The sequence below is a fragment of the Meles meles genome, chromosome 6 (genome assembly GCF_922984935.1).
Source record: "Meles meles chromosome 6, mMelMel3.1 paternal haplotype, whole genome shotgun sequence".
Classification (NCBI taxonomy): domain Eukaryota; kingdom Metazoa; phylum Chordata; class Mammalia; order Carnivora; family Mustelidae; genus Meles; species Meles meles.
Window position 1 is genome coordinate 47,747,032 of NC_060071.1, and position 121,896 is coordinate 47,868,927.

Consider the following 121,896-nt stretch of genomic DNA (forward strand, 5'->3'; position numbering starts at 1 on the left):
ACTATATATATAAAATATAAGCACATACAATTAAGCATTATATAAATATATATGCAGATAGGGTTGCTTGGTTGGCTCAGTAGGTTAAGCGTCTGACTCTTGATCTCAGCTCAGGTTTTTGGGTTTTTTTTTAATATTTGAGAGAAAGAAAGAGAGTGCAGGAGGTGGGGGGAGAGATAGAGGGAGAGGGAGAAGCAGGCTCCCTGCTGAGCAGGGAGCAGGATGTGGACTTGATCCCAGGACCCTGGGATCATGACCTGAGCCAAAAGCAGACACTTAACCCGCTGAGCCACCCAGGCATCCCTCAGCTCCAGTCTTGATCTTAAGGGCTGTGAGTTCAAGTCTCACATTGTACTCCATGCTGGATATGGAGCCCACTTAAAAAAAGAAAAGTGCCTGGGTGGCTTAGTCGGTTAAGTATCTGTCTCTTGGTTTTGGCTCAGGTCATGATCTCAGGGTTGTAGAATGGAGCCCCACCTTGGGCTCCATGCTCAGCATGGAGTCTGATTGAGATTCTCTCCCTCTCCGTCTGTCCCTCCCCCCTGCTCACCCCCTCTCTCTAAAAATAAATATTTAAATACACACATATATGTACAATAATAATCTCTGGAAAGATAGAGAAGAGTGCTAATAGTTGTTTTTCTCTTCGGGAAGGGAACCTAAATAAAGCTTATGTATTTGTATTGTGGCAAAATACGCATAAAACTTAGTTTTTACCTACTTTAAAGTACAATTCTGTGGCACACAATTCTGTTGCACAACACTGTGAATGTATTAATTTTAATACATTCACAGTGTTGTGCAACTATCAACATTATCTAGTTCCAAGTCAATCAGAGAAAGACAATTATCATATGATCTTCCTGATATGAGGAAGTTGAGAGGCAACATTGGGGAGTTGTGGGGTAGGAAAGGAATAAATGAAACAAAATGGGATCTGGAGGGAGACAAACATAAGAGACTCTTAATCTCACAAACAAACTGAGGGTTGCTGGGGGGTGGGGGTGTAGGGATAGGGTGGTTGGGTTATGGACATTGGGGAGGGTATGTGCTATGCTGAGTTCTGTGAAGTGTGTAAACCTGGTGATTCACAGACCTGTACCCCTGGGGCTAATACTACATTATATGTTAATAAATTTAAAAAAACATTATCTAGTTCCAGAACATTTTCATTGCCCCAAAAGAGATCCCATACTCATTAGCAGTCACTTGCATTCCACCTTCCCCAGACCCTGGCAACCACTAACTTGCAGATAAGAAATTTCTATGGATTTGTCTATTCCAGATAGTTCATATAAATGGAATGGTATAATATGTGGCCCACGTATCTGGCTTCTTTCAATTACCATAATGTTTTTAAGGTCATCCAAGTAGTAGCATGGATCAGTACTTCATTTCCTTTTATGGCTGAGTAATATTCCATTGTATGGATAAACCACATTTTGTTTATCTTTCGTCAGTTGATGACATTTGGATTGTTTATAGGTCCTGGCTATTGTAAATAGTGCTGCTTTAAACATTTGCATAAAAGTTTTTGTTTGAACACCTGTTTTCACTTTAGGGGAATACATAGTGAGGAGTGGAATTGCTGGGTCATATGGTAATCATTGAGAACTCTATAGTGACTTTCCAGTGTTATCCCAGATGCATATATTACCCAACCAAATACGGACCACTGTAATAAAAATAAGTAGAGACAAATATTTGGTTCGCTAGTCAGAGCTCAGCAACCCTGCAAAATCAGCACTGGATCAATAAATGGCCTCACATAGCCTAAAAGAAACTGAGGGGAAGGAAGTAAAATAGAATCCAATTTTAAAACATGACTCATAGAACCAGTAGATCTTCAGGCTACAAATGCTCCCCATCATTAACTATTCCAGTAGCACTGCCCTGGTGAGCGTGGGAAGGGATGTGAGCATGTTTTCTAAATCCTTAAAAAAAAAAAAAAGTTGAAGCGGTAATTAAAATTGACTCGGACCGTGTGATTACGTTGGTTGGTCTGTTAGCTGTGTAAGCTGTGTGTCCCCCCGGAGTCCTGGCTCTCTCCGCACCACCGACGTCCTCTAGGGGGCGATCATGGGAGAAGCCCGAGTCCCCCGCGTGGCTCTGAACGCGACGCGGCCAGAATTCCTCCACAGAGCTTTTACGAAGGCACAAAGAGGAAACACTGTAACAAAGAATCCAGTGCGGGGAGGACACTTGGAAAACACAATTCTCAAGCCTTGTATTTTTATAAACAAGGAGACTGAGACCCAGAGCGGTTGCTGATGGTCACAGAGACTTTATAAACACCAAGTCTGGCTGCTGTGCTCAGTACCAAGCGTGGGGAGAGTGGCTTTTTAGGTCCCATAGAACTGAGTTCCTCCTCTAGTCCTCTAAAAAGCAGTGGCTGCCCTGCTGGAATAAATTTTTACTGCTGGTATTTTAGGCAGGATCTTACGGGCTTTCTCTCCCCCCCTTTTTTTTCCTTTAAGATTTTATTCATTTATTTGAGAGAGAGAGAGAGAGAGAGAGCATGGGGTGGGGAGGGTCAAAGGGAGAAGCAGGCTCTCTGCTGAGCAGGGAGCCCAATGTGGGATTCATCCTGGGACTCCAGGATCATGACCTGATCCCAAGGTAGTCGCTCAACCAACTGAGCCATCTAGGTGCTCTCAAATGGGTTTCTTATACATAGAAAGCAGACCCTGGGGGCGCCTGGGTGGCTCAGTGGGTTAAAGCCTCTGCCTTCAGCTCAGGTCATGATCTCAGGGTCCTGGGATCGAGCCCCGCATCGGGCTCTCTGCTCCGCAGGGAGCCTGCTTCCTCCTCTCTCTCTGCCTGCCTCTCTGCCTGCTTGTGATTTCTGTCTGTCAAATCAATAAAATATTAAAAAAAAAAAAAAAAAAAAAGAAAGCAGACCCTGGGCAGGGAATGAAAGGAGATCTTGGGTGGGTAGCACTACTCCAGTTGCGGGGAGAGGCTACTTTATGGAGCCTCTTCAGCCAACACCTCGGGGGCCTGCATTTCTGTCAGTCAGAGGTCCTTAGAGCTCCCAGGTCCTGACATTCTCTGCCAGAAAAGTGGGGACCCTAGTGAGGCAGACAGAGTCACATCCCCCTTGGCCCAGTGTCTGCCTCCCCTCCCCCAGCGCTCTGACAAAAGAACTGGTCTGGCTGTTTCAAGTACTACTAATCAAAGCATTTTATGAGAAGTGCTATTTATGCCCGGCTACCCAGTGATCATCAAACACACCAGAGTAATGTGATAAGTTTTATTTTGATTGCAGTTTGGAATTGAGGTCATGTTTTCTCAGTCTTCATAATTTATATAGCAGAAATTTTTTTACATGTTAGGTAGGAAGTTATAATTCTCACAATTGTTGTTTGGAGGAGAGAGGAAGCAGGACAGGGAAGGGATTAAAATATACTTCTTTCCCCATTAAAAATATTCCTTCAGTATACAAAATACAGAAAATAGTGGAAAGAAAGAAAATCTCCCATACTTACAACATTCCATTGCTGTTAATACTTTTCAGTGGGTTTTTAAAACATTTTAAAATGTCCTTTTTACAAAGTTATGGTAACATTTCTGAATTTTAAAACTTGGCCTCCTCGGTGCTTAGCAATGACATTCATTCATTCATCAAGCATTCCCCAAATGCCTATTGGGGTATGAAAATGAATTAAGGTCCTTGTTAAGGTATTGTTCCTTCTCCTGTCAGAGTATTTTCAGCTTGTTTATGTATCTGCTAAAGGGTTCTATTCATGTGGGTGGGGAAAGGACAGTGATGGATTAAAGGCAGAATAGGAGAATGTATCTGGTGACAACAAGGAACAGCAAAGAGCCTGGTATGGCCAGAGACAGAGGCGCTCCAGTCTGTACTTGCTAAGTGAATGTCACCCCGGCATGCAGTCCGTCACCCCAGCATGCAATCCACACACTTTCCTTTAGTCCTTGTAGTTCAGAGGGGCTCTTAAATTGCATCTCCTTCTGCCTCCTTTATTCCAGGTTAAAAAAAAAAATGTTATCTGTGCAGATGTTATCCTCTTCAAATCGAAACCAATTTTTAAAGATCTCATTCCTCCCACTGTCCTCTATCCTCACCTTTCGCTTAACTGAGAACTTGTCCATGACTTGGGAGTTTTCCTCTTCTAGGCCACTTACATGGATCCTTCTTGGTCTTATTTCCCCAGTGTCTAGAACTGTCCCTCGTTTAATTAAGTGTTCAGTTAAAGATCTCTTGAATGAGTGAATGAATTTTCGCTGTTGTCATACCCATGCCAGTTTCATTTATTTGTGGTGTGGTTTTTTGTTTTTTTTCTGAACCCACATGAGTTGCTGTCAGTTTTTCATTCACTCCGTTCCTTTCCCTGGGAGAGGTGCCAGGTACTACCTCCCAGCGGTGTCTCATTACTCACCAGACTTCTTTGGACTTTAAGAGGTTGGAGATCTTTTTTTTTTTTTTTAACATAAGTTTTTTTTTTTTTTATTAAAGATTTTATGTATTTATTTGACAGAGAGAGACACACCAAGAGGGGGAATATAGAGGGAGTGGGAGAGGGAGAAGCAGATTTCCCACTGAGCGGGGAGATGAGGGCTTGATTCCAGGACCCTGGGATCATGACCTGAGCCAAAGGCAGACACTTAATGACTGAGCCACCCATAGGCTGGAGATCTTTTAAGCAAGGAGGGAGAGCATGCCTGCCTGCCTGTCTGCCTGCCTACCCAGCACTCAAAAGAGCAGGCTGAGCAAACCGACACTCTCATGCCTTGGACCTTCTCCAACTTCACCCCAAGATTCCATCTGACTATGACTCTAGATACCATCAGCCCATCACCCTATAGGAGTGAGAAGCTACAAGTCAAGCAAGAAGTAAATCAGGGTTCCAATTTGTGATTAGAACAAGATTCACACTTTGTAGTCAAATCCAGATTTTCATACCACACCAAAAAGCCTTTATGGGGCTATTATAGAGAAACAGGATAAGGACCCCGGACTAGGTCTCCCTCTGGTGCTTTGCTGTCGTACACATGGTCAGCAAGCTTAGACTCTGAAGGTATAAGTTTCTTCACTTATCTGTAAAAGGGTGGTTTGGACTAGATGGTCTCCAAAAGTCATTTGAGTGCCAAAAATCCCAGTCCAAGATCCTAACTCCAAAGGAAAGGCTACCACGTGGTATTCAAATCCTCCTACACTAAGTATCTGTAAACTAGTGTCACTACAGGGACCTAGATTTCAGACAGGCTGGGAGAGATAGTGCATGGAAGGAAACAGATCAGCTTATTTGAGGGAGCTGGGCACTGAGAAGAGCTGATGGCCCTGCCCAAATTCTCGGGAGACTGACATGCTTCCGAACGCCCACTTCACGTGTACTGAGAACGCTGCCAAACAGAGGCTACTGCTCTCTTCCCACCCCACCCTTTCCACCCCACACTATACCCTGTCCCCCATCACCCCTTCCAGGATGCTGCTCCTGGAAACCAAGGTCAGATCAGAAGGTTGTTGGGTGAGTGTGAGTGTTTCCATGACAGGAGGGTCTCCCTGGTTCCTCAGTCTTGTCCTCCAAGGCCTCTGTTCCCCACACCCCAGTGCCAGAGACACACTGGCCAAATTCCTTTGAAAATGTTCTTTTTCCATGCTCCAAGCTGTCACTCCTATTCTCCAGTTACCCAGGCTCACCTGAGGGTGTGGAGATGGCTTTGGGAAGGGTCTCTTATAGGGGCTCATGTACCATAAATTACACTGGGGGGGTTGATTTCCTGGGCACTGTCTGACCTCTTTAGTCAGCAAGGGTGTAGCCCATCTCCAATGGGGCCTGGGCTGCTAGTTTGGGGCTACCCCCCTTTCCTCTGAATCCTTCAGTCCTTGCCATCCCCTCTGTAAAAACCCAGGTTGCAAGGAAGTGATCTTCATCTCCCAGTGCAAATATTCTAGTAGCCTTCTCTCCAGATATCCACTCCATGGCAAAAGTAGGGCTTCACATGTATGCAGAGGATGAAGTTGGTGATTTGTGTTTATGAGGAACCTACTTTATGAATGGCAAGAATTACATGTTCTTCATACATTAATCATTCCTCACCAATGGGGTCATCACTATTATAACCCCTGTTTTATAACTTTGGTCCTACAAGGTGCAAAGAGAGTAGGTCCAAAGTCACATGGTTGTGAAGAGGTAGAGGGACATTCAAACTCAGTTCTGTCTGTTCCCAAAGCTAAAAGTCTATTGTCAGGTTGCTGGACTCGAAGGTCAAACGTTTCTTGAGATCCTACTATATGCAAAACCCTGGGGGTATGCTGAATATGCAGATGAATGAGGAATGGGTAGCTCTTGCCTTCCAGGGATGCGATTTCTTTTTCTTTTCTTTTGTTTTCTTTATTTATTTGACAGAGATCACAAGTAGGCAGAGAAGCAGGCAAGGGTGGTAGGAAGCAGGATCCCCAGTGAGCAGAGAGCCGGGCTTGATCCCAGGACCCTGGGATCATGACCCAAGCTGAAGCCAGAGGCTTTAACCCACTGAGCCACCCAGGAGCCCCTAGGGATGCAATTTCTAACTGTGAAGTGGTGTGAACCTGAAAAATTATATTCCAAAGCAGACTAGCATAAGTGCTATCTCTAAGGTACAAGCAGTGTCCATGGGAACTGGATGAAACAGAGAGATCCATTCACACTGTGTATGTGAGAGAAGTGGGGGGAGGGGAGGGGGGAGGGGGACAGGGAAGAGGGAAGGAGAAGAGAAGGGAAGGAAAGAGGGAAGGAGAGAGAAAAAATATAAGGTGGGTACTGGGAAGAATGTTTCTAGAAGACAGGCCTTCTGTTGTGCCCTAGTGGACCTTGCACAGGCTGGGGAGAAACGGGCACTTTCCACTTACACTCGGGATCGCATCGGCAATCAGGGCCGCCCATGCAGAAGTGTGGAGAGAAGCAAGGCTGACAGGTGGGTCAGCACCAAGCATAGGGGAGCCTTGATGCCAGGGAAGGGTCTGGCTTGCTTCTGGGATCAACGGGGAGCTGCTGAAAGCTTCTGATAGAGCATAGGCAAGAAGAGATGACCGAAGTTTGCAGTGAGAACTGGCCGTGGGGAGGCAGAGATGAGGTCTTTGTGGTTCCTCCCTTTGGCTACCGCCTGCTGCTAGGCTGGGCACTCAGCGGGAGACATAAAGAGGTCGATTGCTTCCAGCAGTGGGAGCTCCCTATCTTAGCGGAATCTGAGCATAAGACCCTAAGGTCCTGTGGGAGAGACTCAGAGGAGGGAGTGGCCTGATCTGGGGTTGGGGGATGACCACAGGAAACTCAGAGAGTTCTGAGGTAGGAGGAGATGGTGGACATGGAGGGAGGGAATGGGAAAAGAAACACATTCTGGAACATGGTGAAGAAGTCTTTTCAACTCAGCCAAAGCAAAATAACGGCCTACATCCCTTACACATTCAAGTTCATTTATGACTTCGAAAATCTTTTTTAAGGAAGTGCAGATGAATTTTTCTCCTAAGTGCAATAAAAACTCCATGAAATTAAGAACCTGATTCCCCGGGTGTTCAATCCACTGGATTCTTTGATTGAATTATAAGAAAAAGAGATAAATTACCACAGACAAGTTGATATCAGGATGTCAATCACAAAAACACCTACTATGGATACCACAAGCAAAATCAGCAATGCGAGAAGATGACTCAGCCTGGGACCCATTTGAAGGGTGTGGGAGAAGCAACCCCACCTAAAAGTTTGCTCCACCCTATTCATGTTTTCAGAGGTCTTAATTCTGAAGAACTTCTAGAACTTCTGGTGTCCTCCTCCATAAAGTATAAAAGGGAAAATCACACATATGTTACAATTTAACTACATCCTCTGATTGCGAAATTCGTAACTTCATTAGAACTGATTGCGTGTGTGCATGTGCCTTTCTTTTTACCTACTTTAAGGAGTCCTTAACCAGCAGCCTACCATTATAAAGACATTTGGGGGGGGCGGGGGTCTTGAAATGTTTATATTTTATATATTTTATATTTTTATATCTTTTATTTTTATATTTTATATTTTTTATATTTATATTTTTAAGAGTTCCCTATTGACAAGGAGAGGATGTAACATTTGAAGGCAGCAGAGTGAAAGTGGGAAGAGTCAGGCCAAGGAGGCCACCTGCGTGGCTGTGAGACTCTAAGCAATTTTCTTAGTCTCTCTGGGCCTGTTTCCTCACCTGTAAGATGGGGAGGAAGAGAAGAAGAACCCCTTAGGGTTGCCTTGAGGGTGAAATGAATCAATACACAGACGGATAGCATTCAAAAGGGGACTGGTGAGACTCTGAAAGTGTCGATATATTATCACATTCAACTTCACAACAGTCTGGTGGACCCGGGGTCCTGGGATTGAGCCCCACAACAGGCTCCCTGCTCAGTGGGAAGCTTGCTTCTCCCTCCCCCACTCCCTCTACTTGTGCTCGCGCTCTCTCTCTCTCTGTCTCTCTCGCTGTGTCTCTCTCTGTCAAACAAATAAAATACAAAAGGAATAAATACAACTCACCTTTTTGATAACCAGTAGTACAAAACTCCAAAGAAATAAAACTGTGTACAGTGAAAAATGAATTGCCCCCCTTCCCTCCACTGCTCCCACCCAGCCTCCCTCCCCAGAGCCAACAGCTGTTCCCAATTTCTTGTATGTCCTCCCAGAGTAAGCATTAGACTGAGCTCATTGCTTAACACACACTGATTTACCAGAGTCACATAATTCCCCCAGCGCCTCGCAGACGCCAGGGACTTGATGCTGGGCTACTGCTGCCTTCAGAGGGCTCCCTGGCTTGAGTCTAGAAGTTATTTGTGGAGGAGCCTGCTATACTGACTGCTTACTGACTGTGGTCTCCAGCGTTTTTCCCTCTGTAGCCATCTCTTTTCCTAGTAGAACCAACATCCTGAGCACAGGAAAGGCCACACGAAGGGAACACTCTTCTCCAGCTTGGCTTTACACAGACTTCTGCGAGCAAGGAGGCCTGCGGTGTTAGGAGCCAACATAAGGACGCTCCAGGGTGCTGGGCAAACGTGACACCTCTCTGGGAGCAGTTTCCTCCTCTGCAAACTCCTGACCTTTCCAGCTCTCTAATCATTTTTCCCCAAAGGGCTCTTAAGAAGGGTCATTTTCTGGGAAGCCTCACTGCTGCTGGTCTCCATTTCCAGCCTCAAAGTAGGAGCCACTCCACAGGTGTTCACGGCCAAGAGGGCTCTGAGGCCTTTTCCCTACTTTCCCATCATTGTTCTTCATTTAATAATTTTAAATACCCTTCCCCCCCACCCCTGCTTCTGCCAATTTATAACCAAGTCAGCCACAGCAGAGCTTTCTAGACAATATAATTATAAAATATGCTCATGACCTTTGATGTGTAATTACATAAATGCAGAAGTTATGGGTGTTGGCAACTTCAGAAAAATGGTTCTGATCATAACACATGAATCCCTGTTCTCTCTTTCCAAACATGAAGTATCTGGCCAAGGGAGATGAAGAATTAAGTAGGGAAGTCACCATTTTAGAAGCAACTCTTATTATTCCCATTTTATAGAGGATCCAGAGAGGTGGAGCCGCTGGCCTAAAGTGACACCGCAGGCCAGTGGCAGAAGCAGGACCCTAGTCTGGCCCCAAAGCCTGGCTTCTTTCCAGTGTGTCAGGTACTCCACAGAAATGCGGGGGACTATGTTCTGGATTTCGAGAATCTCACTTTCTGGTTAGCTGAATATTCTAGATAGCTGAATTGTCAGATCCAGTTAAGGTTAGGAAAGAAGAGGGGAAAGCAGAGAGGGAGGTTCTCCAAGCCTAGGATTCTGTTCCCCATCAAAGTTCTGCTTCTTAAAGTACAGGAACCTCTCCTTTTCAGTGGGTTGTAAGCTCTTCTGGGGCACAGTCTCCCTTCAAGATTAGGGTCTGATTAGGGTCAGGGGAGTCACACGTGCATTCTAATCCTTGCTTCTTTTTTCTAGGTAGGTATGTGCTGTGGTTTTAAATTTGCATTTTCCATGTGACAAATGGAGTTCAACACCTTATAGGTGTTTAATAACTGCTAGTGCCTTTCTTTACTCTCTTATCTCTTATTTTTCTGCATCTTTGCACCCTTATCCCCTTTCCTAGGACCTAGCAAAGTACAATCCCGAAATCTGCCAGAGTCCTGGGGTCCCAGACTCTATGTTGGCAGTTCTCTGTTTGGGGGAGTCAGCAGCCCTATACTGTCTGTCTTCTGCCTATTTCCCAGCCTCATCTTTCATCTTTCTATCTCCTTCCACATGACTCTCCAACCAGACTGGCAGGGTCAGATCCTCTCCAAGAATCTGAGCACTTGCTCCCCCTACCACACTTTACCTTCTATCAATCAAGTCTCAGGTCATATGTCACTTCCTCCAGGATGCCCTGCCTGATGCTTCCTCCCTCCCTCCACCAACAAGTTTGGGTTGTAGCCCCTTGTTTGTGGCTAAGCAACATCCTGTACTTCCCCCTCCTAGCACTTATCACACTGTGTTGCAATTGCCTACTTGCTGGTCTGTTTCTCTTGTCCTTCCTCATCTCTTGCCTCTCCTCATACACTTTGTGTATCCCATGTGCCCTGAGCATCAGTATTTACAGAATGATATCTATTGAATGGTCTGGCACAGATTCCTTTAAAAGAACAAAAATCTAACCTTCTGTGCCAACTATACTAGAATCAATGATTTCGAGCCATCGCCCTCCATCTTCCATTTCCACCTATTTAACAAGCCATCAAGAAAATGAACACTTATTGAAGATATACTGTATGCCAAGCACCGAGACAGGCCCTTTACATGTAAAACCATTTTCACAATTAGAAGGCTTAAAGCTCCTTGTCTAGACAGCACTTCGAACCTCAAAGCCTCTGACGTCCAGTCAGGCAGTGAACAAGCAACGGGAAAGGAGTGATACCACAACTCTTTCCATCTTGGTAGTGGCAAGAAGATGTTAGTAGAGGAGGACCCCATGTAGCACCAGGCTCTGAGTCCCTGTATCTTCAGAGCCTGGCATGGAGCAGGAGCACAGACAAGATTGAGCAAATAAAGACAAGGTTGAGCAAATAAATGAATAGTTGAAGAGAGAACACAGAAAGAATGGACTGGAAGCTGAGGAGACCCACATTTTTTCCCTGATCTGACCTAATACATTTCTCCCACTTCCTTTAGTGTTGATAAGCAAAACTGGACGCTGAAGTATTTTTGTCTTGGGCAGCTGTCCACACTGCTGGCCAAGACTGATCCCCACGATTTCTGCTCAGACTCCATTGACTAAAAATGGCTACACCTAGTCACAAGGGAAGCTGAGAAATTTCTAGTTGTGAACCCAGGAGGGAAAAAAAAAAAGTCTGGGGTGAACAGCCAGAAGTCTCTGCCGCAAGATACAAGGATCATCCTGCCTCTGTCAGTATCCCTGTGTGGCCATGAGCTACCACAGGATCACAGGAGGCTCACTCTGGAAAAGCCCTTGGGGAGCATCTAATTCAGCTCCCTGATTTTACAGATGGGAGACTAAGGCCTAGAGACAGAAGGAATCCCTTCACTGTCACGGTTGTTTGGTGCTAGGACCACACTGTTTTTGCTTAATCATTCAGTGCTTTAGCCACAAAGTGGGTCTTTAAATGTTTAAAGAGAACCTTCTCATCACCTTCCTGAAAGCGCTGTGAAGTTCATATTTCCGTGATAAAGAAGAAAGCGTTAAAAGCAATGCCAATAAGGATGTTGGTGATGTAATGATTGTTACAATGGTACGAAATGATTTTTTCTTCAGTTACTCAGAAGGTTATTCTGTGTCCTGTGGTGCCTAAGAGACTTCGTTATTAGGAACTTGAGCTACTCCCCACATAATACTGCAAAATCCTTTAACTGAACAAGTGTATGAGGGGTGAAATTCTATCACTTTTGACAAAAGACTGAGTACTAATTGTGTAAAATTGTGCACTTAATTCACCTTCTTTGAACTGTAGTTCTTTCATCATCAAACTGAAAATGATAATATCTACCTCTCAGGTTTGTTATGGGGATTAAAGAAGAAATGTAAACCATTTGCTATGGTATTTGACACCTAGTTGGGACACAATAGAAGTTAAGTTTCTGTTGTCACATAATTGCAATTCTTTCCTGTAATGATATAATCACTCTCAAAAGGAGCATTTTCAACATTAAATCAACAAATACGATCTTTTCTTAATAGCTGCAATTGCTGAACGAGGTGCCTAGTATCCACAGAGAAAAGAAAAGCATCTGTTCCCAAGGGAGACTCAGCGGAAAGCATAAAGTAACAGCACTATGTGACAAGCTAACGGGGCAGAATGGGTGGTGGGGTTGGAGGTGGGGGCTTAAAAGTCTGCTTAGGTGAGTGATGGAGGACTTCCTTGAGGTTATGTGCTTCATGGGGAAGGAGTAGGAGTTGGTCAGGTAGAAGGCAAACAGGCGGGGAAGGACACAGAAATGTAAGGAAGCGTGTTTTCTATAATGAAGGAGCCATTTCGGTACTGCTGGAACAGTATTTATGTATGTATGTATAAATAAGTAAGCTTTAGCAAAGGAGGAGGGACAGGTGACTGTGACGGCAGGTGGGTTTTCGATATTGATGTATCTTGCCAGAGATGGGGAGCCACTGAAGAATTTTGGACAGGGCGATAGAACATAAGGGGTAAATGGGAAGAAATGGGAGAATAAGGCTGCTGGGATTCCTAAGAGCCGAAGAGAGCCCTGGTTGGCTAAAGGCCACCCCCCCTCGCCCTCCCCTCATTCAGTCATTCAGTAGTTACGAGGACCTGCACGGTACCAGGCAGAATTCCAGGAGCTGGAAGTCACTCAGTGAGCAGGACTGGAAAGGTCTCTGTTCTAACTGCAGAAACTGATAGTAGATACATAAGTGAGCAAGCAAGGAAGTATCAGATTAGTGTTTCTTGGAAAATTAAACCAGGTGATAAAAGAGTCCCTGAGGCACTGTTCCTCCTCTCCGTCCCCGCCCACCCGAATATTAATCGAGCCTTCTCTAGATCTAACTTTGGTTTCCCAAAGAGGCTTTGCTCCTAGGGGAAAAAAAAATCTCTAGGGTAAATAATTAACTCAGCTCTCTGGGTGCTTCCAGTAAGCCTTGCCTGAGTGGGGATAGTCAGACCTAAGTCTTCTCCAGGGCCTGGTCACTTTCTAATCCTTGCTTCGGGACCCCGGATTCTGCTACAAGTGTCATGCACAAGGCTAGGGGAAGGTCACACCAACCTTGAGACCTTTCCTGATCGTTGTTCCCATAGTAACGTATGACGTCCCCTCTCAGCAACACCCCCCTCATATATTAGATAGATAGATAGATAGATAGATAGATAGAGGTATATCTTTTAGACGGGAAACATTTGATAGCGTGGTCGAAATCATCTACTCCTCTCCTCTGAAAGGTGCAAACTTTGAAAACACACCCCGGCTTCTGCCAGGAGTGCCCCCATTCCCCGCCCGAGCCTCGGGGCGGGGGTGGGAGGGAGCTGGTTGGGGACTCCTCGGGGCCGAGGTCCCTAGGGCAGGAGCTGGACAACTACGGCTCTAAGTGTATCAGAGCTCCTCAGCGCCAAAGGGATGCGAGCCAAGAACAAAAAACCAAACGTTGTAATATGTAGCGAAGAGATTAGGGACAGAGAAAGAGGATTTCCCAGTGTGCACCCATGGTCTTGCCTGAGTTTGACACATTTACTCACCAGGAAGGTTTTTTTTTCCCCCCAAAAGTTTTTTCTGTTTTGTTTGTTTGTTTGTTTTTTGTTTGAATTACGAAAAGTTTCAGAGACACAGGAAAGTTCTCTCTCTAGTTTTAGGGAAATCTAGTGAAAACCCCAGGAGGGCCTTTCTGATTTTTGCCCAGCTTCTTTGGACTGTTGGATAGTCATAGTTCACCCTCTGGGGACTTTAGCAGTCAGTGATGACTAAATTGGGGCCCCTGCTCTGAGGAGTTTTAAATTCTGGTTGGGAGGAGAAGACGCTAAGGAAAATCATCTTCTCCTTCTCCTTCTTCTTCTTCATTCTGTAGCAGTTTACACCTCAGGTGCTTTTATATTCCTATTGCCGTTAAAATGATAAACTCAAAGCCCAAAGGAAATTTAGAGATTACCTGGGGATTGAAGGGGAGTGGCAAATACCCGCCACTTTCTATGTTCCTGCCCATGGTAGACATTGCTAATCGATCACTCATTCATTATTATCACTTATTTATTGGCCATCCTCCAAGTTCCACACGTTATGTCAGGAATACAGCCAGAAACCATACAGACTTGTTTGCTACCCTTATGGACCTCCAAGGGGGAGAGAGACATTAAAGAAATAATTACATGCATGGAAAGTGTTTTAAAAAGGCAGAGTGTGAGGGCAGACAAGGGCATCACATATCTGGAGGTAACCTGGAGGTGGAGTGGGGTCAGGAAAGGCCTCCCTGAGAAAGTGATGTAGAAGCTGAGGTCTAGAGGGTAAGGAAACTGAGTCTCTCCCAGGGTGGAAAAAGAAGCATTACATGCTGTTTATGGAAGGCGACATGGGTCACCGCATGCTCCATGGCTAAATGAGAGGGTATGGATACTAAATGGGGGGATAGTTGCCTGGAGAGAACGAGGTTGGTTTAGCCAGGCCTTGGAAGAAGAACTGGAGAGGGCTGGAAGGTCAGATTGAGCAAAGGTCTGGTTTATTGTTTATCCACTCCCTTCCTAGTGTAGTATGCCCTCAGGGGCTAGTAAAAAAAAAAAAAAAGGCTTTATAAATTATTGGCTGTCTACTAACAAGTGGCAATTCTCATGACTTCTCCCATGTTCCTTGTAAGATAAGTATAATTTTTCCAGTTCTACAGATTTTTTTTTTTTTTTTAAAAAGGAAAAAAAGCCTGGGAGGACTACAGACACTTGATGAAGTTGGCCATCCAGTAGGCAACAGAGCTAGGATTTGAGCAGCTGCACTTTCCACAACTCCTCACTGTCCTAAAATTTCCAGACTGGGGGTTGCTCTAAAAGCAATCAAATAAAACTTGGAAAGCGACAGAGAGCTTTAATTTCAAAATATTACCAGGGGAAAGGGTGGGCAGAGATGCCCCAGGTGACTGAACATCAAGCCGCAGAGGAGCGTGTGGAAGAAAGCCAGGGGTGGCAGAGAGAGTGTGGGGAGGAGAGGGGGAGTCAGAGGCTTGAGAAGTGCGTCCCTGGGCTCCTCCGTGACTGCGCTGCGGGAAGTTGCCCTGCTCTAACCACTACCCGGTCCGGTTAATCATTTCCTGACCTTCCTTCCCCCTTTCGCCCTGCCCGCAGGATTGCCACATCAGCCTCCCCCTTCCCCTTGCTCGCCTCCTGGTCCTCCAGCTCCTTCGCCGGGTTTTACAAGAAGCCCCAACTTTGAGGCAATATTGGTAATAGCCCCTGAAGTCCTCAAGGCGGTTCCCCAGCGAGATGGAAGGCTAGCTGGGGCGGGGTGGGGGGCGGTTATGCCTCCCCAAGCGGCCCCTTAAGGGTTGCACTGTCCCCTTTTCCAAAAAAGAGGTCAAAGAGCCGGGGATCCAGTCCCCGCACGGATTAACCAATTACAAACTCAGTTTCCCTCAGGCCAAAAAGAGTAGGGCAACAGCAGCTGGCAGTGTGGTGCAAGGTTTAAATGAGATATTGTGTGCAAAGTGGTTGGCTAGAAGACAATAGTGGGTGTTTTAACACATGTTGAATCCCTTCCCTTTTTATTACCTGGTAATTCCGACGGCGCGCTCAGCAAACCTCCGCTCAGAAATATCTCACTTGAACCTCTACTGGTGAGTGAGGTCTGAAAAGTCCAACCATGTGCTCCACGTAACGCAGATGGTGAGTCATAGTGAAAAGATTTGATCCCAGATTCGTGGGCACCCCCGAGGGCCCACCCACGTAGTACCCAGGTGGCTGGCTGAAGGCCACGTGTTCTGGACCTGTAAGTGGGTCAGTATCGCACCTGTCGCAAGGAGCCTAACACTAAATCGGGACTGCTCTCGGACCGAGACAGCCCGCTGGGCCACCGGGAGCCGGTAACTTAACCTCTCTGAGCTTATGTTTTCATGTGTAAAATGGGACCTTTAGTAGCCTGTTTGCCCGAGTGGTTTTATTTCCTTTTTCACACTTTTATGAGTGGCTAGATTTTCTACCAGTGTCGTCAGACCACCACACCATACGCAGGATCAGTTTTCTCTGAGAGCACTCCTTCCACCCCGGTAAATGCAGCGGACCTGGCCCGCGTGCCGGGGCTGGGCGCCCCACCCTTACCGGGGGGGGTGGTGGAGGGAGAAGCCGCTGTCGCCCGGTGCGGCGGAGTTGGGGTGTCATTCCGGAACGCAGCCTGAATCTCTGGGCCACCAGCCCGCAGGCTCCCGGACCCCACCCGGCGGGAGTGGGCGGGGGCGGGGCCTGCCTGGGGGCGGGGCCTGCCTGGGGGCGGGGCCGGCCCGGCCTGGGAAGACGGAAGCCCTCCGCCTGGGGGTGGCGGTAGAACCCGGATCCCAGAATTTCACGTTCTTCGGAGCGGGGCTTCTGGAGACGGCGGGTGGGAAAACCCGGCGCCCGGAAGCCTTTGCTTTCTTTGACGCAAGGGCTCGGGACGCAGCCGCCGTCGGCCGAGCGCCCAGCGAGGAGCGACCCCAGACGGAGTCTTCGGAGCCCCTCCGCCCACACGTCTCCAGGTCTCGGAGCCACGGTCTTCCTCACCGCCCTACTCGTGGCCATGGAGTGTCCGCACCTCAGCTCCAGCGTCTGCATCGCTCCGGACTCAGCCAAGTTCCCCAACGGCTCCCCGTCGTCCTGGTGTTGCAGCGGTGAGTGCGGCCCCGGGGCGGCCCTGCCGCGCACCCGAGGCCCCGGCCTCGCCGGGCCTGCCGTCTAGGGGCAGCGGGCGGGCGGCGCGCGGACCCGGGAAGGGGTGAGGGCGAGCCGGGCCGGGCGGCTGGGGAGGGGTACGCGGTGAGGCGGGCTCGGGCGGGCGCGGCGGGTGGAGCGGCGGCGACTCCTTTGTTTCCCGCGGCCCGACGGCCCGGCCGGCTGAACAGAGGCCCGAGAGGGGCGGGAGCCAGCGGGGGCCACGAGCGCGTGGGGGCAGCGGCGGGCGGGGATCCTGGCAGGCAGCTGGCCCCCCCGCCCCGCCCTGCTGGGGGGCTGTGCTCGGCCCTAGTGCGGGGCTATGGGGGCGGGTGTCCGGCCCCTACGATGCGGCCGCACGTGTGGCGGGGCCCGGCTTGCGTCCCTCCTCGGACTGAGGAGAAAAGCGCCGCTCTCCTGGCGCAGCTTTGTCTGGGCTGCGGGACGCGCTGGGCCCCTTCGCCGCTTCCTTGGCCCCGCTTCCTTTCGTTTCCCTTCGCTTCCCGGCAGGCTCGGGCAACTCGATCCACGCCAGGTGGGAGCCCTCAGCCCCGAGAGGCGCTCGGAATTCGGAACTCAGGAGGCGGAGGTCGGAGTCTTTCATCAGCCTGGGAGGGTGAAGTTTGAAAACAGGCTGCAGGCTAAAAAGCTCAGGAGGCTGAGCCAGCAGCTGGTTTGGAGGGACGGCTCGAGTTGCCGTTCAGATGTTTTGGGTTGTCTGAAATTGGGTTAGGATTCCCAGGTTCATGTGCTGTAGAACAGTTATTAGGTTTATGTAATGCTTTTGCGTTACTTCAGCATCTTAACTCCTTTGGCTGGGCTCTTTGGAAGCCCCAGTGCCCTCTTATTGTCTGCTCTAGCGACTTAGGATCGCACCAGCCACACTGCTTTGATTACTTCCTGGTAGGGCCCTGGTGCCGCCGCTAGAGTCTTTGTTTATTAGCTTTGAGATGATCAATGGTAGCTTGAGGTGTAGTGTAAAATTTGAATTGTGCATTTCAAAAACCTTAAGTTTATTTGAAGAAATAAAGGAAAAGAGCAATGGTACGATTTAGGTGTGTGACATTTTTCGTTGCGGTTTGGAGCTGAGAAGGTAGTTTGGAGAATGCCTCTTAACACTTTTGACAGGTTACTTCTTAAATGGTGATTATGTCCTTGGAGAGAAACATCGGCAGCGCCACAAAGAAACAAGTATTCTACGGTTAGGAATAGAAATAACTGCAGTTTTTTTGGAGCTCTCAAAGGTTTGATGCTTTGCTTGGCTTTGTAAAGTCAGATTATCTTTTTCTGCGTGAAGCCTTTAAAGATTAACTGGTTAATTGGTTTTACAGTGCAGTATTGCAGTTTTTTTTTTTTTATGAGGGTGCAGAAACCTGTGTAAGTTTCCTCTCACCTAAGAATTTATCTTCCACAGTGAACGTTGAGTATGGAAAAACAAATACGGTGTATCAAATTGCTTTTCAAATTGATTGGGGGTGCCTTAGCTATAATTGTAGCTATAGCTATGGTGCTAAAACTGTAACTTTTAATTTTTTTCCCCAAGAGATTTAAAAAAAACAAATGACCGAAGTAAACACTAGGAAGAGCATATCTCACGAGGAATGATGCTCTTGCTCATCTATATACTTCAGGGATACTAAGGAGACAGCGCACTACTGGCTTTAGGTAAACTCACATCAGATTTAAAGATGGCCTCACTGGGCACAAGCATCTAAAAAAGGAAGAGAGTTTATGCAAGTGGCAGATATCCTGTTGTGAGTCAGTCTTGCCTTTGTCAGTCAGGGAGTCCACTTGACTGTGGAAAAGAGTGCAGAAAACTGAGTATCTTTTGAGGAACTTAAAGTAAAATGGAACATAACTAAGAGACTTTTGCTGATATCAACAGCAAACTGGTATTTCTAGCGGTAAGGATGGGGTCATTTCTCTCCCAGGAGAAGGATGGCGTCTTTGCATCTTACAACAAAGTTTTTTTTCTGACATTAGTATACAAGGGTGGTTAGTCATGTGGTTGGATTTGTAGAACCAATAAAGCTCGTTTAACAACTTTATGTGGCTTTTTTTCTTCTGTCCAAATTTTGTGAATTGAATCCATTTCATGTGGGCTCCCATTTTAACCTGTTGGCGTCCATTCTTGATATAATCTTGTATTGTATTGAGCTTGATCTTTTTCTTGCCTGCCTGTTTCAGTGATTAAATGATTAGTAAATTTTTGAGCTCTTAACTAATTCATCATCTTGGAGTAATATGTATTCTAGCATTTATTCCCTAACACTCTTGAATTTCTTTACTTTTTCCCTTTCCTTTTCTTTTTTCTTTCTTTCCTTTTCTTTTTTTTTTTTTTTTTTTTTTTTTTAGTGGACCAAAAGGGTAGCCAGTGTGTTAAATAATGCTGTGACCGGGTATTGAGTCTGATTACGTTCTTATTAAGGAGGGAAGAAAAAAAATCCCTGTTTTGGCAGTAGGACAATAAAAGTAATGCCCTTGCCTTGTTTTCTTTGGGAGCCTGCAATTACACCACGGTGAAACAGCCTTAAGGCAAACAAGCAAATTGCAAAAGGCCAACATCCTAGGCTCTCCTAGCTAGCAATACATCCTTGGACAAGTAGTTCTTTTTCTTTTGAGCATCAGTTTCTTATGTCATCTGTAAAAAAAAGAGTAATACTTCACATTTACTTCACAGGTTGCTGCTAAAATGAACAAAGTAGTTTTTTTGTGAAGATGTTGGGCAACTCTTGTAACACTATGGAAGTAATAGGTGGCATTATAGGCCAGAACATTTTTATAAATAGGACTCCTCATACTTAAATATCTAAAGGCCCTTAAATAGGGCCTAGGACAGACTGGCTTTATGCCAAATTATGCTTGCAAGGAGATATATTACTCAACAAGATTAGGGGGTATAAGAAGTAATTATACTTCAGCATTGACTTGAGCTTCTTATCTATGGAAGGCACTTTGTGTTAGGTTATGTAATTGTGTATTGCAGTGCTTCTCAAGCTTTTTGTTCTCAGGACCCCTTTATACCTAAAACTTACTGAGAACTCAACCTTTGTATGGCTTGTTTCTATTGATATTTGCTGTACTAGAATTAAAACAAAAATTTTAAAGGTATTTTATTAAATCATTTACAAATAACAGTAATTAATCTGTTACCTGTTAATAGAGATAGTGGTTTATAGAAAATAACTATACTTTTCAAAACAAAAATTTTATGAGGAGAGTGGCATTATTTTACATTTCTGCAACTCTGTTGTTTACCTTAATAGGAAACAACTGCATTTTCATATCTTCTGCATTCAGTCTCTTGAGGTATCATACATCATGTAGACTCTGGAAAACTCCACTGCACCCTTGTGAGAGAATGAGGGTAAACAATATAAGTAACATCTTAATATTATTCATGAAAATGTTTGACTACACATACCGCCCCCCAAAGGGTTTTGGAAACTCTTAGGGGTCCAGGCCCACACTTTGAGAATCTACTAACTTATATCTGTAGTAGCAGTGAAGAATAACTGCTCTAATTAAAATAGCTTTAAAAAATAGAGAAATCCTAAAGGCTAGCAACATGTGTCTTTGCAGAGACTTACAGAGTTTTTAAAATACATTAGCTGGGAACAGATCTAGTTCTGTTGGGGTCATCATCCCATCCTCTCAAAAAAGTTACAGTCTAGGGGCGCCTGGGGGGCTCAGTGGGTTAAAACCTCTGCCTTCAGCTCAGGTCATGATCCTAGGGTCCTGGGCTCTCTGCTGGGCTCGCTGCTCAGCAGAGAGCCTGCTTCTACCCTCTCTCTCTGCCTGCCTCTCTGCCTACTTGTGATCCCTGTCTGTCAAATAAATAAATAAAATCTTAAAAAACGATTTTTAAAAAAGTTACAGTCTAATCTAGTTGGTGAGAGACAGGAAGCTAACAGGTTAGTAGATAAATCCATGTTGTGGTTTAAGGTAAATGTTGAAAATAGCAGTTTCCTAATAAGGTAAAAACTGATTTATGTCTAATCTTTGCTAAAGGCATTCTCATTTTAAGTGAAAATTTTTAACTAAAAACTGGGACATTCTCTTAAGATTTTTCTATGTGCACATACCAGATGTTATTTTCAGAAGCTGGAGACTTGGGCATTTCTTATTTTTGTGGGTAGAAGGACTGAACCAGTGGTAAAATACAGGGAAAAGAACACAAATTGTTTAAAATGATGCCCTAAACACAACTGTTTTAATAACAGAAAGCCAAAGAAAGCATTTGGACCTCAGGGGTTTGTGTGAAATAAAATAGCCGATTAAACTGGAGATATTTTAATAGCATGGGCATGAGAATTTTCCCTGATTAATTCTTCGAAGAGCTGAGAATGCCTCTTTAATTTTCCAGTAAGCGGTTGCCCTCACATTATTCTACCCAGGGAAAGTAAATATAAAAGAAGTAAATGTTCTGCAGTTTGGGGTGGATATTAGAGATAATTCTGCCTTTTTTTTTTTTTTTTTTTGGCGCTCCATTTAGTAAGCTGAGGGGCTATTGATCCTTGCCAATGGTAATAAATGTATAATTTGTAGTAAAGCTTGTAATAAAGGTGAGAAATTACCTTGATCCAGTGGTAGGTTATTTTGTGTCATATTTCTCTCACAACCCTCCATCTAAAAAAGACTCTTGATCAGTAGATTACGTTTTCTAAATAGGATCAGTCATTTGTTCATCCTTAGGTCACATGCATTTACTGCTTTTTGGTAGCACTATTTGAGGTATTTATTAGGTGCTTAGCATGTAACAAGACACTCAGAAAATATTTGCTTAATGAATGAAGGAACTTTTCTTCCATTTAGATCATGGCTGGAATGGCCTTAAACTTCCATGATGAAAATAAACACAAAGTGAACTTTCCCGTAGAATGCTTTCACCAGTCCTTTCTCCCAGTATTTTCCTCGGTAACATAAACTTTGACTGGATTATGAGCAAGTGGCTTTCTGCAATGTTACCACAATGAAATTGAATTCTTTTGACATTCTTTGTTTTTAGATGGGCAGGTGAACATTTTAGTGTATATGTGGGTGGGACAGTTAAAAATCAATGGACAGGTGATACTTTATCACATTAATTCTGGAGGTTAACATTTGAATTTTATATATACTTTTCTGAAGAACTTAAACTTCATTGGCAATAATTGTAAGCTTAGGTCAAATGTAATTGTTTTTCTAGTTTTTCTGGCAGTGCTGCCCCTTCCCCCAAGAACCTTAAACCAGCCTCAGCAAAGTCTCTAAATAATTGGTGGTAGATACGAAAGATCTAGAGTCTAGAATGTGCTCCATGTGTTTGTTTGAAGAGGCTGTAGTCTAGGCATTGAGCCTAACATTTTGCTGTTGTGAAGTTTTGACACATCGATCAGAAGTTATTTTCTAAATGGCATTCTTAGTAGTATACAAAGAATATCCTTCATGTCCAAAGCAGAAGTAAGGATGGAGTTGAGGGGAGTATGTGAACTCTTTGTTTAAGTTTCCCATTAGTCATTTATTTTCTTTTTTTTTTTTAAAGATTTTATTTATTTATTTGACAGAGAGAGAGATCACAAGTAGGCAGAGAGGCAGGCAGAGAGAGAGGAGGAAGCAGGCTCCCCGCGGAGCAGAGAGCCCGATGAGGGGCTCGATCCCGATCCCAGGACCCTGAGATCATGACCTGAGCCGAAGGCAGCGGCTTAATCCACTGAGCCACCCAGGCGCCCCTAGTCATTTATTTTCAAAATAATTCCTTCTCATCATTATTTGCTTTTATAGGATTAACCTTAGGCTTTTATAACATCCCACTTTTCCCCCAATTTATGCAGTTTCCTTCTTTACTGGAATTTAATAGATTCATTTTTGGATTGTTGAAACTAGATTTAGAAATATGTTTTATAGTATTTGTAGCTCAATAAGCAGAATAGTGAGTAATTTAGCTTGTAGCTCAGTGAGTAATTTAAATTCCTGTTTTAAAATTTCATTGAGTACCTCTTCCATCAGGGAGTAATTTACATGTACATTTTCCCCTAACTTTCTTTTATCTTTCTTTTGGAGCTTTTCTCTGTTTCTTGAGCTATTTTATATATTTTTCCTTCTTTGAAAAAAAGTTTTATTTCCCTTTGATTAGGCTGCAGTTTCCCACCAACCTACCAATGGGTTTTGTGTTCAACCTAGGCCTTGGAATAGAGTTGGGTAGGTAGTTTATCAGTGCTTGAAGTGGAGAATGTATACAGCTTAATGTATTTTAGTGTTTCATGTTTATTCATAGCTCCTTTAGACATTAGAGCAACTGCATTCTGGGTGTTTTAATAGAGCTTTCCTGGACAGATGGCTTAGAAGGCCAAACTTAGATTCTCAGCAGGGGCTAGTACTTTTTGGAGGGTATATTTGTCATGAAGCTTACCTTGATTGACAGTTTAGTTTATTATTGACATTAATATCAGTAACAGCTTCTTCATCTTACCTACAATTTTTTTTGTGCCAGGACCTCTCAAGATGCTCTGTGATTCATAAGTCTGATTTGAGAATGTAGATAAGGGTAGGTATCTTTTAGATCGAAAGGAAATTTACCTAAAACTTGTTCATTGCCATTGTATCCTGAAATCTTTTGGGGTTTCAAATGATCTTTGGCTTGAAAACTTGTATATAGAGATCATCTTTTAACCGCTCTGAGTCTGCAGATTTTAGTATCTATAGTAATTCCAGATGTTTCCTCATCTATTAGTTTTACTGAGTAGGAGGAGAATGGAGAACAACATAAAGTAACTTCAAAGAAGTTTGCTAGCGTTTAATCCTGACTAATTTAATTAACTGCCCATCCTTGTAGTTTTTCTTGTTTTATGGATTGTGAAACTGAGACAAAGATTAAGAGAGTTGCTTAAGATGCTTGGGGGTATTAGAGATAGCCCAAAGCTTAGACTCAAATACCATTCAAACCATACTTTTAGCTTGCCTTTTAAAAAGCAGGGTCTTTATTTTGTCATCCAGTAACTTAGTGCTTAATAATTTAAAGGATTTAAAGTGTTTGGAAACATGTTTAAAATAATTCCTTTGAAGATTTTGACATGAAATACGTTTTAAATTCCACAATTTGAAAATAATTTTAAAATCCTGTATTTGATTAGTAGTTCCTCTCCCTGTTTATTGATTAAAGTACAGGCAAGTTGGAACAAGATTGGTAATATGGTTGGAAGAAAACTGCTGTTTTTGAATTTCTTAACTTCATTACAGTTTACAGATCTAATTTTTCTTGTTGGCTGAAATTCATATTACTTTAGTTCAGATATAATAAACGAGCTTTCTCAATGTAGCTATGGATAAAATGTGGTTAGCTTTTGGTTGTTTTTTAAATGTGCTTCTGTTCTTGACGTTGCCCCTTCTCATTTTTTTTATTTTGTTTCTAGGAGAGGGGATTCTTCTTGGAGGTAGTTTTCTTGTGGGATGGGGAAGGGAGGGAATTCTCGAGATAGGGAATTTTTCTTTGGCTTCTGGTAGCTCAGAGGTTATTTGAATCTTTGCTTTTAGGCCAATGTACTTTGTTGATTCCATTTAGTTATATTCTAAGATTTTCCAGTTGTATTTCTTGTAAAAGTTAATTATAGTCTTTAGAGTACAAAGTTTAAAACAGATTTCCCTCTCTTAAGTACTGACAAGTATGTATGTGTGCTGGTTATAGATGCATAAAATGCAGATGAGCTTAGGCAATTTCACATTTTGAAAACTATTCTTTTTTTTTTTTTTTAAGATTTTATTTATTTTTTCGACAGACAGAGATCACAAGTAGGCAGAGAAGCAGGCCGAGAGAGAGGAGGAAGCAGGCTCCCTGCGGAGCAGAGAGCCGGATGTGGGGCTGGATCCCAGGACCCTGGGATCATGACCTGAGCTGAAGGCAGAGGCTTAACCCACTGAGCCACCAGGTGCCCCTGAAAACTATTCTTGAAATTAAACTTGAACATTAAAAAATAAAGTTTATAGTTATCTTAATGTTTGTGTGAACTGAGTGCTAGGTGAGAATTGAGAGTTTATTTTTAAAGATTTATTTATTTATTTATTTTGGAAGACTGCACGCAATCAAGCTTGGAGGGGGAGGGACAGAGGAGGAGGGTCTTAATCAGACTTTGTGTTGCACTGAGCGGGGAGCCCCACTTAGGGCTCCATCATAAGACCCTGAGATCAGGACCTGAGTGGAAACCAAGAGTGGGCACTCAACTGATAGCCACCCAGGTGCTCTTGAGAGTTTATTTTTATGATGAATAGCTCATGTGTTTGAAAAGATATAATCTCCTGGATTTTACCTGAAGACTTTGTGTTCTGCTTTAGGATTAAATAGCTCTGTCAGTGGGCTGTTTTCCATTTTGAGTAGGCATTCAGTCCTGATATTTTTTCTTTGTTGTAGTTAGGTTTAAGGTAGCTCTATAGAAATCTGCTTGCCTGTTTATCCTTGACCCACCTTGAAGACTCTTAATGTTATAATAGACGGTATTATACTATCTCATCACCAGGAAGAGCCAGCTGGTGATTAACTATCATATTTAATTTAACTGACTGTAAGATGCTGCACTTACTGTTTTAGCTTCTTTAAATTTTTTTCCTTACTGACCATGCTCAGATTTTCTTTTTTAAATAGTACATTATTATCCGTTCCTTTGTTTTGAACATTTGTTGCACAATATTAAGATGGTAATATTTTAAGCAAAATTTTTGAAGCTCACACTGCTATTTCAAGGAAACAGTTTTTGCCGTAGAGTGTTTCCCTGGGAATATTGATAGATAACATGTTAGAGAAATGCCTTCATATAATACTTTCTTCTTGAAAAGAACTATTTAAAACTTGGAGTCTCTGGGACTAGTACTTAGGTTATTGATTGAAGATTTTTAATTTTAGTTGCACACAATAGAATGTCTTTTGATTTAATCAAGATTAACTCTAGATTCCACCTGAATTATTTTGAATGTTAATTGTGAGATGCATTAACATTGGACAAATTGCTCTGTACCAGCTAAGGACTCAAGCTTCACCTTGTATGTGTGTGGTAGCTCCCAGATCTCAACATTCATGACATGAGAATTTAATTCTGAGAGCTTTATGTACTATATCAGTTTCATTTCAGTTATTTTAAATGCTTTGTGTGTAGCCTTTTGAAACCTCATTTAAAAACATTTTTAGGGGGCACCTGGGAGGCTCAGTGGGGTAAAGCCTCTGCCTTTGGCTCAGGTCATAATCTCAGGGTCCTGGGATCAAGCCCCTCATCAGGATCTCTGCTCAGCAGGGAGCCTGCTACACCCCCACTTCCCCACCCCCGCCTGCCTCTCTGCCTACTTGTGATCTCTGTCAAATAAATAAATAAAATCTTTGAAAAAAAATAACACTTTTAGGCTTTTATGTTTTTATTTTCTTTGAACAATTAATAGATATTTTGGGGGGAATGTGGGTCAGATTTTAAACTTGTGTCTACTGATTGTAAAAAAAAATTCAGGCTCTTGGTTTTTGTTAAAAATTACAACAGCCGTAGGAGTTTTCAGGTTCCTCTTTTCTGTAATATTCGTTATCTAGCCTGTTAAGCAGAGATAAGTATGTGCCCAATTTATATTTTTTCTTTCCATTTCTTCATAAATAGTCACGTTGACTTCAGGTCAATAAAGAGTTTCCTAGCACACCAGTAAATACAAGTGTGGTATTCTCCACCCGAATGGCTTTGTGCTTTCCTTTATTATATTATCACACAAAAAAAGGACAGTCATACAATGCAGTCATTAAACCTACTGTTCTCTGAGTAAAGTCTTTGCTAATGAGGGGTTCCTAAATCTTTTATTTATTTATTTATGGGTGGGAATGCATCATTTATATATATATGAATCTTATATTGCATATACTTGCTATTGTTTTGAAATAATAGTTGTGTGGTATTTACATTTATGACCTGATTATTTCTTTTCAAGATGCTGCTACTGTTTAACAACCATGGATTTGTTTACTCAGGCTGTTGGCAAAAGTACGGAATAGTGTCAGATCTTGCTATATTAAATAAATGGAAATATTGGATGTTAGAATTATTCTTAAGTAATCCATGGCTTTTGTTTTCATTTTGCATAATCTGCTTTGTAGGGGAAGTTATTTTCGAAGCAATATAAACTCTTGGTGATTTTTCTATAGTTACTTGTGTTTGGTCTTCCAGAGGCAGAGTGGCCCATTTGACTCTGATTTGGTAATCTGCCTTGGCTTTAGTAGTTTTAAGCCTCCTCCTCACTACCCTTTCCCCTCATTTGGAGTTAGAGGCACAGTTCCAGTATTTAGTTGAAGGCTGGTAGAGTAGATATAGCATAATAACTTCATTAGGTTTTTCACCAAAGTAGGTCTGAAGAAGTCAGATTTGTGATTACTGTTTTGGGGATTATGTAGTTTCACATACATTGTTTCCATATGTTGTTTTCATTTCATGTTGAAAAGTGATTTCAGAAATTTCAGAATAGAATAAAATGCTTGAGCCAATGAGGAGACCAGCCTTATGGATCAGAATTTGCCTCTATGTGGGAAGTCAGCAGGACCAGATGCTCTCTCTTTTCTAGCTCTGTAGGTAACTGGATCTGTTAATATATAGATGACACATTTTGGCCAGTTTCGAAATTACATTCTGTAGTAAAGGACACATACCATTAGCCCTGCAAATTCTGCTTATAATACACAGGGAATTCAGTTGGTGCCTAACATACCTCAAATGATAAACTGCTATTGTAATTTTTATGCCAAGTGAGAGATTTAAAAAAAAACTTTTTAAAAGATTTTATTTATTTGTCAGAGAGAAAGATAGTGTGTGTGTGGGGAGGGGGGTGGCAGGCAGAGGGAGAAGCAGGCTCCCTGCTGAGTGAGGACCCTGATGCAGGAATCAGTCTCAGGGCCCTGGAATCATGACCTGAGCCAAGGCGGATGCTTAACCAACTGAGCCACCCAGGCGTCCCTGAAAAATTTTAATTCCAATATGGTTAACATATAGTTTTATACTAGTTTCAGATACACAGTACAGTGATTCAGCACTTCCATGTATCACCCAGTGCCATGTAATAGATTTTAGACATATTTTTTTTAAGATGAAGAAAATGGTGTGGGCAATTGCATGAATTGATAGGATTTTATCATTTTAAAGATTAATTCATGGGGTGCCTGGGTAGCTCAGTGGGGTTAAGTGTCTGACTTGGGTTCAAGTCATAATCCCAGGGTCCTCGGAGTGGGCCCTGCATCAGGCTCCCTGCTCAGCTGGAAGCCTGCTTCTCCCTCTGCCTACCTCCTCAACCCCCACTTGTGCACTCTCTCTCTCTCTGAAATAAATAAATAAAAATCTTTAAAAAAAAGATTAATTGACGTTTTCAAAAAGTAATACATAGACACAGTTAAGTGGTTATATCAGAAGGTTTATTTTTTGATTTTTTTTAAAGATCATGACGTAAGCTGAAGGCAGGTACTTAACTGACTGAGCCACCCAGGTGTACCAGTATCAAAAGGTTTAAAACACAGCAGCGATTTCACACCCCTTCACCTTCAGTCGTACTGTCCACAGACAACCACGCTAAGGTGTATTTAGTTTTCTCTCTCATGCAGGTAAATACCTGTATACTTTTTTTAAAGGTTTAATTTAATGTATTTGAGAGTGAGCGAGAGAAAGCAAGAGAGAGAGGTTTTTTTTTTTTTTTAAAGATGTTATTTATTTGTCAGAGAGAGGGAGAGAGAGCGAGCAAGCTCAGGCAGATAGAGTGGCAGGCAGAGGGAGAAGTAGGCTCCCTTCTGAGCAAGGAGCCTGATGTGGGACTCCATCCCGGGCGACTGGGATCATGACCTGAGCGGAAGGCAGCCGCTTAACCAACCGAGCCACCCAGGCGTCCCAAGAAAGAGAGCATTAGTGGGAGGGTGGGGCAGAGGGAGAGGGAGAAGCAGACTGCTTGTAGAGCAGGGAGCCCAGTTCAGGGTTCCCTCCCAGGACCCTGAGATCATGACCTGAGCCAAAGGTAGATGCTTGACTGACTGAGCCACCCAAGCACCCCAATACCTGTAAACTTCTAAGTAATACACTCTTATTTCTTTAAAAGTTATCACTTTTAGGCTTTATTCCTTCACATCTTCCTGTGGTAAATGAGGACATTAATGTGTTTTACCATCCTCCCTTCTGCTCCCTTTTCCTTTTCTCAGTATAACTTGATTACAGGTTTTGGTTAACATGGAGATTACTTTTTCTTGAATTTTATTTTTTCTTGAGTTAATAATTGCCTTTTTATTTTTAATTTTTTTAAGATCTTATTTTTGAGTAATCTCTGCATTCAGTGTGGAGCTCAAACTCACAACCCTAGATATTCAGAGTCGCATGCTTTACTAACTGAGCCAGTCAGGTGCCCATATAATTGCCTTTTTAAAAAAGTTTACCTTCTACATATTTGCTCCTAAATATACTTATAAATCTGTTGTATGTCTATGAATATTATTTTTCAAGCACTTAAGTGTATAGATAATCTCTTAGTGCTATTTTCCCCCCCCAACACCTCCTTTCCAGACTCCTTTTCCTCCAATTTGAACTAATTGTTCTCTAGGCCTATGGGATAGTTTTTATCCTCTGATTCCCTTGCTGTTCTCTTGTAATAGCTCTCTCATTTCCTGGATCTCATGTCTTTCTCTTTGTTGATTTATTAGCCTGTTTTGCTGTAGTATATCATCCCACTCCCTTCTAATAGGAAGCAGATTTTTGACCCCATGCAAGTCTGACACTTTTATTTTAATTTTGTATTTGATTGCTTGACAACTATAGAATATTAGACAAGATTTTTCTCTTAGAGATATGAAAGTGTTGTTCCTTTGTTTTTAGGCTTCCAGTATTGCTGTTGAGAAACCTGATGCCATTCTGATTACTGTGCCTTCATATATTATATATCCTTTTATTCTTTCTCTTGGAAGCTTTTAGGATATTCTTATCCTTAGTTTTCTAAATCTCAAAGTGATGTGTGTTGGCATGTGTAGTTTTTCTTCTATTGTGATGGGTACTCAAGGGGCCTTTCAGTCTCTATGTTTGATAGCACACTTATCTTTCCATACTACATCTCTTAATTTGTTCTTTTTTCTATTTGGAACTCCTATTAATTGAATGTTAGGTGTTCCAGGTAGAACTTGCAATTTTCTTATCTTTTTATTTCTTTGCCTTTTGGTTCTAGTTCTGAGATATTTCCTTGATTTTTTTTTTTCCTCCTCACACCTTCCATTGAATTTGGATATTTAATCATATTTTTAATTTTCAAGAACTTTTGTTTATTTTTCTGATCATTGTGTCTTCCTATATCCCATTGCTATTGTTTTGCAGTATTTTTTCCTATTACTCCAGGGTTTTACAGTTTGTTTTAAAGTTTTTCTGTGCTCCCTGCATTGTTTCTGCTTCCTCTGGATTCCTCTTTTTCTTTTGTTTCATTTTGTTTTCAGTGTCTACATCCAATGTGGGGTTCAAACTCAATGACCCAGAGATCAAGAGTCCCATATTCTACCAACTGAGCCAGCCAGGTGCCCCTTCCTCTTTTTCTTTTTAAAATGATTCTCTCCAGGCTCCTGGGTGGCTTACTTGATTAAGTGTCTGCCTTTGGCTCAGGTCATAATCCTGTAGTTCTGGGATTGAGTAGTCCTGTGTCATCAATTCTCTGCTCAATGGGGAGCCGTCTTCTCCCTCTGCCCTCATCCTGCTTGTGTGCGCGCTCTCTCTCTTCCAAATAAATAAATGAAATCTTAAAATAAAATTATTCTCTCTACTAGAGATTTTTTTCAAGGATTTGTTTTATCTTCGTCTGTCTTCATATGAGTGAGACACTAAAAAGCTCTGTCCGTGGGCTTCACTGTGAGGTGGGAGAACAGGCCGTCTTCTCCACTGGAGGTAACACTGAAGATGTCTGGATGAGAACTTCTTTAGCTCTGTTGAGTTTTTCAGTCTTCCCTCTAGGGGCTGTACACCTGGCCACTGATATTCTGACATCAGGGTATAGGAAGTTCCATGATTCAGTTGTTCCTTATAGCCCTTAGATCCATTGTTTTCAATCCTGTCCTTCCCCTTGCTGTCTGCTCTGCCCAGTGTCCCTAAGCCCAGAGTCACCTCCCACCTGCATTCTTCTCTGCTGGCAGTTAGGTTGTAACATCCTTTGCACTACCAAGATTATTACTGCTCCTTTAACTTCTTCCTGGCTTCCAAAAACATGTTGAAATCTCATGTGCTTTGATTGCCTCACATGTTCTCTTTATCCTTGTATCTGTTTAATTCCTTTATTGTCATTTTTGTGGATGTTAGAAAGGAGAGGAGATAAGAGAGAAGTTGGTTTGCCCTGTTTTATTTGATGTCTCTTTTTTTTGAGAGAGAGAATATGGGAGGGGGGATTGAGTCGGGGGAGGGGCAGAAGGAAATGGGAAGACAGACTCAATCCCAAGCAGGCTCCACACCCAGCCCCAAGCCTGACCTGGGGCTCGATCCCACTGCTTTGAGATCACTACCTGAGCCTTTAATCAAGAGTCAGTGCTGAACTGACTGAGCCACCCAGGCGCCCCTTGGTGTCTTTTTTAAAATGAAATATTTTAAATTAGTTTTAGGGCAAGATGCTTTGTCCTATCAAAAATGGTTCTAATTAGTTACATTCAGATAGTTAAATCATTAAAACTGAAATTTTGCATTACTCTATTTGAGTAAAAGATCAAACTCAGATTTACCTTCTCTTACGGACAGAGCAAAATAGTGTTGCTTTTATCAGAGTCAGCAGAAAGAGTAGGTAAACCAGAGGGTTTGACTCTGTTTAGGAAGCCAAATCACAAGCCAGACTTTGGATATGTAAAAGAAATGCAGTTGTAAAGTCATTTGGACTGCTGTACTTAATATGTTGTAATATTTTTGTTGTATTAGTTCATTATCTATCAATTTAGTGGAGTTAATGCTGGGTTCATAAAACTGTTTGCCTCTACACATTGATAATTTAAACGTTTCCCTTGTGTTTTGGTTTTTTAAAAAAGTTCTTAGAAATAAAGAATAAAATTTTTTTAATCTCAGATTTTTATTTTGATATAATTCTGTACTTAACCATTGCTAAGAACAGTACAAAGAACTCCCATCTACTCTTCTTTCCCCCAAGTTTTTATTTAAATTCCAGTTAGTTAACATTCAGTGTAATACTCGTTTCAGATGTAGAATTTAGTGATTCATCACTTTTGTACAACAACCGGTGTTCATCACAAGTGCATTCCTAAATCCCCATCACTTATTTAACCCATCCCCCCACCAACCTCCCCTCTTATTACCATCAGTTTGTTCTCTATAGTTAAGAGTCTTTACCTAGATTGACCAATTGTTAATATTTTGCCCCATTTTTTTTATCGTTTATGTACACATTCTCACTTTATGTATTTTCTTCCTGAGTAATTTGCAGGTAAAATATTCCTTTCCATAAATACTTGTTTTTTTCCCCCAAGAACAAGGAGTTTCTTTTCAGTAAACATAGGGTATTGATCAAAGTCAGACATTTAATACTGATAGAGTAGTATTATCTAATGCATGTTCCATATTCAGATTTCTCCAGTTGTCCCAATAGTGTCCTCTATATATTTCCTTTATAGCAGTTTCCCCTTTGTGTTACAGCTGCCTACCTCCTCCACCAGATCTAATTCAGGATCATGCATTTCATTTTGTTGTCATAATGGTTTAGACTTCTTTAATCTGGATCAGTTCCTTGCTTTTTATCTTTCACATCATGGTATTCTTAAATTCATTAAAAAAATTTTTTTTAGAATTTATTTGAGAGAGAGAGCAGGCACACACATGAACTGGAGGAGGGGCAGAGGGAGAGGGAGGGAAGCCGACTCCATGCTGAGCCCTTCCTCAGGCTCCATGCTAGGACCCTGAGATCATGACCTCAGCTGAAATCAAGAGTCCCACTTTAAACTGACTGAGCCACCCAAATGCCCCCGAGATTGTGGTATTTTTTTAAAGAATATAGGCCAATTATTTTTATAAAATATGCTTCATTTTGAGTTCTTCTGATGTTTCCTCATGATTTGATTCAGGTCATGCATTTTTTTTTTTTGGTAGGAATACTACAAAAGTAATGTTGTGTCTTCTCAGGACATCATATCAAGAGTTTTATGAGGTTGGTTTGTCTCGTTTTTGGTGATGTTAACTTCAAATATTAAGGTAGTATTTGCAAAGTTATTCCACTGCAAAGTTACTATTTTTCCCTTTGCTATTAGTAAGTATCTTGTGAGAAGTACTTTGAGATTTTGTGTATATATCCTGTTCCTACCAGGCTTTCACCCAGTAATTTAACATCCATTGATGATTCTTGACTGAATCACTTATTACTAGGATAGTTGCAAGAAGTTGAATTTTTTTTTAAGATGTTGAATTTTTAGGGACACCTGGGTGGCTCAGTGGGTTAAGCCGCTGCCTTCGGCTCAGGTCATGATCCCGGGGTCCTGGGATCGAGTGCTGCATCGGGCTCTCTGCTCAGCGGGGAGCCTGCTTCCTCCTCTCTCTGCCTGCCTCTCTGCCTACTTATGATCTCTATCTGTCAAATAAATAAAATCTTTAAAAAAATTTAAAAAAAAGATGTTGAATTTTTAACTTGTATTTTTTCTAAATATATTAGTGTTCTGTAAGGAAGAGCTTTCCTTTCCCTCCCACTTATTTGTTTATTCATTTATGGTGTTAGTACGGACTCACAGATTTTTATTTTATTTGATATCATTATTATTTTGAGGCCTGAATTATCATAGCTTTGCCTGGTTGGAGCGACCTAAGCTGGAATTTGGACATGTCCCTATTGCTCTTTTGGACACAAGATACTCCAGGCTCATCTTGTATTCAGCCTACCCCAGCCTTAGAATCAGCCATTTTTCCAAGTATCCCTTATTCTGTTTAGTGGGGAATAATGTTTGTAAATTAAGATCTCTTAGCAGATAAGAGCTAAGAAATATAAATAAATACACATGTCTGTGTGTGTGTGAGAGAGAGAGAGAGAGAGAGAAGGAGAGAGAGAGAGTTCATATTAATACTTATAATTCCAATTCAGCACTACAGGTCTGGTCTTGCCCCTTTTATTATTTGTAATGTTCTTCTCCAACACTGAAAATCTGGGTCCCGTTATCCTCAGCATATGTAGTCATTCGCTCTGTGCCATAATCAGAGAAAGTAATTCCAGAACTGCTAACCCATACCATTGTAAAAGAAACCCCCTTGAACTAGCGTTCAGTATTTGTTTATGGTTCTTTTTGTCTATGTACTGACAATATGTAAAGTATTATGTTCAAAAGTCATTTGAGTTAGTTTCCCTCCTCCTTCTTTTAACACACTTATTTATTTCGCATATAGTTGGGTTCATTTGTGTTTGATTTCCATTTTGGATTTTTTTCCACCTCTTCCTTAATGATTCTTGTTTTCCTTTTTGAGTGCTTAAAACATTAGCATAGTTCCAGAAGCTAAAACTGTACTGAGAAGTTTACTACCCAGTCCTTTCACTCACTGCCACCCACTCTTGTAGACAATTATTCTGATTTATTCTTCCTGTGTTCTTATCTTTCTCTCTAAAAAGGTAGCAGACTAAGTATATATTTTTGGACTTTGCCTCTTTCATTTATCAGTGTATCCTGTATATCACTGTATGTTTGTATAAATTCTCCTTATTATTTTTTAATAGCTTCATAGCACTCCATTTGTGAATGTGTCACAGTGAATTCAACCATTCTCCTATGTTTTGGATCCTTTATTTTAGGTTGTTTCCAGTATTTTACATTTACAAATAATGCTGCAACTAATAGCCTTGTACAAATGTATTTTTGTATTAGGAATATCTACAGGGAAGATTGAAAGTTTTAACTTCTTAGTTGTGTGAGCAATAATGTTTAAGTGTTTTTAAAATAATACTTCAACCTATTTGCCTGCCTGCTCCTGTCTTCCCATTTGCTGTGGTCTTACAAATGTACTTACGGCTGTTGAAGGGAAATACTTTAATGTAATTATTTTTCTGTCTGGGAAACCTTGAAATCAGAGAGCTAGAAGTGGCCTTGAAAGCATTTTTAGTCAGTACACAGTAGCTAATAAGATAAGTTCTGGGTCTATTTTCATTTTAAGCAACTGATTGCTCCTTATACATACTAATCAGTGCTGTTTTACCATCTGAGTACTCAGACTGAACTGTTTTCTGGGACATCTCTCTTAATTTAATTCATGTTAGGTTCCTTCATGTTGTGCTGCTGACTGGCTGCTCCCTGCAGTCACAGAACTGCAGTAGGACGAGACAGTTATACACAGGGTAGAAATGGGGATACGGGCAGCTGTTTTCTCTGATAGATCTTAGAGCATTAGTCAATATTATAAGCTTGAGATCTTCAGAGGAATGGTAAATTGGATTCCCAGGAAATGCTGCTGGCTCTTTCAGATGTTTGAGAATTTCCAGTTTGTTGTTCTAATAAGTGGGCATCACGGCAGAAGGGATACCTCCTCCTACATTGGTAGATAACCATGTAAAAGATTGGCTAGCACAACTTCTCATTAGAGGGACCATGAATGAATTATACATGTATTAAGATAAGGATTCCCCCAGCCTAAGAGGTGGTAGCCTCCAAGGGGATCCTACTTATGGTCCTGGGAAGCCTTTTGAATTTGTGTGCAAGTGCCATACAGATGTTATCATTTTCTGTGCATGTCCTGACATAGAAGAGGTTGGAAAAGTAGGCTAAGAGCCAAGGGCATTGCTTCTTGAAGAGAATCTGGTAGTAAGGTGGATAAAGAGGAATTGAATTTCGAGCTACTGGTTAATAAAAATAAGCTGATTACCATATATTTAATCTGGTATGATATGAAATCGTTCCTGTTTTCTTCTTTGCTAAAACAAGAATTAGAAATTTTTAAATATTTTGTTTACCTGAAGAAAATGAAAACTCCAATTCAGAAAAGATATATGCATCCTTATGTTTATTGTAGTGTTATTTATAATAGTCAAGATAGGAAGGAACTCAAGTGTTGATTGACAGATGAATGGATAAAGAAGATGTGGGAGGGGATGCCAAGTTGGCTCAGTCAGTTTAGCACCTGCCTTGGCTCAGGTCATAATCTCAGGGTCCTGAGATAGAGCCCCACACCAGGCTTCCTGCTCAGCAGGGAGTCTGCTTCTCTCTCTCATTCTCTCTCTCTCGAAAAAAAAAAAAAAAAGACGTGGGAGACACACACACACACACACACACACACACACACACACACACACACACACACACTGGAATATCACTCAACCATAAAAAAGAATGAGATCTTGGCATTTGCAACAACATGATGGACCTAGAGGGTACAATGCTAAGTGAAATAAATCAGAGAAAGACAAATACCATATGATTTCACTCATATGGAATCTAAAAAACAAAGCAGAAACAGACCTAAAAACAGAGAACAGACAGGTGGTTGCCAGAGGGGAGGGGTGGAGAGACAGGCAAAATGGGTGAGCAGGAGTGGGAGGTACAGGTTCTAGTTATGGAATGTTTAAGTCATGGGAATGAAAGGTACAGCATAGGGCATACACAGTGGTGTTGTAACGGTGTTGTACGATGACAGATGGTAGCTACCCTTGTGGGCATAGCATAAGGTATAGAGTTGTCCAGTCACTGTTGTATACCTTAAAACTAATGTTAACTAGACACAAAACTAATTATGTGTCAACTATACTTCAAAGTTAAAAAAAAATTTTTTAAAGATTTTATTTATTTATTTGACAGAGAGAGAGATCACGAGTAGGCAGAGGTAGGCAGAGTGAGGGGGAAGCAGGCTCCCTGCCAAGCAGAGAGCCCAATATGGGGCTCGATCCCAGGACCCCGAGATCATGACCCGAGCTGAAGGTAGAGACTTTAACCCACTGAGCCACCCAGGTGCCCCTTAAAAAATATTTTTAAATGACTGGTCTAGCACATTGTATTGGGTTTTGGTTTACTCAAGGCATGTTTTGCTTGATTAGATTGGTGAGTCAGGATTTAATCTCTGTTCTGAATACCTCTGAGTTCAGTGTTTTTCAGTATGATTTTGACACTTAAGTTGCCTCTGTACTTAAATATTTTATCTGAGTAGCATCTTATTAAGTTGTCTAAACCTCTTTGCACATCTCTCAGAATGTACACCTGAACTGTATTTGCTTTCTAAATATATTTATTTTACATTAGGTGTATAAAGTTTAATGATTCTGACATTAGGGTGGTTTAGTAGTTCAGTCAATTTTGAAATAAGCTTATCAGGATTGAGTATTTTATCTGATTTATTTGATGTTTTGAATATAATTTAATTTTCGGTCAGATATAGGAGGAGTTTCTGAGAGAGTTTTAACTTTAATGTGATTTATGTATACGAAATTCTTCTAGGCAAAGGAATTGTTAGCTGAAGCTCCTTTTAGTGAATGTAAACTAAGAGAAAAAAATTTGAGAATTAGTAGTCATGGTATATGTGGCCATATGTTAACTGTTAGATATAATCGCAGCCACCAGAATTGACCCCTGCCAACCATTTTATTCTTTCTAATGTGTTTTTAATGGAAAGGAACTGACCATCACTGGTGCTTTCTGTTTGTTAGGCCCTTTGCTGTGCACTTTATATCTTTTGTCTCATGAAATCATTAACACAGCCATGTGAGGTAGAGGTGGTATTTGCCCTGTATTACAGATGAGGAAGCTGGCTCTGGAACCAGCTCCTTTAGGTCATAGAATAAAAGAACTGGTAGAGCTAGAAGGTAAATTTAAAATCGTTGGTCCTGAAGCCCATGCTTGCTTCATTATATCACATGACCTCTAACATGTTTATTTTGAGTCTGTAGGGTAACAGTTACATTCTTATAAGGGTAACTAGTCATTTGGTACATTTTTATGTTAAAGAAGGAAGATTTCTTGGTGCGCCTGGGTCGCTCAGTCATTAAGCATCTGCCTTTGGCTCAGGTCATGATCCTGGGGTCCTGGGATAGAGCCCTGCATTGGGCTCTCTGCTCAGCAGGAGGCCTGGTTCTCCCTCTCCCACTCCCCCTGCTTGTGTCCCTCTTTCTCACAGTCTCTCTGTCAAATAAGTAAGTAAAATCTTAAAAAAAAGAGAAGGAAGATTTCTTTAGGCAAGTGTCAAGGGCAGGTGATTAAGGCCTCTGCCTAGTTCAACCCAGATGATTTGGAGTAGAATTCTGGTCTTTGTGTCTTTCCCTTTCCTTCTCTTTCTGGGCTGGCTGTGCAACAGTTTTATGAGAACTTTAAGAGAAAAATGTGAGCACTTCCTTGGAAATCTTGGGATTCTGGTTATTAGCATGTGGGCTCTTGATTCCAACTACAGAGGCCTGGGATCAGACATTGCTGTGTGAGACAGGGATCAAGTCAGGCTGGCGAATATGTCAGAAACTCAGAGCAAAGACAGAATTGGACACAAATGAAGTAGGATGTTCTCAATTCATAACTGTTCAGTTTTTCAAATCGAACCTTTAGTAAAATCTGAGGTTTCCCAGAATGCTTAATAAAGAACATAATCCAGAGAGGGAAGAGGAATGAAGGCTAAGCTTGGTAGCTTTAAAGGAGCGAAAAGGAATTCTTGCAGGTGCCAATGACACTTTCGTAAGGATCTTTATTCAGAATTTGGGGTTGCTATGGGAATAGTGGTTTTTTTTGAGATTTTTGAAGGTTGTTTTTATAATACAGGGCAACATTAGGAGTGCTAAAGAAAGAATTAGGTTGCCTTATAGTAGTGACAATACATCTGGATTTGAGTTATTCAAATATTAGAAGGAAAAAAATATTGGAAGGATACAGAAAGAGCCAGTCCCAAAGATGATGGCAGCTTAGTTATGATAGGCCACCATGTCTTTTACTTTCTTACTACTTCTGTTGCAGAGGGGATAGTCTAGCCCGTGCATAGTTTTGATTCTTGTGGGTGGAACCTCTTGGAGGCTCCTTTCATCACTTCTGTTAAACAAGAGTGTCAGTCATTTCAGTGAGTATGGCAGGTGTGAATGATGGATGCTATATCACTGATACCCTTCTTTCTATAAGTGGTCTTCTGATTATCTACTGCTGTATAACAAGCTATCCCACATCTTAGTAGCTTAAAACAACCATTTTACTTTGCTTCTGATTTTGTGGATCATACTTCAGGAAGAACTTGGCTGGTGTTGCATCTGCTGGAGTACCTGGGGCTGGAGCATCTTCTACCAAGATGGCTTATTAACCCGCATGTCTACTGCTTCTGTGCTCTCCCTTTCCCAGCTTTCCCATGCCATGGTGTCATATTCTCCAAGGTCTCCCCATGTGGTTTGGGTTTCTCACTGTATGTTGGGTGATCAGACTCCTTAGATGGTGGCTAACTTTTCCAAGAGTAAGCATTCCAAGTAATAGCGAAAGGAAGCTGCCAATTTCTTAAGGCCTAGACCTGCAAATGAATACGGAGTCACTTGTGTCTTACTAGGTTGGTCAGGGCAGTTACAGAGCCTGCCAAATTCAAAGAATGAGGACACAGATCTACTTCTTGATGGGAGTAGTGTCAAAAACTTTGTGGCTATCTTTAATCTGTTACAGGACTGTTAAACAGAAAGGAGAGAATGATTTGAGAAATATTGAATTGTGACTTTACCAGAGAACAATTTACTTATTTAATGATTCAGAAAGACATTTATGAATTGCTAAGTCTTTTTTTTTTTTTTAAGATTTTATTTATTTGAAAGAGAGAGATCACAAGTAGGTAGAGAGGCAGGCAAAGGGAGAGAGGAAAGCAGGCTTCCTGCTGAGCAGAGAGCCCAATGTGGGGGGCTCGATCTCAGAACCCTGAGACCATGACCTGAGCCGAAGGCAGAGGCTTAACCCACTGAGCCACGCAGGCACCCCTGGATTGCTGAGTCTTGAGTAAGAATGGAAGTCAGGCAGGAAAGAGCTGCCAGTAGGAGGAAGGTGGAAAAGGTTTTAATGGGCAAAGTGGAAAGATGACCAAGATAAGCTTTGCTTCATCATTGCCTTTCCTGCCTTGTCCCTGAGCTCTTGGTTCTGTGATCTTGGCCTTGAGTCCCAGCCTGCCACTTCTGTCCTCTTTGCATTTGGTGCTCATGCTTGGTCTCCTCCTCCTCCAGTATTTGGACCTCTGCTTAGTCTCCCAAAGTCTGCATTGGCTCACTCCTTTGGCCCTGAGCACCTCCTGTTGCTTTTTAAGAGAACTGTCCTATTTCCCTGTTCCCCTGGGAACCCAATGCCCATTCCCAGAATGATCAGCACTGGAGGATGGGGGGCAACAGACAATGAGTTTGGCTGCCTTCAGACTGCTCTGGCACCTGTGGCAGTTGCTTAAGATAGCTGGATTTCTTCTTTTCTAGACTATATTATGGCCCAGCTCCTGCTCTCTCTTTATCTAACTTTACCTACTCCTTTCCCCAGTAATTTCAGAAGATTCAAGTTGAAGATAGGAGAGACTTCAGGACTTTTAGCATGGAATAGGCTTGTGAGCATATGGTTCAAATAATATTTATGATATAAAGAAGATTATATGCCTTGCTCTTAAATTTCTAAAAATATCTCAGTTGGAGGGTTAGCTGGGTTAGTTCTAAAATATAATTCTCCTTATGTTTACTGGAATATTCATAGAAATTTTATGATAATACTGCCCTATTCTCTAGTTTTAAGAGGAATAACACTTTTGCTATTGATGCTTTTGTATAGTGTCGTGTGTGTGTGTGTGTATTTTGAAAAAGAGCTGCAAAAATTTTGTTTTCACTGATTATATTTTTACAAACCCATAGAGTTATAATAATCTTGGATTTTGGTCTAACTTACCACTCGTGGTTAATAGTTTAAAATAAGTCTGTTTCATTAAGACAACTTTATAATACCAGTATCTTTAAAAATAAGCCATTTAAATTTTTATTATAAAAGAAGTAATGTTTTCTGAAAAAAATCACTGTAGTGGAAAGTAGGTCCATGTGGCTCCAATCCCTCATCCCATTCCTTTTACATAACCATTAACAGTTACCATATATCCTTCCAGACTTTTAAAAAATTTTATATAGAGGCATATAACATACACACAGAAACACGTAGTATAAAAATCTTTTTAAAACAAAAATGACAACCTTCTGGACTTACTGCTTTACAGCAGTCCATGCCTTCAACCAGTTTGGTTTCTAGTTCTGTCACTTACTAACTTAGCAAGTTACATAACTTGTCTCTGCTTCAGTTTTTTTATCTGTAAAACAGACCAAAGAATAGTGTATTCCTTACTGGATTTTAGAGGATTAAATGAAGTAATATTCTTGAAGTGGTTGCCATAGTGCCTGGCACATAATATGTCTTGGATGAATATTAACTAGGTAAAAGTGAACTTGCTTTATTTTTTTTTAAGATTTTATTTGTTTATTTGACAGAGAGAAACACAGCAAGATGGGGAACACAAGCAGAGGGAGTGGGATAGGGAGAAGCAGGCTTCCCACTGAGCAGGCAGCCCGATGCAGGGCTCCATCACAGGACCCTTGGATCATGACCTGAGCTGAAGGCAGACAATTAACCAACTGAGCCACCCAGATGCCCCATGAACTTGCTTTAAAAAACAACAACAACAACTATATTATTGATGTTTTCTTATGGCTTGGTAATAGTTTTAGAGTGTTGAGCTTTAAAAATTTTGTGTGTGTTGAGGGAGTGGTGTTCTGAGTTTAACTGTCATAGCAGCATGTTTGTTTCAGTGATTCCATACACTTCCCATCCCCAGAGCTGTGATGAGTTGCTGCTACTGATGGGCAATGTGGTGGGAATGTGTTTGTCTCTCAAGTGGTCCGAGGCAGGAAAAAAAAAAGGTGAAAACCACTGGTTTAGAAAATTCACTACATTAGCAATTAATCCTTCTGTTAAGCCTTTAAGTTAAGTGGAGAGTGGAGTTGGAAGACGTTTGTCTGTAGGGGAGGATGATATTATTGTTTCATTTATTTTATCCCTTATGTTCTTTGACTAATTGTATGATTAGAGGGGATATGCTTATTGCCTAGTCTTCATATTACAATGAAGAAATAGACCCAGAAGAGAAGTGATGTTCTCAGTTCTATAGTTAGTAATGGTAGAGCCAGGACTAGAATCTTGGTCATCAGATCCTCACCTTTCTGAATTCCTAAGAAGATAAAGAGCCTCTCACTACCAGTTGAAGCAACAATTAAATAATGGATGCACTCCAAGTGGCTTGTGTGTCAGTGCTGTATGCTTGAACTATTTTGTGTGTAGAGGCACTGACTAAGTTGTGTCATAAGCATTGGTGCTTGATGTTTTGTAAGAGACAAAACTTTATAATTCCAAGAGAGAGGTGCCTGGGTGGCTCAGTCAGTTGAGAGTCCAACTCTTGGTTTTTGAGATCATGATCTCAGGGTCATGAGATCTAGCCTCTCATGGGACTCTGGAGTCTGCTTGAGATTCTCTCTCTCTCTCTCCCTCTGCTCCTCTCCTGCTTGCACATGTTTTCTCCCTCTCTTCCTCTCAAAAATAAATTAATTTATTAAAGAATTCCAGGAGAGATGTTGATAGGCTTTAAATATCAAATGTACTCTATATTGTTGGGTTCTATATAATGAATAGTAAGGGGATTGAAGACTAGTGGTTATGTGGAAAGTGTGGATGCTGTTTTGTCCTATGAACTCTTTGTCTTCTGAACGCAACGTGAAAACATCTGTGTGTAAATAGGCCCCAGTACGCACAAATTCCCTAGTTTGCAGTTCTTATCTCTTGATAAAGGAGCATACTGCCATTCCTTTTACAAAAATAGTAAGGAATAATACCACTTTGGTCTGTAGATCATTTGGATGCCTTCCCTCTACCTTTGTGCCCTGTCAATTCTCACTTCCTGGTTTCCAGGCAAGTTAAAGCTTTGGGGACTTCAGGAGGAATTCATGGCATTAGCATGATTTAGAGGCTGGTGCTCTTCTATCTCTCTCCCCTGACCAACATATGTGTTACAGTCTCTACCTTCTCAAAGGTGGCTCTAGTTCAGGAGAGGATCAAGACTCTCCTCTTCCTCCAAAAAGGCCCTGTTGCCAAATTGCAGACCTTGTGGCTGAGGTGAGAACAGGGTGAGAGGAGTTAGTTAGTACCAACTTCTGTTAATACCAAGTTAGTACTAGTTAGTACCAACTTCTGGGCTGAGATGCCTGAGCTTAGAAAAGGGACACTGAGTTTGTGGTTGGACATCCAAGCAAATGGGAGAGATTGCTGGAAAAAAGAGTAACTTTGACAACATATTCTAAGTAAAAGGCAAGACTCCGTTTATGAGATCCAGTGATCCTGTTGTGGCCAAGTGTAACAATATGAGAAATACACTGCCCAGCTTTCTTGCTGTGACATCACCTTGAAGTGTAATTAGGTCTAATAAAAAGAGCCCTAATAAGTTCTTAGACTTACCTTTTTTTTCTTTAAAGATTTTATTTATTTATTTGACAGAAAGAGAGAGAGACAAGGAGAGAAGGAACACAAGCAGGGGGAGTGGGAGAAGGAGAAGCAGGCTTCCCACTGAGCAGGAAGCCCAATGCAGGGCTCTCTATCCTAGGACCCTGGGATCACGACCTGAGCTGAAGGCAGACGGTTAATGACTGAGCCACCCGGGTGCCCCTAGACTTATCTTTTTGAACCTCTGTAAGTTCCCATCCTTATAATTCTTTCTGTCAAGTTCTAACATTTAACATTAAAAAACCAAAAACCCTTCAGCTTAATATTTTTATGTTTTACTGGAAAGCTTAAAAACATTTTTATTGACCATGTGTGGTTTTAAAAATACATATAAATACACAGTTGACCCTTAATCAATACAGGTTTGAACTTATATAGGTCTACTTATATGTGGATTTTTTTCAGTTAATGTAGTGCAATACTGTAAATGTATTTTCCTTTCCTTAGGATTTTCCTAATATATTCTTTTCCCTAGCTTACTGTATTCTAAGAATATGGTATCTAATACAAACAACATACAAAATATGTGTTAATGGACTGTTTATGTTATCAGTAAGTCTTCTGGTCAACAACAGGCTATTAGTAATTGAGTTTTTGGGGAGTCAGAAGTTATATGTGGATTTTTAACTCTGCGGGGGTTGGGACTCCTAACCTCCCCATTGTTCCAAGGTCAGCTATACATTTTAGTTAGTTATGTTACGGTTCACATAGAGTTTTATAGAGGAGCCTGGAAACCTCTAATGCTGTTTCCATGGGAAATATGTTCATCCTACAGATAAACCTTTGAAACTCATCTTCCTATAAATTGAGACTACCTTTTATAAGAGAGTGCCCCTTAGGTGATAAAATGAATAATTTAAAGATTATTTATGATATTATTTTATTCATGTTATGTCCTGTTCTGTTTTTTTTTTTCTTTAAGATTTTATTTATTTTTTTGACAGAGATCACAAGTAGGGAGAGAGGCAGACAGAGAGAGAGAGGGGGAAACAGGCTCCCCGCTGAGCAGAGAGCCCAGGACCCTGAGATCATGACCGGAGCTGAAGGCAGAGGCTTAACCCACCGAGTCACCCAGGCACCCTGCCCTGTTCTTTTCTTAACAGTAATTGAATATTAACAACAGTTGAATATTAACAATAAAATCCTATTTTATATTGTTTTGAGTACATGAAGGGTTCTTAATTTGGATAAGGTGAATATTCCCCAATGCAGTGCAATTAAGTGGCTTCAGAATGCCTCATAATACCCTATTCTGTGTAGCTTTTTAGCTTTTACATGTCTTTCTGGTGTTAAAAGTATTAAGCTCTCAGAAAGTACTATCATTTAAATAGCCAAGACCAACTGTCCTATCACATATTTTTAACTCTGTTATTATAAATATTCATGATAGAATAAGTCCGGTTTCTTAACTCAGAAAGGGAACTTTTGAGATTTACTAAAAGGCGCAGTCACTTGTTTGCATGTTTTTAAAAGTCAGTACTTTTTCCCTTTTACTCTCTTTGCTCATGCCTGTCTAAAGTACCTGTTCATTTAACTACTTATTTTATTGAAGTACAATTCTCAAAACATAAAATTAACCATTTTCAAGTGGACAGTGCAGTGGCATTTAGTACATCTACAACCACCTCTGTCTAGTTGTATGACACTTTCATCATCCCAAAATAAACCCTATACCTATCAAGCCATTATTTCCCAATTTTTTCTCCCCTCAGCCTCATGGTGCCATTTTAAAACTTGAAATTGAGAAATTAAAAATTAATCAAACTTTTTGAGGTAATTGAGATATTATAAGACTAAATATAGAGTACACTGTTCTAAATTCAGTAACTCCAGACATGCATTTGATATACTGACAGTGGAGGGACTCTTAGGTGGCTCAGTTGGTTAAACATCTGCCTTCAGCTCAGGTCATGATCTTGGGGTTGTGGGATTGAGCTTAGCATCTAGCTGCATTGGGCTCTCTGCTCAGTGGAGAGTCTCCTCCCTCTTTCTCTGCTTGCTCTCTTTCCTCTATTTCAAATAAATAAGTAAATAAAATCTTTTAAAAAATAATATATTGACAGTGGAGAAATTAGATCATGAAATTGTATGTGGTATGTGTTGTATTTTTCCAACTACAAGGGGGAACAAGGGAACACTTGGTAGAAAACACACCAAAGTAGTAGTGATTTTGCTCTAGATTTTCTTTTTCTCATTTAAAGGAGGAAAAAAAATCTTCCATAATTAAAATGAAATCAAACTCTAGATAGTTAAGAACTTGAACCTAAACTTACTATTGTAACATAATTTTTTATTTCAGGTTAATATTAAACTTCAACAGCTTTTTTTTTCCAGATTGAGTTATGGTGTTTCATAGTATTTACTAAGAGAAAAAAAGATTTGTTGGAGGAACAAAACAATATTCTTAGTTTTTCAGTCCTCCAAATTATCTCAAACCATGAATACCTACTTCAAGTAAACTGTGTTCTATTTTATTTTTTTAAATATACTTTATAGAACTTTCTTTTTAAACTATAAAACATTCTATTTCTTTAAAAAATTTTAATTCAATTCATTAATTCAGTTAATTAACATACACTGTATTACTGGTTTCAGAGGTAGAGGTCAGTGATTCATAATCTTTTATAATACCCAGTTCTCATTACATCACATGCCCTCCTTAATGTCTACCACCTGCAAACTTTAGTTTGTTTCTTATGATTAACAGTCTCCTACGTTTTGTCTCTCTCTGTGATTTTGTCTCGTTTTATTTTTCCCTCCCTTCCCCTGTGCTCCTCTGTAAAAAAAAATCACGTTAATATAAGTCAAATACCACAGAGGTGTACAAATATAAAGCCAACAGTCTCCTCTCACATATGGTCTTTTCTTGTACCTGCCTATAATAATTGTTGTTAGCAGTTTGGAAGGTGTTCTTGGCCTTTCATTCATGTAGCTTACGTGCAAATATAATAAAATTGGACCCAATTGAGTAAAAAACTCAAATGCCTTCAGGATGACTCTGGCAGTTAATGTAAATGTGTGAATGCAGTAAGGACAGGTAGGACCCTTGCTTGCCAGAAGGGAATTTTACCATGCAATTTTCGTGTTCAAAAATAGTTAGGGCCCTTTGCTGGCCAGATAGGCAGCATCTCTTGGCCTGTGTATCATTGTGCTTTCCTAGTCTTCCTGGCCCACCTCTTCCCTCCCAGACAAATACAGAATGAACGTATGTCAGAGATTTATTTAACTCATTAATGAGGAAACCAGCAGGATGGTAAAGCTGATTCTAAAAGCATTTGAGGAATTGAGTGAATGCAGGTATTGAAGAAAGAACATTGAAATAAATAAACTCAATATGAAATTGGTTAATGGCCTACTGGGTGGTAAAACCATTGCCTTTGGAGGGTGCTGGAGAGATACTATGTCTACCAAATAAAAATCTGTGAAAAAAACCCCATTAACTTCATAGAATTTGGGTCCTGATCAAAAGTAAGCAGCAGATTAAACTATAATTAAATATATTTGGGAGGACCTATTAAATAATGTTTCATTATACATTATACATTAAAAGGGCTTACAGTTCTTGATGAACCTTATTTCCAGTTTTGGTTAATTTTTCTTACAGGGGGAAAGGTCTGTAAGGCAAGAGCAGTATAGTAGGGACCAGAACTTGGAAGAGCTTGGTGTCTTAAACTAGGAAACTAGGAAATTTGAAATTTCAACAAGTGTTTATTGAGCACATACTACACGCCAGGTAGTGAATTTATTATACTCCTGAATTTATGGTTGTGTTGTGGTGCCTCTCCCATACCCCTCATATGTGGACTTGTGGTTCTTAGGGGGTTGTATTAGGTAGTCACTGGGGAAGCTGTTTTTCCCAAAATACACATGTTCTTTGTCCTCTGTCCTGATCCCAATGTAGATATCTTGCCTGAGTGGAACATACACATTTTGAAATAGCTTTTCAGGTGATTTTTATGTCCCTTCCCTTTTGAAAATCATTCCTATATTTATTTGGGCTTTTTTTTTTTTTTTTTTTTTTAGGTTGAATGAGTAAACTACAAGCAGAATTATAATCAATATTTTTAAAGTTTTCATTCCTTTCTTACCTGCCTCATCCCTGTAATACTAAAACTAAAATAATTATGTCTTGGTTATAGCCTCAGCAAGAATTAAATGCAGTTGTCAAATTTAGAATTGTATTTTGGATTTAGTCTTCCTAATTGTATCTTTAGGTTATGCCTCTCATTAAGTAAACTGAAAGAGTTGTCATTTATAGTAGTATATAATGTGCCTGCAAAGACGTGTGATTAAAAAATTAGACTTAAAAAATGTTTTTAAGAGAAAATAGACTGTCATTAGCTTGTTGGAGACCGTGGCAAAAAGAAGTAATAAAAGAAAAAAGTGTATATGTGTTTAACTTGTGGTTGAAGTATTTGAGTTGAGTCAACAATTAAAATGAGCAGCCATTGTGGACATGCATTTCAGTTCTTTTCATATAACTTTAATTAGGCAGCCTTTCTGTGTAAATGCACTCACAAAGCAGGGATTTGTGATTTCAGTACACCTAAGCAGCCCTGGAATTTATAACTTAATCACAGGATATGATATTACAGATTAGGGGAGAAACTGGGAAGTAACATGATACAATTGGTATACTGTGTTTTTCTTTTTATTAGTGTGCCGCTCCAACAAAAGCCCCTGGGTCTGTTTGACTTGTTCAAGTGTCCACTGTGGAAGGTAGGTGACATTACTTCACTACCCTACTTGCTTTTTTCAATTTGCCTTTAGGCTTTATGTCAAAGTTTTAGTGACTTGGATTTTATTAGCACCATTGCTTAATTATTGTATGTAATTCTCTGGAAGTCTTCCCTTTCCCAATAGTCTGTTTGCTCAGTGTTACAACAGAGAAAAATCTAGGGGGAAAACCTTTATGTTGGTACTCAGAAGAATTAATTTTGATGATCAGATAATCTAGTAATATTTGATTGAAAAGGTGAAATGAGGAAACTTTGAATTTTTTAAATAAAAGTTTACATTATGGTTGTTTGTTAAACTTTTTAATAGGGTAAATTTAAGCATATACAAAAGTATAGAGATAATATAATTGAACCCCATGATTTTCATCACCCACCTTCAACAATGATCAATACATTGCCAAACTTGTTTTACCTATTACCGACACTGTACTGATTTCTGAATCAAATTCCAGATATCACATCATTCTTCTGAAAACAAAACAACAGAATGTTTATAGATACAGGAATTCCCTTGAAAATGATCTCGTTATAGAGTTCATTATTAATTGCTGTCTAAAATGTATCAAATGTTTCATTGTTCATTAAGACATTTTTGTTTTGAGGGACTTAACATCTCCTACCCCCCAAATCTTGTTCAAGCCTGAGCATTTCCTACCCTTTCTTGGCTTCAAAATGATGTTACATAAATACTTTAGTAACTTTTTTCTTGGAACTCAAACTCAAAAATCAACCTTTGCATTCTTTTTTCTTTTTTTTAAAGATTTTGTTTATTTATTTGACAGAGAGAGAGACAGGGAGAGAGGGAACACAAGGAGGGGGAGTGGGAGAGGGAGAAGCCGGCTTCCCGCTGAGCAGGGAGCCCAATGCAGGGCTCCATCCCAGGACCCTGGGATCATGACCTGAGCTGAAGGCAGCCGCTTAAAGACTGTAGCACACAGGAGCCCCTCAACCTTTGCATTCTTTTAGCTTGACAGCACATTTATTTCTATTGCTCTTTTAACTTAGAAAATCCACTTTGAATTTACTTAGAAGTTAATAGGTTAGCAGCAAGAGAATAGGAAATCAAACTGTCACACACGCTAAAATCTACATTGTATTTGTTAGGACCATTTCCCCATTATTTTTAAATAATGTTCATTGCATGAACAGAGCATCTGTGTTCAGTTAACTTTTGATTTTTCACATTTTGAGTCATGGAATTGAGTATTTTTTTTCCATGTACACTTAAAAGTACCTTTGTAAAATGTTAACTGTATATCTTAATTGTGGCTGTTGTGGTTTTGAAATCTCTAGGATTTGGGGAACCTGAAAATACTTTGTACAGATAACATTTTTTTTTAAAAAAAGAAGACAAGTAGAAGCACTTAAATTCTGCATTTGAAGAGACAGATTCCTCTCCTAGATTTTGAGAGGTGAGAATTATAATGCAATAAAATTTATATAGTTCTGTTCTCCAGTTGTCTCATAGTGCTCTACGACCTAAATCTTGAAGGTCATATGTCAACAAAAAGACCTTACAGACTCTCAAAAATGGAGAGGTTAATGTTCTTAATAGCAAGGGACAAATAGTTCTCTAAGTAGGTTTTGGAAAAATAAATTGAAAAATTTCTAGACTCTGCAGGTAGTCTGTTTCCAATTGTAAGCAGTCTTAAGTTTAGAAATTCAGCATAGTTTCAGAGAAATATGATTAAGTAGATTAAACAGTGAGAGTAGCTTGCATTTGGATCTTCTTTTTACATAGCTGATTGGTTAATTTTCTTTTTTCATGTGATCCTGGGTGTTGATTGCCAAGGATTCTGAGTTTTCAGTAATTGTAGACCAGTTTTCTGCAAAAAGTCTTAAACTGAATATTCCTTCAATTTATCAGTAGCATATTTGGGTTGTATATTCTGTTGGCCTTCACAACATCATCCCATTTATTTTTCAAATTCTTATGATTGTGGTTAGAAATCTGTGGCATATATATTGATGCTTTTCCTTTTTAGACCAAATTGTTCAGTTAAAATCTAAAATTAGATGAGGGAAATATTTATCCAGTTTATACATAATTGGTAACTTCTGAGTGGTGTATTTGAATATTAGCCAAAACATTGCAGGAATGTAATATTAATTATCAGCAGTAATATACTTCTTGCTTTTCCACAATGCTTACAATAAACATCTAGTACATTTAGAGACTGCAGTATGGTGATTAAATGAACTCTATGTACTATGTACAGATAATCAGTTTTTGAAGACCTAAAAGTAGTGATGCCTTATGATTATCATCATTTAGTATTGCTTTTTCTTTGATTTTGAAGGTGCTCATTATAATTACTACTTTTGTTTCTCATGGCACAGTATAAATTATATAAGCATAGGAAATTGAGCTGATTAGATATGGAACCTACACAATGCCTTGGAGTTTACCTTTTTAATTATGTTTTGGGTGTTTCTTGACCTACATGTGTTTAATATGACCACTTTCTAAACAATTATATTGTTCAAATTCTGAATAAATAGTAATTAAGCATATAAAGGAATACATGAATAAAATAATTACCAACATCCATTCATTCGTTTATGCATTCAGATCCATAAATTTCATAATTTAATCAGCTAAGAACTCATGAAGTCTAAGTACTATTATCTCCATCTTACAGATGAGAAAACGTAAGTGCAAAGCTACGTTTGAACCCAGGCAGTGTAATTTTTGAGCTTATACTCTTAACCATTATTTTATTTTAAAATTGATTTTAGTTTACTTTTGTGGACAGAGTATCCATATACACATGGTTTTTGGTTATTTTTACTATAATGAATAAAATGGGGAAAAAATATGATCAAAATCTAAGTTGAGGTTAGTAGTGCCTCTGATGCTTCCAGCTTTCCTAGGGCAGAGGCTGGGCCTGAAGTTTGTCCTCCCTATATTTACCCAGATGTTCTGCTTTCCCCATCGTGAGTGTTGCTCCTAGTATAATTAAGGTTCCTCATGACAAAACTTTACTTTAACTCTGTATGTTTATTTTGGTACAATTTGACCAACATTTGTTTTGACTGACTTTTCAATAAGGTTTTGCCTTCTGTAAATTTACTATTTTCTAGGAACTGGGAAGTTCTGTTTTATAAGGGCCTTCACAGTACTGGCCAGTTACAACATCGTATAGTAATTAAGTAGAGGTTTAGAGGAACTTGGGTGTGTGCCCTGTGCATTATTTCAGTTTTCTTCTGCTTCCTGTAATGTACTGATTTATTAAGTCTAGTTGGAAAGTGTTAGAAAATTGTTATGAATAGAGTCAACCTTTGATTATCTTTGTCCATGTAAAGAAATGGTTTATATAAGCTTAAGATGATTTGTACTTTGTATGTTTCTAAACAAATGTGTTTCCGTATGAGTGGAGATAATTATTTAGGCAGTTGAATAAAATATCTGAAGCTATATTGATGAGAAAGAGAAGATTATGCCTGTTTCCCTATCTGACTTTCTCCTTTTATATTAAGCAGCAGCCGAAGTGCAGTCTGTGAGTGATTTAGTTTTCAAATCTTGCCTTTGCCTTTGCTAACCTGAGTTCGTTAGCAGTCTGAGAAAATCTTAAAAAAAAAAAAAAAGGAAAAAAGCTATCAGCAAAGGGGTCGATAAATGATAATATCTGTGATATTGAAACTGATTTGCATAGATGAGCCTTTCCTTGCCTGGCCCTAATCTTCTGTATAATTTAAAGTCGACTGTCATGTTTGATTGCAAAAAAGCATATTTTAAGCACTCCACTTAATCACTAACTAATTGAATGCTCTTTATAGGACTGAATGCTCTTATAAGGAGGAATTCTTTCTCATTCTAATTTTATTATCGTCTGCTATTTTAACTTCCGAAGTAATATGTAGATTAAAATAAAATTCTTCTTGGTTTTTGTAAGGTATGTGAATGGCCATGCAAAAAAACATTATGAAGATGCACAAGTACCCTTAACTAATCATAAGAAATCAGAAAAGCAAGATAAACCTCAGCATACAGTATGTATGGATTGCAGTAGCTACAGTACATACTGGTAAGTATTAATATTTTCTGGAGATGATATTCCTTACTCAGTGTGTGCAAGTGTTTTTGCATTTTCCTCACTCTTTCCCCTCCCCCATCAATCTCTAAACCTTTTGCTACTGCCATTACCTCCTTTTAGTTTTGTTAGGATGCATAGGGGATTGGAGCCATCAGGAAAGCCTGTCCTTATTCATTCAGATTTTACTGGGCATTGTTCCCTTCAACTTCTGGGCCTCCTCTTTCCCACCCCTCTGTTCCCTGTTCATCCTGATTAGCTTCAGGGCAATGAAAAGTATTTCTTTGTGGTTCTTTATAATTATTTTTCTTTTTCTTATTTTGTTTTTAATTGAAGAATAATAAGATAAACACTCGTGTTCAAAACAAAAACCTAAGCCCATGTTTTTACTGTCCAGTTAACAATTTGTTATATAATCTTGAAAATGTAACTTCTTGGTTTAAAAAACTGTTTTGACAATCTCCCTTCTCCCAGCACAGATCCATTCTCTTCTTCTCTGTAGATAAATGTTAAGAATTTTGCGTGTAGCCTTTCAGGCCTTTTTTTTTTTTTTTTTAAATTTAAAGTAGCACATCCTTTAAAAGGAGATTGGAGGCCCTGTTATCTCTTTGTAATATAATACACATGTCTGTTTGTGACTACTTAGAACTAGATTATTTAGGTTACAGTAATGTTAAATAGTTCATATTCATTTGCTATGCTTAGATGGTCAGTGTTTCTTGCAGTTTTAACTTCAGTGTGAAGCAAATTTTTTTCCTTGACTAGTAAATTATGACAGATAATTCTTTACTTGCTTTAAAGAGTTTACTCTCAATTAAAAAAGGTTTTTGACATTGAAGGGAAAAAAAGTCATTTGAAAGATCCCTTTGGAGATCCTTTTTGGCAATCCAGCCCTTAAATGTCACATGAAAGCAGTACGGGACAGGAATGGGGATTTAAAGTCTAAATATCACTTTTGATTTATACTCTACTGGAGTTTTGTGCTAATCTTTTCTACATCATTCTTAGTTGATTGTTGTATTGTAGAAAAATGTTCATCAAAAGGAAGAAAGAGTGCCTTCCTATCTTTAAAATTTTTGCAAGTTTAACATTATTACTTTGTGGCTATTGAATGAAATACCTTAAGGTTTAGTCATTCAAACCACTACTCTGTCAGTGAGAGATGTCTAGACCTGGAAGAAAGAGAAGCTAGAGGTAGATAACAATTTCAATAAAAATGAAAATCTTCCCAAGATTTTCACACACGGGCTAGTGCTGTTTGCTGTCATTTCCTCTTGTAAAATGCTACTTCCTATGAAAGGTTAAGCATTAACCAGGCTGGTAAAGTGTTCTCATTAGTTTGTCCCTCTTTCCCTTAGGAAACTTACATACTAGAATGACAGAACTACCTAACTGACAAACCATATGTTTCTTTAAGACTTAATTTTAGAGAGCAAAATTTAAGATCATCTTTGGGGGCACCTGGGTGGCTCAGTGGGTTAAGCCTCTGCCTTCGGCTCAGGTCATGATCCCAGGGTTCTGGGATGGAGTCCCGCATTGGGCTCTCTGCTCAGCAGGGAGCCTGCTCCCCCGACCCTCTCTCTGCCTGCCTCTCTGGCTACTTGTGATCTCTGTCTGTCAAATAAATAAGTAAAATCTTAAAAAAAAAAAAAAGATCATTCTTTAGGTATAATTCACAATCACTGTTGTAAGTCATGTCAACCTATATGTACCGGACATTAAAAACATTCATTCTTCTTGATTTTCAGTTAGCAGTTTGCATGAAATGTTAAATGGGAAAGTTTGGAAATACAGTTAAATCTCTGTGTGCTATAACAAGTTTGCATTTGGGTTTTCTTCCAGTTGGTAAGATTATAAGGAAATAGTAACTCTTTTAGGAAATTTTAAAAATTATCTTAACGGAGTAGAATAGGTCTCTTTAAAAATATAGGTTACATACTTCAGTGTCTTCATTTATAAGAATATACTTTTTGCATTTTGTAGGAGTACCTTTATTAACTAGGATTGGAATTTGATTTGTTTTATGTTGGTGTAATATGCTAAAGTACAGGAGGTTTCATGGCTAAATTGTAATTAAATGGCAGATCTTGAACTTTGGGGAATACATACTATGGTGGAGGCTTCTTGGGCAATTGCATCTTTTGTGTGAATTTATATAGAGCTGCAAATGTTTGGACACTCAGAGCTTCTGAAATGCAGGAAGGGAACTGCAGCTGATCACATTACTGTGTCATATGAAGGTTTAAGAACAAAATGCCCAGGGAATCACCATGTAGCATTACACTGATGCCTTAAAAGAAATCTATGATAATTGCAAACTGATAAAGGTGTAGTCTAAATTAACATTTTCCTCACACCTCAGCATGATTAAAAAAAAAAAACAAAAACGGAAAAGGATTTCTTCTTTCTGTATGAATGTGTGTTGTTTTCTAGTATGCTTCAGTAATTTCACTTCATTCAACTTATCAAGTTTCCTTGCACATAAGTTTCTTATGGTTAGACTCAGTGATTTGCTTCAGAGGTAAAATATTGGTGCATTAGTTTTGACCTATTTGATTATTGTTATGCTTGTAGTCAAAATCTTTTGACTTCAGGTATTGTTAAAGCTCCTTTTCCACATGCTCTCTGCCCTAAAGAGATTGAAACATGCTCTGAGGCTTATAGTTTATCCTTTTTTCCCCTTTCCAAGAGTCCCTGCCCTATCCTATCTTAGCATATCCTTTGTGAAGTTATCACTGAACTCGGCCCCACTCCACCAAGCTTCACTAGTAGCTGGATGTAATCTCTCCTAAACTCATAGTTCTTAGGATACTTGTAATTTCCTGCTGAACATTAGGTTATTCGTAAATGTCCTTGTGGACTGCAGGAACCATATGTCAGATGATATCTTCCATAGTACTCAATGTCTGGTGCAGTAGGCAATATATTGTATTGTTGGAAAGATTGTATTTTATATATCTTCCAAAAATGGGGAAGGTTACACCAAATCTATAATACTTTTCCTCTGATCATCTTGGAGGACTGAGGAACCACAGACCATCTTTCTTGAAGAAGACGTAAATTATAGCTTGTGTGAGCTATTTCATTTACCTCCCAAGAGGGACACTCTGCTGTAAAGCAGTTCCCTTCACTTCTCACATGAACAGGACATCCGGAAGAAGCCCATGTTAACCAAACAGAACAACATAAAATGGGTCACTGTTTCAAAAGAGAGAAAGCAACACCAAAAGGAGTAATTTTGATTTGACACAAACCTAATCCTTTAGGAGCTAAGTCAGCTTGAGCTTAGATGTAAGTGAAGATTTCTATAAAAATGAAAATCTCTCCAAGATGTTCACACAAGGGCTAGTGTTCACTTTTATTATGTGTTAAGTGATATTTCCTTTCCTCCCACCCCAGTCTCTCTCTCCAGTCAGTAAAAATGGAATTTTTGATACATTACTATATCAAAAAGAAACTGTGATTAAATTTAGGAACTTTGATTTCTTACATAAATAGGCATTTGGAATTAACAGTTTTAAAATGCTGAACAGATGACTTTTGATATCTGACATAGTCTTGTCAACTCTGATCCTTACTCTGATCAGTAGTAACCGAATTTCTGAGAATACAAAAATATGAAAGGAATATTAAAAGTAAATAAAATGAAAAAAATATTTTTATATATTTTTAAAGATTATATTTATTTATTTGACACAGAGATCACAGGTAGGCAGAGAGGCAGGCAGAGAGGGGGATGTAGGCCCCCTGCCCAGCAGAGAGCCCGATATGGGGCCTGATCCCAGGACCCTGAGATCGTGAACTGAGCCAAAGGCAGAGCCACCAAGGTGCCCCTAAAATGAAAAATATAAAACTAAACTACTAGGCAGGGTAATGTTTTAATCAAATAAGGAAACATGAGATGTGAATCAATTTGTTTAGAAAAAAGGCTTATATTTCACATTTAAAAAAAAAAATTTATTTGAGGCGCCTGGGTGGCTCAGTGGGTTAAGCCGCTGCCTTCGGCTCAGGTCATGGTCTCGGGGTCCTGGGATCGAGTCCCGCGTCGGGCTCTCTGCTCGGCAGGGAGCCTGCTTCTCTCTCTCTCTCTGCCTGCCTCTCTACTACTTGTGATCTCTCTGTCAAAAAAAAAAAAAAACCTTAAAAAAATTTATTTATTTTAGAGAGAGTGTGGCAGGCTGGGGGTTTGGGAGATGGAAGAGCAGAAGGAGAGGGAGAAACTCAAGCAGATGAGCCCCATATGGTGTTCAATCCTGAGACCCTGAGATCACAACCTGAGTTGAAACTAAGAGTCACCTGCTTACCTGATTGTGCCATACAGGTGCCCCAGCATTTCAGATTTTAAACATCTGTAACAAATAACCAGTTTTAACTAAAACTAATAAAAATTAAGTGCTTATTTGTGAACTTAAATTGATTCCACCAAATCAAAGGAAGTTATGATTAAATATTGAAAAGGAGGAGGAAAAGGTAAAAAACAAATGGGGTGCTTGGGTGGTTCACTGGATTAAACATGGAACTTTGGATTTCGGCTCAGGTCATGATGTTAGGGTTGTGAGTTTGAGCCCTATGTTGGGCTCTGCAATGGGTGTGAAGCCTGCCTAAAATTCTTTCTCTGCCCCCCCCACCCTTGCTCACATGCGTGCACACACGCTTGTCCACTATCTCAAAAAAAGAAAAAAAAAGTAAAAAGGGGAAAATCTTTAGACTCTCTTTATAAACAATTTGGTATGAGTTTTTAGTGTTTTAAAGATTAGAGAACAGGAAGGGTTTTGTTTATTTAAAAACAGTATTTTTGAAGTTTAAAAAGAACTTTTTCAATAGAGGTGGTCTGAAAACATGAAAGGCTCTTCCTTAATAAGCTAGTACTTGTCTGTTTTTAACAAAGGATATAGGTTTTCTCTGCAGGTGTTCTTCAAGTTTCCCAAAATTGGCTTATTTGATGGCAATACATCAGAATTTAATAAAAGAGAATTTAAAAAATAAGCTTGCTATGTACGTTCTTTTGGGTTTTAACTTTCCTTGGTTTGAAAAGATGAAGTTACTAGAATACCAGCTTTTTTTTTTCCCCCTGTGATCATATGTTTTATAATAAAACTAGAGGTCAAATTTGCCTCCAAATGTCACCATATTACAGGGGAATGAAGAGGAATTTAAAACTTAATGACGGCTCTGCCATTGCCCTTCTTGAAGGGTACTTTTTGTGTAAAAGTTTTCATTATGTTTTGAGAGGATTTTTTTATTAGTATTATATACAATTTACTGTTTAAAGATCACTTTGTAGGGATACCTGGGTGGCTAGTCGGTTAAGCATCTGACTCTCAATCTCAACTGAGGTCTTGACCATGGGTTCAAGCCCTGGGTTGGGCTCCACGCTAGGTGTGGACCCTACTTTTAAAAAAATGTTTTTTTGGGAGTGCCTCAGTTGGTTAAGTGCCTACTTCTGCTTCTCCTTCTACCCCTCCCCCTGCTTGTACTCTCCCTCTCATTCTCTCTGTCAAATAAATAAAATCTTTTAAAAAAAATTTTTTTTTTAATACAAAAGATTTTTACCAAACAAACAAGCCCTATAAGATAATAAAAGAACACAAATACTGGTGACAAGCTTTCCTACTCTGAGCTCATTAAACATATGACAAGATAAAAATATTGGCTATCTAATAAAAACACAGACTAGGGGCACCTGGGTGGCTCAGTGGGTTAAGCCTCTGCCTTCAGCTCAGGTCATGATCTCAGGGTCCTGGGATCGAGCTCTGCATTGGGCTCTCTGCTCAGCAGGGAGCCTGCTTCCCTCTCTCTCTCTGCCTGTCTCTCTCCCTACTTGTGATCTCTCTTTGTCATATAAATAAATAAAACCTTAAAAAAAAAAAACACAGACTAGTCAGATTTGATAAGCTGGACAAAAACTGAAGCTATAAGAAGTGAATTTATATCTATTATGATTAATGTCGTATCTCACCCTATGTGTATATTATACTTTGAGATATTCGTTAAATCATAGTGTGAAGGTGTCCTGAATAGCAGGACATTTTCAAATAATTTATTTCACCTCTAGCTTATTCTTTTAAGATCTTTTTTTTTTATATTGCACACATTAATTTAGATTTACTTATGTATGAAGTCTTATATAGAAGCATGTATAAATATATTGGGGGTAGTGGATGCTCAGTTCTGTGGTTTGCTTTTTAATCTGATTAGGTGCCTCATGAATCTAATTTGAAGATTTCTTCTTAATAGAGTAGTGTTTTATATTTTAGAATTGGGGGGTTCATGTAGTGCAGGGGAAGAAATAGGAAACAAGTGTTTCTAAAGTTAGAATTTAAAAAGAGTAAACCCATATTAAATTTTAGGGTAAGAAAATGATTAAATCATGCTGTATGTTTTCATTTTTGGAAAATGAGAAAGAAAGCTCAAATGGGGATGACCAAGTGAGGAATTTTTCAACGATTTTATTTAAGAAAGAGAGTGTGCCTGAACGCAGGTACACAAGCTTGAGCAGCGGAAAGAACAGAGGGAGATGGAGAGAATCCCAAGCCTATTCCATCCAGAGGGTGGAGCCCTATGTCAGGCTTGATCTCACCACCCTGAGATCACCACCCCAGTGGAAACCAAGAGTAGGTCACTTAACTGAGCCACGCAGGCACTCCCAAGTGAGGAATGTTTTTGCCATTAAACAGGTGAATGGTGCCACATGGAAAATATTGAGGATAGATAAAGGAGTTGGTGTATATAGGATGACAGCTTAAATCTGAATGTAAAGCAGGTAATACAGAAGAGAGAGAAGAAAATATAAGTAAAGCTAACATTGTGGAACCATCAAATACTATACCTTAATTTGGCTATAGATACCAATGGATTTGAATGTCACCATACAGGGGGGTAGAGTGAGGGAGATCACACACCAAAGGAAATAACTAAAATATAGAATAGGGGCACCCGGGTGGCTCAGTGGGTTAAGCCTCTTCCTTCAGCTCATGTCATGATCTCAGGGTTCTGGGATCGAGTCCTGCATCAGGCTGTTTGCTTAGTGGAGAGCCTGCTTCGCCCCACCCCCCTGCCCCACCTGCCTCTCTGCCTACTCATGATCTCTGTCAAATAAATAAATAAATAAATCTTTTAAAAAATAGAATAGAATGTTAGTTGAATTGGAGAAGAAAAAAGATTGGTTTGGGGGAAATTATAGACAGAAAAATAGAAAGGATTAGACCTAATTAGATGTTAGAAATTAGAAATAATGAAAATCTAAAAGTATATACATAAAGAATCAATGTAATCAAGAAATTGGGCAATTTTATTTTGTTCTTTTTTAGAGTAAGCACAATGTGAAATAAAGCTGAGATTTTATCCATTTTTTACCTCCCTGATTATATGGCAGTATAAGTAACTTGTGTTTCTTATGAAAATTTACCTGCTACTTGAGGTATGTTCTTTCAGTGCAAGGTGGTAAAATTAATTTTTCTTTTAACACCAGTGTACATGTATATTCCATACTGTATGCTTAATTTCTTTATCAACTATTGGCTTAATTTAAAACTAAGATCATTTTGGCTTAAGTAAATTGGATTTAAGACTAATCTTCATATAGCCAAGATGATAGTGTGGTTTGTTTCAAGGTTTTTAGAAGTAAAGAAAGATACCAATCCTCCTCCTACACCTTGCTTTTTTTATATTCTGTTTCTTTGACATCACTAGTATGTTGTCTCATATGATTTTGAGTGTTTTCTTTTGTCTTTAATGTTCAAATTACTTACATTTTCTTAAACAGTTCTTTGTTTTGTTCTCAAAAGAAAAGCGAACCTTTTCCTTATCTGATAAGTAGTCTATTAGAAGTAGAGGTCATCTTTACTTGAAGAATCATCTAAAATCACTAAACAAAAACTTTTTTTTTTTTAAGATTTTTGTTTATTTATTTGACAGAGTGTGCACAGGCAGGGGGAACGGCAGGCAGAGGAGAAGGGAGAAGCAGGCTCCCCACAGAGCAAGGAGCCTGACATGGGACTTGATTCAGGATGCTAGGATCATGACTAGGATCATGACCTGAGCCAAAGGTGAATGTTTAACCTACTGAGCTGCTGAGGTGCTCCTAAACAAAAACTTTAAGTATAAATTTAACAACCTAAAAATTTGTTGTATAATATAGGTAGTTCTTGACTTGTTTGTTAGACACGTGAAGTCCTGTGTGAATGAGATGCTAAACCCTGGACCTCCTTTCCTAGTGAAGTACTAATCAGGTTATCTGAACTCTGACCAGCTTCCTTCTATCACAATTTCTCAGTGACAGCAGTATAGAAAGAAGTCAAAGAGGAGTACAACTCTTTATAATATTATTTCAACTACATTTTGGGAAACAGGTGTACTTTCACTTTACAACATTTAACCATATTTTATAATACCATTTATTTCAAAATGGGAAATCCATTCTCAGTTTCAGAGGACTAATCTATACTATAAGCTTTTGAAACCCAGCCTATAAGTTAAATACTTTTTTGTACTAATCTTATTCTGACATAATCTTCTTGAAGGGAAAGAATGACTGTACTTTTTCCCCCAGGTATTAGAGGTGAGTATAATTCTGACTGATTGGCTTCAACACAGTTGTAAACCAGAGAGAGATTTTTAGATTGTTTACTTTAAATCCTTCGGTTTACCTTGGGACTTTTTAGTACAGTATTAGAGGGGTAGTTTCCAGTTTGAAAACAGGGTCTCAGCTAAGACTAAGGCAACACTTAAACTCTCATTTATATTTGACTTTTCCTACTTATTTTCTTTTGACCTCTTGGCCAGGGAGGAAGAAGAAATCAAAAGTGATTGTAGGGAGCTAGAGAAGCCCATGCTGTGAGGCAGCTCTTGGTTACACAAAGGAAGGAAACTAACATTTATTGATCTCTGCCACATGCCAGGCAGTCTTAGAAGTTTGGCCCATAGAAGTAGGTGCTTTCCTTTTAACGTCATTGTCGTCATCATCATCATCATCGTCAAATAATACTTGCATAGTGTGGTAAATTCAGAGTATAGAAATTAAAGTCTTAGAAATAGGTGTTCTTCTTAGTGACTGTAAGAGAACTTAAAATTGGCTCTTGAGAAATAGGGACAGTTGTGAAAACATTAACAAATTTTTTTAAACCAGTGAAAAATAACCCAGGCAAAACAAAATTGATTTCTTACAGCTCAGTAAAGTTAAATTTGTTATGCCTTTGTGATATTGGGTAATATTATAGAATATTAGAGTAGGTAATGTCCTAGATACGCTTTATTTTTTTTTGTTTTTTATTTTTTTAAGATTTTATTTATTTATTTTACAGACAGAGATCACAAGTAGGCAGAGAGGCAGGCAGAGAGAGAGAGAGAGAGAGAGAAGGGGAAGCAGGCTCCCTGCTGAGCAGAGAGACAGATGCGGGGCTCAATCCCAGGACGCTGAGATCATGGCCTGAGCTGAAGGCAGAGGCTCAACCCACTGAGCCACACAGGTGTCCCACCTAGATACCCTTTATTTTTTTTTAATTAATTAATTTATTTATTTGAGAGAGATCACAAATAGAGAGGCAGGCAGAGAGAGAGGGGGAAGAAGGCTCCCTGCTGAGTGGAGAACCCGATGTGGGGCTTGATCCCAGGACCCTGAGATCACGACCTGAGCCGAAGGCAGTGGATTAACCCACTGAGCCACCCAGGTGCCCTTTAGATTGCCACTGCTATCTAACAAAAATAATACATCATTTAAGTAATTTTAAATTTTCTAATAGTTACATTAAAAAAGCAAAAGGAAACAGGTAATTGTATGTTTTAACCCATCTATGCAAATACTATCATGTCAACATGTAATCAATATAAAATTATTAGAGGTTGTTTGTATTCTCTTTTTACATAAAACTTTCCATATCCAGTGTATATTATTACACTTATAGCACATCTCCATTCAGATACTAAACTTTCATTAGAAACGCTTGATTTCTGTGTAGATTCATAAACATTACAGTTAAAGTAGATTCTAAAAATGATTAGAAATTTTCCAGTGAATGAATGAAGTACCAAAAAAAATTTTTCCTTAATATTTGCATCTGTATTGATAAAACTGACTCATCTTTTTAGAACAACTGATTTGACTCTGAAGCAAAAGCGTTATCAGTTTCAAAATTACATCTAAGTAAGTCTACCAACTCTTGTAACAATTCAGTATTATCAACATTGAATTCAAAGGGGCACTATGTAAACTGAAAATCTGCTCTGTGTCTGTATCAACAACATGCTCTTCAGTTTTCTCACAGACCTTACAGCCTATTTACATAATGCTATTACAATTAAAATTGTCTGCATATTTATTCATGTTGAAAAATGTGTAAAATCATTATTGATTTATATTATGAAAAGTTTTAATTTTAACATACGTTCTTGTACCTGTCTAGGCAGGTTACAAATAAACTTTTCCTTTCCTTGGATCTTTAAATTGAGCTCATTCATGTGCTTTGTGATACAGGAGAAAAAAATGTAACTCATGGGGCGCCTGGGTGGCTCAGTGGGTTAAAGCCTCTGCCTTCAGCTCAGGTCATGATCTCAGGGTCCTGGGATCGAGCCCCGCATCGGGCTCTCTGCTCAGTGGGGAGCCTGCTTCTCTCTCTCCCTCTGCCTGCCTCTCTGCCTACTTGTGATCTCTGTCTGTCAAATAAATAAATAAAATCTTTAAAAAAAAAATGTAACTCATACTCGGATGTTTTCTATTTGTTGAATATTGGCAGGTGTTCTTTCATTTCAAGAAAATCTTGAATTAGAGGGACAAGGGCGCCTAGCTGGCTCATTCGGTGGAGTGTGCAACTCTTGATCTTGGGGTCGTGAGTTTGAGGCCCACGTTGGATGTAGATTACTTAAAAATAAAATCTTGAAAAAAAAAAAAAGGAAAGAAAAAAAGAGAGGTGCCTTGGTGGCTCAGTTGGTTGAGCAGCTGATTCTTAATTTTGGCTCAGGTCATGATCTCAGGATCCTGGGATCCAGCCCCATGTCACGCTCCACGCCCAGGGGGAACTCTGCTCAAGGATTTTCTTTCTTCCTGTCCTCCTACGCTCATGCACGCGCATTCTCTCTCTCTCTCTCAAATAAATCTTTAAAAAAAAATCTTGCATTAGAGTTAATAGTACAGTAAATCTTTGTAAAACTCTTTCATGACTCAAACTGAAGCAGTGAACATTGGCAAAGAACTTTTCTAACAATATTAAAGATCATTTAATTCATTATGAATTATTATGGTATCAAATTCATTATCTTCTTTTTTTAGATTTTTTATCTTCTATTTTTTAATAGTTTCATAAGCTGGTAATGATTCATAGCAATTGTACATATACACATGTGTATATATACGTATATACTGAACAATTTCAATAACTGCATCCATGATACAGTCTATTTCAGAACACAGATATTTTCAATATGTGTCACACAGTGAAATAAATATAATAATAAGGGAAATCTAGTAAATTCAGATTTTAGATCTCACATAGCTGGCCCATTGTCTTTTTTTTTTTTTTTTTTAAGCTTTACTTTAGAGAGAGAGAGACAGAGTGAGTGCATGTACCCACACAAGCAGGGGAGAGGGAGAAGCAGCTTCCCACTGAGCAGGGAGCTTAATATGAGGCTCAGTCCCAAGACCCTGGGATCATGACCTGAGCCAAAGGCAGACGCTTAACTGAGGACAGACCCTTAACCAACTGATCCACCCAGGCTCCCCCATTGTCTGTCTTGATAGAAACTTTTTCCTATCTAGCTGAAAGTGACAGATGTAAAAGATTAAAATATATAGTATCTACAACTTGAGATTGATTAGATGTAGACATTTCTTCGTAAATTTAGAAGTTGTTTGAGACACAACATACCCAGAATGTTAATTGGTCAGTATCTCTTGTGAAGCTCATTTAAAGCTAAAAGTAAAAGTACTTGCAATTTTTCAGATGTTGAATTGGTCTTTAATATTATTAGAAAAGTCGTTTATTCACTGACGCTCACTTGGTGGGTCAATTTAAGATCATTCATGTTTTGTGAAATATCTTTTTTAATCTTTTCCTCAAATTTTAAAACCTAATTCCCTTAACTGAAATGATAATTACAGTTTTTATCTTTCCATCTAAAAATGGTTCTTTTGCTTGAGCAGGAATCCCAGCCATTTTATAGTTTGCCAGAATTAGAAGCTCAGATCCTTTAATAATCATGGAAACATTTTTTTTGTTTAATGTTTAATTCTAATTTCATTAGCTGCTTTATTCTTTTACTGTTGAAAAGCAACTTCTTATTAAATGAATATGCATTTGCTGAAGATGACTCTTAATATTATCTTAGAACTTCTTTTATACAACTTACTCATTTTTCTCTGCTACAGCAAATCATATTGCCATCCTTTGTAAAATTTGTGACATACCTTCTCCACTGATACTGCCTCATTAGTGTGCCTTCATTTGAAAGTTAAAATTTTTTTCATAATTTTTAAGTTAGAAAAATAATTTGTGTTATAATTAAAATAAGCATTTCAGCTTAACTACCAGTTACTATTTACATAGTTATCACTGTAACTCTGCTGTTTGCATAAAATATTCAAATAAACACATTGTAGTGCTGCATTGTTGCATAGGAAAATAACCATCTGTTGACACAAACTAGATTGGTGATATGCTTATGTAATACTAGAGGTGACACATGGATCCATCATGTACACTGCAATACATCTTAGGTGATGTAATAATGAAAGCGAAATATAGCTTTGTCAAAACCATAAAATTGTGTTTAGTGGAAAAGTATTTTTTATTGCTTTAGTTGTTAAGTGACATTTTGTATCAATCAGAATTTTTTTAAAGGTTAAAATTCAATTTCTTAAGTGGCATCAGCCACATTAACACAGCTCTAGAGTCTAGAGCAGCTTATTTACTGTAATGATGTAAGTTCAGAGAGATGAAGCAGCTAGATCCAGTTAATCCAGATTAGTTTAGAATGGAACAAAACCATAAATCTATATTCAGTATATGAAAAATGTTACTTTAGCAAATGTTTTATATCCTTGTCTAAATCCATATCACACCAAAAAGAATTACTTATTTTTAATTTTTATTTTATTTTTTTTAGAAAGAGCAACAGGGCAGGGCAGAGGGAGGGGGAGAGACTCTCAAGCAGGCTCCACGCTCAGTGAGGAGCCCAAGGAGGGGCTTGATCCCACAACACTCAGATTGTGACCTAAACCAAAATCAAGAGTCAGACGCTTAACCAACTGAGCCAGCCAGGTGCTCCAAAAAGAATTACTTTAATAAGAAAAAAAAAGTTATTTAATTTAACTGGAAACAGTTTGTTTAAACATAGTAACAGCTTTTTTTGTGGAGGTTCAGGAGTTCACTTTTCAATTAGAGATCATGGCATACTCTAAATATATGAAAGGTTATCTAAATTTGCTCTTAGACTTCATTTCCCAGATGAACAGTAGCATTTAGCCTGGTTCTTGTTTTGAATACTGAGTCTTGTTTTATCTGTAATACATGCATAAATTTATGCAAACCTAAAATGAAAAGGAGGAATTAGAGTAGCAGCATAATCTTACTCTCAGTGAATGCTTAAGCTTCTTGGAGGAACCCGGTGCCTTAAGTCTAAATTTACAGCGTAGACCTTACTCTCTTAACATTATGCTGAGAAGCAGCAAGGAATTAAACCTTTTCACTAATTTAATATTTTACATTTTGTAAAACTGATAAAGAATTATTCTCCTGCCATTGCAGGTACTTTGATCATAGGGAAACAGTCCAGGATGTAAAAGATAGCTTCTACTATTTGTGAAAATGTCAGGAAACTTGGAGAATACCTTAGAGACTCTTGATTGACAGCATAGGTACTCAGTTAATGTGGGGGGGGTGTTAAGTAATTACATATATATTACTGTTTTAGGTAAAGTTTCAAAAGCATTCACTAGAAATTTTAACTTCTGTAAATAAAAGACTTTAGGAGACATGCTTTTCCATGTAACCTTTTTTCTCCCTGTTACTTTCCTCCATTTTCTTCTCATGTTTTAATAGACTGATTTCAGATATGTAAGAAATGTTTTTGAATTCTGCTAGAGATGACCTAATTTTTACTAATTGCTATGCATTCAAAGTTTTATTTACTCAGAATGGCAGCATTACTGTCATGATTCTTAGGTAGTTATAATAAGTGGTTTTATACAAAGCTTCTATTCAAAATAATATATTGATACTAGTTTGTAAGTTGTTTTTGTTAAAATTGGCCTTATTCCAGGAAAAAATTGAATGCTAATGTAGAAGGTGAAGTTTATTACCTGTGAGTCCCTATATTTGCTTATTGACTTGCTAAAACACACACACACACACACACACACACACACACACACACACAATATCAGTTTTAAAGAACACCTTAAATATCTTTCTTCAGAGCAGTTATCAGATTCCTAAAAGACATAGCCACTATTTTATACTTTCATTTTCTAACACCTCAGAATGAAGATTATTCTCAACTGTCCGAATTCAATTTATTTCAATTAAATTGTTTTAAATGTATAGCTTTATTTTTAGTTTTTTTCCCCTTAAATTTAACTGTCCCTATTGGTGGATTACCTTTTCCCTGCTCTTCATTTAAATCTCTTCTCGCCCCAAATTCCCTATTATTTTGAGCTGGGACTATGACCTGAAAGCTTTAGGCTTAAGGCTATGTGAATTGACTTGGTGCTTTTTATTTTTCATGTATTATGCACCACTAAAAAGAAAGTAACACATGTAGCAGCTTATTTTGTTTTTGAAGGAGGAATTGAAGAGCTTTTGAGTAAAAAATGTGAAAAGAAGCTAGTGCTCATTGCCTACGTGGCTTTTTTAAAAGGCTCTTAAAAAACATTCCATTGTGGATTCCTGGTCCTCTTTAAATTTACCACCGACTGTAACTGCCGCAGAGCCATGTGATCATCTTGGCAGTAGCCTGGCCTTTTAGTGACTTCATTACTGTGGTTTCCTCAAGCTCTTTGCACACATTGATCAATATTTTTCTTGCAGTTATCGCTGTGATGATTTTGTGGTTAATGACACCAAGCTGGGACTGGTACAGAAAGTCAGAGAACACTTACAGAACTTGGAAAAGTAAGTAATAGGCCTTGGGAAAGGAAGGGTATAGAATAGGGTTGAGGGGTCTTTGCACATTTTTGAGTGGGAGTTTTGTTAATGAGTTCCATAACTTTGTCATGTTTTTAGTGTGATTAAAATGTTAATAAAGTAATGTTAATGGTCATAGCTTAGCATTTATTTCATTTAATATTTATCATAAATCATAGCCAAGAGTCCAAGAGCCTTTTTTTTTTAAAATTTTTTTTATTTGTTTATTTACAGCATAACAGTGTTCATTGTTTTGGCATCACACCCAGTGCAAGAGCCTTTTTTAAAAAAATTTTTTTTGTTATTGCCTACCAATTTATAAGCTTTGGTTAGTTGATTTGCCAGGGAAATTTTGGAGGTGTAAGGAAAGAGAATAAAATGATAGAAAATTATTATAGAGTTACTCCTGATATTAGAAAATCCTCATCAGGCCTGTTTTGTGATGTTTTCTCAGAAGCACTAAAATTTATGCATTATTTTTAAGGGAAATGAGGTTTTATTATAATGTCCACTTTGTATCTATAGAATAGCACAGCGTTCTAGTTTCTTCTTTTCCTCTTTTGTCAGGGGCTGTATGTGTGACTTGAAATTACAATATGTTGTAAAATGCCTTGTATCATAAAGAAATTAATGTACTTATATGAATAGAATTTTTTTGCTATAGCCAGATAGGTTATTCAGATAAAACTTGCTAAACCCAGAGTTGAAGCAGTAAAACAGAAATCCAAATAGTGATGCCTTTGAAGCTGCAGTGGATAGAAGCATGACCCTGGAATGACTGCTGACTCCAGTGAAATTTGTGTAAATCATGCCTGATTGTCAGGTGCCATCTAATTTATTTTGACAGTTGATGTTAAAAACTATTGTGAGACCATACCAAAAGGAGGAGTCCCTTAGCAAACTTAAAGGCAACAGAATGTTTTTAAATCCTATATTGAGAGGAAACAGCCCAAGTGCTTTGAATAAAACAGTATCGTTTTCATTAACCGAAGTCTTTATGCATGTCTTGTTGACTAAATAGATTATAAACCTGATAAGGAAAGGATGGATTTCTTTAAAGTCTAAACTCATTAAAACACTTCGAATTAAAGTACTTTTTGGCTTGTTATCTTTCGACTCCTCTCTTTTTCAAAGTGCTTCTTTCCTTCTTGTAATCTGAAATAGCGCAGCAGAAGCCTTACCTAGGATTAGAGACACTACCATGTCAGTCCCAAATGAGTGTATCAGAACTAAGTCAAAGGGAAAAGAGGACATTCAAGAATGAGCATGCATTTATGCAGTTATCAAATCTTTTATTTCCACTGACCACTTCATCAGGTAAAAGATGTCAGAGTTCCTTGTCTACACTTCTGTTGGGTCCCACCAAAAAGTCTTCCCTGCAGTCCTCCTAGGTTGAGACATATTAGTTGGGTTCATTTTTCTTCACATGCGGCCTTTAGTCTGTAGTGGAAATCACAGTTTCAAAACTGTGAATGTGTTTGTGTTTTATATATCTTTAGACTATTCTGCATATCCTCTAGAAGTGCACGGTACAAAAGAACTTTTTGAAGTGAAGAAAGTGGTGTGTACTCTGAACTGTCCTATATGGTAGCCCCTAGTCTTACGCAGAGCACTTGAAAAGTGGCTAGCATGACTGAGGAACTGAATTTTTAATTTTATGTACGTTTAGGTAATTAAAGTTTATATAAGTAAGTGGCTACCATATTAGACACTGTGGATCTGGTGAATTCTGCCATTTTGAGAATTGCTGAGGGTAAAATTTAATAACTTGTATATTAAAAAGCTGAATGCTTTGTTTATGTAAGTTAAAACTGAAAGTTAACTCTTAGGCTTATTGCTAATTAGTGTGTGTGTGTGTGTGTGTGTGTGTGTGTGTAGTGCTTGCGATTGAACCTCTTTACTTACAGAATTGTGAAGGAATAACTTGACACTGTGATATATGGAATTCATCTCTTCTTACCGTATAGTCACTGTACTCGTAGAGGGATATATCTACAGTTCGGAGGTGTTGCTTAAGAAGATTTTAGTTTTGAAGTAACTAACTGTCACTAGATCTGATGCTCCAAAGATACTAGAGTTCATGTGGAAATTAAATAATCCTGCATTTAGTTTGGACTACCCTGGTACATTTTAGAAGATGGAAAAGAATAGGCCAACTTTAAAAGTCTGTGTTCAAGTGTGGGCTTTAGTCTATAGTGGAAACTATAGTTTTAACAGTATTAACAGTAAAAAATGATAATTTTTACTTCTTTTAGATTTACTTCTTTAGATTTACTTATTTTAGACATAATTATTTTATTTTTTTTTTATTTTTTTTATTTTTATTTTTTTTAAAGATTTTATTTATTTATTTGAGAGACAGAGAGCACAAGCAGGCAGAGAGGAAGGCAGAGAGAGAGGAGGAAGCAGGCTCCCTGAGGTGCAGGGAGCCCGATGCGGGGCTTGATCCCAGGACACTGGGATCATGACCTGAGCCGAAGGCAGAGGCTTTAACCCACTGAGCCACCCAGGCGCCCCAGACATAATTATTTTAAAATGACCCTCTGAAAGAATTATTTTCTGATAAGATTTAAGCAATATATCTCTTTCATCAAGAAAAATTTTGAAAAATTTTAATTCAGAATATCCATGTAATTAGAATTTTTTCAGAATATCCCTTGTAGCATAGCTGAATCAAATTAATTTATATGTATCTGTGTGCCTATAATTATTTTCCAGAAAGTCAGAGTATATCATAATCTTTTATGACAAATGAGCAAAACAGGATATCTGTATCAAAATTAAGAAAAAAGAAGCTTAGTACTTGAGACTTAATGTTAAATCTCAGAATACATATCAGACAAGGGTTTCCCTTTTGATGTGAGGAATGGGGCTTCTCATTTTTGAAGCCTCATAGTCGATTAGGCAGGTAGTGGTAGTGGAGAGGGATTGTCTCACAGACTACACCTACCTGGGCAGCTTTTCTGGGAAGTGCCTATTGGTAGATGCTTACAGCCCACCTTGCTAGAGGAGTAGTGGGGATTGCCAAGGAAAGTAGAACTTTTACTTCAAATACTTGTGGGCCACAGACCTAACAGGTCACTTCCTGGCCTTCCTAAGCGCCAGGCAGGGCTCTATACCCCAGACACTTAGAACAGTGACGTTTAATTTTTAACCTGCTTTCTAGTATGTTTGTGTTAATGTCTTTTTGACTGTCTGCTTGTGTTTTAATAGCTCAGCTTTTACAGCTGACAGGCATAGGAAAAGAAAACTTTTGGAAAACTCATCACTAAACAGCAAGTTATTAAAAGTAAATGTAAGTAATTAAATATATACAAATGTAAAAATTGGTTGTGATCCAGTCACTGTTTTATTACAACTCTAACATTGACGTTGCTCCTTATACACTTTCATAAATGTATGCCTTGGATTTGGGATATTTTACAAAATGTTTGCCACTTGTACTAATGATTCTTGATGTGACTGAATATCCCAGTGAGTCCATCTGTTAGTGCCTTCCTTCCATCAGGATTACTCTTGTGCCCCTCTGCCTTAGCAAGTGTTCGTTCTTAAAGCCTATTCATGTATCTTATTACTCTGTTTCTAAGGACCCCAAAGATCTTTGCTTTCTTCTGTTAAAGGTTCTAAGTGCAAATTCTATGGGTCTGAGGTTTTGTAAATTTTATTTCTTAGGACTTCATTAATATAATTTCACCATGAAAGAATATGCTTCCTCATTCTGATAACCGTCTGTTACCAATGTATGATCCATTAATTAATAAAATTTAGAGATCACTAAATACTTTTAAACACATCAGTAATTTTGCCCTGCATCTGCCTTTCTGCTGTCATGCTAGTTAGGTTTAGACATGCACTTAATTAAAGGGTTAAGATTTTGTGAAAGAAAGAGCTAAAGTACCTTGGCCGTCTGAGTTATGGGCAGAGATGCTTCGGGTTGGATTGGTAGATCTGCTTCACAGGTGTAGTATTCCGATGTTAAGGTGCATTTGTAGAGTTAATAAAAAAATCAAGTATTGGTCTTTAAAGGAAATTCAGCTAGTTTTTAAAAGTTGATATCCCATTGCTAAGAATGCATGTATTGGTCATTTATGCATGGCATAGAGTTAAAGGTTTGGGGATGAATATTTCAGGTATATATATTTATATTTTTTCAATTTGTAGTATTTTCTCTCTCTCTTTTTTTTTTAATTAACATATAATGTATTATTTGCCCCAGGGTTACAGGCCTGTGAATCATCAGGCTTACACACTTGACAACACTCACCATAGCACATAATATCCCCAATGTCCATAATCAATTTGTAGTATTTTTAATAAAATCTCATGAAAACATTGTCTTAAAGTTCATCTCTTTTAAGGTTCTTCCTGGTTTTTGAATTGTGTACTCCTTGGATTTCATTAATGCTGATTTCCTCATAAGCTTCCATGAGGTACTGCCATGTAGGACAATCCCAGGACCAGAAACAGGCTTCTAAAAATATCTGGACACTTATACAGAAAGTAGAATGAGAGTTTGAAATATTAATTGGACAAACAAAGACCAATTCCAAATTGGCTTGATGCTAGAGTTTCAAATATAGGCCTTAGCTTCTCTTGGTATTACTGATGGCCTTTTCTTGTCCCATTTCACAGGGAAGCACTGCTGCCATCTGTGCCACAGGACTCCGGAATCTGGGGAACACATGTTTCATGAACGCCATCCTTCAGTCACTCAGGTACTGTTAACATCAGAGCTGAAGATGCTGCTGTTAGCTTCTAGTGAAATGGTTAGGAGGAAAGGCTCTGGGTTCACATTCTGTCTCTGCCACTAACTCCAGTCAGTTCCCTGTGCCTTAGTTTCCTTATTGGTAAAATTGGCAATAGTAGTTCTGCCTCATAGGAAGATTAAATAATTTATAAAGGGCTTAGAACAGTGCCCAGCAGTAAATAATTGTTAGTTGTTACTGTTGCTTCTTGAATAAACTAGAACAGAGATCAGCAAACTTTTTCATTAAAATGGCCAAGACAGTAAAAGTATTTTAGTCTCCACATGCCGCCCACAGTCTGTCTCCTATCTTTTCCTCCTCCCGTACCTTTTTAAGCAACTCTAAAAATGTAAGAGTTCAGTGGCCCTGGACCAGATATGGCCTGTGGGCTATAGAATACAGACCCCTGGACTGCAGGGCTTCAAAGAATTTAATCTGATCATTAGTTAAGTCTTAAATACGATCATAAGATCAGATGTTTAGAAGGTCTTTAAAATGTAATATAAGTAGTAAAAATAAAATACCCAACAAGGCTGACCTCAGTTATATAGAAGAAATTATTTTGAAAGTCATGTACTTGTAGATTTTAATGTGGCATCAAAGGCCAGAATAAATTCTCTTCCCAAGGCTACCTTGCAAATAAGGAGCAGAAGTCATACTTGATCCCTCCTTGAAGGTACTATCTCTTAGTTTATCTAGTCTTGTTCAAATAAGAAATTCAAGTCACTACTGAATTCCCTTATCACTCTGTACTTTGTATCTAAACAATATGGTTGGTTTCATGGTTTATTTTTATTTGAGGAAATTATTGAATACCTGGAAACAGGCATTATTTATTTATTTAAGTTATCTCTACACCCAGTGTGGGGCTTGAACTCACAACCTTCAGATTAAGAGTCGTATGCTTTTCCAACTGAGCCAGCTGGGTGTCCAAGAATTCATGATTTTTTGAACAAATTTTGCTTTAAGCTCTTTGTTCGTGTCTACAAAGGTATCTGTTAATACAGTTTTCTTAGAGTAAATGAGGAAACTCAAAGCAATTTCTTGAGAAATTGAAATATCTCAAAAAATTCACATGTAGGTTTTATAGAAGTTTCTTCACAGTCCTAGTAAAGTCTTTTATTATTTTTTCTTCTTCTTCTCTTTTTTTTTCCTTAATAATTTTCTTCCCTTCCTTTTAAAATAGTAACATTGAGCAGTTTTGCTGTTATTTCAAAGAACTGCCCGCTGTGGAGTTAAGGAATGGGAAAACAGCAGGAAGGCGAACATACCACACCAGGAGCCAAGGGGATAACAATGTGTGAGTTCTAAGAATATATCCTTTCTGGCTTTGAGCTACAAAACAAGTGACTCTTACTGGTGATTTCCATTGCATTCTGTGAGTTAATAGGCATAGCATTTTAAAATACTCTTCTAAAACCTGGGTTTAACTGTCTAGCTGATGATCTTAATAGTTGTTGCAATTCTTTTATTTCTATTTACCTAATAGGAGGATAAATTTAGCTTTCTACATACTAAGTCTTTGTGGATTTGAGCTCGAACATTGACATCTGGATATGAAACACAGTTTTAGATGTAGATCAGCATAAATATCATTAGGCTTTGTGAATTGACACTTGCCTTACAGTGTTAGATAAATCTGTTTTGGATAATAAAAATTTATAGTCATCAAATTAATTGTGGGGCAATGCAGCCAATTTAGTTGATATGGAGAGCGAAAAATTGACAGATGATTATTGAGAACAAATATGTATGCAAATTCATTGCAGCTGTGCTCCATTTGATGTTCAGAAGATCTATATTATGATTGTAATGGGCAGATTTTTTTCCATATCTTAACATTACTGAAGTAAGGCTCTGATTTATAATTTGTGTGTCTTTTTTTTTTTTTTTTTTAAGAGAGCACACATGGGGTGCCTGGGTAGCTCAGTGGGTTAAGCCTCTGCCTTCAGCTCAGGTCTTACATGGTCTCAGTGTCCTGGGATCGAGCCCTGCATCGGGCTTTCTGCTCAGCAGGGAGCCTGCTTCCCCCTCTCCCTCTGCCTGCCTTTCTGCCTACTTGTGATCTCTCTCTCTGTCAAATAAATAAATAAAATCTTTAAAAAAAAGAAGAGAGAGAGAGCACACATATGCACATGCTAGGGTGGGGAGGGGCAGAGGGAAAGAGAGAATCCTAAGTAGGCTTCAGGTCCAGCACAGAGCCCAACATGGGGCTCAATTTCATGACCCTGAGATCATGACCTGAGCTGAAACCAAGAGTCAGATGCTTAAGTGACTGAGCCACCCAGGTGCCCCTAATTTGTATGTATTTTAATATAATGTTCTTTCTGCCTGCCCGTTCCTGCTCCCATTCACCCCATCCCCACACATTCTGAAAAGCCATTTTACAATCTGACATTGTTCTGCCTAAGTGACTGAGGGAGATTAGGATAGAACATGTCAGAATAGTGTGCATTATGGATAGAGCCAAAGCACCAGGGAACTTTAAAGCCAGACATTGAAGTAGGGATAGAATCCTACCACGACAGTTGATATCTTAAGAGTTTGCTTTAGTAGCAGCATATAGGATGAACTGGAAAATGCCTGCATTCAAGAAGACTTCACACTTTAGAGTAGTTGGGCTGGAGGAGATAGCGGTGAAAGGAAGAAAAAAATTCATTTTCACAAAAGCTAAGAGGACAGTTAGTACTTGATGCATTATTGTTATTTAGGGTTTAGTTACAAACTGTAGAAATTGGCTCTGGCCATTGTAGGCCAAAAAAGAACTTAATGAAGGTCTGTTGGTAAGCTATTACTGGATGGGTGGAAAATCGGGTCTGGAATCCAGACATCCAGGACCATCACCACAATCATCCCATGGAACTCTATCCCATAACGATATCACTGCTTCTGTAACATCATTTCCATAACAACACACTGCCCAGTGTGTGACACCAAAGTTCCTATTACCAGCACTGTTGGAGTTGGATGCTGGATGAATGCTGCTGTTACTGCTGCCCCTGCACTCCAGATGATCTTTGTCACCAGCAAGGATTTGGCACTGCCCCAGCTTTGTATCACTAACTTCAGCTTCAAATAGGCAGAACTCAGGCTATACCTCTGAGTCTTGGCTGCAGGGAGTTGAGAAAGCAAATATCTGGCCTTTTCAACTTTCATAATGGGAAGCAGTCTCTTACCAAGACTTCTAAGGTGAGGAATTCCTCGAATACAGAGTGTCCAGGAAGGAAAAAATACGATTTGTATCTCAGGGACCTACTGAATGACAGAGGTGGAGCAAGAAGTTACTGAGATTCTCTGAGATACCAATCAGATATCCATGAGTATGGGAGTTGTAATGACAGATACAGATATTAAAGTTGTTTGGACTGTTTCAGTTTAACTAGTTATTGGAAGTGTTTCATTCTAGCTACATGCATAGAAAAACAAAATTAATAGTGGCTTAAATAAACATCCATTGTTTATTTTCTCATGTAAAAGCTGGAGATTATCTATCTAGGGCTGTTTGCCACAATCATCTGGCTCCTTCTAGCTTTCTATTCCACCAACCCTAGTGTAGGGCTCCTATGCACATAGTTCAGGGTGGTGCTGGAGTACCACAATTTCGTCTTTCAAGCTAGAAGGACTACTCTTTCTCTTTAAGGAATTTCTCAGAAGTTGAATACACTCAGAGTTTTTTATTCCAGGAGTTCTTGTGCCAAGCAAAAATTGGAAGTTCTGTTCCTATGAGAGAAGAGGAGAGAATGGGTATTGTAGGATAGTAGAGAAGAGTATAGAGAGCAACTTCAGTGCACATTGAGTTTAAAGTGACAAGAAGACATCCAGGAGAAAATTCCTCTTGGAAAGTGGAGAAACCTGACGAAAAGTGGGTATGAGAAAACCTAGCTTTCAGATTTGGATTTGGAGTCCTGGTGTGGAGTTGAGTGTTAAAGCTTTGTGGCTAGATGAACGGTCTCAGGCAGAGATGAGCAGATGGTCACACACTGAGGTCTGGGAAGTGTTCCTTATGAGGGGCAAGAAGGAAAACTGCAGGAAAAGGAGAAAGAGATTCTGTTTTAACTTTTAAAAAAATGTACATTTTAAAGTAATTTGGTTTGCAACTTATCTATTGCTGTATTGTATAAGTATGGCATTACTTTGGGACAAAGTTCACCATATGGTTAAAAACTAGTTTTGTCTGTAATTACTGCAGTTTATGTGGGGTTTTAAGAAGCTCTTACTAAACTGTCAGAATTAGTTTAGGAGAAACCAAACTCTTTATGTTTTCATTTTTTATTATGAATTGTAGACAATTGGACAGTATGCATTGAAGCAGTAGCCTCTGACTAATGCCAGGGGTTTCATCCCTTCCTCTTTTCCAGGTCTTTGGTGGAAGAGTTTAGAAAGACACTTTGTGCTTTATGGCAAGGTAGCCAGACTGCATTTAGCCCAGAGTCCTTATTTTATGTTGTTTGGAAGATTATGCCAAATTTTAGGTAAGTATTACTTAATGGAAGATACGTAAAACATTAATATTAGTCTTTTTTTGGTTCCTGGAACAATTTCCTGTGAAGTGGTGGTATTCTAACTAATAAAGACTGGTTTTATTTTTTTATTTTTATAATTTTAGAGCCCTGGGTGGGGTTGGAGGAGGAGGTTTGGGAGAGGGGCAGAGAGAGAATCTTGAGCAGGCTCCACGCCCAGCGCAGAGCCTGATCCCACGACCCTAAGATCATGACTTTAGCTGAAATCAAGAGTCAGATGCTTAACCAACTCAGTCACCCAAATGCCCCTTTTGTTTTGTTTTTAAAAGAATAACAACAGTTGGATCGTTTGACTAGACAAATGTGTGTGTTTAAATAATATATAGACATTAAAAATGTCTCTAACAGTAGGATATTTTGTTGTTCTAAAAATGAAGACTTTATAAATAACTTATGTGCCCTTGTAAATAATTTAGGAAAACATGCTGGACAAAATTCCATTAATTCTTTCAAAATCTTATGAAGATTCATTACCATCATACACCATCTTATTTCAACTAAAAAAAAAATCCATTTGTAATCTGTAGAAATCTCTGGTCTTAAATTCACTGTTCTGGGTTGGGTTTTGAAGTCAAGTCCATTGGGATTCAGTTTGCAAAAGGTAGCTGGGCCACATCCCAGTGTGGCTGTAGAGTCACTCTATTTTCCTTGGTCTCTCCCTAGCATCACTTGAGGAGGGAAACAGCCTTGCTGTCAGAGGAATCTGCCTCTTCTCCTAGGTTAGTCCTCTCAGTAGGGATGCAGGTAACAGCAGATTTGAGGCACTGCAGGTGTTTGACAATAGCCTTTGCCACCGTCTGCTGATTTTGTCCTTCTGAAGCAGGTCTGTGCTCTTGCTAGTCAGGAGTTTGGCACCTAGTGTACATCGCTTTCCTTCTGAAAAAAATAAAGACAAAAACACCCAGCATGCTGTATGTTGCTGTATGTAGTAAGACTTAGTGGTTTATCTTGCTCTACTGCCTAATAGTGGTTTAGATATATTAGTAGTATAGAAGAGTGTTTAAAAGATAATAACCTCAAAGAGCTGGCATTTGTTGCCTTACTTGAGAAGTCTAGCCTTGAGGATCTGATATGATTGACTGTTGTTACCCCGGGTCTTTGTTTTGAAGAAAACTTCTTTTATATATTGTGACATTTAAATCTCCTCTCAGAAGAGACTAATTTTGTAAGAATTTTGAAGTTTCTCAGCTCCAAAATAGGAAAGGTGGAAATGACTGCCAAGTTACCACTAACCAGGTTTGGACTTAGTATAACATTTCTAATATAGTCTCCCAGTTAGACTCTTGATAGGGACATAGTCTTTGTGTTTTGTTTCTATATAAAATTGGTTTCTATAATTTAGTGAATGCCTAAGCACTTTAAGCCTTTTATATCTGATCTTCAGTAAGAAAACAGAACCACAAAATTCCCATCAAGAAAGGAAGTTTTAGCTCCATTTTTTAATTAATTTTTAAATTTTTTTATAAACATATAATGTATTATTAGCCCCAGGGGTACAGGTCTGGGAATCGCCAGGTTTATACACTTCACAGCATTCACCATAGCGCATACCCTCCCCAGTGTCCATAACCCCACCACCCTCTCCCTATCCCCCTCCCCCCTGGCCACCCTCAGTTTGTTTTGTGACATTAAGAGTCTCTTATGGTTTGTCTCCCTCCCGAGCCCATCTTGTTTCATTTATTCTTTTCCTACCCCCCAAATCCCCCATGTTGCATCTCCACTTCCTCATATCAGGGAGATCATATGATAGTTGTCTTTCTCTGATTGACTTATTTCGCTCAGTATAATACCCTCTAGTTCCATCCACGTCATCGCAAATGGCAAGATTTCATTTCTTTTGATGGCTGCATAGTATTCCATTGTATATATATACCACATCTTCTTTATCCATTCATCTGTTGATGGACATCTAGGTTCTTTCCATAATTTGGCTATTGTGGACATTGCTACTATAAACATTCGGGTGCATGTGCCCCTTTGGATCACTATGTTTGTATCTTTAGGGTAAATACCCAGTAGTGCAATTGCTGGGTTGTAAGGTATTAGCTCCATTTTAAAAAAGACAAAACTGAGACAGAGGAGGAAGAACTTGTTCAATCTTACACATCTAGTAGGTGTTAGGGTTAGAGTTAGAACTCAGGTCTTTGTGGAATTGGTAAAGGATAGATGTGTCAACAGTCTACACGCCTGAATGAAGCCTACCAGCTAACTTCACACTGTTCTGCTTGGTTCCCATGGTGACTCAGGTCCTTTATTCTTTTTTTTTTTTTTTTTTAAGGTTTTATTTATTTATTTGAGAGAGAATGAGTGAGAGAGAGCATGAGAGAGGAGAAGGTCATAGGGAGAAGCAGACTCCCCAAAGAGTTGGGAGCCTGACATGGGACTCGATCCTGGAAGTCCGGGATCATGACCTGAGCGGAAGGCAGTCACTCAACAAACTGAGCCACCCAGGCGCCCCACAGGTCCTTTATTCTTAAGTGAGAGTTTAGAAATTGCGTGAAACTTTTATTCAGTAAAATTTTACTTTTCCTCAAAATCTGCCCACATCTCTGCCTTTTATATAAAGTATCTATAGCCCAGCTATGAGCATGATTTAATTTTTCGCTGCTTAATTTTGCACATTCTGTATCCCTAGCAATGAAAGGAAAAGACTCTTGGAGAAGGTGACCAAGTTGAGTTTCTGCAGTGATTCCTAATTCACGTGAACTCATAGATTCCTTAGTGACTGATGGGAGTAGAATGCCTATGTATTCTTAGCAGGGCTTTCTCAGTTTCACAGTAATTGAAGTTATTCCCCATTTTCTTGTAATTGATGAATAATTTGCTCTTGGTTAGATCTAGATCTTGAGATTATATCAAGGATAAAGCTTAAGTGTAAGGTCACTGCACAACCCCCAGGGGCGAGGCCGGGAGATGTGGGGCTTTCTTCCAAAACTGTTGTTCTTATTAAGTATGCAGGGTAAAGTTCCTGTAACATGGCCTGTGTGGAAGTGCCAGGAGTCTTGAACTATGTTTCTGTTATATTTATGATCACAAAATAAATTTTTAAGAGAGGTTAGGAAGCTCATTTTCCTTGATTAACCTATGATAAGTTCTAGGCAGTTTGATCCCTTGAATGACCTATGAGGACTCTGAAATACATACATGCATGTGAAAGTAGGGACAACTTTTATCCATTAAATAATGATAAAAAATATATATACTGTAAATGTAAACAACAGCTTTGGATATAGAAACAATCAAAACTATTTTTTCTTTTTTCCTACTCAAACCAAAAGCCAGTTGCCCAGTGGTAAACTTTTACCAAAGTTTGACCTTTCCAACATACATATCTACTTACCACACTTGTTATGGCATCCTAGTATGCCCTACTTTTCCTGTCTCTTTCCTTTACAGAAAAGTAACTTAAAGTTTATCGTGGGTTTTGTGGGGTTTTTTTGATGTTACTTATTTGAGAGAGAGAGCATGCACTAGCAAGCAGAGGGGCAGAGGAAGAGGGGCAGAATGAGAGAGAATCTCAAGCAGACTATATGCTACACTCACTTGGACCCTTTGTGGGGCCTGATACCAGGACCATGAAATCATGGCCTGAGCTGAAACCAACACTTGGACATTAACTGCCCAAGCCACCTAGATCCCACTAAGTTTATGTTTTTTAAATAGGTAAAATACAGGTGGCTGAGAATTTCAAAAGGTAAAGAAAGGATATGTAATGAAAGTTTTTTCTTTTATTTTATTACCCAGCCATTCATTTTGCTTTCTAGGAGCAGCTATATGTACTAGATTTTTGTGTATCCTTTTGTTGATATTGTGTGTGTGTGTGTGTGTGTAATCTTTAACATAAATGGTAACATATTCATGCTTTTTTTCTTACTTAGAGGTAATTCATGCTAGTATCTAAATAACTTCTCCTTTCATTTTATGGCTGCACAATGTTATACTTTATAGTTGTAATTTATGTATAGTCCCCTATCAGTGGTTATCTAGGTTGTTTCTTACCTTTTGCTGTTCCAGACAGTGCTGCAGTAGATAATCTCATACATGTAGATGCAAAGGTCTCATAGAGCAATTGCTGGATCAAAACATACTTGCTTTGGAGTACCTGGTTGGATCAGTTGGTAGAGCATGAGACTCTTGATTTCAGGGTAGTGAGTTTGAGCCCCATGTTGGGCATAGAGATTACTTAAAAAAAAAAAAAAAAAAAGATATTTGCTTTTAGTTTTAATAGTCTTTTCTGCTAGCCTTTTTTTATTCTATGCCTTCCTTAACATGATTTTATCTTTTTATCTCTGTATCTTTGTCATGTTTGTCCTATGGGATTTGCCCTGACCTCTGTCTCCTTCTTTAAGGTCCAGCTTAATGCTAACTGTCTAGGAAAATCTCTTGATAATTCAAATTGGGTCATGGTATTTATTCCCTTACTTCTTATATCATTTATATGCTATTTATACTTTCACATAAACTTGCTTTAATACATTTGCCTTAACTTCCAAGGGAGTTTTCTTTAGTTTTGCACTTATCAGTTCTTCTTGTTGTAATTAATGTTTAAAAACGATGGATGAATAAATTACTAAAAACTTATTTCTATTAGCTATTCTGGTAGATCTTTGTGGACAACAAATGGGTCTCTGCATGTGAGATCTTAAAAATAATCTTTCCAGGTATACTGTTGATATTTTATAATTAAACAGTATTAGTTCTGTCTAGGAATTTAGCCATTGTATATTTTTTGTGTGTTCGTAAGCAAAAAAACAGCTATTTTTATCATTTTCATTTTCTGGTGTTCTTGTCTTGGAGAAACTCAGCCATGATTGGTGTCACAAAATGTAGAATAGCAGCTAAATTTGATTGATTTGGGTTATATACAATTTGGACAAAACAACTCAGAATTCTTTTATGAATGTTAAAGATTTTTCTTCCCTTTTTTTTTTTTTTTTAAAGATTTTATTTATTGGGGTGCCTGGGTGGCTCATTGGGTTAAGCCTCTGCTTCAGCTCAGGTCATGATCTCAGGGTCTTGGGATCGAGTCCCGCATCGGGCTCTCTGCTCAGCAGGGAATCTGCTTTCCACTCTCTCTGTTGCAGAAATACCAGTTGGTTCTTTATAAATCCATTTCCTCACTGTTTCACCAGCACTTGTTTGGGTAATATCACTGAGATAATTTGTATACAAAACATAAACATTGAACCTAAATATGAGGAGTGTTTCCTTTTACGTGATTACTAAGAGAGACCTAAGTTAACTACCAATGAAATTTTGAAGCTCCAGATTGTATAATTGGGAAGTAATTGAAAAGATCATTGAAACTTGTTGAATTAACTTACTTAATAGTATTTTTCAAAAGATTTTCAGAGAAGTCAGTGAGGCTATTGTTTAAAAATAGAGTTGTAAATGTCTGTTTGGTCAGAGTTGGAAAAATTTCATAGTCTTAGAAGAAGCTGACTTTGTGTGTGTGTGTGTGTGTGTGTGTGTTTTGGTAAAGATCTCAAATTGAAACAAACTTATCTTATACCCTTATAAAACAGCTGAGTGTTCCATGATTTCATGTATGTAAAAAATTACTAAAGGAAACATTAGAAAATAATGTTTTGATACAAGAAAAGAGAATCAAAAGAATCATGGTGTGGTTAGAAACATTCATGAATGTAATTAGGCAGTTTGTTTTTTTGTGGATGTCGAACCAGCCTTGCAGCCCAGGAATAAATCCCTCTTGGTTGTGGTGAATAATCCCTTCAATGTACTGTTGGAACCTATTAGCTAGAATTTTGGTGAGAATTTTTGCATCCATGTTCATCAGTGATATTGGTCTGTAATTCTCCTTTTTGATCGGGTCTTTTTCTGGTTTTGGGATCAAGATAATGTTGGCCTCATAAAATGAGTTTGGAAGTTTTTCTTCCATTTATGTTTTTTGGAACAATTGCAGTAGAATTAGTATTAATTCTGCTTTAAATGTTTGGTAGATGTCCCCTGGGAAGCCATCTGGCCCTGGGCTCTAGTTTGCTGGGAGATTTTCGATTATTATTTTAATTCTCTTGCGGGTCATGGGTCTGTTCAGGTTTTCTTTTTCTTCCTTGTTCAGTTTTGGTAGTTTATATATATCTAGGAATGTATCCATTTCTTCAAGATTATCTAGATTGTTGACATAGAGTTGTTCATAATATGTTCTTAAAATTGTTTATATTTCTTTGGTGTTGTGATCTTTCCTCTGTCATTCATGATTCTATTTAGTTGGGTCCTTTCTCTTTTCTTTTTAATAAGTCTGGCCAGGGGTTTATCAGTCTTACTAATTCTTTCAAAGAACCAGCTTCTAGTTTTGTTGATCTGTTCTACTGTTCTTTTGGTTTCTATTTGATTGATTTCTAGGCAGATTGTTTTTTAAAAAGGGATGGACATGTGTTTGCTGAAAGTTCAAATCAGCATAACTACAAAGTACTGGTTTCATGATCCATTTTAGAAAAATGATTAGATACTAATTTATTTTGGTGAGAGAATGAAACTATTTTTATATGTGATAGAATTTCAAATATGACCTAAGATACCTCTTACCTTTGAGTCATAAAAAAAATGGATGTTGTAATGAAAAAGTTTAAAGCACCTCTGTAGATACGTTTTTTTTTAAAGTACCTCTTGTAGATATGTAAAGGAGCTAACAACTTTGAAAACTTTTGACTGAATTTTAATATTTTTTAAAAAAGGAGTCTTATAAGAACTACTTAAACATATACTGAGACTCAGTTGTTAAATAGTTCAGAAAAAGTTATAGTGAAATGCTAAAGTGACTTCTGACTTAAGTTCCATTGGTTAGGTAGATGCTTTTCATAATTTATGATTTCCACAAGAAATTTTAGGGAAAGGGGAGAAATGTATATTGAGGGAAACTGTGGTTGAAAGACACCTATGGAACCATTGCCTGGAAGAGTGCTGAAAGTTTTGACTTAAGACCAAGCCAGAAAAACTTGTGATTTGAGAGATAAAGGGAACTTTACAGGTTGGCACAATGTAGGCAGAAATCTTTTCTATCTGTAGTTTTATAAAGTACTTTATGTATATCATTGCTTGATTTATTTTATCTACATAAACCTCTGTAACCTTTAAGTGTACCAACTTCATGTTCTGTCTTCATTACTGTTCATTTGTCATGGTCTATATAAGAATTCCGTATTAGGGGCACCTGGGTGGTTTAGTCAGTTAAGTGTCTGACTCTTGATTGCAGTTCAGGTCATGGTCTCAGAATCTTGAGATCGAGCCCCAAGTTGGGCTCTGCACTGGGCATGGAGCCTGCTTAAGAGTCTCTCTCTTCCTCTTCTCCTTCTTCCCTCCTCCCTTGGTGCTCTCTCTCAAAAAAGAAAAAAAAAATTCCATATCATTTCCTTTCTGAACTCAGTATAAGAAATAACCTGAGAATATGTTGCTGCTTTATTCAAGTTTTAGGCTAGAGCATAATTGTATATGAGTCAATGCATTTTTAAAAATATTTATATGAAAAATGTCTTGAATCAGAGATTAGGATCCAAGTAGAGACTGTTTAGAAAGTTTTTCTTCCTTTCTTCCAGTGTTAAAAAATCAATATCTTTCAGTCTAAAAAATAGTTTTAAATTCTTTATCTCTTACATTGGTGGTTTATAAGACTAAGGTTTCTGGCGAGGGAAAGATGTGACATTTTAACATTTGAGCATCTTCTGGAGAGGCCATGTGAGATAGCAGGAAAACCAGAGTCCATCCCATCTCTGCTACTCTCTTGTTGTAGGACTTCGGCACGTCACACACCCTTTCTCTTGCTCCTCAGTTCTCTTCATCTGCAAAGTGAGTTCATTTGAGATTAGCTCTCATATTCTGTGTTTTCAGACTTCTTTTAGTAGACTTTTTCCTTGTAGAGAAATTTGAGAAATTTTCCTTGAAGAGAAGTAAACCCCAACACAAGTGGGGATGAACGGCCAGGGAGTCTCACTGTGCTCTTAGTGCAGGGCTGTCGCCCTTTGCAGCACTTTGCCTTCCTGCATGTTTGGCTGAGCATGTGGAGCTTCCCCAGTGACGGCCTGCTTCTTTTTGCTTTAAGGGGCTATCAGCAACAGGATGCCCATGAATTCATGCGCTACCTTTTGGACCACCTGCACTTGGAACTCCAGGGCGGTTTCAATGGTGTTTCCCGCTCAGCAATTCTACAGGAGAATTCTGCTCTATCTGCAAGTAACAAATGCTGCATGTAAGATGTAGTTTCCTTCTTCTTTTTTTTTTTTTTTTTAGGAGGACCTCAGACATTTCTGTTTGTGTTATTGTTTATTAGATTTATCGTGGAAGGTGGAGAGTTTCCCTGGACTTTGGCTGAAACTTTTGTGCACTTGAATTTTAAAACCAAGTGGACTAGCAAGCACATGCCTCCTGCTTCCAACCAGAGACCTTTTATACTTGCCTCTTGGTATAGTCCGGTAGTTTCTGGTATAGATTTTTTTAAAGGTTGAAAAAAAAAAAAACAACAGAAAACATTTTATATAGTTTAGCACTTGAAAATTCCCTGCCAAATATATCAAATGATATTCGGGAGACTTAATTTTCAATATTAAAATAATTATATTTCTTCCCTAGAAACAAAGGCTTAAAAATATTTTAAATGTGTATTTTCCTAAAATATATCTGTACTTTAATGAAATTGAGGCATTTGTAAGTTCTTAAAATTTTTCTTGCCTCTCAGTAGGAAACAAAACAAACATTTTAGATTGCTTTCCTAGGTACTAATACCCCAAAATATACATTGAGATTAGAAAGCTTATTTTGCTTGAGGACAGGATGATTTACTGTTATTTCAGTCTAATTTTGTTTAATTGTAGTCTCCTTTTGTTCAAATTTTTTGAAAAGCTTTGTTTTGACCTGTGCAGGAAAGGGATTTACAAGACAAACTTCCCAAAGACAGAAAGAAAAGAGTAAGTAATATATAGGGATCACCGTATTGTATTGCCTTGCAGTTCATAAATCTGATTTAGTGTTCAGTTAGGGTCCTTTTAATGACAGAGCAGCCTCATAGCTCATCTGGTTGTATCAGAGAAGGGCAACTGTTTGAATTGTTATACCTTTCAAAATGTTTGGCTTTTCTAGGTCCCGATAACTATGGTTCCAATCGGAATCCAGTACAGAAGGGAAGGGATCTGTGCCCTCGTAGAATTGTTCTTGCTGCTAGCACCGAGTTAAAAGTAGTATTAAGTGAAAAATTCTGCTTTGTACTTTATGATGACCTTTTGTATACTGAGAATATTGAACCGGGCTCTAACAGGGATAGTCTGTGTGAAGTAAGAGGGTATATGTCTTTATTATTTTATTTGATGCCCAAAGCACCCTCATGGAATCACATTGTGTAATAGTCCTAGGATGATCTTCTAGTAGCTAATGAGTTTTCAGTATTAACCCATATCTGGTTATATTTTAAAGAGTAGTAATTTTAGGTTCTACTAATGAGATAGGAACAGAAAGAAAAACATTTTCACTACAGGATCCAAGGATCATATTTGCTAAAACTACAAAAAAGGTCTCCTATGCAGAACACAGCCAATGCTACCAAAGGTGGGGATGGTAGTAATAAATGACAGGTCTGTTCTTCATAATACATAGAAAATCTTTGCTGTTAATACAAAAGATCTAGCAAGCATAAAAGTCTGTCCGAGTATCTAATGTTTAAACATTCTTGGCATATAGTTATAATAGGAAAGCAGTTTTGAAATCATTTATGAATTTTGTTTCAATCATTATATACCTAACTTAATGCCATACACATCAGATAGCCAAGACTCGATGAGTATCCTTTTCTCAGAGGAAGAAATTATAAAGGAAGAACTACATTGAGTCTAAATGTACTGCTTTTTCCATTGTAATTAAGGTCAGTATTGTAAGTGAACATCAATATGAAAGGATCATAGTCCCTTGATTCCAGTAGTTTATTTGGTGTGCCCTTTGTTTATGACCTAGATCTTAAACATAAAATGGCTGTTATATTAGATAGTTCCAGTGTATCTTCCCTTTTTAATTTACTATAGCTGTATATTTTATGAACAGATTTTAAAAAAGATGAAGTTGCAGTATATTTCTTTGGCCAGTAAAGAGTAGAAGACCTTTCATGGAAAAGGAAGCAAACTTATAAAATAATATAATTGCTCGAGTAGCTTTTGTCTGTCTCATCATGGCACTGGGTTTAATTTGGAGCAACTCAGAAAGTAAAGTTCAGTGCATTAGGAGTGTTATTGTTTGCAAGTGAGAGAAACCACCTCAGATTGCTATTTGCAATGAAGAGCATTTTCTGACTTAAGTAACTGCATGCATAAGTGCACAAAGGTTAATACATGTTTGCTGTAAGACTATTAATGATAGCAAACAACTGAAACAACCTGGAGAACCATTAATATTGTATTGGTTAAATTAAGAAAAGGAACACAGTGTTAAGAGCTGAGTGACCCTCGCCCAAGTTGGACCTCAGCTTCCTGGTCTGTAAAATGGGCATAATGGTATCTGCTTCTTAGCTTTGAGGATTAACTGATTTAATACATGGGAAGTACTTTGAATGGAGTTTGCCATAGAGTAAGTGCTGTAATAAGCGTTTGCTAATCATGCTTTCATGGTACACTTTCTTGGTGGTTCTTGCATCCAGTCTGTGTTCGTATTGTGGCATGCCAATCTGCTGTCAAAAAGGGTGAGGTACGTGTTCAAGAGATGTACTTCGGAAAAAAAAAAAAAAGGTGTGGTTCTAATTATTATCCTAATAAAAGAGCCCTGAAATAATTTAAGGGCTTTCTTTTTGGAAGAAAAGTACTTTTTGGAAGAAAAAGACACCTGTCTGAAAGTACTATACATATATACCCCATTTCATCTTCACGCCAGGCCTCTGAGGGATTGGAATTTGTGGGATGGGAAGTGGGGCTATGGGAGGCTAAGTGGCTTAAACCTTTTATTTGGTATACCTCTATAGAGCTTTAAAGTTTTTGTATTATTTCATAATTTAAATAAATAAATGATATACATATCCCCCCTCAAAGAAGTATAGCAGCTGTTAGACATATTTTAGTTTTTACTGAGATGTTTTCCTGTGTGGTGATTTTCTTTAGAAATGGAGCATCTACAGTTGTCACCGCTATATTCGGAGGTATTCTCCAAAATGAGGTTAACTGCCTCATATGTGGGACAGAATCTAGAAAGTTTGATCCATTCCTAGGTAAGACATATTGTATTAAAATTTTAATGTTTCCTTTGAAAACTTAAGATAGTACAAGATAAATGTAAAAATACATCAATTTTTGAAATTCTTTTCCAAATGTGGGATATCCCTTTAACAGCTGTTTTCCTATTTCTTTTTAAGACCTTTCATTAGATATTCCAAGTCAGTTCAGAAATAAGCGCTCAAAGAATCAAGAAAACGGACCAGTTTGTTCATTACGAGGTAAAGATACTTTAATGTTGTAGAATTCTTTTTCCTCTGAAATAGCTGAATAGACTCATAAACTCCATCCATCTGTGCTATGTTGTTAATTGCTTGAATGAGTTTGTGTTATAATTTAACAGAAGTCAAACCTGAATGTCTCCTCCTATCAGAAAGAAAGAAAAAAAAATGGGTGCCAGAGATATTAAGGCAAGCATAAGATATTTCTCACCTTTTTCTTTAATACTGATTTTAAAATTGAGAGTTTGTAACAAGCTGCTTCTGACTTAATGAAATAGAATGTATTCTGTGGATGTCTCACTAGTATCCATAGAAGGAAAGAACACTTAGCTAAGTTTAATAAATTCTGGTGTTACTCTTTTCTATGATTAATAGTTTTAGAAATCTACTGATAAGCCTGAGGCTCTGCTTTTAATTGAAGACTGTGAGATTTGGGACAATTTTTTTCCCTGATTAGTGTTAACTATTTTCATCATGGCCAAAAGATTGATCTTTGACCAATCCTTAAAGTGACTTACTGTTCTTGTTGGCCATAAAAAGAAACTAGGATAGAAAAAAGAAAGAGGGCCTAGTCTATGTTCTATCATTGAGTAACTCTACACTGAAGGCAAATAACATAATCCCTACCCTGAATTTTCTGTTGACTAAAAGTAATTTTTTCCTCAACTGTCTAGAGAATATTGTCATAAGGATTTAAAAAACAAAAATCTATATATAGGAGAGAGAACACACACACACACCCAGTCTTTTCCTATAAAAGATTCTCATTGATTGAAAACTGCACTGTCCACTATGGTGAAGTCACAGATGGTTGGTAAAATGTAAATTTTTAAAATGCAGTTTCTTAGTTGCACTAACCATATTTTAGGTGATCAATAACTGCGTGTGACCAGTGGTGTTGTATTGGACACCACAGATGGAGAATATTTCCATTATTGCAGAAAGTTCTATCGGGCAGTACTGCTGTAGAATCAAATTATTCTACTGCCACTTGCTCATTCTCAAAAAATGTGCTAGTAAAAATACAACTGTTGGGGGAGGGACAGGCAGAATTCTGTGTCACAGGTGCATTTGGGAGCATTGGGCTTGTTATAAGAGGAGCAGCAGAGGTCTTGCTCGTAGCCCTGTTGCTCAGGTAGTTTCTTGAACTCCCTCAGGGTGTGGCTGTCAAATACACTAGACTACTATAAGACAGGAGAATAACTCTGTATATGAAACATTTTGTAGATGCTTTCAGTTGCTCCCTGCCTTTGCAACAGTGATGATGGTCTCTTTTGAACAGGAGCACAGAAGAAATTTAAGGAAGCTCCATCCACTCATCTTCCCTCTAAAATAGATGGTTTTGAAATACAGGTTTTGAAAATATCACAGTATACCTGGTATCAAATGTCAGATTATTTTCTCTTTATATTGATGGCTTGAGAGTACAAGCTAACTTAATCATAAAGCAAACATTTGATCATTTAGAGAAGAAAGCAGTGAGGAAAGGAATTAGCCTCAAACTCTATTATCTAAACTGGATAGAGCTTCATTTTATAATTTCTTCAAACATTGCTTAACATAACTATGTGGATATGTATTTGAACAATATTTCCTAAATAAAACTAAGTCCAGATGATCTTTGGAAGACCCAGAGATATTGGTTGCTTCAGGGTTCTTTCTTCCTTCCGTACTGTGTCCCCCTTCATCCTGCATTGGTCACGTAGTATGGTTCTTACTGTCCCCTGTAGAATTTTACTTATTACCTATGCCAGAATGTTTTAATACTGAGAGACCTTACTTTCTTGAGATTGTGCAGGAGGAGACTGTATGACATAGCTTAAGTGGTTGATTGGTACTACAAAGGAGTGGCAAATGGCATTTGCCTTGCTTCCCAAGTAGTGTTTTTCTTGGCATAGACTCACTGAAATTTGATGGGATTAGGATTTAGCTTCAGGGGGCCCAGACCATCCTGAAGGGTTTCGGGTTTGGCTGGAAACAGATTTCCTGTATTCTCAGCTGGCTTTCCTTTCAGTTTTCAGACTTGATTTTTATTTTGTTAAAGAGCTGACTGTTGGCTTAAAGAACTAGATGGTAGAGTCATTCTTTCTGTTTAACACTGTTATCAGTTAAGGGTACTACTCTTTTTTGGACATCGAGTCCAAAGATGATATGGATTTCTTTACTAAACAGTTGGAGTCATGATTACATTTTACATGCTTTTATGTGCTTTAACGCAAGGATTACTTGTGTGCTTTTTGGAATGTTAATTGATAGGCTTAGTTTTCATTTATAAAGGAAAGGTGAGAAAGATCCTTGGGATTTGAAGTTATTTAACTAAAAACATGCAAATTATGAGAGGCTAAAATAATCCCAGGTCTAAGATCTGACAAAAAAGGAAAGATTATTATAGACCAAATATTAGCTAATAGAATCTAATACTGAAATAAAATAACATACAGAGATCAAGTAGGATTTCTTCCAGCCATGCAGGACTGCTATATCCACAAAGAACAATTTTCTCTGGCCAGCAAAGTTCTTCTAGCTGGACTAAGAACCAAGTTGACATGAGACACATGAGGAGGAGAGTATCAGATTTAATTTTGTATGTATGGGGTATCCACATTGACATAATATTTTGAAGACCAGCAACATGAGGCTTCTGTGAGCTGAGAGGGTAGGAGTCAGAGGACACAAAGGGGAGAAAGACCATTAGCAGGAAGGTGAGAGGAAATGTTTGGAGAATAAAGTTTCTCCTCTTAGGTAAGTTTCATTGGTAAAGAAGAGTCTCTTGTTAATAGTCACTTCTTGGTACAGGCTCTCCCTTGCAATGTAAATTTAGGCAGTTGAGGGGAGGGTAAAGCTTTTCCTGAATTTGCTGGGTTTGCTTTTAACTCAAAATAATGTTCATGCCAAAGTGGCCCATCTTGGGGTGTCCTGCCCTGGGCCCCTGCAGTTTTCTCCTCTGAAACTTCCCTAAAATTTCACACATTAAAATTGAGCTGGTCGATTGGTTGTTCAGTCTTATTGAACCAGTCCTGCCAATAGGTCAGTTCAGACTTGTTTTGGGAGGCAGTGATGCAGGTTAGGCCTAAGGTTCAAGTAGTCAGGTATTAAATAAGAGGCATTTCTGTGGAAACAAAAACAGTGGTTAACTGATTGGATCGAATTATAAACCAGTTTCTGAATTTTGAGGGTAGTCAGTCAAGAAAATTTTTAGATGTTAAGTTTGAACCATCTTGAGTGCACTGGTATGTAGTTTGAATGTGTGATGATCTTTTTGAGTGGCCCATAGCAGCAGGCATGGAGATTGCCTGTATGTGAACTGTTGGGATGATCTCTCTGAAGTTTACATAAATTTAGTCTGTAGGGCTTCAGGGAAAAGGGCAGTTTTAGTTCTCAGATGAATCCAATGTAGAAGTTTGGAAGAAAAATTAAAAATGTTACTTTGGAGAATTATAGTCAAGCACTGGAGGAAATTAGAAGAAATCAAGATCTAGTCCAGTTTCTAATGAACAGTATTACAATCTAATATTTACTCAGATGTGTTATTGAAACCTGTTTTCTCTATAATCACCCTTTATAGATAGCCAAATTAATACTAATTTATTTGCAAAATAAGTCTAGTTTCAAAAAAACTTGGCCTGATCATTTATATGAGTGTGGCAAAGAGTAGCAGTTGATTAGGTAGATTCTTGAAAAAGTTTCCAGCAGGTTTTAAAGATTGAAGTTTTAACATCCTCTTGAGGCCAGAAGCCAAGCCAGATACTTGCCATCAGAATGTCTTCCATTCCTACATATTTGGGTGAATTCCTCTCTGCTCAGGGTCCCCAAACTATCCCTGGGTTCCTGTATTTGCCAGGGAGTGCCAACCTTTACTTACCTGGTAAGGCTGCTGGAAACTCTGTAAGCAGGGTACCAAATTGGTACTTCTGGGGCTTTACTGGCTTCTTTTAAAGTCAACCTAGTTCCTTAAAGCTGTCTGGTCATATCTCAGTTTATGCATCTCTCTCAAATAGGACATTCTAGTCAACGCCTTGGTTATATAACAAATGTTTCCAATTGTGTCCTGTTACAGGGAGAACAGAATTCTATTGAACTTATGCAAATAAATATAAGAATACTTAGAGTTTCTGAGTTCTGGAGAGTTCAGGTAGGGAAAAAGATAAATGTTTCAATTTGTTCACAAAGGTATATTCTATTAAATTGCTTTAAAGGTCATAAAGAGCTAAAAAGGATAAATTTTTCAGTTCCATATTGTTGTTTTGCTTGAATCCAGTTCTTCCACTAGTTCAGAAATTCTGACCAGTTTTATGGTAAGAATTAAGGTTACCAGAAACCTGTACTCATAGTTCTTTTTGAGTCTCACTTAAGATAAGGCACATTTGCAATACCATCAGAGCAAAACAGTAACTGTATTAGAGTTCACTGTGATTCAGTTAACAAGAAATTTGGTTATTTCTGTGACTCCCGACACATAACAACATAGTAGGACATCAGGTTTCTAGTTTTATACAATTTTAGAACACTTAACATATCTACATAAATATAATCTAAGAGGTTTTCATATCACTTATTTGACAATGAAATATTCTAAGGCCTATCTGGAACACCTCAGACTGTGGTCAAAAGACTTCATTTTAGGATTTGATTTTAGGAAGTATGTTAGTTTGAACATTTGATTAATAGGATCATAGGGCACTATGAAATGATATTTAATTATCTAACCAAAAGGACAATGAAAGATTTCAAAGGAATAAAAGGCAAAAATATAGAACCTTACATAGTTGTGAACAAAATTTAATAGCTTTAATATTAAGACTCAGTTTTCTGAAAGAATCGAAGACTTGATGATAAATAGATTATTTTGGCAAAACACAGAATCCTTGATTTCTAAGCAGATAACTTTAAAGGAACAGAAAAACATTTGTTTACAGTTTTTTATTAAAAGCAGTTTTGTAAGTTGTCCTTTTAACAAAAAAAAATTTCAACTTTGCAGTATATTTTTGATTTTAAAACTTACTAAATTTATCCTAAGCTTACCCAGTACTGATCACACATAAAATCCCTTTCCAAATACTCCTTTTCCATAAACCTTATGGAACGACCTTTTTTACATTCTTTAAAAAGTTTCACTTTAGAACAGAATTACTTTCCCTTAACAAAAAGTGTATTTCTGGTTCTCATACCTTTTTCTACCAAAACCAAATTTCCTTGCATATGGAATTGTTTTCCTTATTATTTCTGGTATTCTTAATTATATTTATTATTATTCTTAACTCTTAGAAACCTTAATTTCTAGTGAAAACTAAGTAGTAAGCAACTTTGAACTGCTATACCAGTATTTAGAATAGCAAATTTGTGAAAACATTTCATAATTTCTAAGAATGTGCTTTTTCATAGTACAGTTTTTCAATAAAGCACAAACCAGGTATACTAAAGGTCCATATTTATTTAGTTTCTCTGTAATAAGACACAAGTAAATTAAGCTATTGACACCTATTTTCTGAACCTATATTCAATACCTAATGTCTTATTATTTTACTTTATCTGGAAATGACTTAAATATCTCAATAAATTTAACTCACTTAACTTAGTAAAAAAACTTTAAACTGTCAGGTTACCAAGGACTTTGGAAGCTACTTAAAAGTTTACTTACAGGGGAGCCTGGGTGGCTCAGTGGTTTAGGCCACTGCCTTCGGCTCCGGTCATGATCTCAGGGTCCTGGGATCGAGTCCCGCATCGGGCTCTCTGCTCGGCAGGGAGCCTGCTTCCCTCTCTCTCTCTCTGCTTGCCTCTCTGCCTACTTGTGATCTCTCTCTGTCAAATAAATAAATAAAATCTTTTAAAAAAAAAAGTTTACTTACAAACGTTTTTTGCAGGGGTGGGAAGAGAATCTTAAACAGGCTATAATACAGCCCAGCACAGAGTGCGACCTGAGATCATGACCTGAGTAGAAATCTAGAGTTGGATGCTTAACCGACTGAGCCCCCAGGCACCCCTGCCTATTTAATTAGCTTGTTCTTAGGTTTAGATTACCCACAGAAATTTCATTAAGCATTAGACAAAAATCAGTCATTATCTTAAGGTTTTTTTTTTTTTTTTTCTGATAAATTTGCAGAGGTGAACTTACTTGGCTTTCCATAGACACGGGTAGAATGACAGTCATATATTTAATGCTGGTAAATCTCAAGAGATTTTTTTCTTAATTAAACCAACAACCTAAAATTAGCTTTAATACTGAATATTTTCCCAGATCACGTGATTTTGGAAAACATTTGGGTTTCTATCTTTCTGAATTTTGGAATTCCCAATACTTACAAGTGCTTGACTTGAAACCAACTAAGAAGAGCTCTTTTACAAATTAATTTTGGTGATACCATCTGAAGGTAAAGAAAATATGTCACATTTATAACATGTGGACATACACAGACAAGATGTAAACAATATATTGTAGCTTTTTTTGGGAGGACATTAAAGGCCCAATTTCTAAATACCTCTTATTTTTTGATGAAAAACTTCTCTAAAGTTTGTATTTCAAAGAATGGCTCTTGGGAAGATGGGAATAGAAAACTCACATCACAAAGGAACAGAGAAAGAATCCCAGGTTTCCTCCAGTGTGGAAATCTGGAGCAAATTTGCCTGTTTTCAGAGGTGTGGAGTCTGGGCACAAAAGGCATTTTAGAAAGGTCTCTTCCCCCATTTTTTCTTCAGTCTTAGGCAATTGTGGGCTGTGTTTATATTTTAAAGACATGGTAAAAATTATCATTTCAAGAAACGGAGGAAAAACGCCAAAAAATTCTTTTAGTTTCAGGGAAACTGCACTTTAAAGTTTACTTTTTTTTGTTTTTTTTGAGTGCAGGACAATTTTGTTCCAATATTCTCATCTTTTATAATAGCTACAAACATTTTAAGGGGAATAGGCGAGAGTTAGGCATTGCTAAAGAGGGGGTGGGCTTTTGACTTGTTTCTAGAGTTGCATTTCTGGTTTTGTACAGTTTGGTAAAGCAGTTGTTTCTAATTCCCCAAGAACTGGATAAAGCTTAGAATATTAAAGGATTTACCTGCCTTTTAAAACTAAACTGTTTTTTTTGTATTAGGGAGATTTTTTAAACTAAAATAGTAAGCAAAATAAAGCATTTTAACAAAGCCACCTTTTTTTTTAAGGTTGTTTTTTTTTTTTTTTAATTTGACAGAGAGAGAGAGAGAGATCACAAGTAGGCAGAGAGGCAGGCAGAGAGCCCGATGCGGAGCTCGATATATATATTATAATATTATGATATTATGCTGAGCCACCCAGGCGCCCCTAAACATTTCATTTATTTATTTGACAGAACACAAACAGGGAGAGTGGCAGGCAGAGGGAGAGGGAGAAGTAGGCCCCTGCTGAGCAGAGAGCCCGATGTGGGGCTTGATCCCAGGACCCTGAGATCATGACCCGAGCCGAAGGCAGAGGCTTAACCCACTGAGCCACCCAGGTGCCCCAACAAAGCCTTCTTGTAGCATATGGAATTCAACCTTGGCTTCTGTTAGCCCCTGCAGGTTGACCTTTCACATATCATTTGTGGGAGGGCCTAGGAGACGTTTTGGTCCCAATTTCTCTATGAAGGGAAGGTAGTGAATAATCATCAGTCTTTCTCATTTCCCTCTAATTTTGGTACCATCTTTTCAAAATAGGGGTAAAGGGGCTTTATAATTTAAAAGATCTTCTTTTTCAGTGGAGGAGGGGGTAGCTAGGATATTTCTGCAATGTACATTGCATAGGAATGCCTGAAGCCCTAGAAGGTTAGAGCAAAGTAAGCCTTATTGCCAGTCTCAGGTGCTTTTGTTAAATTCATTTCCTGGCTTTCAGCTTTTATGTGAGCAGCCTATATACTTTGAACATAGAGATTAAGTCCCTATAAATCTCGTAGGGAAGGGGGAGTTAAGTGGATAATTTTTTTTTTTTAAAGATTTTTTTTTAAGATTTTACTTATTTGGGCACCTGGGTGGCTCAGTGGGTTAAGCCTCTGCCTTTGGCTTAGGTCATGATCTCAGGGTTCTGGGCTTGAGCCCCGAATCAGGCTCTCTGCTCCGCAAGGAGTCTGCTTCCCCCCTCTCTGCCTACTTGTGATCTGTCTCTCTCTCTGTCAAATAAATAAAAATCCTTTTAAAAAGAAGATTTTACTTATTTATTTGAGAAAGAGGGAAAGCGTGAGCATGCATGACCTGGAGGAAGGGCAGAAGGAGAAGCAGACTTCCTGCTGAGCAGGGAGTCAGACATGGGGCTCAATCCCAGAACCCTGGGATCATGACCTGAGCTGAAGGCAGACCAGATGAGAGGCCAGATTTTAAGGGGATCTTACTTTGGAGATGGACATTTATTTTTTAGTCTTATGTCCATCTTGTCAAGGGAGTCCCTAAGGCATGCTGTTATAAGACAGTTGAGAGTTCTCTATACAGCATATTTTTCTTTTCAATATAAGTAATTTAAAGACCATTGATGAATAATCTGTTAATAACAACTCCAACAATAAGCCTTTTAATGGCTAAACCAAAGATGCAGGAGGCATCTAAAGAGGGCGTAGATGATGGCCCACATGATCTAAAAATTAGTTTCAGAAAGCAAAGGGCTTCATTGTGTAAGCAGTAAGGATGGTGCAAATGGGGTCTCTGGTCTCCCATGAAAACACAAGGGATGTGCTACAGGACTGGGGACTGTGTGTTGTTTAGCAGTGTACCTTGTTTCAAGGAAGTTTGCTTGAGGTTAGTAGGTGAACTAGTGTCAATCTAACCTGTTCTGTGACCAACTTAGCTTTCATGAGAGTCTTCTTGGGCTGGTGAGGATTCTAGTAGCTTTTCTACCAAGTTATGGGCTTTAGCTTCTAAGATGTCCCTTAGCAATAGTCTTAAAACACGGGCTAATAAAAACAACCAAACTCAGAGACTATCTCTGGGAAGAAATGAATCTGTAACCAAAAGAGTGCTCTACCAAATTTAACCAGAGACAATTTAAATAATTTAATAACTAACCCCAAGGAATTGGGTTCCACAAATATTTTCTCCTGCTAATTTTAAATGTAGCAAGAAGGAAAAAGGACTGTTACCACTCCTGCTCTGTCAGACTCTACAGATAGAGATTCTGGGAGATTGACAGGGTAAGAAATCTTACCTTCTGTTGGGTGTATGTCAGATGTCCTAAGGACCTCAGTTGCAGTTATGTCCAGCAAGTTAAAGTATCCTGCTGACTATGTCGACTGTTGAAAAGGAAGAATTTCCTCTGCCCTTCAGGGTCTTTCTTGCTGGACAAAGAACCACTTTGATTCAAGATAGAAAATCAGATTTAGTTTTGTATGTACAGGGAATCCACACAGACATGAAATTCCAAAGACAGGCAACATGAGGCTTCTATGAGCCAAGGAGAGGAGTAGGGGTCTGAGGACACAAAGGGGAAAAAGACAACAGGAAGGTTAGAGGAGGTGTTTGGAAAACAAACATTGTCCTGTTATTTAGGCAGAGAAGATTCCTAGGTAAAGAGGAATCTCTTCCTGGTATAAGTAGGCAGTCGAGGAGGAGGAGGACGTAAGAGCTTTTCCTGAACCTGCTGGGTTTTGTTTGCTTTAACTCAAAATAATATTCATGTCAGGGTGCCTGGGTGGCTCAGTGGGTTAAAGCCTCTGCCTTCAGCTCAGATCATGATCCCAGAGTCCTGGGATCGAACCCCGCATTGGGCTCTCTGCTCCGGAGGGAGCCTGCTTCCTCCTCTCTCTCTGCCTGCCTCTCTGCCTACTTGTGATTTCTCTCTGTCAAATAAATAAAATATTAAAAAAAAATAATATTCTTGTCAAAGTGGCTCATCTTGGGGCTGCCTGTTGTGGAGCCCTGCAGATGTAGTACTAGAAAATATAATTTAATGGAGGAAGATAAAAGTCATTTTGATAAAATTTCAAATCCATTACTGATTAAAAGGAGAAGGAAAAAACCCCTTTTATTAACATATTAAGCTAGGAATAGAAAGTTAACTTGATGAAGATTAGCTATCAGAAGCTATCAGTGATCATCATAGTTAATAGTGAAGCACTAATGATTTTCCATGACAGTGTGGAAGCAGTCAGGAGTCCTGCTGCTGAGATACAAGGCATTCATTAGACAGGAGAGCAGCACTGGGCAGGAGACCTGCTTCTCTAAAAGCTCTTGATTTAGGGGCACCTGGGTGGCTCAGTGGGTTAAGCTGCTGCCTTCGGCTCAGGTCATGATCTTGGGGTCCTGGGATTGAGTCCCGCGTCGGGCTCTCTGCTTAGCAGGGAGCCTGCTTCCCTCTCTCTCTCTCTCTCTCTCTGCCTGCCTCTCTATCTACTTGTGATCTCTCTCTGTCAAATAAATAAATAAAATCTTAAAAAAAAAAACCTCTTGATTTAAAACAAATACAGGTATTATTTTGATAAGTTCTAAACTTGGTGCTAAAATATTTAGTAAGGCAGCCAAATAGGAAAAAAAAATGCTTTACTACACCTAGTAAAAGATCCTATTCACAGTAGCAGTAAAATCTTACAAATACTTATGAATAAAATTATTGAGAAATGTATAAGACCTAGATGAAGAAAATTATAAAACTTTATGCTAGAACAGATAAAAGCCTGAGTAGAGCCATGTCATATACTTGGATAGGGAGACCAATGCAGTAGAGATGTCAGTTTTCCCCTAGATTACTCCCTAAATTTATTCTAATTTGCTCAAAAGATCCTAAGAATTTTTTAAAAAGACTATTTGAGAGAGAGAGGGAGAGCGCCCGCGCACGTGCGCATGAAGGGGAGAGGAATGGAGAGGGAGAAGCCGACTTCCCACTGAGAGCAGAGTGTCCATTGGTTGGGGGGGCCTTGATCCCAGACTCTAGGATCATGACCTGAGCTGAAGGCAGAACCCACCGAGCCACCCAGGAGCTCCAGCAGAAAGAAATTTTTAAGAGGAGCTTAAAAAGTTTTTTAAATAAAAATGAGGAAGCAGGATAGAGATAAGGTAAGAAATATCCCTTACGTACTAATTTAGCAGGTGCTGATGCAGAGGTGTCCGTGGGAATTTATTACATTTCAAAGAAAAAAATTTCAAATCAGTGGATTAAAAACTATTAGTCAATTAATACTGAAAATGAAAATTTGGAAAACATTAATTTCATCCCTAACTCCCATCTTTTCTGAAATTTGGTTTCAAGGTTTAATATGAAAAGTAAAACCATAGGATCCAATAGGCCAACATTTTTTTGATCTTATATGGGAGATCTTTCACCAAGACCAGAACTTGGAAAGGAAAAAATTCATAAATTTAACTGCATAATTAAGGTACAGTAGATAAGGAGAGGACATATGAAAAAGAATACTTGATAAAGTATATGAATAGGAAGAAAAATGCAAACAGTTTAACATCTGAAAAAATATTATCTCACTTATATTCAAGAGAGTATAGGTAAGGCAGAATTGGTCAAAATGACAAAGACAGGTAATATCCATGGTTCGTGTAGGTTTTTGAGAAGTGGGCACTCTCACATATTGGTGTTAGTATAAATTGGTAGTTTGGGAGGACAGTGATCACTTTTAATGAGCATTTCCTTAGACATAGTAATTTTACTTGTGAATGTGGACAGTAACACCTTTAAAAGATGTTCATTAAAGCATTCTTTGTTATTGCAGAGATCAGAAATAATTTACATGCCTGCTAGTAGGGAACTGGTTTAATAATACTGTGTAGTAATTAAGAAAAATAAAGTTGATCAATAGCCAGACCACAGAAAGATAGCTACAAAATACTGTGGAGCAAAACACTATCCATGGAACTATGTCTATAGAATGATTCCATTTGTGTAAAATAAACATTCATATGTGCATTAAAGTCTTGAGCAGCATACTCTATCTGTTCTCAGTGATTTCTTAGGGGTAGGGATTCAAGAAGAAAGTCAACTGTGACTTCCTTTTTCCTGCTCTTTTATGTTGTTTGAACTTTTTAACCTATTGTATCACCTTTATAATTACATATTTGCTTTGGGGGAGTAAAACAAAATGTGGATTAATTTATACATACTTCCCAATTACTGCTTTGCCAAATTAAATTTATGTAGTGCATAAAGGGGATCTAATAACATCAACAAACCAGTTTTATTCCCTGCTCTCCTTAGGGATATATTTAACAGTTTATATAATGTGGAAGACTGACACTTGTGAAATATATGCCCCGAAACCCTTGAGAATCTTAGGAGTTTCAAAAACCATCATGGCATATTTTTTTTTCCTCATGAAAGGCAATAAAGTACAAATGAAAAAGTTTAAGCAGCTTCCTCAGATGGGAGGTGTAAAGGTAAGTGGAGAACAACAAAGCTTTGCGAGATGGGAATGCTGGGTAGCTAGTAGACTATTTCACTAGCCATGCCATTCACTTCTGCATAGGAGCTTTGGAAAACATAGTTTGTTTTATGCTGCTGCAAAAGATTAAACTGTAATACATTTCAGGGTCATTCATGGCAGGTGTCAAATCTGTCAAGGAAAGGCTGTACCTAAGCAGTCTTCCTCTTTAAGAAATAACTGTGTACATTTCAATAATAAAAATTGAAGGCATAAAGTCTGTATATTCATTGTAACATTTAGGGAAAATTCAAATAGTACCAAGAGGAAAATAAACATGCCTTCTAAGTCTACCATCCTGCAATACCATATTTAAGGGTTTTTTTTTTTTTAAAGTAGGCTCCACCCCCAGCATGGAGCCCCAACTCAGGGTTTGAACCCAGGACCCTGAGATCAAGATCTGAGCTGAGATCAAGAGTCGGCTGCTTAACTGACTGAGCCATCCAGGTGTCCCAAGGATAATTTTATTTGAAAACTGATTTAAAAGCTTTTTTTTTTTAAAGGCAGCTGTTGGAAATTTAGAATTTTTCTGGGTTGTGGGACTGTTTTTGTTTTTGTTTTTTTTAAAGATTTTATTTATTTATTTGACAGACAGAGATCACAAGTAGGCAGAGAGGCAGGCAGAGAAAGAGGAGGAAACAGGCTCCCTGCTGAGCAGGGAGCCCGACGCGGGGCTCGATCCCAAGACCCTGGGATCATGACCTGAGCCGAAGGCAGAGGCTTTAACCCACTGAGCCACCCAGGCTCCCGGTTGTGGGACTGTTTTAACCCATAGAAGTCTTATTACACATAGGCATTAGTTTTACGGAGAGCTAAAAAGCAGCTTTTAAAATCTATATGGAGTTGACTGTGTGGGTAGTTCTCACTAATCCAACTAGGGTTGATAATGTTGCTTCTTTATTAAAACTCTTAGGGGCTGCCCATGGACACAGTCTTTTGAGCTTCTGATGCAGCTGTGACCACGAGGCTGCCTCACTGAGGGTGCAGCAGCAGATGTGGGTCCCTGAGAGCCCATTGCAACAACAGAGAGGTGTAAGAATACAAGATTGCTCTTAGAGGCAGTTGGGGCCACCATTTTGAAAACTGAATGTTTGAAAAACCAGGTTCAGCTTGTATGGGTTGGTCATGAATTGTCTAATGAGCCTTTCATATCTTCTGTTGTACGTTGGGTTATCACATGACCTTACAGGAAAAGGAGAGAATTGCATTATCTTATGCATAAATCAGTTTGGGATCACTTGGTGGTCACCCTTTAAGCCTCTCAAAGAATCATGGAGCAAAAACTGCCATTCTGTGCCCCCCAAGCTGTGGGAGAGACTGATTGCAAGCAGCTAGGCTGAATGTGGGTCCCGCCCTTCAGTGAGTCCAGTGTTACCTAAGACAAGCATCTCAATGGTATGGAGACCAAACTCTGAGCAGTGCATCTAGAGCAAGCAAAAGTGGGTCATTGCAGCTACGTTGGCTGAACATAGTTGCAGCTTACCCACGATAGTAGGTCACATGTAGCCCACATAGAGGGCTTCCCTGGAGTGCCTGGTTCTGGTGACCTGGGAGAGAGGCTATGCTGCAGAGCACCACAGATCTCTTCTACCCAAGGCCACCACTTTCAAGACCAGGAAATGTAGCTGACCTACCTAGTAAATAGAAAGAGTTACAAAACATAAATAGAGAGAGGTATGTCCTAAATGAATGAACAAGACAAAATCACGGTAGAAGAGCTAAATAAAATGGTAATAAGTAGTATACCTAATAACGAATTGAAAGTAATGGTCATAAAGATACTCACTGGACTTGAGAAAAGAGTGGATGGACTCAGTGACAGGTTAAAGGTAGAAAATAGAAAAACCAGAGAGAGCTGAAGAATTCAATAACTGACATAAAAATACACTAGAGGGCGCCTGTGTGGCTCAGACAGTTAGCTGCCTTTGGCTCAGGTCATGATCTCAGGGTCCTGGGATGGAGACCGCATGGGGCTCCCTGCTCAGCAGGGAGCCGGCTTCTCCCTCCCCTCTCCCCCACCCCCCCACTTATGCTTGCTCTTTCTCAAAAATAAAATCTTTTTTAAAAAAATGCACTAGAGGGAATCAACAGCAGATTAGAGGAGCCAGAAGAACAGATCAGTGATATGGAAGAGAGGGTAGTGGAAAGCAACCAGTCTAAAAAGGGAAGAAAAAGGGACCTCAGTGACATCAAGCATACTAACATCACATTATAGAGATCTCAGGGGGAGAAGAGAGAGAATGAAACAGAAAACTTACTTGAAGAAATAGCTAAAAACTTCCTGATCTGGGAAGAGAAACAGATATCCAGTCCAGGAAGCAGAAAGCTCCTAACAAGAGAAACCCAAGTTGGTCCACACCAAGACACATAATAATTAAAATAGCAAACAGTAACAACAGAGAATTTTAAAAGTAGAAATGGCAAAGAATATACATTTATATGAGGGAAACCCCATAAGGCTATCAGATGATCTTTCAGCATAAACTATAGGGCAGAAGAAAATGGCAATATACATTCAAAGTGCTGAAAGGAAGAGCGCCTGGGCGGCTCAGTCATTAGGCAGCTGCCTTCGCTTGGGTCGGGGTCTTGGGATTGAGTCCTGCATGGGGCTCCCTGCTCAGTGGGGAGCCTTCTTCTCCCTCTCCCACTCCATTCCCTCTGCTGTGTTCTCTCTCTCACTGTCTCTGTCAAATAAATAAATAAAATCTTCAAATAAAAACAAAGGGGGAAAAAACCCCTACAAACTAAGAATACTCTCCAGCAAGGTAATCATTCTGGATAGAAGGAGAGAGTTTCCCAGGCCAAAGTTAAAGGAGTTCATCGCCATAAAACCAGCCTTATAGGATATGTTAAAGGGAGTTAAGTGGAAAGAGAAGGCCATAACTAGAAGAAAATTATGAATGAAAAAAGTTTTACAGGGCGCCTGGGTGGCTCAGTGGATTAAGCCGCTGCCTTCGGCTCAGGTCGTGATCTCAGGGTCCTGGGATCGAGCCCCGCATCAGGTTCTCTGCTCCGCAGGGAGCCTGCTTCCTCCTCTCTCTCTGCCTGCCTCTCTGCCTACTTGTGATCTCTCTCTCTGTCAAATAAATAAATAAAATCTTTAAAAAAAAAAAGTTTTACAATACAAATATAGAATAAAGGTAGTAGATTAATCACTAATGGAGGTTAAAATGCAAAAGTAGCAAAATAGTTCTTATCCACAAAAATCAGCCAAGGGATTAAAAAAAGATGTAAAATATATATACATAAAATATGGAGGGGGGGTAAAAATGTAGTTTTGAATTTAAGGGACCATCAACTTAATATATACTGCTAAACACCATAAGCCCAATTGTACATGAGCCCAATGGTAGCCACAAATTAAAGAGGAAGGAATCCAAGCATCACACTAAAGAAAGCCACCAAGCTACAAGGGAAAAGAGTAAGAGAACAAGAAAGGAACAGAGTATTATAAAAACAACCAGAAAATCATTCACAAAATGGAAGTACATGCTTACAATAAATGTAAATGGACTAAATGCTCTGATCAAAAAATATAAGGTGATGGAATGGATGGGGGGAAAAAAATCCAACTATGTGCAGCCTGCAAGAGAGTCACTTTAAACCTAAAGACACAGACTGAAAGTTAAGGGATGCAAAAACATATACCATACAACCAGAAGCAAAAGAACCCTCAAAGAACAAAAACAACTGAAGTAGCAATACTTCTATCAGACAAAAGAGACTTTTAAAGACAGACTGAAGCAAGAGACAAAGAAGGGCACTACCTAAAGGGAACCAATGCCACAAGAGGATAAAACAGTTGTAAATATTTGTGCACCCCAAATCTAAATACATAAAGCAAATATTAAAAGACATAAAAGGAGAAATTGACAGTAACACAGTAATAGTGGGGGATTTGACACCCCACCTTATGTCAATGGGTAAGTCCAACAGATAATCAATAAAGAAACAGTGGCTTTGAATAACACATTGGACCAGACGGACCTAGCATACATACAGAGCCTCTCCCCCTAAAAAACAGCAGAATGCTCATTCTTTTCAAGTGCACATAGAACATTCTCCAGGATAGGTCAGGTAAGGCCACAAAACAAGTCCATTAAAATTGTATCAAGTGGGGTGCCTGGGTGGCTCAGTCGGTTAAGCATCTGCCTTCAGCTCAGGTCACAATTTGGGGTCCTGGGATCGAGGCTCCCCTCCACTGCTGGTCAGGATCCCTGCTTCTCCCATTGCTCTCCCCTGCTTGTGCTCTGTCTCAAATAAATAAAACCTTTTAAAAAAATTAGTATCCTTGGGGCGTCTGGGTGGCTCAGTGGATTAAGCCGCTGCCTTCGGCTCGGGTCATGATCTCAGGGTCCTGAGATCGAGCCCCACATCGGGCTCTCTGCTCCGCAGGGAGCCTGCTTCCTCCTCTCTCTCTGCCTACTTGTGATCTCTCTGTCAAATAAATGAAATAAAATCTTTTTAAAAAAAATTAGTATCTTTTCTGCACACAATGATACGAAACTACAAATTCATTACAAGGAAAAAACAGATGAAGACTAAATGACATGCCATTAAACAACACTTTGATCACTGAAGAAATCAGAGAAGAAATAAAAAAATAACATGGAGCCATGTGAAAATTAAAACACAAAGAGCCAAAATCTCTGGGACTCAGCAAAAGCAGCTCTAACAGGGAAGTTAAAAGGGATACAGGAATACCTCAAGAAATGAGAAGTATCAACCTAACTTTATACCTAAAAGAACTTAAAAAAGAACAAATAAAGCCCAAAACTAGTAGAAGGAAGGAAATTTTTAAAAATGGAAAAGATCAATGAAACTAAGAGCTGGTTCTTTGAAAAGATAAAGAAAATTGATAAACCTTTAGCCAGACTCATCAAGAAAAAGAAAGGACTCAGGTAAAAACCAGGAATGAAGGATTGAAATAACTACTGATACCACAGAAATACAAAGGATTTTAAGAGAATATTATGAAAAATTATATGCAACAAATTGAAGAACCTAGAAGAAAGGGGTAAATTCCTGGAAACAATCTTCCAAAACTGAACCAGGAAGAAATAGAAAATTTGAACAGACCAATTACTAGTAATGAAATTGAATTAACAAAAAAACTAAGGTCCATGACCAGATGACTTCACAGATGAATTCTATCAAACATTTAAAGGAGAGTTAATACCTGTTTTTCTCAAACTATCCCAAAAAATAAAATAGGAAGGAAATTCATTCTGCAAGGCCAGCATTACCCTGATAGCAAAACCAGACAAAGACACTACAAAAAAAAAACCAAAACCAAATGACAGGCCAGTATCTCTGATGAACAGATCTACAAAAATAGTCAATGAAGTAGTAGCAAACTGAATTCAACAATACATTTTAGCATGCCTGGGTAGCTCAGTCAATTAAGTGTCTGCCTTTGGCTCAGATCATGATCCCAGGGTTCTGGGATTGAGTACTGCATCAGTACCCTTGCTTAGCGGGAAAGCCTGCTGCTTCCCGTGCCTGTGCTCGCTCGCTGACAAAATCTTTAAATAAAAAAAATCATTTTTAAAAAGTTCACACACACACATCACCACAATTAAGTGGGATTTATTCCAGGGATGCAAAAGTGGTTTGCTGTTCACAAAATCAATGTGATATATCACATTAACAAGAGAAAGGATAAAAACAATATGATCATCTCAATAGGTACAGAAAAAGTTTTAACAAAATACAATATTCATTCAGGATAAAAACCCACAGCTAACATCATATGTAACAGTGAAAAAGTGAGCACCTTTCTCTACTATCAGGAAGAAGACAAGGATGATCACCATTTTAATTCAGCATAGTACTAGAAGTCCTAACGGTAGCAATCAGACCAAAAAAAAAAAAAAAAAAAAAGGCACCCAAATTGGTATGGAATAAGTAAAATTGTCACTATTTGTAGATGATATGATAGCATATATAGAATGCCCTAAAGACTCCACCAAAAGAACTAGTAGTGAAATGGCAGAAAGAAAACAATCCTATTTACTGTTGCAGCAAAAAGAATAAAATACATAGGAATAAATTTAACCCAGGATGGCGAAAGATCTATACTCTGAACATTTTAAGATACTGACAAAACAAGTAGAACATGACACAAAGAAGTGGAAAGATATAGCATGCTCATGGGTTGGAAGATAATTGTTAAAATATCATACTAGCCAAAGCACTCTACAGATTCAGTCTCTGTCAGAATACTAATGATGTTTTTCACAGAAGTAGAACAATCTTAAAATTTGTATGAAAGCATAAAAGATTGCCAAAGCAATCATGAGAAAAGAACAAAGCAGAGAGATCACAATCCCAGATTTTGAGATATAGTACAAAGCTATACTAATCAAAACAAACAGACATACAGGTCATGGAACAGGATAGAGAGCCCAGAAATAAATCCACCCTATCTGGTCAATCAACAATGAAGGAGGCAAGAATATACACCGAAAAGACAGTCTTTTCAATAGATAGTATTGGAAAAATTGGACATCTACTTGCAAAAGAACGAAATTGGACCGCTTTTTTAAAAAGATGCTATTTATTTGTCAGAGAGCACAAGCAAGGGAGCAGCAGACGGAGCAGGCAGAGGGAAAAACTGCCTGAGCAGTTTTTTTAACTGACTGAACCATCCAGGCATCCCTGGATCACTTTCTTATACTATACACAAAAACAAACTCAAAATGGATTGAAGACCTACATGTAAGACCTGAAACCATAAAACTCTTGAAAGAAAATATAGACAGTAATCTCTTGGACATCACCCTTTGCAACATATTTATGACTAGGTCTCCTCAGGCAGGAAGCAAAAGCAAAAATACACTATTAGGACTACACCAATAAGAAAAAAGCTGCTGTACAGCAAAGGAAACCATCAAGAAGGCAACCAACTGAATGAGAGGAGGTATTTGCAAATGATATATCCCATAAGGGGTTAATATCCAAACTATATAAAAAATGTATAGAACTTGTTACCAAATAATCTGATTTAAAAATAGGCAGAGGGGGGCGCCTGGGTGGCTCAGTGGGTTAAAGCCTCTGCCTTCGGCTCAGGTCATGATCTCGGGGTCCTGGGATCGAGCCCCACATCGGGCTCTCTGCTCAGCAGGGAGCCTGCTTCCTCTTCTCTCTCTGCCTGCCTCTCTGTCTACTTGTGATCTCTGTCTGTCAAATAAATAAATAAAATCTTAAAAAAAATAGGCAGAGGACTTGAATAGATTTTTTTTTTTTAAGATTTTATTTATTCATTTGACAGAGCTCACAAGTAGACAGAGAGGCAGGCAGAGAGAGAGGAAGGGAAGCAGGCTCCCTGCTGAGCAGAGAACTGGATGTGGGGCTCGATCCCAGGACCCCGAGATCATGACCTGAGCCGAAGGCAGAGGCTTTAACCCACTGAGCCACCCAGGTACTGAATAGATGTTTTTTTGAAAGACGGTATACAGATGGCTAGACATATGAAAAGATGCTCCACATCACTAAACATCAGGGCAATGCAAATCAAAACCAAATGAAATACCACCTTACACCTGTCAGGATGGCTGGTATCAGACAGACAAGAAGTGTCAAGTGTTGGCAAGGATGTGGGGAAAAAAGGGAATCCTAGTGCAGTGGAAGTGGGAATGTAAAATCGGTGCAACCACTGGGGTAAACAGTATGGAGATTCCTCAAAAAATTTAGAAGTAGAAATACCATATGATCTACTAATTCCATGACTGGTTATTTACTCAAAGAAAATGAAAACACTGATTTGAAAGATATATGCACCCCTGTGTTTATTGCAGCATTATTTATAATAGCCAAGATATGGAAGCAACCCAAATATCTGTCGATATAAGAAAGGATTAAGAAAAAAAAAAAAAAAAAAAAAAAAAAGAAAGGATTAAGAAGATGGGATAGATATATACAATGTGTATTACCCAGCTATAAAGAAGAATGAGGTCTTGCGAGATGGGCAAGCATGGATGGATTTAGCATTATGCTAAGTGAAATAACTGAGAGAAAGACAAATACCATATAATTTTACATAGAAGTAGAATCTAAAAAAACCCCCAACAAAACAAGATTCTGATTAAGCTGGTGGTTACCACAGGGGAGGTGCCTAGGGAGATGGGTGAAATAGATAAAAGGGATTAAGAGGCATTAGTTTCCTGTTACAAGGTAAGTCATGGAGAAGAAAAATATGGCATAGGGAATATAGTCAATAACATTGTAATAATGTTGTATTACAGTTACATGGGGATTTTAGTACCCCACTTGCATCATTGGTTAGATCATCCAGGAAGAAAATAAGAAAATGTGGCCTTAAATGATACATTAGATCAGATGGACTTAACAGATACGTACAGAGCATTTCATCTGAAAGCAGAAGAATGTACATTCTTCTCAAGTGCACATGGAACATTCTTCAGGGTAGATCATTTGTTAGGCTACAAAAGTCTTAATACTTTTAAGAGGACTGAAAATATATCAGGCAGTTTTTCTGACCACAGTGATAGGAAACTAGACATCAACTATGAGAAGAAAAATGGAAAATCCACATACAGACGGAGATTAAATGACATGCTACTGAACAACCAGCGGGTCAAAGAAGAAATTTTAAAAAAGATTTAAAAAAATGCCTTGTGAAAATGAAACTGGAAGCACAATGTACCAAAACTCAAGGGATAACAGCAAAACAGTTGTAGGAGGAAAGTTCATAGCAATAAATACCTATTTTGAGAAACAAGGAAAATCTTGAATAAACCTAACTTTACACCTTAAGGAATGAGAAAAAGAACAAAGCCCAAAGTTAGGAGAAGGAAGGAAATAAAAAAGATTGGAGTGGAAATAAATGAGACTAAAAAGACAATAGAAAAGACCAACAAAATAGCTCGTCCTTTGAAAAGATAAAATCAATAAACCTTGAGCCATTCTCATTGAAACAAAGACAGGACTCAAAATCAGAAAGGAAAGTGGTGACATTACAACTGATACCACAGAAATACAAAGGATCTTGAGAGATTGCTGTGAACAGTTACACACCAAGAAACTGGACCTAGCAGAAATTGATAAATTCCTAGAAACATACAACCTACCAAGACTGAATTATTTAAGAAACAGAAAATATGGACAGATGGATTACTAGTAAAGAGATTGAATCCATAATCGAGAATCTTCCAACAAACAGATGTCTGGGACTATACAACTTCAGTGATGAATTCTACCAAACATGCAAAGAATTCATATCAGTCCTTCTCAGACTCTTCCAAAAAAGAGGAGGAAAGAACACTTTTAAAGTCATTGTACAAGGCCATTTTACAGTTGCCCTGATACCAAACTAGACAAAGGGACCATAACAAAAGCATAATACAGGCTGATATTCCAGATTAACATAGATGCATAAATCCTCAATAAAATATTAGCAAAGTGAATTCAACAGTATTATTGACCCTTCAACAACATGGGTTTGAACTACATATGACCACTTACACGTGAATTGTTTCGATTAATACAGTACAGTATTATAAGTGCATTTTCTCTTGTGGTTTTTTTTCCCCCCAAGATTTTATTTGTTTTAGAGAGAACAAGTGTGCAAGTAAGGGGAAGGAGAGGGAGAGAGAATCTCGAGCACACTCCACACTGAGCACAGAGCCCAGAGTAGGGCTCGATCCCATGACACTGAGATCATGACCTGAGCTGAAACCAAAAGTTGGATACTTAACTGACTGAGCCACCCAGGCACCCCTTCCTTGTGACTTTTTTAAATAACATTTTTCTTTTCTCTATCTTGCTTTAATACAGGAGTACAGTATATAATACATATAATATACAAAATATGTGTTAATTGACTTACCAGTAGGGTTCTGGTCAACAGTAGGCTGTCGTTAGTTAAATTTTGAGGTATTCAAAAGATATACACGAATTTTCAACTGCACAGGGGGTTGGTGCCCTGAACCCCCCCATGTTGTTCAAGGGTCAACTGTACATTAAGGGATCATATACCATAATCAAGCAGGATTTATTACAGGGATGCAGGGATGGTTCAACATTTATAAATCAGTGTTATACACCACATTAACAAAATCAGGGATAAAAATTACATAATTATCTCAGTAGATGCATAAAAAGCATTTGACAAAATTTAATACCCATTTAATATTATTTTTACAGAGAGCATGAGGAAGGATGGGGGGGGAGGGGCAAAGAGAGAGAGAGAATCTCAAGCAGGCTCCACACCTAGCACAGAGCATGAGCCCACAGTCATGACCCTGAGATCATGACCTGAGCTGAAATCCAGAATTGGATGCTTAACTGACTGAGCAATCCAGGTGCACCAACAGCCATTTATGTTAAAAACTCAAAATGGGGGGCGCCTGGGTGGCTCAGTGGGTTAAAGCCTCTGCCTTCGGCTCAGGTCATGATCCCAGGGTCCTGGGATCGAGCCCCACATCGGGCTCTCTGCTCCGCGGGGAGCCTGCTTCCTCCTCTCTCTCTGCCTGCCTCTCTGCCTAGTTGTGATTTCTCTCTGTCAAAAAAACCAAAAAACAAAAAACTCAAAGTGGGTATAGAGGGTATGTTCCTCAACATAGCAAAGGCCATATATGACAAGCCCATAGTTAACATCATACTCAATGGTGAAAAGCTGAAAGCTTTTCCTCAGAGATAAGGAATAAAACAGGGTTGACCACCCTGTTTGCTACTACTTTTTGTTTGTTACTACTTTTATTCTATAAGGTATTGAAATTCCTCACCAGAGCAACGAGGCAAGGAAAAAAGGCATCCAGATTGGAAAGGAAGAAATAAAACTATTTACAGATGACATGTTATATATAGAAACCCTTAAGAGTGCACCAAAAAAAAAAAAAATGTATTCAGTAAAGTTGCTGGTTCAAAATTGAAATACAAAAATCCACTGCATTTTTATACACTAATAGTGAACTGTCAGAGAAATTAAAGTAATCCCTTTTATAATTGCATCAAAAGAATACCCCAGAATAAATTTAACTGAGATAAAGGACCTATACACTGAAAACTGTAAGACAGTGAAGAAAGAAATTAAAGATGACACAAATAAATGGAAAGATATATACCATGCCTATAGATTGGAAGAACTAATGTTGTTATTCACAGTACCCTGAGCAATCTACAGATTCAGTGCAGTCCCTATCAAAATTTCCTGTCAAATCAAAAATCCCTTTCAAAATCATTTGTATGGAATCACAAAAGACCCCGAATAGGCAAAGAAATGTTGAAAAAGAAGAACAGAGCCAGAGGCTTCATATGCCTTGATTTGGAACTAAATTATAAAGCCACAGTATTCACAACAGTATGGTTTTTGTGTAGAAACATACAAATATCACTGGAACAGAATAGAGAGCCCAGAAATAAACCCATATATACATGGTCAGTTAACAACAAGGGAACCAAGAATATACAAGGGGAAAGGATAATAAATGATGCTGGGAAAACTGGACAGCTACATGCAATGGAGTGAAAGTAGACTACTTTCTTACACCGTACACAAAAATTAACTCAAAATGGATTGAAGACTGGAACCTAGGGCCTGAAACCATGAAGGTCCTAGAAGAAAACGTAGGTAGTAAACTCCTTGACATAGGTCTTGTCAGTGGCTTTTTGACTCTGTCTCCAAGGCAACAAAAGCAAAATTTAATACGAGGGATTACTTCTAACCAAAAAACTTCTGTACAGCAAAAGGAATACAATGAGAAGGCAACCTACTGAATGGGAAGAAATATTTGCAAATAATACTTGTTAAGGGTTTAATGTCCAGAATATATAAAGAACTCATACAACTCAATAGCAAAAACAAAAAACAACAATCAGTTCCATTAAAAAAAAAAAACAAAAAACGGGATGGGGCGCCTGGGTGGCTTAGTGGGTTAAAGCCTCTGCCTTTGGCTCAGGTCATGATCCCAGGGTCCTGGGATCGAGCCCCACGTCAGGCTCTCTGCTCAATGGGGAGCCTGCTTCTCCCTCTCCCTCTGCCTGCATCTCTGCCTACTTGTGATCTCTGTCTGTCGAATAAATAAAATCTTTAAAAAAACAAACAAACGGGAGAAGATCCTAATAAACCTTTTTTCAAAGATGAGATACAGCTAACAGATACATGAAAAGATGTTCTACCTCACTTGTAAGGGAAATGCAAATCAAACCACAGTGAGCTATCACTTCACAACTGTTACAATGGCTATTACCAAAAACATAAGAAATTATAACTGTTAGGGAGGATATGGAGAAAATGGAAACCTCGTGCACTGTTGGTTAGAATGTAACTTGGTGCAACCACTGTGGAAAACAGTGTGGAGGTTCATCAAGAAAACAGAGCTACCCTATGACCCAGCAATTGCACTACTGGGTATTTACATGAAAGATACAAATGCAGTGCTCCAAAGGGGCACCTGCACCCCAATGTTTATAGCAGCAATGTCCACAATAGCTAGACTATGGAAGGAGCCCAGATGCCCATCAACAGATGAATGGATAAAGATGTGGTACATATATACAATGGAATATTATGCAGCCATCAAAAACGAAATCTTGCCATTTTGCAACAACAGGGATGGAACTAGAGGGTATTATGCTAAGTGAAATAAGTCAATCAGAGAAAGACAATTATCATACGATCTCACTGATGTGGAATTTAAGAAAACAGGATCACAGGGGAAGAGAGGAAAAAAAGTAAGATGAAACCAAAGAGGGAGACAAACCATGAGAGACTCTTAATCATAGGAAACAAACTGAGGGTTCCTGGAAGGGAAGGGGGTGGAGGGATGGAATAACTGGGTGATGGACATTAAGTGATATTACATAAACTAAGGACTCACAGGCCTGTACCTATGAAACCAGTAATATATGTTAATTAATTGAATTTCAATAAAAAATGTTTAAAAATTAAAGTAGAACTACCATATGATCCAACTGTTCCACTTCTGGGTCATTTTCTGAAGAAAATGAAAATAACTTGAAAAGATACATGATCCCTGTGTTCATGGAACATTATTTATAATAATCAAGATAAAGGATCAATGGATAAAGACAATAGATTTATATAATGGAATACTATTCAGCCATAAAGAACGAAATCTTGCCATTTAGAACAAAATGGAACTTGAGGGCACTATGCTAAGTCAGAGAAAGACAAATATCATATGATCTCATTTATATGTGGAATCTAAAAAAAAAACAAAAAAAAACCCAAGCCAATCCAAGTTCATAGATACAGAAAACAAACTGGTAGTTACCAGAGGTGTGGGATGGGAAGTGGGTAAAATATGTGAAAGAGGTTAAAAAGTAGAAACTTGCAGTTATAAATAAGTCATGTGGATGTGACTATAGTTATATATAGCATGGTGACTGTAGTTAATACTGTACTGTATATTTAAAAGTTGCTGAGAGGGGCACCTGGGTGGCTCAGTGGATTAAGCCACTGCCTTCGGCTCAGGTCAAGATCTCAGGGTCCTACATCGAAGTCCCACATCGGGCTCTCTGCTCAGCGGGGAGCCTGCTTCCTCCTCTCTCTCTGCCTACTTGTGATCTCTCTCTCTGTGTGTGTCAAATAAATAAATAAAATTTAAAAAAAAATAAAAGTTGCTGAGAGAATGAATCAAAAGTTCTCATCACAGGAAAAAATTTTTAATGGATGTTTAGGCTTACTGTGGTGATCACATCACAACAGATATAAATACTGAATCATTATGTTGTACAGCTGAAATTAATATGTGCCAATTATACCTAAAAAACAAAAAACACCCAACTCCACAAAGAATGCATGGTTCCTCTTGCCCCACATTGGGCTGTGCCACCAGTCTCTTTCTTATCCTCTCTCATGGAAGCCAAAGCAGGGTACGACCTGAAAATTCTTGAGTACAGAGACAGTGTTGCTTTTCCTGGTAGAGCTAGGTTTAGTGCTTGCTACACAACTTTTCAAACTAAGAGATGCATACATGCATGCAAAAAGACAACACAAAATTCAGGATAATGTCTATTCCTAGAGGGAAAGATGGGGTCTGTTACTGGGAAAATACAGCAAACTCCTAACAGGGCTCCCACACCTGGCTGCTCAGGTTGCTCACTGCACAACTCTAGGGGATGCCATTCACATAAAGTCTATTTCCTCAAGTACTAGAGAGAATCCATTTCTTTACTTGAGTGCTGGGTACATAGGCATTCATATTCTTTAAAAATTATACATTATTTCTCTACAGAACAATACACACCTTACTACTTGGAACAGGAGTTGTCAAACTTTTTTTCTACAAAGGGCCAGGTAGTAAATACTTTAGGCATTATTGCACGTAAGGTCCAACTATTGAGCTCTGCTGTTGTAGTGTAAAAGCAGCCCAGATGATATATAAATCAGTGGGTGTGGGGTGTGTCTGTGTTCCAGGAAATCTTTATTTACAAAACCAGGTGGCTGGATTAGGTTTGGGGCCACAGTTTAACAAACCCCAGATTACACAATTAAACCTTTAAAACAATTGATCTGTGGTTTGTCTAGGGGACTGAGGGTGGAAGCCTGGAACAAAGGATTCACTGAAGGTATAGGAAGGTTGGTCATGTAGCCTCCTGTAGTCTGTGTTTATTTTTTTTTAATAAGTTATAACTGTGAAAGTGTTTGATCTAAGCCTGACTTTTTTATGAACTTGGGGTCTTTGTCCTCTAGAAGATATTGAGAGCAGACTGCTGCTCAAACGTTGATTTCATTAAGGAAACCATTTTTAGCAAAAGTATCCAAACTAGTTCTTCATTAATAGCACCAAACCTAGCAATACCACCTGTCATTAACTGATCGTTACCAGATGTCAGACATGATGCCAGGTATTTGACACACATCTATTTTCCTCACAGCAGTGCTTCAAAATAGGGTTTTTTTGTTGTTTGGGGTTTTTTGGTTTTGGTGATTTTTTGGTGTGTGTGTGTGTTTTTTTTTTTTTTTTGTCTCCATTTTGCAACTGAGAAAGGCTAACTTTTCCTAGGTCACAGAGTTAATAACTTGAGATTCAAGCCAGAGTTGTCCAGCTTCAAAGTCCACAGTCTGTTTTCTACAGCATAGTATTGCATCTGTAGAAGGCATCCTGTTTTAATGCTGCCCAAATCAATTTGGTTTTAGATTGTCTTCGCAGTTTTACTGACTTAGAAGAACTTGATGAGACAGAGTTATATATGTGCCACAAATGCAAAAAGAAACAAAAATCCACTAAAAAGTTTTGGATTCAAAAACTACCCAAGGTAAGTACTGAGTTTCAAATTATAAGGCAGTTTTGAGGGTGAAAATGTTTATGATTCATGAGAAGATAAATCATTTTTATAACTTTAGCCTATGTGATCTGTTCTTATTGGTCTCTCAAGTTGCTAGTGAAAGGTAAATAAGTCCTTTGAGAATGCATAATTAATGTGTCCTGACCACAGTTTTCAACGAGTGAGTGGAGGGGTGGTTTCCCACCACGCCGTGACTGTGCAACACAGTGGGGGTCCTACAATTTCCCACAACTCTGACACTGTCTACCTGAAGACAGTGATCAGATCCCACAGGGTCAGGTCTCAGTCCCCCAAGACTGCTTCAGAAGCCAGTCACAAGCCCAGCTTACTAAATGCTTCTGATCAACAAGCTACAGGTATATATGAGGAGATGCGTCAGGTGGAGTCCTGAACAGAGGAGCTTCCGTCCTTGTAGTTTGGGGCCTGGCATCAGCCTCCAACTGTTCTGGTTCCCCATCTGGAATCTCTCCAGATCCTCCTTTTGGATTTTTATGGCAGCTTTATTACACAGGCATGACTGATTAGCTCACTAGCTGTTGGCAGTTGTTCAACTCCCAGCCCCTCTCCCCTCTCTGGAGTTTGGGGGGCAGGGGGAGAGACTGAAAGTTCCAACTCTGTAATCACAGGGTTGGGTCCCCTGGCAACCAGCCCCCATCCTTAGGTGCAGTCAGAAAAGTCACCTCATTAACATAATAAAGACCTTTATGGCTGTCACTTAGGAAATTCTAAGGGTTTCAGAGCTCTGTGTCAGGAAAGGGGGGTCAGGACCTATTTATTTATATATATAATTTATATATACATAAAGTTTTTACTTTAGTTCCAGTTCACTAACATGCAGTGTAATATTAGTTATCAGGTGTTGTATTATAAATCACAACATCACAATAAGGTATGTAGAAGAAAATACTATGAGGGTTCAAAAGATAAACTGATAGGCCACCTAAAATTTCATCAAGAGACATGAGTACCAAGTATTTAATTTTATTGAAATGTTAATTGTTTATAATCTTTGTCCGATGTCTGTCTCATCCAGGTGCTATGCTTACATTTGAAACGATTTCATTGGACTGCATATTTAAGAAACAAAGTTGATACCTATGTAGAATTTCCCCTGAGAGGCCTGGACATGAAATGCTACTTGCTAGAGGTAAGATCAGTTATCTTTGTTAGATGGTAAAAAGATGACTTTTCAGGAAAATCAAGTCTTCACATTGAGGTAGGACATAGGATGTCATTAACCACTGCTCCTAACTCAGTCCTGGGTTGTCTCCTCCCTTGTTCTGTAGCCTGAGAACAGTGGCCCAGAGCACTGCCTGTACGACCTTGCCGCTGTGGTGGTTCACCATGGTTCCGGGTAAGTGTGTCAATGGCTTCTCCTGCTTGGAAAAAGCAGGTGAAGACCAGCAGTCTTGCACCACACTTGATAATTCTCCCTCAACTCCCTAAAAAATGGATTCAGATACATTAAAGTGGGTGAAGTTGAATTTTCTTTCAATCGTGGTGTGAAAGAATATTCTTGAAAGGATGTTGTGAAGGAAGAAGGCACATGAAAGCAAAATGGAGGATTCATTTGATCTCCGCATGCAGAACCCAAGCTATTTGTCCACAAAATCCTGAGTAGTCTTTACTTCAGAGTTTTTTATTTCCTTTGCCAGGTGACAATGGGAAATTATTTGGAACTTACTTCATGTCATCTATTTTAAAGATTCCTTTTTTATTTTGCTGAATTTTTTCCTCAAAATTTTATTAGTTTATACCTTCTGATTTCTTGAGATTCACTATTTTACCTTCAAATGTGGACAGACCCCTATCCATGTTGAAATCCGTTTTCCCTCAGAACTTTGTAGATGATGCTCCCTTTACTTCATCATTCATGGTTACCAGTCTGATCCTCATCCCTTTGTAGGCAACATTTTTTTTCCTCATTGGAAGGTTATGGGATTCCTGTCTTTGGATTTAGGGAATTGCACTAAATGTATTCCTGGTGTGGTGATTGATAGGAATACTCTTCATCAGTGTCTGCAGCTCATGGAATTAGTATTTGTCCCACCCCCTTCTCTACTTTTTCTTCTGGAACCCTTATTACATGTACAGCAGCTCCCATCTGTACGAATACATTATAAGACCCCCGGTGGATGCCTGAAACCGCAGATAGTACCAAACCCTATATACAGAGTCTAATTTTTCTTGTACATATGTATCTGTGATAGTTTAATTTACAAAAAATTATAATTTAATTTTAATTGTGATAGTGTTAGCTTCTGTTGACCTTTCGGTGAGATGTTACAAGGAGGATCATCTTCTGAACCACAGCTGACTGTGGGTAACTAAACTGGAAAGCAAAGCCAACGATGAGGGGGACCTCCTATATAGTGAATTTTCTGGTTCTTTCACACATTTTAACCACTGTTTAATGATTTCCATCTCTGTGTTTCTGAAGACTGCCGTGGCCTGTTTTTCCAAATCACCAATTTGAATTTCATCTATATCCAAATTGAAGAAAGCTCCTCTGTGAAATGTTTAATAGTGTGGCAATCCCATTTTTCTGATAACTTCCTTTCATAAGAGGAACAATCTTGTTTTATGGTTGCAGTATTTTTTTTTTAAATATTTTATTTATTTGACAGAGAGAAATCACAACTAGGCAGAGAGGCAGGCAGAGAGAGAGGAGGAAGCAGGCTCCCCGAGGAGCAGAGCCTGATGTGGGGCTCGACCCCAGGACCCTAGGATCATGACCTGAGCCAAAGGCAGAGGCTTTAACCCACTGAGCCACCCAGGTGCCCCTGGTTGCAGTATTTTTGAAACCATTGATATTAATTAGAATTTTTAAAGCTTTTTGGTTTTCTACATTAAATTTTTTAGTCATTAATTGCTTTACTTATTCTTCCCATAACTTGTCTTTCATACTATCCACATCCCCCTTCCCCCGGGGTTTTGATGATTTTTGGCTGTCATTGAGTCATAATAAATGATGAGAGTGATCATTATTGGTAAATGGTAAGGGTTTTTCTAGCACTTGTGGGGTGTCTGTTTACCCAAGGCTTCTCTCCTGCTGGGAGGGCTAACTCTAGGGCTCCCTGGGTGAGTGGGAAAGCACTTGTGGGGGCACCTGAGTGGTTCGGTTGAGCGACTGCCTTCAGATAAGGTCATGATCCTGGAGTCCCCGGATCAAGTCCCACATCCGGCTCCCCGCTCAGTGGAGAGTCTGCTTCTCCCTGTGACCCTCCCCCCCCTCATGCTCTCTTTTTCTCGAATAGTTGAATAAAAAAGAAAAAAGAAAGAAAGAAAAGTGCTTGTGGGCCACAGTACAGGTAGGGCGCTTCTGTGGAGGCAGATTATTTTCTCAAGCTCAGGTTTTTTCTAAGGCTCTGATGGAAACCTGTTCTTCGCTGGTCCAGGTTTCCCTGCGCCTTGACCTATGCTTGTTAGGGCGAGAGGGCTTAGCTCTGGTTTCTCTGTTAACCCAGTGCCACATGAACACTGCTTTATGTGTTGTAGAAAATCTTCAGCTTCTGGTCACTCGATGGCACTCTTTCCTGAATTTCTAGTGTCAGTACATTCCTGGGCATTTCAGTGGATTTTAAGGAACATAAACACCTGAGCTGATTTCAGTCATCCATCTTAAACCACCAGTCTCTAGGGTATATTTTCTATTACAGTACTTCCAACTTATTGTGTACCTAACAAATTATCTGATTGCTCAGATCCTTTTGTTATTTCTGTAGCCCTTTTCTTTCATTTTTTTACTTTCCCTTCCAGGTTCGGTTCTGGACATTACACAGCCTATGCGACTCACGAAGGTCGCTGGTTCCATTTCAATGACAGTACTGTAACACTGACTGACGAAGACACCGTTGTGAGAGCAAAGGCCTACATCCTTTTCTACGTGGAACGCCAGGCCAAAGCTGGATCAGATAAACTTTAATACCTCCTTTAAATCATGGCTTTTGTCAACTATACCGGACAAACATTTCCAATTTTCCATGAATACTTGATCCAAGATTTGATTTCATTATGCACTTTTCAATTTCCTATTTTGGGTTTAGTTTTATTTTGTCAATGGTAGTGACATATTGAACATGGGCACCAACTAATTTGTTTTTTTTAGTTCTACCAGAAAACCTCAGCAGATATTTTGATTTGCTGCTTTAGTTGTAATAATTCAGTTTCTTATGTAGTTTCAAGAACTTAGTTCTATTTGACTTTTTTATATTAATGTTTTCGGTTCTCACTTTGAGGCACATTTACATCAATGCTTTGTTACGTTCACATGCTGAAAGCAAGATGTGTTCCTGATTGGGAAGAGCAACAGAACGCCTGCTGCCTTTCACAGCTGTGATGGAGATCAGGTTGATGGGAGAGCCAGGATCATGTGTGCACAGAACTTGTGGCCCACGGGATTTCAGTGACTGCTCCGTAATCATTCCTTTTGATTGTACAAGAGAACTGGGAGGGCATCATTAAGCAGGACAGGTAAATGCTGCTCTTGGTAGCTCTCAAGGTTGCTGTTTATCAGCACTAACTAAATAAATTTGTTGGTTCGGTTGTACCTGTACTGCAAATTCAAGAATTGCTCCTTTTGAGTTTGTTTTGTTCTGAATATTTTTTGCGTGTGTATTTGTGTTCATGGAGATAGGAGTACAGAAAAGTCCAAAGACCAAACACATTCAGTGTTTAAAAATCTAAGACTCCGCTACACAGTGTAGATACCATCCAGTGTGAGGAAACCATAGCTTCTGTTTGCCTTTTGAACCAGCATCTAGTTCCCCCACTGCCTGTCGTTCTGGGAATCACTGCTTGTCCACTTTTCTCTTATCTCTTGCTTGGCCATCTGAGGTCGAGATGCTGACCTCCAGAGTAGATTCTGACCTTCGCCTACAATTTAGGTAACACTATGGGGTCTGTTCCTATAGAAGATTTGAGTCTTTGCTCCTTTGGTCTATAACAACCCTCACTGGCCTATCCTGATAGCAGGGCAAACTGAAAATATTCTCACTTTGAATAGTTTCTGTTCTTGAGTTTAGTAGTCTTTGTTTTAAAATTGTTTTTGAGAAAAATAGGTACAAGCACTATTAAGATTGAACCCAAGTTGAAATTTGGAACCAGAATTACATCTAAGGAAGGTAACTGATTCTGCAAGGGGTTTAAGCCAGTCTCTTGGTGGGGTAGGGGTGGGGGGCAGTGCGTGGCAGGTTGTGGAGAGCAAGTGCGCCCTCCCTGGTGGGCTCTAGCATGGGACTGTGCGCTGCCGTCAGCACATCTCTTGTTCCAGTCACTGGTTTCTCCTCTGTTCTCTCCAAGTTGCTATGAGGGGCAGAATGTCTTTCATATTCAGCCAGCCAGCTGAAATTTTTGGTAATCTTGTTTCTTCTATTAAAAGAAAAAAAGCCAGGTTTTTTTGGGTTTTTTTTTTAAAGTGCATGAATAATCTGATGGCTACCCTCCTGCGTCAGATATTTGAAGTTGCAGGAGCAGGTGTGGCTCCATTTCCATTTTAATATTCGCTACATATATCCGGTCTTGTTCTCAAGGCAGAAATCAGCAGGTAAACACTTTACCAACCACAGTTACGGCTCAACTTGTACTATCTGGTACGGCGGTCACTAGTCACATGTGGTTAAGTTTTAGTTAAATGAAGTTTAAAACCCAGTTCTTCAGTCATACTAGCTACATTTCAAGGGCTCAGCAGCCACATGTGGCAGAGGACACCTAGGCTCGGGCAGTCCCGGCAGCGTGTAGGGCTCCTGGCAGCGTGCAGGCCTGCATTTCCACTCCAGAGAAGAAAGCGAAGTCCAGAAGATAATTAAGAGGGAGACATGTATTTAAATTAGTTTACAATGCTAAATTATATGAGGTTGAACCATAAGAGATTGTGATATTTAACCTTTTGATCTAAAAGTGAAAGTTCCACATAATTTGACCTAATATAGCAACACATTAACACCACATACAGTTGAACTTAGAATGTGCCTCTTCCTTGATCTGTTCGGTATCTCCTGTGAGTACAGCCTCTTTGTTTAGAAGGCATACAGCTGTGACTTCTAACATTTGCACTTCCCTTGTTTCTCTGAGTGGGCAGCTCAGGGGACTTCAGCAATGTAGCCTTGGGCAGTGTTGATATTGGTGGAGAAAAATGGTCTTTTTATACCAAAAGGAACTTTCCCGACAGCCAGACTACTTTGATGGGGAAAGTGGTCCTCAGACGGGCAGCACCGCTGGCTTAAGAGACAGACACATCTCCTTCTGGAGGGTTTTTATTGCTCGATTTCACTTAAGCAGAAATGTTTGACTGACATTATGAAGGCTCCTTTGGAAAAGTGATTGGATCCATTTAAATTGTGCATCTGAACACCAGTGAAGTAAATGTGCCTATTTGTATTTTAAAAATTCAACTGTGTAGCCTTATCACACCTATTTTAAAAAGCTGATCTTCGCCTGCTCTTCAGGGCTTTCCCCT

General features: G+C 38.8%; 1 protein-coding gene across 1 annotated transcript; it reads left to right on the forward strand.

Annotated features, from left to right (window-relative positions):
• Window positions 1-16,406: 16,406 nt before the first annotated feature.
• On the forward strand, window positions 16,407-121,368 carry USP3 (ubiquitin specific peptidase 3). Its single transcript, XM_046007763.1, has 15 exons — window positions 16,407-16,772; window positions 47,908-47,968; window positions 51,885-52,016; window positions 67,040-67,123; window positions 70,349-70,430; window positions 71,768-71,850; window positions 73,067-73,180; window positions 76,239-76,352; window positions 84,457-84,603; window positions 87,485-87,591; window positions 87,736-87,816; window positions 115,291-115,409; window positions 116,473-116,586; window positions 116,726-116,793; window positions 119,199-121,368. The coding sequence occupies exons 1-15, from the start codon at window positions 16,682-16,684 to the stop codon at window positions 119,362-119,364; spliced, it is 1,563 nt and encodes a 520-aa protein (XP_045863719.1). The 5' UTR covers window positions 16,407-16,681; the 3' UTR covers window positions 119,365-121,368.
• The last annotated feature ends 528 nt before the right edge of the window (window positions 121,369-121,896 follow it).

Excerpts from the sequence above, each read along its gene's own strand:
- USP3 (XM_046007763.1), top strand. The coding sequence starts at position 16,682 with ATGGAGTGTCCGCACCTCAGCTCCAGCGTCTGCATCGCTCCGGACTCA. Across the intron at positions 67,124-70,348 it reads CACTTACAGAACTTGGAAAA|CTCAGCTTTTACAGCTGACA; the intron begins GTAAGTAATAGG and ends GTGTTTTAATAG. Across the intron at positions 76,353-84,456 it reads AAGATTATGCCAAATTTTAG|GGGCTATCAGCAACAGGATG; the intron begins GTAAGTATTACT and ends TTTTGCTTTAAG.